This window comes from Lycium barbarum, chromosome 1 (genome assembly GCF_019175385.1).
Source record: "Lycium barbarum isolate Lr01 chromosome 1, ASM1917538v2, whole genome shotgun sequence".
Taxonomy (NCBI): Eukaryota; Viridiplantae; Streptophyta; class Magnoliopsida; order Solanales; family Solanaceae; genus Lycium; species Lycium barbarum.
The window spans coordinates 17,004,952-17,149,130 of NC_083337.1; the positions used below are offsets into that span (position 1 = coordinate 17,004,952).

The 144,179-nt window shown below is 36.7% G+C and overlaps 8 protein-coding genes and 1 long non-coding RNA gene across 10 annotated transcripts; 4 read left to right on the plus strand and 5 right to left on the minus strand.

The window, feature by feature from the left end:
* Positions 1–6,703: 6,703 nt before the first annotated feature.
* On the plus strand, positions 6,704–7,956 carry LOC132610188 (uncharacterized). The gene is made up of 2 exons (XM_060324475.1): positions 6,704–7,630; positions 7,714–7,956. The coding sequence occupies exons 1-2, from the start codon at positions 6,704–6,706 to the stop codon at positions 7,954–7,956; spliced, it is 1,170 nt and encodes a 389-aa protein (XP_060180458.1).
* A 12,032-nt stretch (positions 7,957–19,988) lies between these two features.
* On the minus strand, positions 19,989–21,011 carry LOC132610212 (uncharacterized). Its single transcript, XM_060324502.1, has one exon. It carries the CDS (start codon positions 21,009–21,011, stop codon positions 19,989–19,991), a length of 1,023 nt encoding a protein of 340 aa, XP_060180485.1.
* A 5,158-nt stretch (positions 21,012–26,169) lies between these two features.
* LOC132632686 (protein BPS1, chloroplastic-like) lies at positions 26,170–35,908 on the minus strand. The gene is made up of 3 exons (XM_060348728.1): positions 35,751–35,908; positions 33,107–33,701; positions 26,170–26,848 (listed from the first exon to the last, which is right to left on the minus strand). The coding sequence occupies exons 2-3, from the start codon at positions 33,684–33,686 to the stop codon at positions 26,370–26,372; spliced, it is 1,059 nt and encodes a 352-aa protein (XP_060204711.1). The 5' UTR covers positions 33,687–33,701; positions 35,751–35,908; the 3' UTR covers positions 26,170–26,369.
* A 2,769-nt stretch (positions 35,909–38,677) lies between these two features.
* On the plus strand, positions 38,678–41,023 carry LOC132610221 (uncharacterized). Its single transcript, XM_060324515.1, has 4 exons — positions 38,678–39,122; positions 40,148–40,438; positions 40,520–40,582; positions 40,803–41,023. Exons 1-4 carry the CDS (start codon positions 38,774–38,776, stop codon positions 41,021–41,023), a joined length of 924 nt encoding a protein of 307 aa, XP_060180498.1. The 5' UTR covers positions 38,678–38,773.
* A 14,091-nt stretch (positions 41,024–55,114) lies between these two features.
* LOC132632710 (ferric reduction oxidase 2-like) lies at positions 55,115–62,696 on the plus strand. Its single transcript, XM_060348761.1, has 8 exons — positions 55,115–55,372; positions 56,366–56,468; positions 56,563–56,745; positions 57,549–57,783; positions 58,892–59,219; positions 59,916–60,159; positions 60,912–61,621; positions 62,292–62,696. Exons 1-8 carry the CDS (start codon positions 55,189–55,191, stop codon positions 62,429–62,431), a joined length of 2,127 nt encoding a protein of 708 aa, XP_060204744.1. The 5' UTR covers positions 55,115–55,188; the 3' UTR covers positions 62,432–62,696.
* A 595-nt stretch (positions 62,697–63,291) lies between these two features.
* Positions 63,292–85,867, minus strand: LOC132632695 (uncharacterized). 2 transcript variants are annotated; one of them, XM_060348750.1, is made up of 9 exons: positions 85,170–85,867; positions 66,819–66,908; positions 66,695–66,716; positions 65,775–65,831; positions 65,616–65,697; positions 65,176–65,271; positions 64,953–65,077; positions 64,816–64,834; positions 63,292–63,864 (listed from the first exon to the last, which is right to left on the minus strand). In XM_060348750.1, exons 2-9 carry the CDS (start codon positions 66,898–66,900, stop codon positions 63,535–63,537), a joined length of 813 nt encoding a protein of 270 aa, XP_060204733.1. In that variant the 5' UTR covers positions 66,901–66,908; positions 85,170–85,867; the 3' UTR covers positions 63,292–63,534. The 2 variants fall into 2 exon arrangements, with proteins under 2 accessions (XP_060204733.1, XP_060204723.1); XM_060348740.1 differs by lacking the exon at positions 85,170–85,867 and having other exon boundaries at positions 66,819–67,386.
* On the minus strand, positions 80,271–88,180 carry LOC132610227 (uncharacterized). The gene is made up of 3 exons (XM_060324528.1): positions 86,386–88,180; positions 86,085–86,302; positions 80,271–80,357 (listed from the first exon to the last, which is right to left on the minus strand). The coding sequence occupies exons 1-3, from the start codon at positions 88,178–88,180 to the stop codon at positions 80,271–80,273; spliced, it is 2,100 nt and encodes a 699-aa protein (XP_060180511.1).
* A 6,545-nt stretch (positions 88,181–94,725) lies between these two features.
* LOC132631926 (non-specific lipid-transfer protein C, cotyledon-specific isoform-like) lies at positions 94,726–95,565 on the plus strand. Its single transcript, XM_060347708.1, has one exon. It carries the CDS (start codon positions 95,010–95,012, stop codon positions 95,364–95,366), a length of 357 nt encoding a protein of 118 aa, XP_060203691.1. The 5' UTR covers positions 94,726–95,009; the 3' UTR covers positions 95,367–95,565.
* A 2,619-nt stretch (positions 95,566–98,184) lies between these two features.
* LOC132632718 (uncharacterized) lies at positions 98,185–100,163 on the minus strand. Its single transcript, XR_009579456.1, has 2 exons — positions 98,503–100,163; positions 98,185–98,405 (listed from the first exon to the last, which is right to left on the minus strand). It is a non-coding gene; the product is annotated as an uncharacterized LOC132632718 (long non-coding RNA).
* Between the last annotated feature and the right edge of the window lie 44,016 nt (positions 100,164–144,179).

Here is a 144,179-nt window from a genome sequence, read left to right on the forward strand (position 1 = left end):
ATCACACAGGAATAATGGCATGGAGCCTACACAATCACTCAATCACATTCACGTAGGAATTTAGCCACACAATACCATGCATGAAAACTAGACATGCTTTCTCCTAAGGAGAACACAAAACATACAATCAACTAACCAAAGTCTAACTTAAGTAAATCGTAACCTAACTCAAAATAGAGCTGGAACATGCAGGTTACTCTGCTACAGCCTTTCCTTTCCTCAAAGCCTCAATACGTTCACGGTCTAAAAATAGAAGGCTCAATGATTCACATTGCTCAATTCCATGGCAAAGACACCATTTTTATAGAACCCTAGGTCTCAAATCACTTAGTTTATGATTCTAAATGTTCAATTTATGACAAATAGCAACTAATCAATCCATTTAAATGATAAATAAACGATAATAACCCCAACCCATCAAGTTTAGAAGGTTTATTGACATTCTAGTGTTTCTACTTCACTTTCACCGTTAAAGACCCATGAAGATGATTATAATAATGAAGGGGAAGGGAATGATAGAATGAAAAGCAATTAAACTTACCTCTCTAGGTTATCTCGCCCTAGCTTGAAAATTCTCTCTAGGTGCTTGTTGGGAAGTGTGTTGGTGCTTTGTGAAAAGAGAAAATAAAACTGAGTATATAAAATTCGGGCTACTGTTTTACGTCGACCGCTACAGCGGTCATCAAGCCGCTGCAGCGGTACCGCTATAGCGGCCCACCACAAAATCGTCGCGACCGCTATAGCGGTCCATCTACTGCTATAGCGGTGCCGCCATAGCGGTACATTGCCCGCTACAGCGGCCACCAAGGAAAATGGATGGTCGCTGGCAGCGGTGCCGCCGCCGCAGTACTCCTACCGACACAGCGGCTCGTTTTGGGCAGTGAGCTCAATTTTGTCCAGTTTTTTCCCCTATCACCCCACATTTCATCCAAGGCCTCAAAAACACAACACAAAACATGCACACATACAAAAAGAAGCCCTACGAATCCACCCACGACCTCGGAATTCCTAATGGTGTCTTAATTTCCCTTAACGACCGAAAGGATCATTGCACCAGATACCAATTAAAACCTCGTTCGTCCTCGAACGGATAAGGGTGAGAAAACTAGGGAGGAGTTACCTGACTCGACGAAAAGCTGAGGGTATTTGCTACGCATATCGGATTCTGTCTCCCAAGTAGCTTCTTCCACTGGTCGATTCCTCCACTGAACTTTCACAGTAGCTATTTCCTTGGACCTCAACTTATAAACAACCCTGTCTAAGATAGCAACGGGCTCTTCCTTATATGATAAATTTTCATCTAACAAAACCGAATCCCAACGGATGATATAGGAACTATCGCCGTGGTACCTTTTCAACATCGACACATGAAACACCGGATGAACGCCTGATAGACCCGGAGGTAAAGACAACTTGTAAGCCACCTCTCCTGCACGTTTGAGAATCTCAAACGGACAAATGTACCTCGGGCTAAGCTTTCCCTTCTTCCCAAACCTCATCACACCCTTCATGGGTGATACCTTCAACAACACTTGCTCTTCTTCCTCAAACTCAAGATCTCGGACCTTGTGGTCCGCATACTCCTTATGCCTACTCTGCGCTGCCAAAATCTTAGCTTGAATCACTTTCACCTTCTCTAGGGACTCTCTCAGAAGGTCAGTACCCCACGGCCTCACCGCGAACGCATCAAACTATCCAATAGGAGACCTACACCTCCTTCCATACAATGCCTCAAATGGGGCCATATCAATACTCGAGTGATAGCTATTATTGTAAGAAAATTTGGCTAAGGGCAAGAACTAATCCCAATGCCCACTGAAATCTATCACACACGCACGAAGCGTATCCTCAAGAACCTGAATATCCTGCTCAGACTGCCCGTCAGTCTGAGGATGGAAGGTTGTGCTAATATCTAACTTCGTACCCAACTCCTCATGCAAACACTCCCAAAACCTGGATGTGAACTTGGTGCCCCTGTCCGACACGATGGAGATAGGAATCCCGTGGAGTCTAAGTACCTCCCGAATGTAAACTTTAGCCAATTTTTCCGCATCATAAGTTATCTTCACCGGAATAAAGTGGGCAGACTTAGTCAACCTATCAACAATAACCCAGATAAAGTCAAACTTCCCCAGCGTCTTCGGAAGACCCATCACGAAATCCATGGCTATTCTTTCCCACTTCCACTCAGGAATGGGCATCCTCTGCAATGTACCCCTAGGTTTTTTATGTTCATACTTCACCTGTTGGCAATTCAGACACTAAGCAACGAACTCTACTATATCACGCTTCATCCCAATCCACCAGTAATATTGCCTCAAATCACGATACATCTTAGTGGCACCAAGATGGATAGAATACCTCGAACTATGAGCCTCTGTTAGAATGGTCTTAATCAAGTCGCCCACACGTGGCACACACACTTGCCCTTTGATTCGCAGCACGCCCTCCTTATCAATCACAACCTCCTTGGTCTCACCAAACAATACCTTATCTCATATTTTACATAACTTAGCATCTTCAAACTGCTTAGCCTTAATCTGCTCTAAAAATGATGACCGAGCCTCAACACTAGCCAACACCTTGCCTGTGTTAGAAATATCCATTCTTATAAAACTGTTAGCCAGAGTCTAAACCTTTCTAGCCAACAGACGCTTAGAAGAAATCAAACGAGCCAGACTTCCCATGCTAGTCGACTTCCGGCTCAATGCATCAGCTACCACATTTGTCTTACCAGGGTGGTACAAAATGGTGATGTCATAGTCTTTCAGCAGTTCCATCCATCTCTGCTATGTAGAGTTCAAATCCTTCTGAGTGAACACATGCTGCAAACTGCGATGGTCTGTGTACACCTCACAATGGACACCATACAAGTAGTGACTCCAAATTTTTAATCCAAACACCACCGCTGCCAGCTCTAGATCATGAGTAGGATAGTTCTTCTCATGTACCTTTAACTGTCGAGAAGCATAAGAAATCACCTTCTTTTCATGCATCAAAACAGCACCCAAATTAGAACGTGAAGCATCACAGTAAACAACAAAATCCTTGCCCTCAACGGGCAATGCCAGAATCGGTGTTCTAGTCAACAATGTTTTGAGCTTTTGAAAGCTCTCCTCACACTCGTCGGACCACTGAAAAGATACCTCTTTCTAAGTCAAACGGGTCAAATGAGAAGCAATAGAGGCAAAGCCTTTCACAAACCGACGATAGTAGCTAGCCAGACCCACAAAACTACGAATCTCGGTCACTGATATGGGCCTAGCCCATTCCTTGACTGCTTGAATTTTTTGAGGATCCACCATAATACCTTTTTTCGAAATAACATGCCCCAAGAAAGACATAGAAGACAACTAGAATTCGCACTTGGAGAATTTAGCATACAACTCCTTCTCTCGCAATCCCCCAAAAACAATTCTCAAATGCTTCTCATGCTCTTCCTTACTCCTAGAGTACACCAGGATATCATCAATGAACACTATTACGAATGAGTCTAAATAGGGCTTAAACACACTGTTCATCAAATCCATGAACGTAGCTGGGGCGTTTGTAAGCCCAAAAGACATAACCAAGAACTCATAATGCCCATACCTGGTTTGAAAAGCAGTTTTTGGAACATCCTCTGCCCGAATCTTCAACTGATAGTACCCTGATCTTAAATCGATTTTGGAGAACACAAAAGCTCCCTGTAACTGATCAAACAAGTCATCAATACGGGGAATGGGATACTTTTTTCGGACAGTTACCTTATTCAACTGACGGTAATCAATACACATACGCATAGACCCATCCTTCTTCTTAACAAACAGCACAGGAGCACCCCACGGAGAGGCACTAGGGCGAATAAACCCCTTACTTAGAAGATCTTGCAATTGCTCTTTCAGTTCCCTGAGTTCTGCTGGTGCCATCCTATAAGGTGAGATAGAGAGAGGACGGGTCCCTGGGTCTAAGTCAATTCTGAAGTCAACATCAGGATCCGGTGGCATACCAGGCAAGTCTGCGGGGAACACATCCGCAAACTGGCGTACCACTGGAACCGAATCAAGGGCTGGAGTATCTACACTGGTATCACGGATATGTGCCAGATAAGCTAAACAACCCTTCTCTACTAGCTTCCTAGCACGAACAAAGGATATTACTTTCTTAGGGAGGGGACTAAGGTTACCCTTGCACTCGAGTCTAGATGCCCCGAGCATGGCTAGGTAACTGTCTTAGCATGGTAATCAGGAATAGCAGAATGCGGGGACAACCAACTCATACCCAAAATAACATCGAAATATATCATGTCTAAGATCATTAAATCTGCCCAAGTACGATACCCCATGAAAGAAATCGCACACGAATGGTAGACGCTATCTACCACCACAGAATCCCCAACAGGAGTAGATACATAAATAAGGGTGTCAACAGTATCACACATCATATCCAGACCCACATCAAAATAGGTAGATACATAGGAAAAAGTAAAGCCCGGATCAAACAAAACAGAAGCCATACGGTCATAAACGGAATCGCAGACTGAATCGGTCGCCCTAAATATACCTGCGACCTCTAACCCCTCGAAAAGGAGTTGCTGAACATCCCACCCTTACGACTTCTCAACCTGCCTTGTATAATTCTTATGCCTAATCCCCTCAATAATACGGATATGCTCCACTATCTCCTGAAATGAAGCACCAGTGGCTACAAGCTGAAGAGCCGATAACTGAAGTCTAGTATTCAACCCCTTTACGAACCGTCGTATCCTCTCCCCCTCAGTAGGCAACAACTGAAGAACATAACGGGAAAGGGAGTGAAAACGGGACTCATATACAGCAACCGACGAGTCCCCCTGACCAATAGTAGTGAACTCATCCTTCTTTCGGTCCCTCAGAGTACGCGGGACGTAGTTGTCCAGAAACACAAAGTAAAACTGAACCCAAGTCAATGGATGAGACCCAGCTGGCCTACACTCCACATAAGCCCTCCACCAAAGCTTGGCATCACCCAAGAACTAGAAGGTCACAAACTCTAGCCCGTACTTATCTACGACCCCCATCTTATAGAGCCTCTCATGACAGTCGATAATGAACTCATATGCGTCCTTCGACTCAGTTTTATAGAACACGGGAGGCTTAATTTTAGTGAAACTCCAAAAAAAATCATGTTCTTTACCAGTCAGCACTGGCCCTGCAACTGGCCTCGGGAAGGCTTCAAAACTTGGAACCTCATCCAAGTGAGGTGCCACCGCTGCTGCATGCTGAACCCTCAGAGCTTATGCTCTGTCCGGATACGGGGCTACTACTCCTGCGCCCCTACCTACAGGACCCGCTGGTATAGCTCCGGCCCGTGCAAGCCTACGCAACCAACACAACACTTGTGCCATAACATCTGGTATACCCTGAGCAGCTGCAGCTCCTAGTGGAACTGGTACTGCTGCTGGCTGGGCTGGTGTAGCTACATCTCTCGTTGCCTCATTAGGAACCACAGGAGGCACGGGGTCAAACATTGGGACGCCGCCCCCAGCTGGGGGCGCCCCTCTGCCAGCTCCTCTGCCGCCACCTCTACCCTAGTTGCTGCCGCGCGTGTTCTCGCCATTTGCGAGAGAATGAAGGATAGTCAAATACTAATTTAAATCAGCAGATACCAATTGGAATCAAATAGCACGAAGGAAGAAAGAAAAGGGAGTTTTCCTAGTGTCCGGCAGCCTCTCGAAGATAAGTACAGACGTCTCCGTACCGATCTACAAGACTCTGCTACAATGTCCTTGTACGATGAAATTGACGAACCTAAAGCTCTGATACTCACTCTGTAACGACCCAACCCGCCATGACTGGCACCTATCTAAATCCCAGTAGGCGAACCAACATACAAGACACCTATCCATTCAATCCGGTTTTATATTAACCAAGCTAAACAATCATTACTTATTTAACATCAAAAGAACAAAGTAAATCATGCCATAAATCTAAACCTAAACCTAGCCGAAACCCTAAAAATATTTCAACCTTTTCACGGCAAAAATGGCCTCTCCGGCCACTGGACAGCCGCCTATTATGGCTGTCCAGGCTAACACAACAATACCTACACAACCAAATCACCTTTTACCAAACCAAACGTATGCAACAGCCCTAAATCCTACTATTTCTACTACTACGTACAGCCCTACTTTACGCATGAAAAATATTACATATTTGCATGGAGAGCCCATGGTCGTATGGGAGGAAGAGGAGATTGATCACATGATTATTAAAGAAAAATTACAATATGCAGTCGTGGGGAAATTCTCATATGGTTGGCCTGACGTGAAAGAATTGAGAACATTAATTCCAAAGCAATGTGGATTAAAAGGAGAAGCTATTATCGGATTGTTGAGCAATAGATATGTACTAATACGTGCTTCTTCTTTGGAAGATTATGTAACATTATTGTCTAAGCCTGCATATTACATTATGCATAGAAATTGGTCATATCCCATGCGCACCTTCAAATGGGATCCATGGTTTGATCCAGAGAAGGAAATGAAGATAGCAATTGCATGGATATCATTCACATCATTACCTCCTAATTATTTTGTGAAAGAAGCAGTTTTTTCACTTGCCTCTGCAGTTGGAAAGCCATTACAAGTTGATATGGCCACAGCCAATAAAACCAGGCAAGTTGTGCGAGAGTGAAGGTAGAGGTTGACTTGCTTGGAGAATTTCCAAAGAGAATCAATATAAGAATGAAGAAGAAGAGTACTGGGGAGATTGTGGATAAATGGATAAAGATTAACTATGATTATGTTCCTAAGTACTGCAAAAACTGCAAACTTCAAGGACATAATGAACAAGATTGCTATGTCATACATCCAGAATTGTATCCCAAGAAAGAAGAACAATGCTCAGACAAAGAACAGGAGGTCAACAGTAAGGCAGATCAAAGGAAGAATAAGGAGCAAAAGAACACAAAGAATAGCAGACTTGACATTAAGGAGTACAAAGGGACCAATCTTGGCATAATGAAAGGAAAAGAAATAGCAGACAAGGTGCAGCCTGCAGAGGGCAATGATGATGATGGATTCAAGGAGAAGAAAGGAAAACAAAGTAATAACAGGCACTTTCATAGAAGCAAATATGATGAAAATGCTTGGAAACCAAATGAGAATCAAACTCTGCAGAACAATCAATATGCAGCATTGCAGAACACAAATGAGGAGATAATAGATGTGACTGATGTGCAGAAATCCTCAAATGTAGAAGCAAAGATGCCTGATGCTTCAGACCAAATCATTACAATGCAGCAAATTGTAGACAATAATGACAAAGTCAATGAAAAGCAGATGGAAAAAGCAAAGGAAAAACAGATAGATGAATTAAAAAAGGTGGAGAAAATATTAGCAAAGGAATGGTTTGAGAAGAATTTTGGTAAACAACTCAATGATAAAGGGGAGATTATATCTCAGCAGGTATCTAAGGTGACTTCAGGTACAATTAGTCAAGAAAAGGAACATGATGTGCTGCAGGAGCAAGAAAAGGAACATGAGGTGCTGCAGGGAGATGTGTCACAAGAATATAGTGACATCTTAATCAACAAAAACATGGAGGAACAAAACATGTGTGGTGATGTGCTGCAGGAGGATGATGATCATGAAGGGACTCCACTAGAGGAGGTGGAGAATAATCATGGAAAAGAAGGACAAGATGGTACAAAGCCACCTGAGAGTAATACTTCTTCAGTGTGTCTGTGGAACAGGTTGAGAATTCACAACATGGTAAGCATGAGGAGATACAGGTTCAAGCTGATATTGATTGTCAAGATGAGGAAGATTTATCTCAGAACATTGATGATATAGCACAGGAAGCAGATTTATCCCCTAGAAGTGTGCAGAAATTGAAACAGGCAACAAATAAACAAAAACCTGTCAGAAGTAACAGTAATCCAGTGGCAGGAGTTTCAACAAGGAGGAGTAAGAACAAAATTAATAATTATCAATGATAGACAAAGCTTTATTTTGGAATATTAGGTCAGTTAACACTCAGAAATCTTTTGAAAGGTTAATTGAACTAAATAGGAGATATCATTATTCTATCATAGGCCTAATGGAACCTTTTCAAGATCTTATTGCTATTGAAGATTATAGAAGGAAGTTAGGCTTTCAGAATTGCAAGGTGAATAGTTCAGGAAAAATCTGGATTTTTTGGACAGATGAATGGCTAGGTGTAGTTGTATCTGAATCAGAACAGCAGGTGACCTTGCAACTAACTCACTCATCCTTGAATCAAACAGTGCTGGTGTCAGTAGTCTATACTAAATGTGATAGACAGGAGAGGGAGGATTTGTGGGAAGATATAGTAGCTTTGGCAAATCAGCAGGACTTTCCTTGGATAATAGGAGGGGATTTTAATGTCATAGTGTCTGATGAGGAAAAGCAAGGTGGCCTTCCAGTCTCATCCAATGAGACCTTGGATTTTTCTACCTGTATACAAAGTTATGGTTTGATTGATGTAGGATTCAATGGAAGTAAATTCACCTGGTAGAATGGGAGGACTAAAGAAGATTGCATATTTAAAAGGTTAGATAGAATACTGGTGAATCAGCAAGTTCTGGATATCATGCCATCCACAGCAGTGACTCATATGATTAGACATGGTTCTGATCATGCACCCCTACATCTTGAGTGTAACAGCAATGCACAGGACATTGTCAAATCTTTTAAGTTTCTTAACTTCTGGACAAAGCATCATACATTTATGGAGGTGGTAAAGGAGAATTGGACTGCTGATTTCTGTGGAAATCCATTCTATGTATTTCATCACAAGCTGAAGAAACTTAAAAAAGCACTGGTTCAATGGAGCAGAAACACATATGGGAATATATTGCAGCAGATTGCCACTATAGAAGATACTATAAAGGTGAAGGAGTTGTAGTTTGAAAATAATGCTTCAAGGGAGAATAGAATGCTGTTACATCAGGCACAGGCTGAACTAACCAGATTTTTACACTTGGAGGAAGAGTATTGGAAGCAGAAAGCTGGTATGAAATGGTTCAATGATGGAGATAGAAATACAAAATTCTTCCATTCATATGTGAGGGGCTGGAGGAATAAGTTAACTTTAAAAAGAATACAAGATCCTTCTGGTACATGGTTGGAAAATGAAGTAGATATTGGTTCTGAGGCAATCAGATTTTTTGAGGCACAGTTTAGTGAACAAAATTCAGGAGGGGATTATGCATTATTGAAAAATATTCCTAAATTGATAACTAAAGAACAACAAAAGAATATGGAAGAGTTGCCATCTAAAAGTGAAGTAAAGGAGGCTGTATTTTCACTCAATGGGGATAGTGCTAGTGGGCCTGATAGATTCACAGGACTGTTCTATCAAAAGTGTTGGGAGGTTATCAAGTTGAATGTGATTCAAATGGTTAGAGCCTTCTTTTGTGGGTGTGAGATACCACATTTCATCACACACACTAATCTGGATTTGTTACCAAAGAAGGAGGTGATTACTACTTTTAGTGATATGAGGCCTATCAGTCTCAGTTCTTTCTCCAACAAGATAATGTCAAAAATACTGTAGAATATATTGGCAAAGGTTCTTCCTAATATTATTTCTCACAATCAGACAGGATTTGTGAAAGGAAGGAGCATTGTAGAAAACATATTGCTGGCACAGGAGATCATCAGAGATATTAACTTGAGAGCTAAACATACTAATGTGGTGATCAAATTAGACATGGCAAAGGCATATGATAGACTTTCCTGGATTGTTTTGACTAAAGTATTGAGACAGTTTGGGTTTGCAGAGGTTATCATTGATTTAGTATGGAGATTGCTTTCAAACAACTGGTATTCAGTATTAATCAATGGTCAAAGTCATGGTTTTTTCAGATCAAGTAGGGGGGTAAAACAAGGTGATCCACTTTCTCCTACATTTTTCATTATAGCAGCAGAGGTTTTAACAAGGAGTCTGAATAAGCTGCATGAGAAGCCAAGTTTCATAGGCTATGGAATGCCAAAATGGAGTCCTCAAATCAATCATCTATCATATGCTGATGACACAATATTATTCTGTTGTGGGGATGGATGTTCTCTAAAACTAATGATGAAGAGACTGAGGAATTATGAAAAGGCTTCAGGACAGCTGGTCAATACTGATAAAAGCTGTTATTATATTCATCACAAAGTCTCAGCCAGAGTTAATAGAAGGATTAAAAGACATACAAAGATGAGAAATGGATCCTTTCCTTTCACATATTTAGGTTGTCCAGTGTTCTATGGAAGAAGGAAATTGATATACTATGAGGATCTGATCAAAAAAGTGATGAAAAGGATTCTATCTTGGCAAAACAGACTGCTATCTTTTGGAGGCAGATATGTGCTGATCAATCATGTGCTACAAACCATGCCAGTGTATTTACTATCAGCCATGAATCCTCCTTCTGGGGTGATAAAGCAACTGCACAAGATCTTTGCCAAATTCTTCTGGAGCAATACAGTAGGGGTGAAAAGCAAACATTGGGTGGCATGGGACAAATTATGTTTACCAAAAGATGAAGGAGGCATTGGTCTTAGATCACTAACTGATATATCCAAGGCTTTATTTGTTAAGTTGTGGTGGAATTTTAGATGTGGAAGAAGCTTATGGGGTAGTTACATGTTGAATAAATATTGCAAGAAATGGCATCCTATTATGGCAGTAGAGAGAGGAGGATATCACATATGGAAGAAGATGGTAAATATAAGAGATGAAGTTGAGCCACAGATATTCTGGTATCTGAGAAATGGAACTTCAAGTTTCTGGTATGAGAATTGGACAAGGCTTGGGGCATTATATTATATCATTCCTGATGCTGCTAGAGAGGAAGAAATAGAGGTTAGACAGTTTGTGAAGAATGGGGAATGGAACATGGAACTGTTAACAGCCACTCTAGATCAGGAATTGGCTCAGCATATCAAAGAAAATATCAAGGTACCAGTTGAAGAAGAGGATGATGAACCAAGTTGGATGCTGGAAACAAATGGCAGATTTTCAGTTAAATCTGCATGGGAATTTCTCAGACACAGAGAAAGCAAACAAGCAAATTATAAGTTCATGTGGGAGAAAGGGCTGCCAATAAAGATAAGTGTTTTCATGTGGAGAGTATGGAAAGGGAGAATCTCTACAGATGATATATTAAAAAGGATGATGATCAATATTCCATCAAGATGCTGGTGTTGTGAGGAGCATAAGGAGGAAACTGTAGGCCATTTATTTCTAACATCTTCCATAGCTGTCAAGTTATGGAAGTTTTTTGCTTCTTGTGCAGGTATCCCCACAGATGGAGTTGGTCTACATCAAATGATCGTGGCATGGTGGACTGCTGAGACAAAATCAAAATTGCAACCTATGTATAGAGCAATACCTGCAGTGATCATGTGGTCATTATGGAAGAGAAGAAACTCCATTAAACATGAAGGATCAGTGTCCTTCTTCAGACTGAAACAACAAGTACAACATATACTACATCAACTGATAAGGAAGAGATTCCCATGACTGCACATTGTATCTGCTGAGTGGGAATATATGCATCACCACCTCAGTAGATATAAACCAAAAGTTTATTATGCTAAGGTGGTCTGGATAATGCCACCTTCAGGGAGATTAAAATGCAATACAGATGGGGCAAGCAGGGGCAATCCTGGACTCAGTTCATATGGTTTCTGCATCAGAGATAGTAATGAGGATCTGGTCTATGCTGAAGCACAACAAATGGGAATGGCAACAAACATGGAAGCTTAAACTGTGGCTCTAAAACAAGCATTGAAGTTCTATAAAAAGCACAACCTTCAACAAGTGCAATTGAAGACTGATTCACTTGTCCTCCTAAACATCTTACAAGATACATGGACCACTCCATGGGAACTGAGGAGTCAGATAGAAGAGATCAAACAGGATATGAGAGTTATGCGGGTACAGATTAACCATATATTCAGAGAAGGCAACAGGTTGGCAGACTTTCTAGCAAACCAGGCTTTGGACCATGCAGGCATCAAAGTTCGTGACTTTATATTCATGCCATCAAAAGGAAGAAAAATTATCAACATGGACAAATTACAACTGCCTCAGCTGAGGATTAGAACAAGGAGGATCCAGCAGATTGATCATCAACAATGATACTACATATATGTATAATCATATGGTGTGTACATAGCTTTGGGTACAGACTTCAGCTATCATCAAATCAGATTCAACATGATCACAAAGGGCAGACTAGTTTAGGCTTACAGGATAGAACTAGAGAAATGTCTCTTAGTTTTTTAATTTTAGCTAGTTCATATTATAGACATGATGTAATAGACCAATTTTTCTTACCTTATTCATTTATTAATAAAAATTTCTGACAGGCCTGGCCTGGTAGAACACAATTATTTTAAAAAAAAAATCATGCCAAAAATGCTGAAATAAGTGCGGAAGTTCTAACTATTACAATCCCCAAAATTCGAAAGTCATGGTACAGGACTCTAAACTAAAACATGTCTAAAAATCTGAAGTCTAACAAATAAGTAATCCCTAATGTCCAGAGTACGAAAAGACATCATAGCAAGAAGATCTTCGGGCGGCCTGGCATGGGAAGAAGCTCACCCTAAAATCTGTCAACAATTATCCTCCACACTAGATGTGAGGACGAGCAACGGTCTCTATATCACAATTTGCACTCATAGAATGCAGCAAGGTTGTATCAGTACAAACACTATGTACCGGTAGATATCGTAGGCCGACTAAGATTAGTATCACGCATATTTTGTAAAATCAATAGAATAAAACAAGCCAGTTAACAGACATGAATATCAATAAATCAGAGCAACTCAACCAAGGAAAATCATAATCAAATCACCAAGAATGTCAAGCAATCACAATCACGTAAATAACAAAAATAAATTTACCACAATAACCTCACTCGTTGTACATACATGCTAGCTGATTTCTTAGCTTAGTAGTCATGACCTGCAGGGGACCCATGGTTTCCATGTACCACTCATTCCGGATCCACTCCTCGGACCCGAGCAAAAACTTCCGTCCCATAACGAACCTCGATCGCGGGACATATCAAAGTACCTCTCGTTTCCAGAACTATCCTCGGATCACAAGCCCATAATCTAGGTCACATGAATGTCTTTCCATACCTCTTACAAAATATTGTTTCTTACCTTTCTAATATCAACAATCAACTCATCATTTCATGTCACAATACCCTTGAAAAGATTATATTAGCTTCTCATTACAACACATCCACTGTAGATTCAATCACACAGGAATAATGGCACGGAGCCTACACAATCACTCAATCACATTCACATAGGAATTTAGCCACACAATACCATGCATGAAAACTAGACATGCTTTCTCCTGAGGAGATCACAAAACATACAATCAACTAACCAAAGTCTAACTTAAGTACCGTAACCTACCTCAAAGTAGAGCTGGAACACGCAGGTTACTCTGCTACAGCCTTTCCTTTCCTCAAAGCCTCAATAGTTTCACGGTCTAAAAATAGAAGACTCAATGAGTCACATTGCTCAATTCACAAACACTAAAGCAAGAATACCCTTCCCTTCCCCCATTATAAGGGTGGATGATTTTCTAGGTGATAAACAACCTATCAAGGCCCCTAGTATTCATTTACCATCAATTTATACAACATTCTATCAAATATTCCCATTACAAACAGTTTTCCATGGCAAAGACACCATTTTTATAGAACCCTAGGTCTCAAATCACTTAATTTATGATTCTAAATGTTCAATTTATGACAAATAGCAACTAATCAATCCATTTAAATGATAAATAAGCGATAATAACCCCAACCCATCAATTTTAGAAGGTTTATTGACATTTTAGGGTTTCTACTTCACTTTCACCATTAAAGACCCATGAAGATGATTACAACAATGAAGGGGAAGGGAATGATAGAATGAAAAGCAATAGAACTTACCTCTCAAGATTATCTTGCCCTAGCTTGAAAATTCTCTCTAGGTGCTTGTTGGGAAGTGTGTTGGTGTTATGTGAAAAGAGAAAATAAAATTGAGTATATAAAATTCGGGCTACTGTTTTACATCGACCGCTATAGCGGTCATCACGCTGCTGCAGCGGTACCAACCGCTATAGCGGCTCACCACAAAATCGATGTGATCGCTATGGTGGTCCATCTACCGCTATCGCGGTACCGCCATAGCAATACATTGCCCGCTACAGCGGCCACCAAGGAAAAAGGACGGCTGTTGGCAGCGGTTCGAGTACCGTCACAGCAGTACTCCTACCGCCATAGCGACTCGTTTTGGGCAGTGAACTCGATTTTGTCCAGTTTTTCCCTCTATCACCACACATTTCATCCAAGGCCTCAAAAACACAACACAAAACATGCACACATACACAAAGACGCCCTACGAATCCACCCACAGCCTCGAAATTCCCAACGGAGTCCTAATTTCCCATAACGACCGGAAGGGTCATTACAGCTATGCATTAGACAACACCAATTAATTCATGAAAAACTTTCCATTGATGCATACAACATATTACCAACATATGGATTGCAACACAATCGATAACAATTGGGTACTCAAGAATTTCCCTATTGCCACTCTTATCAGCCCATAACAACAGAATTACCACACAGGGAATCAAATTTAAAACAAATCAAATTTCAAACAAAAATAGTCATTAAGGCATTTTAACAAACAGGTTGTGCACAATTTTGCAAACTTCAAGGATTTCCACTCAGTGGGTACTCAAGGCTTCCCCACTTTTGCATCAAAAGCAATTCCCAATAATTTATCAACATACCAATCACACAAATTGACTATGGGTAGTCGAGAATTCCCCAATTTCAAACCTATACAACCCAAACAAATCAATGAAATCAACTTTTCTTTCCTTTTTGAAATAGACTACTGTTCAGATCGATGTTTGGGTGAAGAATCACATTACCCATATGATTTAATCATACATAGAAGACTAAGAAAAGAGAAGTTAGATTTTTCATACCTAATAAGTTGAGAGATGGTTGTTGAACTAAAATCTTATGCAACCTTGTAAGGAATTATATGGAACCCTAGTTCTGATTGATTTTGTGTGTAATGATTTTGAAAGAGGAAGAGATGGATTTAAAGAAAAGAAGGAGGGAACAATTGAAATGCTTGGGAGAAATGAAACGGTTCGTGTTTTGTGGGGTTTTAAAAAGGGCAGTTTTCTCTTTTCAAAAAGAAAAAATCGCAGGTCGGGTCGGGTAGGAGTGATCCGGTGTTTCACTATCTTGCACCACCTACGAGACGCAGGCTCTGATGCAGGCGGTGTCACTTGCCCGCAGGTGGTGACAGAGATTTCACCACTTTTAAGCTCTCCTTTTGGTCAATCTGTGAGACATAGGTGATGACGCAGGCACAACCTGCAAGTCGCATGTGATGACGCAGGTTGTGCCCTTGAGCATTTTGCCAATTTTCCCTTCTTTTTATGTTCCGTCTCACTCCTACACACTCAAACAAACATCAAAAACATCACGCAAATAAAAATAACATACAATCATAAAAGTAAAAGCTTGGGTTGCCTCCCAAGAAGCGCTTGATTTAACGTCGCGGCACGATGGTTTTACCTTTTTCATGGTTCTTTGAGGTAGATGACCTCAATTATCTTCACTTCATTGGGTAAGCCCAAATAATGCTTAACTCGGTGCCCATTCACCTTGATTCAATCTCCACTTTGGCACACAATCTCAATTGTTCCATATGGGAACACTTGGGTGACTTCGAAGGGATCGGACCACTTAAGCTTTCTCAAGCCTTAGCATGTAGAAAATGTGAACAATCAATATAATCTCAAGTAACTTTCCTATCTCTAGCTCAAGTTATTAGATGAGGTTTAAAGCCCCAAATTCTTGTTAGTTAATCTTTCCCAACCTCAATCTTCCTCTCTCGAGCTCAAATCGAAGTAAATGGGCGGGTCTTAGGATTAGCTAATCCCTTAAGAAACATTAAAGAACAAGATTAATTAAAACAACATTAACTTACTTCGTTAGCAATAAAAATCATTCAATACATAAGCAAAACAAGAGTTTCATCCAACACTTTAATCATAGAATATTTCCATAAACAAGATTCAAGTGAAGAAAATAAATACTACACACTTAGATATTCAATACAAAGTAAGGAATCAAAGAAATGGAGAAAAGTTTAACAAATTTCTCAACCCAATCTTCAATCCCCAAGTGTGGGTGTTAGAACCTAGCTCTCCAAGACTTGTAAAATGGCCAAAGATGATATTAATTTACCCCAAGTCTTTCTTCTATAGTTCCCCAACTTTTTCACTCAAAATAAGACCAAAACAACCCCATATTTTCAGATTTTGCAAAACTATCCAATTTCTGCACTTCTAGCCATTTTTGTCATTTCTTCAATTTGGCCTCTTTTTGACTTTATTTTCACTTGGTTTCTTCCGATCACTTGTAAATCACATAAAACCTGTAAAATGGATGTAAACAATATCAAATGCACTATTTTCTCAATCAAACATAGCAAAAATATAAGATTAAAGAAGAGATAAGTTGGTAAAATACCCACTTATCAAACCCCCAAACTTAAACTATTGCTTGTCCTCAAGCAATTCAAAACATACAATATCCTTCTGATGTATCGACTCAATAGTGCGTCAATATCATACCAAGTCAAAAAGTCTACTTTAAGCACAAACACATGACTTTGATTGGTACCAATAATTAATCTAAAAAATATGAATCACCAACTTCTCAAAAACTCTTTTTTTTTTAAAAAAAAATGTTCAAATACCAAACTAATAAAAGTAGCAATCACTAAAGCCTCAAAATTTACCTCATTACCATAAAATAACTTTGTTTTGTTCATTCCTCTCAATTGGAAAATGGAACAAATTCACAAATCAAATTCTCACGTGCCCTTACAATTAAGAGAGAATCCCAAACTCATAAAATGCAATTCAAAATACAATTGGGATACAAATGGGAAGAATTAACTCTCTCTCACACAAAGATGTTCAAATGCACAGAAGTAGTACCATAGGCTTGCCCTTCATGTATTTTTCCCATGTAGACACACTTGGTTCAAAATCAATTAGGACTTAAAGGGTTGTAATGTAGGCTTTTGGTTAAGGTAGGACACAATTTGGGTAAGAGTGACTCAAACCTCCCTAAGTGCTACAATTTGCAACAATCAAAGCACACTTCCTTTCAAACTTTTCCACCATTTTCTTCATTTTTCTTTTCACCAACTAGTCTTCCCTTTATTCACAACTCTTTATTATTCCTTCCTTTTTTTTTCTTTTTTCAAAATAACAAGGAAGTTTCCATTTTTTTTTCTATTGTACTACTTCATTTTTTTCTTTCACCTTTTCACCTTAAGGTAACTCCCACATCACAATTTTTTTCAACCATCACCCCCAAACTTAGGCTTTTAGCCTATGTTTGCACTTTCAAAACACTTAGGGAGGTGAGATGCCAAAAGATAGTTCAATAAAGAACAAAAGGTTAAAGCGTGTAATATGGTTGCCAAAGAAAAGGTTAAAGGCTCAAAAGGGGTTGACTAGGGAAAATATGCAAGGGTAGGATATTTAAGGCACAAAAATGGCCCAAGGAAGGCTTAACATCATTTTTTAAACCAAGTGTAGTCTAGAATTTCGCCTTGAAACTGATTCCGGGCAAGTTCTATACCCAAATAATGCAAAAGAATTCACAAATAAACCTCACCACACATGGCACATGAAAAATCTAGTAGAATATGCATCCAGGAATCAATTGAAATAAATGAACTCAAAAAGTCACCCATAGCCTAAAGAGACTAATTAGTGAAAGTAAGAGCCAAAAATTGAGTCTAAAAGTCACAACAAGAATCCTTACTTCAATCGTTTTTCTTTTTCAAAAATCAAGAATTCATACGCCAAGGTGTAAATAAGTTGGTACCAAGCAAGCCAAAAGTTAGCCAAAGGGCAAAAAATCACATCCCAACACCATTTTTACTCCTAAACTACCTAACTAAGAACGGAAATAAAATAATAAAAGTGACTAGCATGATAGTTTGCAAAGTCAGCGTACCAAGGGATCATGTCATGTGACCCTGCCACTACTTACTCATCCGAAAATGCTTCATTTACATCAAGACCGTCCGATGGACGCCCACCTTCCTCAAGACGAGATAAATGATCCACTACTTGGTTTTCACATCCCTTCCTATAGTTGACTTCAAAGTCAAACTCTTGCAATAGAAGAACCCAACAGATTAACCTTAGTTTTGCTAGCGGAGGTCCGCATGATCGATGTGAACAACCACATGAGTTCCCAACAAATAAGCACGGAATTTGTCAAAGGCGAAGACAATGGCAAGCAACTCTTGTTCGGTGACTGTATAATTCATTTGAGCTCCATTAAGAGTCTTGCTTGCATAATAGATGGGATGAAAGAGCTTTTCACGCCTTTGACCAAGAACAGCTCCCATTCCAAAACCACTTGCATCACACATTAATTCAAACAGTTTAGACCGATCCGGAGCAATAATGATAGGGGCCGACGTGAGCTTTTCTTTCAAGCATGCAAAGGCCTTGAGGTAAGAATTATCGAACACAAACTTGGTTTCTTTTTCCAACAACTTGCACATGGGGTTAGAAACCTTTGAGAAGTATTTGATGAACCTCCTATAGAAGTCGGCATGGCCTAGGAAGCTTCGGACACCCTTCACGGTAATTGGAGAAGGAAGCTTAATGATAACTTCAATCTTTGCTTTGTCAACCTCTATCCCATCTTTCAAAATTTTATGACCAAGCACAATACCCTCTTTCACCCTAAAGTGACATTTTTTCCAATTGAGAACCAAGTTCGTTACCTCACTTCTCTTCAAAACTTGGGCTAGATTCCCAAAACAATTATCGAAAGAACCTCCTACTATAGAAAAGTAGTCCATGAAAATTTCAATGGACTCCTCAACCATGTCGGAGAAAATGGACATCGTGCACCGTTGGAGAGTTGCGGGTGCATTGCACAAACCAAAGGGCATCCTCTTGAAAGCAAATGTCCCATAAGGACAAGTAAAAGTGATTTTCTCTTGATCTTCGGGAGCAATAGTGATTTGATTGTACCCTGAATAGCCATCTAGAAAGCAATAGAAAGACCTCCACGCAAGCCTATCAAGCATTAGTCCATGAAAGGCATTGGGAAGTGGTCTTTCTTGGTCCAACGATTTAGCTTTCAGTAATCCATGCAAACTCTCCAATCGGTCACCGTGCGTGTTGGGATCAATTCATTCTTCTCATTAGGAACCACGGTGACACCTTATTTTTTAGGCACACATTACACCAGACTTATCAATTCACTCTGGCATCTAACCACTAGATGATTTCTTTCTTAACCACTTCTTGCATGGAAGGATTTAAGCTCCTTTGGTGCACAACAGTCGGCAAACATTCCTCATCAAGTTGAATTTTATGAGTGCAAATATCGGGGAGAATTCCTTGAATGTCCGCAATAGACCATCCAATTTCCTTTTTTAATCTCCGCAATATCACCAACAATCTCTCAATTTGTTCTTCAGTTAATCGGGTGAAAACAATAACGGGTAAAGTGTTGTTAGGGCCAAGAAATTCATACCTCAAATGTGAAGGGAGAGGTTTGAGTTCCAAAGTAGGTGGTTCAATAATTGATGGCTTTGTGGAGGAGTTTCTCGGTTTTCCAAATCAAGATCAAGTTTCTTGGAATGTTAGTCGTAAGACCCCAAGCCTACCAACGCCTTCACCGTCTCCTCGAAATCTTCATAGTTTTCCCCATCATAATTCATCAACACCGCCGCTAAGACTTCACCAACATATTCTTGCTCGATGGTTGTTTCTACCACTTCATCAATAGTGCCAATCACCAACACCACACTCATGTCCGCCGGTTGATTCATGAATTTACAATATGGAATGTGCTTTCCTCATTGTTCATCTGGAATTTGAAGTCACCCCTTTAAACATCGACAAGAGCTCACCCAATGACTAGGAATGGTCGCCCAAGATAATGGGGACCTTGAAGTCAACCTCATAATCCAAAATAACAAAGTCGGCCGAAAATATGAAACAGTCCACCCTCACAAGCACATCAAAGAGAATTCCAATCGGCTTCTTCACGGTTCGATCCGCCATTAGTAACCTCATTTTTATGGGTTGGGGAGTGAGCAAGCACAACTTGTTGAATGTAGCAAGCAGCATCAAATTGATACTTGTACCAAGGTCACACAACACTTTGGCAAATTTATACGCCCCAATGGTATATGGAATAGTGAAAGCTCTGGGGTCCTCCTTCTTTTGAACTAAAGCCTTCATAATGATGGAGCTACAATGATGTGTAATATCCCTTGTTCCGAAGCTAGTTTGCCTCCTCTTGGTGACAAGATGTTTCATAAACTTAGCGTACCCCGCTATTTGTTCAAAGGCTTCCACCAATGGGATGTTGATAGAAAGTTGCTTCAAATTTTCAACGAACTTTATAAATTTGCCATCATCCGCCTTCTTTGCTAGCCTTTGAGTAAATGGAGGAGACTTTGGAACAGACGGTAAAGCCCTTGGTACCTTCTTTACCGTTTCCTTGCTTTTTGAAGCTTCATCATTTTTCGGCACTTCTTCAATAATAATGGGCTTTTCAATACTAACCTGCTTCTTCTTTGGAGTAACTTCTTCTTCAATATCTATAGGCTCTTTAATAATATCCTCATCATCAACAACCAATTTATCTTTCACCAACTTCTCTTCCCTAATTGTCTTGCCACTCCTAGTAGTGATTGCATGGCATTTATGATCACCATCATTCTTTGGGTTTGCAACCGTATCACTAGGGAGTGTGCCATTTTGTCTTTGGTTTAGAATAGCCGAGATTTGGCTAAGTTGTGATTTCAATTGCTTGATGGAAGTTGAGTGAGAACTTAAAACTTTCCCCATGCTTTTCATTTCATCTGTTGTTTCCTTGCAAAAGGAATCAGTTGACTCCACTTTTTTCAATACTCTTGATAGCATATCCTCCATTTTAGAACTAGCGGGTCGCTAGTGGATGGTTGGCTTGAAATAAGTTGTTTCCCCTTGGGTGGGACATAAGGATTTGAGCTCCGGTAGTTGTTGTAATTGTTCTTGTAGCCACCTTTATTGTTGTCCCGCCATTGTGAGTTCCCTCGCTCTTTGTTCCAACCTTGATTCCCTTGAACTTGCCGCTAAGGTTCTTGATTGTAACCTTGGTATTTAGGCCGGGAACCCCCCACTTGATTGTTTACAAAATTGGCCTCTTCATTATACATTTGGAAGCATTATTCATCTAGAGGGCTCCCTTCACAAGACACTATCACATTAACCCGCTTCGTGCTTCCACTCAACACATGCTTCATGAGAAGCTCCATTGGAGTGACCAACTTTGCCATTATTTCATCTCTTTCTTCCACCTTCTTGATTGTCTCCCGAGACAATACTATTTTGGAAGGACCTCCTCCAACTACTTCCACTTCTCTAGTATGCCAAGCTTTGTTGGTCTTATTTAATTTGTATAAGAGAGAACTCATAACATCATAAGAATTGTCCATCATGGACCCACCCGCAATATTATTAGTCACCGACTTGTTGACTGAATTAAGTGACAAATAAAATGTTTGGAGGAGAATGCTATCGGGCAACCCATGCTTTCGAAAACTCTTGAATTTCTTTTTAAATCGATTCCAAGCCTCAAGTAGAGCCTCATTCAGAAGTTGACGAAAGTTTTTAATTTCATCACGTAGTTGCAACATCCGGGATGGAGGGAAGAACTTCTTGAGGAAAGCTTGAGTCAATTCCTCCCAATTAGTGATAGACTAGGACGGAAGATCATCCAACCATATGGTGGCTTCCCTCGTGAGAGAGAACGAGAAAAGCATCAACTTGACCGTCTCGCTTGAGACGTTCGGATGCACGTTGGTGGTACACACCCCAAGAAAGTTCTTAAGGTTCCTATTCGGGTCATCAGTGGCTAGACCTCCTAATAAGACCTTAGTGTTGAGAAGGGGCAGCATGATGTTATTTACATGGAAACTCGCATTCTCTTGGACCTGAGGTGGGGGGATAGCGGTTGCATACCCAGTCTCCTCTACCATGCCATCATCGGAATCGGAATCAATCATTTCACTTGAATCAACACAATCAACAACAAGAAAGTAAGAAGAGAAATAAAGACTGAAAGTAGAGTTTACACTAATTGGTAAATTTCTAGACCGTATTCCCCGACAACGGCACCAAAATTTGATACACCCAAATTACACCTTTAAAATAGGAGTAAAGCGGTCGTTGTTCAACTATAGAACCCAAAGAGGTTAGGATCGCGTTCTACCGAGAATACAATGAAGAAATATACTTGCTAAGTGTAACGCTCAACTATTAGTCTATATTTCTAGGGAAAGGGGGATAATAATGATTGGTTTGAAGTTTATTAACTAATTTCTCGTTAATTGTTGTTAAAGAGATAATCTATTGGTAAATGGACTAAGGTTATGGTTCCAAAGGAAAGTAATGCAATTGGGTATCAATTCAACTTATTTATATGCTTAGATATAGTAAACAATGGGTTGCTCAATTTTTATCAAAAGTCTTTCAACCAAATTAGTAAATCTCATTACTAAACTTTCCAAGCCTTAGAATGTTGCAAATAAGAATACTCATTTCTAGTCTCAAGTAGCTTTCCTATTCCTAGCTCAAGCTATTAGATGGGGTTTAAAGCCCTAAATTCTTGCTATTAACTCTTTTCCTAACTTACAATTTTTTTCCAAGCAAAGTACAAGTATTTAGGCACAAATAATGATGGCCACCAATAAGAGTAGTTCAAGCATGAAGAGTTAATAGAAAACGCCTTTTAACATACAAATATATATAGTCGGAATACAAAAACCCAATCACATAACTAACACATTTGGTCCCACAACTTTAGCTAATGGGTTTAGCTACTCATTTTCATTAAATAAAAAACAAGAGTAAAGTAAATATGCATAAATCTTACAATGAGTTACGAAGAAGAAGACAAAAAGTGCACGATTCCTCTTTAAAGCCTTCAACAACCAATGCTAAGTGCCTTTACTACAAAGAGACAAGAAACTCAATATAGAATGCCTTTTACAAAACCCTAGGAGAGTATTTATAACATCCTAAAAACATACACCAGCTTTGGACAAAAATACCCCTACGTTCCTAACATGCGAGCCGCGGGTGGTACGTTCTTCACTGAATGTGTGGCAGCATCTGCGGCATCATATGTGTCTCGCAGGTGGCACCTGCATCTCAAAGGTGTTGCTCGCAGGTATTGCTTCCAGGTGCTGCTTCCAATTCCCAATTTATCCAAAGTGACTGACACCTTCTGCGTTCTATCTGTGTCTCGCAGGTATGACCTGCGAATAGCAGGTCATGCTTTCCTTAATCCTTGGCCTGTTTTGCTCCATTTTGCTCCGTTATACTCTCCGAACATCTTATCCTACAAAACGACACAAACACAAGAAAAGTAACACCAAAAGTACTTGAAGAGTTACAAAAGTCTAAAGAATTATCATCGAATGTGTCGTAATTTCACGGCACATCAGATATACTCGGTCAATCGGTAGATTTGATATCTTTGAACAGTCGAACTTTGGTATATACCTAGAAAATATATGTCACACAATTAACCTTTAACAGTGTTTGATTCTCATTGTTGTATTTGTTTCAGTCATAAATATCGCTTGATTTCATAAGTGCATAGAGAATTGACCTTATAGAATTCTCCTTGAAATGAATTACACTTCACGCTCACATAGATGATACCTAAAAGGTAGATACGCTATTTGATAATATCATATCAAACATAGAAACTGTTAAAAAGTCTTAACGTTTTATCCTTGATACTGAACGTCGATGTCATCACGAGAAAGAACCAAAAATTTGTTTGAAAATGTTGAAACCTCAATCATATATTTGTTTGATCTCTTTGAACCTAGATCATGGAATCTCCAGTCTTCTAGGTAGGGTTACCGCCATGATGATTTGTCCTTGGCCATAGTCCCATTCCATTTGATGATTTCTCAACTGCCTCTTAGTTAGGCCTTTGTAAGTTGATCGGTACAGTATCTTTTGATTTTACATAATCAATCGTGGTAAACCACTAGAGAACAATTGTCTAATAATATTATTTCTTCATAGTATGTGACGATATTTTCTAGTATACATAGCGATTCTTGCCTTTCTTACGTTATACATAGCGATTCTTGCCTTTCTTGTGTTGTGACGATATTCTTTGTTATACATAGTGATTCCTATTGTTGTTTGACTATCGCAATGTATGCTATAGGGCAAATGATTTGGGCCAATCATCATCATTATTATTATTATCATTATTATTATATTACTATTATAATTATTATTATTATCATTATCATTATCATTATTATCATTATTATTATTATTATCATTATCATTATTATCGTTATCATCATTATCATTATGATCATCATCATTATCATTATCATATTATTATTATTATATACGAGTCTAAAACCTGCCTTCAGCTAGTAGCTATTATCTATATGGAATTTTTGCCCTTATTGTGTCTTACTCTTAGCTAAATTTGTATTGATACCAAGCATTTGCATGTCTTTTGAGACCACTTCCTGCCATGTAATTTTAAGTCTATCCCGTCTCTTTTTAACACCTTCACTTACAATAACTTCACACCTACGAACCAGTGCATCTATAGATCGATGCAAAACATGTCCAACCCATCTCAAGCGACCTTCTCACATTTATCCTTAATTTGTGCTACATGCAACTTTTGGTGGATGTGGTCATTTCTAATCTTATCTAATCTGGTATGACAGCATATTAATTTTAGCATCCGCATCTTCGCAACACTATGTTGGACTTTAGCAGCCCAACATTCACTACCATATAACATAGTCGGTCTTATAGTTGTTTTATAGAACTTACCTTTTACGTTGGTAAGTATCCTTCTATGACATAACACCCCGGTAGCACTTCTCAATGTCAACCATCCGGTTTTAATTCTATTAGTAACGTCTTCATCTATCATTACATTCTCTTGAAACAACGAACCTAGATATCTACATTATTTACATTTTGGCACTGCAATTCCATCTAGTCTCACCTCAACTTCTCTCCTTTTATGTTGACTAAACCTGCAATGCATGTATTCAGTCTTACTTCTACTTATCCGAAAACTCTTATCTCTAACATGCTTATCCATAGTTCAAGTGTTTGGTTGATACTCTTGCTAGTTTCATCAATTAACACAATATCATAAGCAATAGCATACGTCATGGGACCTCCTCTTGTATTGTGTTGGTTAGCTTGTCCATAACTATGCAAACAAGTAGCAATTGCCAATTCTTGGTGTAAATTCACTGTTACGGGAAATCCTCTCTATTACGTGCCACTATTTTCACGCTAGTATTGACTCCTTCATAAATGTCTTTTATGACATTTATACATTTAATATGAACTCATTTCTTCTCCATCACCCACCAAAGGACCGTGCATGATACTCTATCATATGTTTTCTCTAGATCGATAAATATCATGTGTAGATCTTTTAACTTTTCTCGATAGATTTTCATCAATCTTCTTAGTAAGAATGTAACGTCTGTGTAGATCTACCAAGCAAAAATCCAATTGGTTCTCTTTCGCTCTGATGTGTTCCTAAGTCTACGCTCAATTACTCTTTCCCAAAGTTTCATCATATGACATGAGTTTAATGCTACTACAATAGTTGGCACAACTTTGAATAGTTAAAGTGGATAACAATATAATTCCTCACGCATATGCATCTCAATAGATTTACGTCCATTTGTTCAATTCTTGCTCAATATATTATTTGATAAGAAGGCGTGAAATTGACGTCAACATAGAAGATAAAAATATAAATATGAAACAGAAAAAATAATCACATTAGAAGTTGATTAGGAGTACTTTTATGTCACTTTAGTTCTAATAAATTGGATTTTCATTTCATTCAAAAGTCATCTCTTAGCAATGTTGTACTAAGAGATTGGTGTACTAACTCATCCAGGAAAAACGCCTAAGCAATGTTGTAGCTCACCTCGCATTAATTCAGTTTAAATATCAAAACAAATGATTACTGTTTCACTAGTTTAAAATTGCATCTTTATCTGTTTCGTGAGAAAGAACAAAGTTGTCTGCACGATAAACCACTTTATGCTTCATTAACGCAATATGACAGTCCAAACATATATCAACCTGTTTGAAACTATACCACAGACAACCACCCTTCTCACAATTACTATTTATTGCAGTACTTAACAGTACATGAAATTCAAACTTAGAACTGAAACACCCCCACCCCCACCCCCACCCCCACCCTCTTTCTAAGGTTCACCTCACCTCTTTTCTTTCTACGTTGTTCACTTGCGCTTGGTTAGAGACACTACTACCTATTCTAAGGTTACAGAGCAAAGAATCGCGTCCAGTTAAAAGGATATGGAAGAATCTATCTGCTTCCTTAGCTAGCAGTTCTAATCCTCCTGAAAGTTTTTCTGCTTTTTCCGTCAAATGTAAAGTTAAGACCTGCAACTGCTCAGCTTCATTAGGGTCTACTACTCCATCCTGTATGAGAGGGTACAATTTCTTCACACTTGTATCCACTACTTCAAGCTCTTTCAGTGCTGTGATCCTTCCACTTGAATATATACTCCTGATCTCCTCACGAATAAAATCACGGACATCAACAAACGCTTCGGTCCACAAACAAGTCTCATTAACCTCCAGATCTTTCAACTCCTTTTTAGAACCGGAAAAAGTGACAGCAAACATGCTGAATATGAATACAGTTACTACCCTCACTCCGTACATTGTGATAACGTCCAAATACACTCCTCAAAGAGAAAGTGTACACGGTCGTATGCAATATATTTACCCAACTATGAGTCGGAGTCGATCCCACAGGGAACAATATGCTAGGCGATTAAGAAAGTAAGAAACTTTCACCAACTACGCTAAAGCCAAACGATAAATAATATTTTGGGTTTTTGAGAAATTTATGACTAATGCGAAAATGTAAACTAACCTAGAAAGCAAGTAAAATGATCAATGGCCACAAGTTTGGATAATAGGAAATTACACTCAAGTAACGATCCAACGTATTTTATGATTTTACAACTAAGAGCGGATTTGTGTCAATAGATAATGATATCTAAAATCTCATTGAAAGTCTTCCAACCAAATCAATGAATTTCACTCTAAGCTTTTCCAAGCCTTAGAGTGTGATATTAGGCACAATCAATCTAACCTCAAGTAACTATCCTCTTCCGAGCTCAAGTTATTAGATGAGTTTAATGACCCAAATTCTTGTTAATTAATCTTTCCCAACCTAGATTTCCTTTTCCAAGCTCAATCTAAGTAAATGGGTGAGTCCTAGGGTTAGCTAATCCCTTTGGAAACATTCAAGAACGAGATTAATTAAATCAACAAAGACCCACTTCAATAGCAATAAGAACCATTCAATACATAAGCACAACAAGAGTTTCAAACCAAACTTTAATCAAGAATACTTACATAAACGAGATTCAAGTTATGGAATAGAAAGCTACACACTTAGATATACAATACAAAACAAGAGATTGAAGAAATGAATTAAAGGTTTAAGAAATGCTCAACCAAATCTTCAAATCTTCAACCCCAAAGTGTGGTGTAGATGAACCCTAGCCTCCAAGCTTGCAAAATGGCAAAAGATGAATAAAATTGCTCCCTTCTCTTTCTTTTGTAATTACCTCATTTTTTCAAGTTCCAAAAATGACAAAATATGCCCCAAATTTCAGTTTTTGCAGTTCTGCCCGTTTTTTGCAGTTCTGTCCCGTTTTTGCAAAACTGTCCACTTTTGACAGTTTTGCAAAACTGTGCAGTTTTTGTCCAATTTGGCCTCTTTTTGACTTGGTTTCTTCCGATCACTTCTAAATCACATAAACCTATAAAATGGAAGTAAACGACATTAAATGCACTATTTTTTCAATCAAAACATAGCAACAATCTAAGATTAAAGAAGAAATAAGTTGGTAAAATACCGACTTATCAAACCCCCAAACTTAAACTATTGCTTGTCCTCAAGCAAATCAAATTATAATTTCCTTCAAAGGACTCCATTCAAAAGTGCACCAACATCATACCAAGTCAAAAAGGTCTACTTTAAGCACAAACACATGACTTTGATTGGTACCAACAATTAATCCAAAACATATGAATCACCAACTTCTTCTCAAAAACTAAATTTTCATTTCAAGTGCTCAAACACCAAGTTAATCAAAGTAGCAACCACGTCATGACACTAAAGCTTCAAAATTTGCCTCATTATCACAAAACAATTTTCTTTTGTTCATTCATCTTAATTGGAAAATGGAACAAATTCACAACATAAATTCTCATGTGCCCTCACAATCAAGAGAGAATCCCAAACTCACAAAAAAAATGCAATTTGAAACACAAATGGGATATCAAATGGAAAGAATTAACTCTCTTCTCTCACAAAGGTGTTCAATTGCACAAGTAGTACCATAAGCTTGCCCTTCATGTATTTCTCCGCTAATATAGACACACTTGGTTCAAAATCAATTAGGACTTAAAGGGTTGTAATGTAGGCTTTTGGTTAAGGTAGGGATATAATTTGGAAATGGTGACTCAAAAACCTCCCTAAGCACTACAATTTTCAACAATCAAAGTACACTTCCTTTGAAATTTTTCCACCCTTTTTTTTTTTTTTTTTTTTTTTTTTTTTTTTTTTTTTTTTTTTTTTTTTTTTACCTCTTCGCCTTAAAAGTAACTCCCACATAACAACTTTTTCCAACCATCACCCCCAAACTTAGGCTTTTAGCCTATATTTGCACTTTCAACGCACTTAAGGAGGTAGGGTACCAAAAGATGGATCAATGAAGAACAAAAGGTTAAAGTTTGTAACATGGTTGCCAAAGAAAAGGTTAAAGGCTCAAAAGGGGTTGACTAGGGAGAATATGCAAGGGTAGGATATTTAAGGCACAAAAGCGGTTCAATGAAGGCCTAACATCATTTTTCAAACCAAGTGTAGTCTAGGATTTCACCTTGAAACTCATTCCGGGCAAGTTCTAGACCACAAATAATGCAACAGAACTCACAAATAAACCTCATCACACATGGCACATGAAAACTCAAGTAGAATATGTATCCAAGAACAAATTGAAACAAATGAACTCAAAAAGTCACTCATAGCCAAAAGAGACTAATTAGTGAAAGTAAGAGCCAAAAATTGAATCTAAAAGTCACAACAAGAACCCTTACTTCAATCATTTTTTTCTTTTTCAAAAATCAAGAATTCATATGCCAAGATTTAAATATGTTGGTACCAAGTAAGCCAAAAGTTAGTCAAGAGGCAAAAAAAATCACATCCCAATACCATTTTTACTCCTAAACTACCTAACTAAGAATGAAAATAAATTAAGTAAAGTGACTAATCCACAACATGCCAAAAGAACGACATTTTCAGAAATTTGAGCAAGTTCCATTTGTAACAACGTCTATCCACAGCCACAACGACAGTCACAAAACAAGCCCGACAAGGTTACAAATAAAGCATAACCAAAATATAATGTGCTAGCTATCACATGTCACCCCCAACTACAAACAATGTAGTGTCCTCACTGCACATAATTAGACAAAACATAAAACAGTAAGGAAAGAGAAAAAAAAAAAATATATATATATATATATATATATATTTTTTTTTTTTTTTTTTTGCTCACTGGCACGACCTGCGACCCGTCCTGCGATTTCGCAGGTATGACCTGCGAGTCGCAGGTACGACCTGCGAAAGATTTATTTTTTTTTTTTTTTTTTTTTTTTTTTTTTGTCTCTGTCACACTATGCGACCAGACCTGCGATTTCGCAGGTATGACCTGCGTTTCGCAGGTATTACCTACGTTTCGCAGGTTATGCCACCAGATTTTTTTTTTTTTTTTTTTTTTTTTTAACTGATTTTAGGGGCTGTCCGGATACCCAACATGCTCAAAACAACTCCAAAAACTCTGAAACTTTGTAGATTAGTCAAAAACCATAAACTAAACTATTCTAAAAAATAAAATTTCAAAAACGATTTAAAACTTTTAAAACGATGGGTTACCTCCCACCAAGCGCTTGATTTAACGTCGCGGCACGACGGTTACCTTTACCACTTTTCCTTCCATTTGGAAGATATGAATTTGCGCCCCAACTTTGAATCAAGATCATGATGGCGCTCATGGGGCGGTGGCAGAAAAACGAGGCCAACTTTCGGGTATCGCATTTTGCACTTCTTGGCCCTTAAGTGAGGCATGCCATTTTGTCTTCTTGGCATAGCAAACTTCAAAATGAAAACGCTTTCTTCTTCATTTTCACAATTCTCCATAGGCTCGGTTAGTTCAACTTCCATATCATCAACCAAGCACAATGTTAAAAAATGGTTGGAATGTGGTCTAAGGCGCTCCATTTTCAAATTCACTTCATTTTTGACATCCTCACCCAAAAATGAACTAGAGTCTTCAAAAACCATTATATGAACTTTTTTATGCAACTCTAGTATCATTTCTTCAATTTCGGCATCTTGCATTATATTTGGATTGGTCGGTTGGCAATTTATCATTAGCTCTTGAAAATCAATGTTGACCACTTTTTCATTGGAAACTAACTTAAAACTACTATCCATGACTATTTGATGTTGAGTATTGCATACCTCAACTTTTGCATTCAATTCGGCTTTCAAGTCACGGATAGCAATTTCAAGTTCCTTCAACTCTTGCCTTTGCTCAACATGGATTTTTACAAATTCTTCCACCATCCTCGAAATGTCTTCTCGATGATCCCCATAGGCTCTAAGTTGTTGAGCTTGAGACATAAGCCAATCTTGGCTCACTATTTCCACTTTGTCAAGGCTTTCTTCAAGTTGAGAGTCATTCAAAGCTTGTAGAAATTCACTCTTGGAGACATTCATGTTTTGGTCACTTTCTTGCCTACTTTCAACATCCTCAAGTTGTTGAGCATTATGAATCTGAACCAATAATTTCATTTGATCCTCCAAGATGTGAATAGCTTTGTCATTGCAATTAATTGCTTGCCTCAAGTCATCAAGTGGTTGCCTCAAGTCCTTAACCGCTAAGTCCTGTTTTTCAACTTTTTCAAGGATGGTCTCTAACATGAGCATTATCCTCTCATTTTGAGCATTTGAGGCTTCTTCCATTTCCTTATCCCTACTATCATCAAAATCACAACTAGAATAGTCATAGTGGGGGTTCGGGGAAGGGAAGGACAAATAATCACAATTATCCCAATGACCATTTTGACCACCACATCTATCACATATACTCCACTCATAGGTTTGGGATTGTGCGCACAACCCGCCCCCGGAAGAATTCAAACAATTTTGCCATGAGTGTGGTCCTCCGCAATAAAGACAAGGGTCATCAAAGTATGCATAACTACCATCCGACCAATTATCATTATATGATGCCATTTTTTTTTTTTAAACTGAACAGTTTTTGCAAAAAATAAAAAACTGGACAGTTTTTCAGAACTGGACAGTTTCTGCAGAAGCAAAAACTGGACAGTTTTTCAGAACTGGACAGTTTCTGCAGAAGCAAAAACTGGACAGTTTTTCAGAACTGGACAGTTTTGCAATTCTGCAAAACTGGTCAGTTTTTCAGAACTGGACAGTTTCTGCAGAAGCAAAAACTGGACAGTTTTTCAGAACTGGACAGTTTTGCAATTCTGCAAAACTGGTCAGTTTTTTTTTTTTTTTTTTTTTTTTAAAGCAATGAAAGTTTGAACCAAAGCAAGTTAGCTTAAATCCCAAACTAACTCAAATACGCCAAATTGTTCCCCGGCAACGGCGCCATTTTTGATAACGTCCAAATACACTCCTCAAAGAGAAAGTGTACACGGTCGTATGCAATATATTTACCCAACTATGAGTCGGGGTCGATCCCACAGGGAACAATATGCTAGGCGATTAAGAAAGTAAGAAACTTTCACCAACTACGCTAAAGCCAAACGATAAATAATATTTTGGGTTTTTGAGAAATTTATGACTAATGCGAAAATGTAAACTAACCTAGAAAGCAAGTAAAATGATCAATGGCCACAAGTTTGGATAATAGGAAATTACACTCAAGTAACGATCCAACGTATTTTATGATTTTACAACTAAGAGCGGATTTGTGTCAATAGATAATGATATCTAAAATCTCATTGAAAGTCTTCCAACCAAATCAATGAATTTCACTCTAAGCTTTTCCAAGCCTTAGAGTGTGATATTAGGCACAATCAATCTAACCTCAAGTAACTATCCTCTTCCGAGCTCAAGTTATTAGATGAGTTTAATGACCCAAATTCTTGTTAATTAATCTTTCCCAACCTAGATTTCCTTTTCCAAGCTCAATCTAAGTAAATGGGTGAGTCCTAGGGTTAGCTAATCCCTTTGGAAACATTCAAGAACGAGATTAATTAAATCAACAAAGACCCACTTCAATAGCAATAAGAACCATTCAATACATAAGCACAACAAGAGTTTCAAACCAAACTTTAATCAAGAATACTTACATAAACGAGATTCAAGTTATGGAATAGAAAGCTACACACTTAGATATACAATACAAAACAAGAGATTGAAGAAATGAATTAAAGGTTTAAGAAATGCTCAACCAAATCTTCAAATCTTCAACCCCAAAGTGTGGTGTAGATGAACCCTAGCCTCCAAGCTTGCAAAATGGCAAAAGATGAATAAAATTGCTCCCTTCTCTTTCTTTTGTAATTACCTCATTTTTTCAAGTTCCAAAAATGACAAAATATGCCCCAAATTTCAGTTTTTGCAGTTCTGCCCGTTTTTTGCAGTTCTGTCCCGTTTTTGCAAAACTGTCCACTTTTGACAGTTTTGCAAAACTGTGCAGTTTTTGTCCAATTTGGCCTCTTTTTGACTTGGTTTCTTCCGATCACTTCTAAATCACATAAACCTATAAAATGGAAGTAAACGACATTAAATGCACTATTTTTTCAATCAAAACATAGCAACAATCTAAGATTAAAGAAGAAATAAGTTGGTAAAATACCGACTTATCACATTGCCCGCATTAAAACCTTCCCTTTTGCAGAATTCTTGATTTTCGGTAGGTTCAATGATTCGGTGAGGCTATCCAAGATGGCAAAACAATTCTCCAGTCTTGGGTTCTTTGAATTGATATGCTGCTTCCATCCATCTAATGATGAACGAGCCTTCATGAACTGGTTTGAGGTTCCATCCAAGTTATGCAAGCCGCACTGAATATAAAGGTGGCCTTGGTTGAGCCTTGAAATATCAGAGCTAAAAGCAATGCAAATGTCGAGCAACTTCACACTGTTGTCCAAGTACACATCTATCCACTTGTCATCCCAGTCACATACGGGAAGTTCAAGTTCAGTAATGAGAGTTTTCACGTCTGTGTGAATTGCACAAAGTGTGCTTATTGCTTGTGTCATCCATGATAGAGTGAGGATATCTTCCTTATCTACCGGTTTGAGACTCTTAACCCTCTCCATTAATGACTCCTCAAAGGCATTCAACAGAGCAAGAAGCTTAGGAGACAAGTACGAGCCCTTAGGTAATATAAATTTGAAAGGATTTCCAAATGGGAGAAAAGGGCGGTGTGGTTCCTGTGGACGACTCATTTGAATATCAATAAACTGCACAAGAAGTAAGAAAAATAAGACACGAAAACAAGAATGACACCTGTAGAATGGAGAAAAACAAGGCAATTTCTTTTTACGGGTGAAAATGAGGCAATTAAAAATCTAAAATGTTACGTTAACTTATAGATCATTTGAGCCACGCCTATATCATAAAACAGCTTTCTTGAACTTCAGATACATATAACATTTGAAGCCAAAAAGCATTGCAATCCAACATACTTACTTTGAATTAGAACATCAAAAAATATTGCCCTCAACAAGCAACACGCAGAATAAACCATTTGTAATTCGCAACAGACAGACCAAACATCTTTACCAACCGTGAAATGAAAACCATCTTGAACTTATCTTAGTGATATTCTCATTGCTCAGAATTAAGGAAGACAACATACACACCTTTATTAGCTACTTAAACATTAGTAACCTTAGATTACAGAGGAATGAAAGATGAGTTAAAGCTCGATCCTAGAAGAGAGTATAAGAAAAATACATTTAATAACAAATATAATAAATTGTTTTAATGATTCAATTCAATTAGACCCTCGCAAGAATATTCTCCTCATCCAAGCCTCAGTCATTACAACTTCTCCAAATGAAAAGAGATGTAGCTAACAGAATTACACTTGTCCAGTTACAATTAAAATAACCTCATTTTTTGTTTTATGACAAAAAATAACCACATATTTCGCTAACATAATTTGCCAAATCTCAAGCAAAGAAGCCCAGATCGACCAAGCAACAGAGAATTGGAACACAATAGAAGATCCAATGCGCTCCACAAAGAGAGGGGAGATCCTTTCAGAACCCATGCTCTTAGGGGTCGTTTGGTTGCTAGTTAGAAAGTGAACTATTCATGTATGCATAACTATTACTCCCTCCGTCCCTATATAAGTGTCATAGTTTGACTGGACGCAAAGTTTAAGGAACAAAAATAGATTATTGAATCTTGTTGTCTTAAATTAAAGTTGTGTGTAACGTACTAAAAATGTCCTTTGAATCTTGTGGTTTTAAACTTGCCATGTAGAATGTTTGAATTGTCAACTTACTAAATATAGAAAGAGGCACTCTTTTTGGGATAGACCAAAAAGGAAAGTAAGACACTTAAATCGGGACAAACGGAGTACTATGTTTGGTAGCATTTTAGTTGCAATGTATAAAATTCAGCACACCTAGCACAGTGTTTAGTTAGGACCTGCATAACTAAAATATGTACCATAAATAATGAGTCAATTTATGTATTATTTTATACACCATAGAAAATGAAATAACTAAACCCTGCATTATTAATACTTGCATGACACTAACAAACAACCAAACGACCCCTTAGCATAGAGCATAGCCGTAGAACTATAACCTACCACATCAATTTCGCCGAACCAAATAAAACTAACTACATATAACAAGAGGAAACAAACCCATATCTGCTCAAATTAACCACCAATCAACCCATAATCACATCTAAAACACTCACCTGATTATCAAATATTACAATTCTAACTTTTTCCAAACAGTAAACACCTGAACAGAATCACACAAAGTTACATTTCAGTATCGAATCCTAAAACATACATACAGAAAAAAAAAGTGTGAATAAATATAAAACACACACATCTGCTCAAATTAACCCATACTCACTTCATCGTCAAATATTAACCCCTCTGTCCCAATTTATGTGGCACAGTTCTAATTTCGAGAGTCAACCAGCTTAATTCGGACCGTGAATTCAGGCATGAAATCTTTATAATTTTTTAAACAAAATTTACATATTTGAAAACTACGTAAAAAGTACTACTATAATTCAAAATATTTAAAAGATAAATGAAAAAATTACGTCAAATAAAGACTTGTTTGAATCTCGAAATTAGAAAGATGCCACGTAGATTGGGACGGAGAGAGTACAATTCTAAGGTATTCCAAACACTAAACACCTAAACATTTTTCCTAATCACACAAAATTAATATATATATATATATATATATATATGCACAAAGACAAGAAAAAATATGTATGCATATACAGATAATAAATACATGCACACTTACAGCAATAGGAGAATCGACGCTAAAAGCTGGATTGACAGACGAATAGAATTTTGAGAAATGAGGGTCGGCTGAGTAAAATTGGGAACGATAGGGTTGGGTTTATTTTGGGAAGATAATAATAACCTTTTAAAGGTGCTTTTAGTGATTGTGCGATATTGACCGTTGGATTCTTGATTGTCAAAATATGAGGAAATATAGGGAAGGCTAGGATTAGTCTAGTTTGGTATGGACGTGTTTAATTAAGTTATTGTGAGGAGGCGTGTAGCAGATTGAAGAAGGCAAAAATCGGACCGTTCATATTTTGGTGACGAAGTCACCAACTTTTAAGGCCGTGTTTGTTGGATTTGTTTTATTTTTCCGCACGGGGGTTTCTCTATAAGACATGGGAATTTCCGAGAATTTGGGTTCTTGTGTATAAGAATAGTACTGAATAGGTGTATTAATAATGTTTGATTAGTAATGTTGATATAAGTTATGCTGAAATTAGTAATGATGAAATTAGTTATACTGGAATTAATTATGCTGCATTATTTTTATCGACTATTTAATTTGTTTTATTAAATACCATGTACTGTATAATAATTTCTATATGAATAAGGTGTATTAAAATAGAAATAGTATTATTATTTTTAAATTTCATGAATTACGATGTATAAGAATAGTACTGTATAGGATATATAATTAATACTAATATTATTTGTACCCTATTTAAATTTGCAATCAAACATTTTACTAAATTTTTAATATACCGTACAAATAGAAATGAATGAAGGAGATAATTTGTGAGTTGTGACAATTATTTTTAGAAAGCACAACACATAATTTGAGACAGAATGACTGAATGAGTATATGCGTGCACAAATACAGGAAATAAATATATGCATATAAATTTAAACGGATACATACAGAGCTTGCCCTAATGGGAACGTTAGGGTTAGGTGTAAAAGATAATAAGCCTTTTAGAGGGCTTTTAGTGAATGTGAGATAGTGACCGTTGGATACTTCATAGTCGAATCAGAGGAAATATGGATGGCTAGGATCAGTCTAGTTTGCTGTGGACGTGTTTATATAAGTTATTATTGTAAAGCAGCGGGTAGAAGATAGAAGACGGAAAGAATCGAACCGTTAATATTTTGGTGACTTCAGATTACTACCTTTTAAGGCCGTGTTTGTTTGGATTGTTTTGCTTTTCCTCATCGGGGTTCTCTAGAAGAGAAGGCTTGGAAATTTCCGACAATTTAGGTTCGTTTGTTAGGATGTATAAGAATAGTACTGGATAAAGTGTATTAGTAATGTTGGGATGAATAATGCTGAGATTAGTAGTTATGCTGCATTATTTTTTATCGACTATTTGATTTGTTGTATTAAAATAACATTGTAACAAACCAAATTCTCAACGCGTCTCACAACTTGTATTAATTCAAACACAATAGCAATACAATAAGAATCTGATTGAAATACGAATGATAGAAAGAAGGGGATGAGAATTCGAGATGCTAGAATGGAGATAAGGAGAAACAAATTTTGAGTTTAGACTCAACAATATTCGCATAACCGCAATTGTTCCTACCCGACACTATTTATCACCCTGGGTTATAAACAAAATTAGCATAATTCTTAAAGTGGAACAAAAATAGCAGCTTTTATAACATTTGGGTATACTCACTCACGGTCATTTACTCCACCAAATCAGGGAGAATAAGTAAATTCATTCCATTAAATTAGTGATCCACATCCACAATTATTCTCTTAATATTTTATCTTAATTCTATTTTTCATATCATTTTCTCATTCTTCTTTAATCAATACACCCTATTATCTCAATTTTCTCTTCCTTTTTTTTTGTTGTTGTCCAACTGCATGCTACTACCCAGTCATTAGGTTGAATCATAGTTTTCAGATTGAGCAAAATAGAAAATTTGAATCGTACTTTTCAGATTGAGCAAAATAGAAAATTATCTATTTCCATTATCATTATTTCAGATTGGTTATATATGTTATACCATGTATATTTTTATTATATTGTATATATTTTTGTGAAAATATCATGTATATATATGGTATAAATATAATTTTGTGAAAATACTATGCATATTTATGGGATAAATATACTACATGAATAATATGTTTCAGTTGAAAAAATACCATGTATATCTATGGTATAAATACTTTTTTTGTGTGAAAATACCATGTATATTTATTGTAAAATATATATTTTGTGAAAATACCAAGTATATTTCACTAGTATTTGTTATGTATAAATATATATATTTACAAGTTTAATTAGATATATACACAAATGCTGGTAAATTTTATTTTTATTTTTGCAAAATATACCTTAGAAAAGGAAAGAACCAAACAAATTTGAATGATTGTTTCAATTATGGAAGATAAATACTCTGTCCAAAAATATAGGAAGAGTTTTGTATTGATCCTCCGTCAACTTAATTCTAGGGATTTTTTGGGGAGTTGCTAATATTTAATTGCTATGAAATGAAAACTAACTAATGTTGCTACGTTCTTGGAATTATTTTTTAACTATGGCCCAGTTATGTTTTTTTCCCTTTATTAATACTGGTTTGGGCCCATTCATAACAAACATGCATTGCATAATTTTCAAATAGTATTGTACTGAATAAAGTGTGTTAGGATAGAAATAGTACTGTTATAATGTCATGATTTACTATGTATAAGAATAAATATTGAATAGAGTGTTTAAGTCCTACTAATATTAATTATACTGAACTTAAATTTGCAATCAAACATTATACTAATATTTAGTACCAACATTATTCAACCTAACACCCCCCGCCAAACGACCCCTTTATGATTAACTAAAGGTTTTGAAGATAATAACCTTTTAGAGGGGCTTTTAGTCACTGTGGGATAATGACCGTTGGATTCTTGATCGTCAAATGTGAGGAAAATATAGGGATGGCTAGGATTAGTCTAGTTTGGTGTGGACGTGTTTAAGTAAGTTGGAAAATTTAACTTATGGTGACAAAAAAGTCTCCTAATTAGAAATGGTGACAAGTTTGACCAGCCAAGGTCAAACTTGTCTTAAAAATGTGATTAACTTAAGTTGGGACTGCATCATAATTTTTAAAACTTATAATCTTTTACAAAATACACAAAAGCCCACACACATTATACAAAAACTTCTTTCAACCCATCCCACGACCCCAACTACTCCATTCTATTTCAAAAAAAAAAAAAAGGCAATTCCTCAGGCGGCAAAGCAAAAAAAACCGGCGACCACCCCCACCATTGCTGCTGCTGCTCGTTCCTCTTCAAAATCACTGCTCTTCCTTATCGTTGCTGCTACTCATTTCTCTCTCTCTCCATTGCTGCTGCTTCTCTATTCATTCTCAGGTAAAGTTTTTCTTTCACTTGGTTCAAAAGTTAGGGTTTTGAAATCAGAGTGTGAAAATGATGATTTTGGTTAGAGAAGATGAAGAAGAACATGAGTTTGTCTTGAATGTTGTTTGTTTTGTTGTAGTTTTGGGTATTTGTTGCACTTGTTGGGGTTTGTGAGTTTGTAAATAGTGGTTGTGGTTGTGAAATTATGGTTTTTAGTGCTGTTTTTGTTCTTCTTCTCCTTGTTGTTTCGAAAAAAAGTCTTGCAATTTTGTTGATGTTTTCCAACAACTGAGGTTACCTGTTGCAGCAAATTCAGCAGTTGTTTGACAGTTGCAAACCTCTGCTGAGGTTGCATGGTTAAAAAACCCCCTATTTGGTGTATTTTGTTTAAGTTGTGAGTGAGATTTGTGATGGTTGTGGGTTTGTAGTGAAATATAGATGTTTTGTAGTTAAATTTAGATGTTTTTGCTATTGTTGTTGTTGTTGTTGTTGCTGTTGTTGTTGCTGTTGCAGCAAATTCAGCACTTGTTTGACAGTTGCAAACATCTGCTGAGGTTGCATGGTTAAAAAACTCCTATTTGGTGTATTTTGTTTAAGTTGTGAGTGAGATTTCTGATGGTTGTGTGTTTGTAGTGAAATATAGATGTTTTGTAGTTAAATTTAGATGTTTTTGCTGTCATGGTATGGTTTAGGAAAAGTTTTGATTTTACTTTTCTGATTTTATCAAATAGCTGTTGGACAAAATCAAAACAATTGTTGAGGTTTTGCAACAACTGAAGCAGTTGTTGCAGCATATCAATAAGCTGTTGTAAAAAATCAAAACAGTTGCTAAGTTGTTGCTACTGTTTTTCTATTTCCAACAGCTTAAGATTCTGATGCAACAAGTAATAAGTTGTTGCAACAACTTCATATTTTGTTGCAACATATTCTTAATCTGTTGCAACAACTGATTACTTGTTGCAACATATTCCTTTTTCCTTTTTACTTTGAATATTGCACTAATCAATTAAAACTGTTTTTCTATCTCATATGTGTAGATAAAATGACTCCAGTTAAAAGAAAAGGAGAGAAACCAACTGAGGGAGAAAGTAGTAAAAGAGCCAAGGTGCAAACACCATTAGATAAACTTGTGACTGCTATTTGTCAATTAACAAATCTAGAGGAAAGAGTTAGTGAAACTGGGGCTTCAGAAAGAGAGGAAACCCACGAAACCTTTGTTGGGCATGAAGAAGAAAGTGACAAAAATGAACAAAGTAAAGAGCAACATGAAGATAAAGAAGATGAAGGAGATGATGAAGTAGACAAAGATGAAGAAACTAGAGAAGAAAGTGAAAAAGATAATGAAAAATCTGCTGAAGGAGATGAAGAAAATGCTGAAGGAGATGAAGATAATGAAGAAAATGATGAAGGAGATGAAGAAGAAGGAGATGAAGGGGATGAAGGAGGTGAAGAAGATGCAGAAACTGAAAAGGGTAATGAAGATGAAGAATAATAATAATAATAATAATAATAATAATAATAATAATAATAATAATAATAATAATAATTAAGAAGAAGAAGAAGAAGAAGAAGAAGAAGAAGAAGAAGAAGAAGAAGAAGAAGAATCAACAGATCAGACCTTGGCCGAGTTAAGAAGAAAAAGGAAACATAATGTGGATGTCAATCTTGCTGAGTCTTCTAGTATTGCCACAGATCCCAATAGACCTTCCATTGACGAGGTCGTCAAGAGTTTCAGTATTGAAAAGTACAGCGTGACGATGCCACTGAATGGAAATAATGATTTGTCCGGTGATTTTGTGGTCAGATCAAGCATGGGCAAGAGTTTTGACACCTTCAGGGGAATTCTTCGGCAGCAGGGGTTGGAGAATTTCTTTAGGGCTAGTTTCTTTGAGCTCTATTTATATTTTGCCTAAAGATACCGGTGTCCGATTTCAAATGACAATGGTGTCTGAGCTTTTGAAGCATAGGATTATTTGTGATAAAAAGGATGAGGTTTGGATCAATTACTGTGGCATGCCGGTTTGTTTTGGCATGAAGGTGTTTGCCATAGTGACCGGATTGAGATGTTATCCTTGTGAGCCTCTTCCTACTGTTGTATTAACCAAGCCAGCCCAGACTCCCAAGGCAGCCAAGAAAGCAAAGGGTTCCAAAGCTAAGAATGATGTCTCTTTGGTAAACTTAGTGGGAAAGAGCTACATTCAAAAGAAATTGTTGCAAGATTTGGAGTACAAAACTTTCTCAAAAAAGCACAAGGAGGCACTGTGCTTAGTTTGGTTTGTGCACGGTGTTCTTTGGGCAAGAGACGTAAACACCAACGTACCGCTTGGATTGATTAAACTTGCTGAGGACTATGATACTTTCAACAACTATGCCTGGGTTTTTAAAAGCTTTAGCTTGACTGTTAAATATTTGATGAAGGATTTGAAGCCAATGGGGAAGACACAAAACCTATATGGCTTCCCTTGGGCTTTCATGGTAAATTTTCTTCAATGTTTTATCTTTTTTTTTTTTTTTTTTGGTTTTTTGTTATTTCAATCACTATTTTGATTTTTGATGGCATCTTTTTTTCGAGGCTTAGGCATTTGAAGTCATTCCCCACCTCAGGCATCAAGTCAAGGAATACTCCGAAGAAGTTACCTATCCAAGAATTCTTAGATGGCTCACTGCCAGGAACAACACAAAATTGAGTGTTAACCTTTTCAACCCCCCTAAGGAATATGTAAGCATTAGAACACAACAGATGACTAGTTGTTGCAACAGCTTTGGTAATCTGCTGCAATAAAACATGCATTTGTTGCAATGTCCAACAGATGATTAACCTGTTGCAACAAGTTACCTAATAGATGAATCTGTTAAAACATGCAACTAGTTTTTTACAACAGATGAGTAACCTGCTGCAACAAGTTACCCATCTGTTGGAAAATGTCCAATAGATGATAAACTTGCTGCAATAAGTTACCAATCTGTTGGAAAATTTCCAACAAGTACCACAGCTGTTGCAACAGATCACTTTATTTGCTAATTTGATAACTTCTGAATCTGTTACAGTAAGTTTTTACAACAAGTACAATAATATTTTGCAACAAGTTATTAATCTGTTGGACAATATCCAACAGATGAGTAACCTGCTGCAACAAGTTACCCATCTGTTGGAAAATGTCCAACAGATGAGATACCTGTTGCAACAAGTTACCTATCTGTTGGACAATGTCCAACAGATGTGTAAACTTTTGCAACAACCTGATAACTTATTTTAAATAGGTTTTGCTTTTTATGATTTAGCACCATTTTGATATATCTACTTTCTTGTTGTAGGTTGTGAACCCATGGATTGTCCCAACAATAAGAGAGTTGGAGATGCCATTCCTTGTCACCTTTGTGCCCAAAAAATTTGTGCCTGACAGACAGATTGATGGGTTCAAAGAGGAATTGGCTAGAGTGACAGCCATCACTAGGGTTGATGATGTTGTTACTGGTGGTGGTGGTCATGTTGCTGGTGGTGATGTTGTTGTTGGTGCCGGTGGTGATGTTGTTGTTGATGCTGTTGGTGGTGCTGATGTTGTTGGTGGTGTTGTTCAGCCTGTTGATGTTGTTGTTGGTGGTGGTGGTGGTGGTGTTGGTGATGATGTCCCAGCAAGTATTGATGGGGAAAAATTAAGAGATGATGATGCTAATATTGGTGGATTTACTCCAGTTTCTAGATTTTGTGGTTTTTCCGAATTTGATGGTAATTTTAGTGGTGGTGGATTGAGTGGTAGAAGATTTGCTGATGTTGGTGCCGGTACCTCTAAAGTGCCTTCATGTGCTTGTGAGTGCACCACTTGCAAGGACAAAATGGATAATTTGATTAGAAAGGTGAAGGAATTGGTGCAGGCCCAAGAAGCCACAAACACTTCTATCCAGAGGTTGATATCCAAGAGGGGTATCAATCCATCAAAGAATCTTTCCTCACCTTATACTCTTGTTCATGTTCGGAGGAGGGGCAAAGCAATTGCCAAGGCACTTGCATCAGTTAGATCAAGAAAATCTGTTACTACTCCCAGTAAGTCAATTGAGACTCCTCTTCTTGATGTTGGGCCAAAAGTGCTAAAGAAGGTGACATTTTCAAGCCTGTACATGCCCAAAGAAAGAAAAAGGTTAAGACTGTAATCAAACCCAAAAAGAGTGGGAAAACTATGTACTCAATGCATGAATTTAGAGCAGCAGACTTCAAGGCTTTGATAAGCATGGAAATTTGGTGGGAGGATTGGGTAAGTTTCAACACTTGTATATATCTATCTAATTCAGTATGTTGTTGCAACAAGTAGATAATCTGTTGCAACAAGTTAACTAGTTGTTGTAACAGGTCCTTTATTTTGTTGAATCTGTTGCAGCAAGTTAACTAGCTGTTGCAATAAGTAGATAATCTGTTGCAACAAGTTACTTATTTTTTAGAACAAGTAACTAACTATTTTACTACTTTTACTTTAGTATGTAGATGAAGTCCTGCTTCTAATGCGTATGAGGCAAATCAATTTCCCTAAGTATTATGATTCCACTGACATAATCCTGGACCTCAACTTTTACAACAACAATCTCAAGAGGTATGCAGAATTGACAAATGAGAGTACAGTTCCTAATGTCGTGCCTATGAAGGTTAGACTTGCTGAATTCAAGTGGGATAATGATATGGTCGATTATTGTAGAGGTGTTAGACCCTACCCGGGTGGCTGCTCGTGGGCTGGTGCAAAGAGGGTTTTAACAGTGATGAATATTGAGGTCACACATTTTGTCACTCTTGAGTTCAAGATTGAAGAGAGAGTGGTAAATGTGTATGACTGTAACGTTTCTGTCTACGAAGATGATGCTTTCTTTTGTTTTATACAACTGGTAATGGAATTGTGGCCCAAGTTATTGAAACAGAGTGGCATGTTCTCACACTTGCCTGCAAAGTTACTTAATGAACCGTGGGAATTCAATAGGCTAAAGAATCTCCCCCGCAATGTCACTAGTAGGGCATGTGGTTCGTGGTCAATTGCTTTTATGGAGACTTTGCTTACCGGTACAACTGTGACAAAACCCGAAAGTCTACTCGGTGAGAACTCTGTGGGGAGGATGCAATGGAGATGGGCATTAGGTGTCATTGAAAAGGTGTTGGAGCCCTAAGAAGGGGTGATAAACAATTTATTCATTTTGCTTTTTTTGGAGCCCAAATGTGGCCTGTTGAACAATTTAAGTATATATTAGGTGTTTTTTTATGACATTATGTAATTTAAGTATATATTAGGTGTTCAGTACCTTTCTAAGACATTTTGTTAAGTATATATTAGGTGTTCAGTACCTTTCTAAGACATTTTGTTAAGTATATATTAGGTGTTCAGTATTTAAGTTGTGTTCAGTACATTATGTTCAGTAGTTTCAATAGTTTTAAACAAGTCACAAAATCTAACAGCTGTTGAAGAAATTGTAACAAGTTGATAGTCAGTTGCAACAAGTTTGTAATCTGTTGCAACAGATACGTCAGTTGTTGCAACAAGTTGATAATTTGTTACAACAGATGAGTCAGTTGTTGCAAAATATGGGTCAGTTGTTGTGATAAGTCGTGAAATTACGCGATATTCGATGCTAATTCCTTAAATTTTTGTGACTCTTTAAGAACTTTTGTTGTTACTTTGTGTGTTTTTATGTTGTTTTGTAGGATAAGATGTCCGGAGAGCAAAATGAAGCAAAACGGAGCAAAAATTGAACAAGAAGCACTTTCTGGCAGCATATGCTAGCAACACATGCGTGCAGCATGTTGAACATGCGGTGCAGCATGTTGAACATGCGGTGCAGCATGTTGAACATGCGAAGCAGCATGTTGAACATGCGAAGCAGCATGTTCAACATGCGGTGCAGCATGTTCAACATGCGAACAACATGTTGTGCAGCATGTTGAACATGCGGTGCAGCATGTTGAACATGCGAACCGCATGTTGTGCAGCATGTTGTGCACGAGGGTATTTTTGCCCAGATTTTGTTTCCGTTTTTGGGATGATATAAATACTCTTTTAGGGTTTGTAAAACACATCTTTTGCCATTTTGCAAGCTTGGGGGCTAGGGTTTCCTTCACCTACACCATTGGAGGAGAAGATTGAAGTTCTTAAATGAGATAATTCTTAAACCTTTCTTCAATTCCATGTTTTGTATTGTATATCTAAGTGTGTAGTATTTCATTTCAATACTTGAATCTTGTTTATGAAAATATTCTTGATTAAAGTTTGGATTGAATCTCTTGTTATGCTTATGTATTGAATGATTTTTATTTCTAATGAAGTGGGTTTATTGTTTTTCTATTAACTCTTCATGCTTAAATATCTCCTAATGGTTGCAAACATTATTTGTGCCTAAGCACTTTTACTTTGCTTGAGAAAGAAAGTGAAAGTTAGGAAAAGAGTTTGATAGCAAGGATTTGGGTCATTAAACCCATCTAATAACTTGAGCTAGAGATAGGATAGTTAACTTGAGGTTGAATTGATTGTGTTTAACATCACACTCTAAGGCTTGAGAAAGCTTAGAGTGAAATTCATTGATTTGGTTGAGAAACTTTCAATGAGATTTTAGAAATCATTATCTATTAACATAGACCCGCTCTTAGTTGTAATATCATAAAATATATTGGATCGTTACTTGAGTGTAATTTCCTTTGTATCCATGCTTGTGGCCATTGATCAATTTACTTGCTTTCTAGGTTAGTTTATATTTTTGCATTAGTGATAATCTTTTCCAAAAACCCAAAATATTATCTATCGTTTGGCTTTAGCTTAGTTGGTGATAATTTCATACTTTCTTAATCGCCTAGCATATTGTTCCCTGTGGGATCGACCCCGACTCATAGTTGGGTAAATATATTGCATACGACCGTGTACACTTTCTCTTTGAGGAGTGTATTTGGACGTTATCAAAAATGTCTAACTGTTGTTGAAGAAGTTGCAACAAGTTTGTAATCTGTTGCAACAGATGCTTCAGTTGTTGCAACAAGTTGATAATCTATTGCAATAGATGAGTCGGTTGTTACAACATATAGGTCAGTTGTTGCGACAAATCTAACTGTTGTTGAAGAAGTTGCAATAAGTTGTTGATCTATTGTAACAAGTTTCTGATCTATTGCAACAGATGAGTCAGTTGTTGCAACAAATCTAGCAGTTGTTGAAGAAGTTGCAACAACTGACACATCTGTTGCAACAGATGGGTTAGTTGTTGCAACAAGTTGATAAACTGTTGCAACAAATGGCTTATCTGTTGCAACAAATGAGTAACCTGTTTAAAAAGTTACATATAGTAAACAATAAATATCATTGGTTTTCTTTGTTTACATCTAAATATGGGCGAATCATGTAGTTCTCATCAAATTACTCCAAGCATCGCTCGATTTGGGAAGAATACGCTTAGTTGATCATATGTCCTGACTCAAAATACCATCAAATTGGTTAGGTACATATAGTAAACAATAAATATTATTGGTTTTCTTTGTTTACATCTAAATATGGGCGAATCAAGTAATTCTTATCAAATTACTCCAACGATCGCTCGATTTGGGAAGAATACGCTTAGTTGATCATATGTCCTGACTCAGAATACCATCAAATTGGTTAGGTACATATAGTAAACAATAAATATCATTGGTTTTCTTTGTTTACATGTAAATATGGGCGAATCGAGTAGTTCTCATCAAATTACTCCAAGGATCACTCGATTTGGGAAGAATACGTTTAGTTGATCATATGTCCTGACTCAGAATACCATCAAATTGTTTAGGTACATATAGTAAAAAATAAATATCATTGGTTTTCTTTGTTTACATAATATGGACGAATCAAGTAGTTCTCATCAAATTACTGCAACGATCGCTCGATTTGGGAAGTATAAGCTTAGTTGATCATATGTCCTGACTCAGAATACCATCAAAGTGGTTAGGTACATATAGTAAACAATAAATATCATTGGTTTTATTTGTTTACATCTAAATATGGGCTAATCAAGTAGTTCTCATCAAATTACTCCAGCGATTGCTCGATTTGGGAAGTATACGCTTAGAATTACCCATCTAATCAATGAAATTACGGTCTAATCCATTAAGGATGTTAGTAGATAAATATATTGATCACTAAATATCATTGAATCCCTTCGTTTAACACTAAATATCATTGGTTCACTCTATTAATCACTAAATATATGTGACTCATATCCTAGTTGTTGCAGCAATTGCATGATCTGCTGCAGCAATTGCATAATCTGTTGCAGCAATTGCATAACCTGTTGCAGCAATTGCATAATCTGTTGCAGCAGGTAACATAGTTGTTGAACAAGTCACAACACTTGTTGGATAAAACACAACAAGTTAAGGAGTTTCTACAACAACTCATTCCATTTGTTGTAAAAACTCAAAACACCAAATAACTTACTGTAACAAGTCATATCACTTGTTGGAAAACCAAGTTAAGTTAGTTGCTGCAACAAGTCCGATTACTAGTTGGGAAAATCCCAACAAGTTACACAGCTGTTGCAACATAATTTTTACTTAGTGGAAACTGTTCAAAAATTACAAAACCACAGAACATACATTGGTGATTTGAGTAAGATCAACATATCATTTAAACCAAGTTCGCTAACAGAAACAACATAAAAATGTCATGAAATCCAATTTCACAAACACAAACAATAGTAATTATTATGACAAGACATTGCAAGTTTAACAACTATGGATTTGGTTTGGGTATGTAGTTTTTTTATGGCCAGCTTTTTTGTATATGGAGCATTTGTTTTTCCTCGTTGCAAATGATTCATCGATTCCACGCCTCCTTTTTGTCCGTCTTCTTCCCGATTTGCTCGGATCAACATGTGGAGGAGGTATTTCTCTCTGTAAAATCTCCATAGGAACTTCCCAAGATTCTTCAGAAGGCACGGGATTCATTTCCTCACAATATGCAATTATGTAATTCTCCACCCTATAATATGAAGATGAGTAGTCATAAATCCTCCTTCCAAAGTCTTTACCATATTGGACTCGAAGCGCTGCCATAGCATGTGAGCAAGGTATTTTGTCCAGTTCAAAAACTCTACAAGTACAAGATCTTCTTTGCAGATCGACCGTTGCAACTGAACTGTGGCCGATGACGCTGAACTTGTAGTTGGCAATTTGATGGGCCAATAACTTATTACCCAAGTTGACAAATTTTGATATTTTGTTTCCATTGAGAGACCAAAGATGGTTGGTGAGTCGATGAACTCCATACGCCTCTCATGAAATTTCTTAGTAAACCTCCTGTTTATGGAATCAAATAGAGCAGTAATGGGAAATTCTCTTTCAACATTGAACATTGAGTTCACCGACTCAGCAGCGTTTGTCGTTATAAAATTATACCTGACAAAACAAACATATTAGTGTTGGAACAGGTGGCTGAGGCTCAGCTGTTGGAAAAATCACAACAAGTACAATATCTGCCGCAACAAGTTACCTATTAGTTGCAGCAGATATGTTACTTGTTGGAAACAAAAATGTGCAAATGCCTATTTCCGGGCAGAATGCCCTGCTCCATCTGTGGAATCTAGCACGTACAAGATGTTCGGCGGCCCCAGGAACCAAATCTCTAATTTGATTGAAATGGGCATTGAAGACACCAATATTGTACGTTTTTGCTGCTTTATAAAATTGAGATACTACCGCCCCATTATGAAAGATGGTTCTAAGTTTTTCCCCTGGGTGCCTCATGCAAAAACCATAATGACATGTAGGGAAGACAATTGAAACCGCCTTTTGATACTTGGATATCTATTATAAATTATGCACAACTCAAGGTTATCCTCTATATAGCTTCTCATTTGTTCAAAAAAATATTTGTACGAAGCATCACACTCTTTGTCCACTACACAAAATGCCACTGGAAAAATATGATTCTCTGCATCTTGTGTGACTGCTGAAAACAACACTCCTTCGTACTTGCTCCTCAAGAATGTCCCATCGACAGCAATGACTTTTTTTCATTTGCGCAAAACCAAGCATCCAAGCCTTATAGGATACAAAAAAGTACTTGAACTTCCTATTTTCATCAACATTCAATGTCGTCTTACTTCCTGGATTTGCAGAATGAAGCATATAACGGTACACATCAAGCACCGCATACCCGTGCTCATGTGTCTCCCTTGTCAAAGCCTTTGCGATATCCATGCCCTTCCATACCTTCCAATAACTTACCTTACAACCTAAATTTGTACGGATTAATTGACTCATATCTTTTGTAGATGGGCCTTTACCGTAAGGAAACTTATCTTTGAAGTATTCACCAATGACTTTCGCTTGTAGCGTGTGGATTAAGGCTCATAATGTGCACAGAACCACATGTGTGATGCTTTATGTAGGTTCTGATACAAAATCTGTCAAAACTTAAAAGCTTCACAGCCCTTAGCCACTACTTGCACTCCGGATGTACACATCTAAAGCAATACACAGTACGCGAATTAATCACCTTCTTGATTCTAAAATCTTTCTTCAAGCAAGCAAGTTTCAACGAAGTTGCTAGTGCTTCCTTGTTCTTGAATGACATTCCTTTATAAAAACCTGTTTCATCATCTTGAACATGACTAGATTGTATTAATTGTGTAGTGCCCACTGTATTACTCGCAACTTTGGGTATAGGAATCGGGTCAGCCCCACTTCCATTATCTGGGATATCCACATCCACCCCATCTAATTCATTAAACACATTTTGTTGGTCTTGAGATAAATTTTGGTTCTCTACCAGGCTTCCAACAATGTATACCCTTAAAATAGGCCTAGCTACATCATTCAAATAAGCACGCAAACGAACCTGATCAGTTATCTTAAATGGCAAGACCCTATGATTTTCAAAAGAGCTGTGCATGTAAGTGATAGCAAGATCTTTTGGTTCACAAGTTAATTCGCAATAGGCGATGATGGTTTATAAAATCATCAAACAGAACATCTCCTTGGACAGTCATCGCTATCGTCTCTAACGTGTCACTACCCTTCCATCGCCAAATATATCGATTGTTCTTCTTGATCCATTCACCATGGCAATCAACCCCTATTTTTATTGAGTCCTCCATTAGTGGTGTTCGAGGTACCTGAAGATATTTTGTTTAACAAAAAATTGGTCATGAGAGTACATACCAAACTATAACAAAATGAAACAGCAGCAGCAGTTGTTCCAACAGATTATTGACTTGTTGCAACAAGTGTATTACCTATTGCAACAAGTAGTCCACTTGTTGCAACAAGTCAATAATCTGTTGGAAGCAGCTTCAGTTTTTTTGGTTCTGTTTCAGACTGTTGAAGATGTCCAACAAATTATTGACTTGCTGCAACAAGTTGGCTACTTGTTGCAATAGGTATTCCATTTGTTGCAGCAAGTCAATAATCTGTTGGAAGCAGCTTCAGATTTTTGGGTTCTGTTTCAAACAAAAACTGAAGCTGACTCCAATAGATCGTTGAGTTGTTGCAACAAGTGGAATACCTGTTGCAACAAGTAGACAACTTGTTGCAGCAAGTCAATAATCTGTTGGAAGCAGCTTTAATTTTTTGGGTTCTGTTTCAGACAAAAACTGAAGTTGACTCCAACAGATCGTTGAGTTGTTGCAACAAGTGGAATACCTGTTGCAACAACTCACTTAGTTGTTGCAGGTTATTTATACAACAATTACAACAACTTCATAATCTGTTGTAGAAGTTGCAACAACACATTATCTGTTGCAAAAACTACAACAGCTACTGTAAATTGTTGGAAAATCAGTAGATTTATACCCTGATGAAAAATTGAAATAAAACAGTATTGTTGTACTTACCAAATGAGCGGAAAACACTTATGAAGTAATTCCCAGTGCTACACCAACAAAATCAAGTCAGAAAATTGCAAAATCGGGTGGTCACATTTTTTTCTTTCTTGAGCAACAATGGAGGACGAAGAAGAAGAAGAAGAAGAAGAAGAAAGCAGAACAATGGAATGAGAGTAAGCACTTATGAAGTAATTCCCAGTGCTACACGAATGAAATCCAGTCAAAAAATTGCAAAATCGGGTGGTCTTGTTTTTTTCTTTCTTGAGCAACAATGGCAGACGAAGAAGAAGAAGAAAGAAGAAAGCAATTAGACGATGATGAAGATGAAGAAATGAGCAGCAGAATAAGAAGAAGAAGAAGAAATGAAGCAAAAAAGAAGAGCAAAAAATGGTGGAAACGATGCAGGCAAACAGAAAAATTGGTGCGTTTTTTTTGGCTCGGTAGGATTTATATGGGTTGAGTCAAAGTGTTAAAAATAAAACTTGGGGGCAGAGTGTAAAAAACAAAGCTTGAGGTCAAAGTGTTAAAAGTATAGGTTTGGGGCAAATCAAAACTCTCTAATCACTAATCTAAAGTTAATCACCCCTACTCAATTAAAAAACTAAAGTTACTCCAACTCAATTTTAAAACTTTTTTATCACCTTTAATTAAAAGGCCCATGTAAGTTACTATGAGGAAGCGTTTAGAAGATTGAAGACGGAAAAATCGGACCGTTAATATTTTGGTGACATCAGCAGATCAGCACCTTTTAAGGTCGTGTTTGTTGGATTGTTTTGCTTTTCTGCACGGTGGATTTCTCTAGAAAACTTGGGAATTTCCGACAATTAATTTATGTTAAAACTATGTTCGAATTGCACTAAATTGTTTTATGCAATTCTAAGGGACTATGTATTTCCTCTTATTTAAAAAGCCGAAATTTAGAGATGAAGCCTCCGACTCGAGATTATGATTTACAGAATTAGCCATCAAATGTGTATTCATTTGTATCACTTGCGTCTTCTTCAGTAAATAAAAGAGGGATTCGTTTTATAGGTAACACGGTTAGAAAAATGGGTTTTAATAAAAGTTATTGTTGAGATATTTATTCCAACTAGCCAGCGAGGAAAGGATTCAAATCGCTCGTTTAGACCGTGTGTATATTTGACTATAGAACATTTGGTTATATTATTTTTTAACGCTCAGTATAATAACGATTATCCTTAATTCTAAATGTCTTGAGATTAAAGGCGGATTAGCATTTTAATTTGATGAATTCAAATTTTTAGGTTCTTACTACTAAACTTGGTACATTCTTTAAACTATGAGTTCAGAATCTACACATTTATTAAAAAATTTGAGAATTTTACATACATATATGTACTTCATATTGAAAACACGGTATTTAGGTGACCCAATACTCGTGTCGTACATCCGTCATTGCTTGAGAACTATTGTAAATCCTTATTATTTACTTTTCTTTTTATCCCATGGAGTTTGGGAAAATTTAATTTCTGTACATCTTAATTATTTTGCGAATACTTATACTATTACTTATCACCAACACATGCATCATAAGCTCTATTCACCAAAATATAGACAAATGCAAAGAAATTTGGATTCCAAATTAAAATATATTATATTATATATTTTTGCTTATTATATTTAATAAAGGATGAAACAAGTCTGTAAAATTTTCAATGGGTAAATGTACCAGATGCACGTAGGATAGGGTCAAGCCCTTGTTTTTGATACGTCATAATGAGTTCAAGTTGGCTGAGCTCAACTTTGCTTCATTTTACAAAACATGGGAAGGTTTGTTCAAGTTTCAATTTCATACGTCCAAGGAAACTGATTTCAAGAAATTCATCCTCATGCAAGAAAAATCTAAGTGACATATATTACAAATATGTACCATCTTTTTTTGACCTTTAAATACGTAATTTTATCCCATTTTAGATAACAGTATAATGAATTAACTCTAGCTATATACGCATAATTTTTAGTGCAGTACTATCGCAGAAATTTCCTAGAGATTTGACATCTTTTCCTAGGGGTTCAACAAACATCTGTTTTCAACAGAATCATTGCCATGTCCCATGGGAACAAGTGACAACTATGTTCTCCAAATTAGTGGAGGAACGCTATCTTACTCTATTCAGCTCTTAGAAATGGAAGTTGGTTTACGTGTATGAACTATTGCAGTTATCATTTGCCATTTGTTTGGCAATATTAATTTCCATGTGGAGCTTTTACGTAATTGTAACAGCAACTTTTTCTCTAATTTGTTTGTCACCCTACAAAGTGCTCAATAAGCTGCCTATCTCTGAGGCAAATAGAACAACATCTGGAATCTTATTTAGTCAAAATTTGATAAATTAATACTACTATTTAACAAAATTTTCCCTTGTATCCTCAAGAACACTCAAATTGGTGATTTACTATGACTATTAGCTACCAATTGTACCCTACACTTATAGCCTATTTGGCCAAGCTTATTTTTCCCCTTAAAGTACTTATTTTTTCAATAAGTGCTTATTTTAAAAAAAAGTGAGGTGTTTGGTCAAGCTTTTGGGAAAAAATAAGTGCTTTTGGAGAGTAGCAGAAGCAGTTTTTCAGAAACTAAAAACAATAGCTTTTGCCCAAAAGTGAAAAGTACTTTTGAGAAAAATACACATAGAAGCACTTTTTAAATACTTGACCAAACACTAATTGCTGCTCAAAAGTACTTTTTAAATTAATTGGCCAAACACAAACTGCTTTTAGCTAAAAGTACTTTTTTTAAAAGTATTTTTTAAAATAAATTGTTTTTAAAAGCTTGACCAAACAGACTATTAGATGACGAGGCGATTCAATAAAATTAGTGGTTTAAAAGTTAAATTATAGCAAGAGGCCTTAAACTTTTATGATAAAATTGTATAAAATCTATTTAAAAATTTAGCTTCTAACATTTTAAATTATTCATCTGTTACAATCATTGTCTCCAAAAAATTCCTTTCCAGGCACCATCTTTTTTCAACGATTTTGTACTTCTTTTTTCTATAAACATAAGTTTTAAGCTACGAATCTAAATACTAACTTTTTGGGCCTCAAGATCTTGGAGCCTAAGACAAAGGCTTTATTCACTTGGCATTAAGCTTGCCTGAATAATTTTGTAATTGTTGTATTTCAATATTTTAAAAATGCTTTTGTCTAAATTAATTTTATCTTTCCTTATCAAAGAATATACTCGTAATTAAATATCTCCATACATCAAGGAGTATAAAATTTGGAGCATCAGTATAGTATTAGACTGAACTCAAAAGAGAAAGAAATCTGATATTAAATTAAAAGGTCAAAATTATTAATTAATTGAAAGCTTAGAAGTATAATTTAGCGGACTTAAATTAAATTCTTATGAACGTAATTTGACACGTAAATATAGGGGCACGTGTAAACACGAATCCACCGCGCCCACCGCGTCTCCTAGTCTCACAGAAACACAAGTTTTCCACGTATTCATTTACTTTGCAAGTCAAATCCCAATATTTCTCTCAATTTGGTAGAACACATTTTCTTTTTTGAATATCACTCATGACTCAACCAATATAACCGATTATAACTAATTAAAATACACTTATAGTATAGAAATATTTTACGTTTTTAGCATACAACTTACGATCGAGCTATATCGGTCTAACTATAGGGCTGACCGATAGCTCTTCTTTCTTTTGGTAAAAGTTTACAGGTCCTGTTCAAATATTAGTGTATAACAGGAGGCTAACTCAGAATATTACCTTTCCTGTAGTTCTTTAATTTAGAAATTTTTAAGGGCAAATAAAAATAAGAAAAGGATATAACCATATTTTTTCGTCTGTTCTTTTCTTTTAATTATTTTATAGTATAACCCTATCTTTATTTGAAATAGAATGGCTGTTTAAGCTTCCAAAAGTGCAAGTACAGTATTGCATGAAGCACGCAATGAAGGTAAGTGGAGCTATATATCCACGTGCCCCTGTCCTTCATAAGCCATTTTGTTAGCTTTGTTTTCCAATTAACATTTTATTAGCTATCAACATGGAATTTAACACATTATTATCCAACGTAAAGATGAAGTATGCAGCCGTAATACTCGGAGATTAGGTACATGTATCATGCTGCTTCAAATATTAGCATGAGCTCACACGCACACACACAAATAGTACTATTGTTTTTCAAATTATTCCTCTTTATATATAAGCTATCATTCCTTAACATTCTTCATCCAGAATCATTTTCATCCTATTATAAGATACATATATACTATATTACTATGGATCCAAAAGTGACTCAACGATCATCAAATAATGGCTTTAGAGCAGCAATAATGGCCCTAATTCTAACAGTCTCTGTTGGTTATTTTTTCCTTTGGATTATGACAGCAACCTATGTCTATAAGAAGACATGGTTACCCTATCTCCGAGCTCAGACCAACTCTACATATTTTGGAATTCAAGGTTAGAATATTCCTAGTACTTCTTTACCTTGCCTTTTTTTTTTCCATTTAACGAAGTGTGTGACTATTTCATCTAAAAATATTAAACTTTTATTTCAATTGATTATATCTTCATTATACCTCTCACGTGCGGGTCTGACACTTTTTCATGATTCAAACGCATGATTTCTTTTTTTGGTAAACTGAAAATTTTATTCCTTCATCCTTCCGCAAATACAGTAACATACAGTAACATACAGTAGGTAAAATATAATCAAAGTTCCCTATCTATCTCTTCTTTCTTCCTAATCCTATCCATCTGTGATCTCTATACTTTAAGTATTTTCTTCCCTATATAGATGTACTATCCAATCCTTCCCTCTGCTTGCTCTTCCATTTGCCACATATTCCATTGCTGTTACTTTGCATTCCTGTTGCACCTTCTCAATCAGTTTCTGAGGTAGAGTTACTTTGTTGTCCCAGAGTGCTTCATTTCTTGCCTTCCATATGAAGTACACTAGAGCTGTTAGAACTGCCATAACGAATTCCCTGCATTTTCTGCCTTGTATTTTCCTTATCATTCTCTTCCATAATCCCACTCCTTCCTTGTTGTGTATGTTGATCTTCAACCATTTTAGGATCCCTTCCAGGCAACTGTTTGATAAATGACATTCAAAGAACAAGTGAGCAGTTGTCTCTTCATTATTGCCACATACTACATAGAGGTTGTCTTGGGAAATGCCAAATCTGTACAGTCTCCCCTTGGTCTGCAGCCTTTGATGGGCTGCTAGCCAAGCTATGCATGAAAATTCTTTGTGGTGTTAGATGGCGGTGAAATTTGAATTCAGGAACATTTATGTGTGATCATTTATCTAAAAATTTAAGTCATTTGAGAGACCAAGCGCAATTTCATTTACTTAATTATATTTTTCAACTATTTTTTTTTCCCCTCACTGGACTTTACATAATTTCTTTTTGTTCTTCATCGTAAATTTAATATTGAGATTTTTTACAGGTGCAACAATGTTGATATACACATTTCCTGTCTTATTTATTGCCGCCTTGGGATGCATATACCTCCATCTAGGGAAAAATTGCCACGATAGCAAAATCAAAGAGTATGCAAGTCTTCTTAAATTCTTTTTCTTCGATACACAAAAAATTAAATATACACAAAAATATACTGATTATTCCTTCTTTTTTTTTTAACAGAAAACATAAGTTGGCTACATGGAGAAGGCCAGTGATCATCAAAGGTCTTGGGATTGTTTCGAGGACCGAACTTATGTTTTTTATCATGTTCATTGCCCTCTTGGTGTGGTCATTTTCAAATTACTTGCATATCAGCTTTATCAAAATCACACCAAAGTCTGCTGCAGCAAGTGGAGAACAAGTGTACGATGTTCTATCTTTAATTTTATAATATTAGGTGTACACGTATAGTGCTACTTGTTTCAAAATATATTTTAATATAGTACACGTATATTTCTTTTTTTTTAAAGGATTTACAATTATTTTTTACACAATAATTCTATATATTTTAATATATAATAGCAGGTTGTCTACGAGTGGCGGAGTCAGGATTTCCGCCGAGGGGTTCAAAATATAAAAAAGTAAACATACGAAGAAACCTAAGGGGGTTCAACATCTACAATATATACATAAAAAATAATTTTAACCTTGTAAAAACAATCTTTTTTTTCCGCCGAGGGGGTTCGCATGAACACCCTCGGCTCTATGTGGCTCCGCCACTATTGTCTACCTTATTATTTTAAAAATAACTAGTTCCACTTATTATGAACGATTAGTTATTTGTGATTATCTTTTAGGTGATTTAATATTATAAAAGAATATGTAAATTGCATAGCCAAAACTTAATAACAAATCACACTTCCTCTGGTCGTAAATATAGTTATCTAAATAAATTGAATTTGTTTTATGGAAATGGTTTAGGTATGCCCATAACGTATTCGAAATTGAGCAGATATGCACTTCGTCAAAATTGAGCAAATATGCTCTTCGTTAATAGTTTAGCTCAAATATGTCCTTACTGTTCAATAGTTGGTCCAAATATGTCCTTAATTTAATGGGAGCCCTTAATTAACCTAATTAGCTAATGGATAAGAGAAAAAGGTCAAATATACTCTTAAAGTATGCGAAATTGAACTGATAGTGATCAATTAAAAATTGGCGCGCAGGTGGCAAGCTAAATTGGATTCAGTGGCACTAAGGCTAGGACTTGTTGGAAATATTTGCCTAGCTTTTCTGTTATTTCCAGTAACAAGAGGGTCTTCAGTGCTACAAATATTTGGTCTGACTTCAGAAGCAAGCATAAAGTACCATATATGGCTAGGACATATGGTTATGACTTTATTCTCTACTCACGGCATTTGTTACATTATCTATTGGGCTACCACACATCAATTATCCGAGGTAATTAAGTACACCATTATATTGCTTTTGGATTTTTCTCTCGTGTTATCTAAAGATGAAATGAATGTTTTATGGATGTAGTCCAATATAATATACTTAAAATAAGAAAATTATATTACTTTGAGAAGTGACGAAAAACATTTAAATTTCTTTTTGATTTAAAGAAACAATATATATAAATTAATGCGAGGGATGATATCATCAATGGACGTTATGAAAATCATAGTTAACTGTGTCTTGGATTTAAATTCTAATTGCCTCTCTCTATCAACAAAAGACTACTTCTTTAAATACGGATTCGATTACATAAACATGACGTAGTAGTGTAGAGTTCTTGTTTCGCCATGATGAAGTGAGTGTAATATGCTTTATTTGTTTTTTGTTTTTTTTTTAATGTTTTTCCTCTAATTTCCCTTTTGTTTATAAAATAAATAAATAAAAATTAAGAAAAAGGGAAGGAGAATTGCGGCACATTCTATTCCATCTTATTCTGTGGTTTGGATTCTTCCTTTTTTTTGGTTTGACATGCTGACCATGGTGGTCGGCTCCTTTTATTTATTTAAGTGAAACATGTACTCTCCATAAAATAAATTAAAAGAATAACCTATAGATCTTGATTGGAACATTGTCAAATGTCAACTCTTATTCCTCTGGTGACAAAATATTTTAAGAAATTTTCCTCCAATAATCAAAAACAGGAAAAGATACTACCACAAGTTAGTGGGTGGATTTAACTTGACATATATCAGGTTAGTTACCATTTTTATTTTATAAGTTGGGGTGAAGCTAGGGATGCTTTTTTTTTTTTTTTTGTACACAAACTCTTTTTTAATGTATATATAGTAGAAGTTGAATTCTCTTGATTTCCTACGTATTTATTCCTTTATATTTTGGACTCTCCCATATTTATATAGCAGACGATGAATCTCCTTGGCTTCTTATATGCGTTTACTTCTTTATACTTTGAATTTTCCTTAGTAAAAATTCTCACTCTACCGCTATCTATAAGTGATCTAACTGTATAAATATTAAATTTATATGATCGGTGCATAGAACTTAAATCTCCGATCAACTTTACTTACTTTTAGTTTGTAATTGATATTAACAGATGTTGAAATGGGCAAAGAATGACATCTCGAATTTGGCTGGAGAGTTGGCATTGCTATGTGGATTGGTCATGTGGGCAACAACAATCCCACGCATAAGGAGAAAAATATTTGAGCTCTTTTTCTACACACATCACCTTTACATCCTCTTCATCATATTCTTTGTCTTCCATGTTGGGTTCTCTTATGCCTGCATTATGCTGCCTGGTTTCTACCTTTTCATGATTGATAGATACTTGAGATTCCTACAATCCAGAAAAAATGTTCGTTTGGTGTCTGCTCGAATTCTACCATGTGAAACTGTCGAGCTTAACTTCTCCAAAACTAAAGGTAAATTTTTCAACTTACAAAAGTAGTAAGAGGTAACTTTATGGATTGGTCATCTAACTTTCAATTTATTGAGGAAGGTCAATTTTTTTTATATTTTTGTAATAAAAAAATAACTCAACTATGTCTTTATAGAAAATTCTAAAAAAGCCAAAAAATAAAAGCTTCGACCCTAGGAAACGCATCTACGCTTCCATATGTACAAAATTGTCATGTAAGTATAGCCACGTAAGCGACTGACCTTACACAATATACATGTGTCAGCACTTAAAAAGACCTCTTTTCTGACCCAACCAAATATCGAATGTCTTTCAACATGTGGCACATCATTGGTTTTTTTTTTTAAGTAGGGTAAGACCTAAAATTATTCTTTTGTGTTTTTTTAAGTGGTGCGCATGGAAATTATACAAGGTGAGTTGTTGAATCGACGGCCTACTTCTGCTTGTAGGACCGGATTAATTAGCACCTAACTTCTTTTAACTTTTTTGTGATATAGAAGCATAGGCCAACTTATTTTTCTTTACAAAAATAGCTTTATGACTGATGCAATCAACTGAAAATTGGATGATTATCTGGAAATTAACCCGAAGCAAATGACAGAACAAGAGTTTCAACTAGCAATAGACACGTTAAATGATTATATAACATGTGGATCCAATTTATAACGTTTGATATTGGTTTTAAATTGTTGGTTTCCAGGTTTGAATTACAGTGCTACTAGCATCATGTTTCTGAATGTACCAAGCATTTCAAAGATGCAATGGCATCCTTTTACAGTTACTTCAAGTAGTAATTTGGAGGCTGAGAAGCTCAGTGTTGTAATTAAAGGAGAAGGAAGTTGGTCAAAGAAGCTTTACCGGACACTTTCTTCTTCCAATCCTGTTGATCATCTAGCTGTCTCTGTTGAAGGACCTTATGGACCTGCTTCCACTCATTTTCTGAGGTACGAAAAAAGAACTTCTAAGAGAGTGTCAATTTTTCCATCTAAATCATCAATCTCCTTTGTTTAATTATTTTGAAGAATTCACCTAATTAAATAGTTATCCACCCAACCGCTTAAACAGAAAATAGCTGGCATATATATAAGATATGTATAACTGCATATAATCTATGAATACTAGCTAAGAAAAGTAAATAGTAAATCCGATCGGCTAGTGTAAACATACCTTTATTTTTTATCCCATTTTTCTTGAAAAATATTTTAGTTTGATCGTATCTTCTCAATTCTTGGAATGATACTCTTTGCGTCCCATTTTATGTGGCGGGATTTGGAGTACAAAATCAAATTAAAATACCTAATTTTTCATGTGATGTGTAGATTCTTCTAGTTTTGATCTGAAATAAAATTATATATGTAAAATTATATAAAAAGTACTACTAGTCTACTACAATCCACCGTAATTAATAATTTAAAATATTCAAAACATGTTTGATTATATCCTGGTCAAGGAAAGGCCTTTTTGAGATTGTTCAAATTATACTAGTGTCGTCGTTGACCACTAGAACCCTCAACTTTCACAATCAGCATCATCGCTTGAATAAGGTATAGAGGCCGCTTCGATTAAAAATAATGATGACAAAATTGATCTAGAGTATAGCTTTAAAAGATGGAAAAAATTGAAAAATGAGATCATTTTATATGTGTGTACTAATGTGCATGGAACAATAAATTTACAGCATGTTCTTGTTTTGCAGGCATGACTTATTGGTTATGGTGAGTGGAGGGAGTGGAATCACCCCCTTTATATCCATCATAAGGGAACTAATCCACACAAGTGAATCACTAAAATGCAATACACCAGAAATCCTCCTCATTAGTGTATTCAAGAACTCAACAGACCTCACTATGTTAGATCTTATCCTTCCAATTTCTAGCACCGCATCAGAATTTTCAAAATTGAAGGTTCAAATTGAGGCTTATGTAACAAGAGAAAAAGAACTCACAATGGAAAACAGCAACAAAAATTTGAGGACTATTTGGTTCAAACCCAATCCTTCTGATGTGCCAATCACTCCAATTCTTGGCAAAAATAGTTGGCTTTGGCTCGGCGCAATAATATCATCTTCCTTCATTATTTTCCTCGTTTCGCTAGGGGTTTTAACTAGATTTTACATATACCCTATTGATAAAAACACCTATAAGATCTACTCTTACCCAAAAAAGTATGTATTGTATATGTTATTTATGTCATTATCCATAGCCATCACAGCTACTGCAGCTTTTGTTTGGAACAAGAGACACAATGCCATGGAAGCCAAACAGATTCAGAATATGGAAGGGGCAACTCCAATGGCCTCACCAAATTCTTGGTTCTATAATGCAGATAGGGAGTTGGAGAGTTTGCCTCAACAATCACTTGTTCAATCTACTAATCTCTATTTTGGTGAAAGGCCAGACCTAAAGAGTAAGTTCTCTAAAATATGCTACTAGATACAGACCATTTTATGTGAAGGTGTTACTATTTGGGAAGTCAAACAATTTCTTTTTTTACTATAATTTTTTCGAACTCTTTTTAAATATTTTGAATCATTAGATACGTTGACTTGTACTTTTGACCTTTGTCCTCCGTACCCCTTCACGTAAATTGGTAAATTGGGACAATGTATTTCTTTATAGTTGAACTTATAAAGTGATAAATTAAAGTAACATATAGATATAATTTAGTATGATGATGATATATGAAAATCAGACGTTGGAGTCAGAAATTCTAACAAGAAAAATAAAGAAAATGCAATGCTAGTGGATTCGAACCTGCAACCTAAAACAATTTTGAAACCAGAATGCCACTACATTAGAAGATTCCCTTCTATCAAAGGGATTCGAAAAATGTTATATTTGTGTGAGATGATCGCCACACAAATATATGTGACTAATTTTAGATCACAAGTTACAAAGGTTCTCATTTCTTTCTTTTATTCGTGCTCAGTCAAACACTATCACATAAATTGAGACGAATCGAGAAAGTATAATTTCCGATAAATTAAGGGGATTTAATTGACACCTATTTATGGGATCAGGTTACTCTTTCCCTGAGTGGAACTGACTGAGAGGAATGTTCTATATTTTGGTTGCAGGAATCCTGTTTGAGAGGAAAGAATCAAGTGTTGGAGTTCTTGTGTGTGGACCAAAGAAGATGAGACATGAAGTTGCTAACATATGTTCATCTGGTTTAGCAGCCAATCTTCATTTTGAGTCCATCAGCTTTAGTTGGTGATTTCAACATTTTGAAGACTCATAACACATACACAGAAGAAAAATCAGACGGTTCTATCTTACTCCCAAAGAAAGGGGAAAAAAAAAAAAAAAAAAAGAGAGATTAATGTTCTTTTTTGTTACCTTCGGCTATGGTTTGAGTTTTAATGTTTTTACTGTAAATTTGAAGAATAACATGTGTCCTCCGTCTTGAAATATAAATAATAATGTTCTTGCTAGTCCCTATTGTATACTCCATTTTTTGGGTAGAAACTTGAAAGAGTTACTATAACTTTGTGAATAGATTATAGAAATCGGCTGGGAACTCATCGGGAAATAATTTGGCCTCATACCCTGGGAAGATCTCTGGGAGGAAATAAGAAGAAAAAGAAAGGAAAGCATTAACCAAATTGGATATCCTATGCAAGGAAAATCCATCAGAAAATTTCAAAAGCGTTTAATTATTTTGAGTGCTCTTATGGAAAAAGAGTGTGATGGAGATGAATGAATTCCTCCATGCATACCTCACTAGAGTAGCCCGAATCTCAAATAATCGAGCCATTTTATTTTTGTGCAGAGCCACCTTCCTAGTGGGGTATTAGGCCTCACCCTACATCGTAATTAAATAATCAAAACGAGAATACATCATTCGTGTTAACGTGTATAAGAGATATATGTAGGTCAAGCCATTGGATTAGGAATATGGGAAGGTATCCTGAACAAAATAACCAAAAAAAAAAAAAGAACAAGAAAAAGAAGCATGTGAGGTAAAGAGCCACAATTCCAAACCCAAAAAGAAAGCAACACGACCAACCACAAAGAGGCAGTCATAATACGAACTTGACAAATTTTATTTCGTTAGAATTACAATTCAACAACCCATACTAGTAGCCAAATTTTATTGCAGAGATCAATGAATCTTTCAAAAAGAAGATGAAGTTTAACACACACACACACAAAAAAGAAAAAGAATTAGCTACCAACGTCGTCGGTAATCCATTGTTAAATTTCTCATAGGTAACAGACTTTATTATAACCCGTCGCTAAATAAGATTAACAACGGATTTTGCTGTTTAGCTTCGAAATTTGTCTGTCGCTAATTCCTGCTTTTTTAGTAGTGACATTTCACCGTTGATAACCGGGTGGGGGGTATCCAGCACCGCTTGGAGCATAATTGGCTGGAGGATAACCATTATGTTGCTGTGGTGGGGGAGGGTACATGGGGGGTTGTTGTGGTGGTGGTGGGTATCCATAGGGTTGCTGGGGTAGTGGGGGTGGGTACCCATAAGGTTGCTGGGGTGGGGGTGGGTATGATTGGGTGTTTTGGGTTGGTGCATATGCAATGGTTGGAGGAAGAGGCTGATCCAAACGAGACATTTGTTGAACAGGTGGTGCTACCGTTGGCCTTGCTCCAAACTTTCCATCTCGTTTGTTCATTTCAACCTTGTGCTGTGTCTGCAAATTTATTTTGAAACACCACATTAGATGTTCTGAAGAAAAAATATTTTACTATAAATAACTGAAAGTTCTCTGCAATCTTTATAATTGAAAATAGCTAGCAACACCTTTATTTATAATAGTAAGAAACCTACTTTAGCTCAAAATAGTAAAATCTTTTCCTATATGAATTTGACTACAAATCCTAATTCTAGATATTAACTAAACAAACTTGCAAATACCAAATCCTAAACAATCTGGGTTTCCCACTTCAACTTTGAATTATTCTTCCAAAATATTCTTTCCAATTTATTTTAAACAAATTCAATTGCAATTTATTACTGCCTTGCATCCCAATTTATGTATGTTTGACTTGCCACAAAATTTAAGAAAGAAATTAGATTTTCGAAATTTAAGATTTAAAATAAGTCATAGATATTATGCAACTATAATAATTTCATTGAGAATAAAATAAGAAGTTTAAAGTTAAATTGTTTTTCCTTTTGAAACAGATTAAAAAAAAAAATATGACACATAAATTGAAGGAGATAATAAATTTATAACACAATGCTCAACCTCTATGTTATCAGTTCAAGCTTCATTACGTAAACATTATGCTAATTCACTACAGCAATATATCAGATTTTATCATAATATTTTATGGGGAAAAAAAAGAGGAAAGAGTAAGCGAATTTTATACATATGAAATAGCACAGGAGAAGAAATCACCAATAATTTTGTAACCAAGAAATCAGAGTAGAATATCTGAAAATTGGATAACTTAACCGAAAATTGGTTTGATATAAAATCAATTATGATTTTTGTATCTGAAAAAAATTTGATTTGAGTTATCTTCTAGTTAGATAATTTTACCAGTACTTCTTTTTTGAAGAAAGAAAAATCCCAGGAATAAGTTAAATCTATGCTATATATTGCAGATGCCAAATTTGTTCAAGTTTTAGCACATACCTGCATACAGCTGCAAACCCTGCCAAAAGAAAAAGGAAAGTTAATAGAGATGGATATTACAATCGAAAATCTTTTTTTACACTGTCGATATATATAAGTTAAATTCTCGTTTCTAATATACTAGTCAAGTGTCTTACGTGCAATAAACCATGTCCGAGCAACAGTTCAGAACCTGAGAAGCCTCTTGAAGTTCGTCATTTCCTGTAATACAAGCAAGGCAGCTGAATATACATGCTACCTGCTGGAGGCAAAACATGAATCCCTACAACATAAAGGCAAAGCACATTAGCTAAAAAGATAAAAAAGAAAATGAAATTAACTACAAGCTGAAAGGGGAGGCTAAGGAGGAACTGAAATTACAATTATGCAATTATCGCATTTTGTTGTCTGCAGATTGAACTCGTCTTGCAACATAAAGCGTGTTGAGGCAACTGAATTTGCAAAGCAAAGAAAAACCTGAAGAGTAGAACATGATTAAGTACATATACAGGACGGCTAAAGAAAGTAAATAGATAATTACAGTCCAATTCCTTTTGGTGTCGTACTTTACAAGATAGCCAGCAAATGCTTAGATTTTGTATATTAAGTATAAATATATATATAGTATACATGTAATATTCATACAATTTACATATAATATACATAATCAATGTATACATTTTGTATATTTTGACTAGTGCCCATAATTAATTTTGGCCGATAGGCCAAAAATGAAATAAGACCTAAGGAATAAGCTCATAGTTTCTATATCACATAAATTATAAAAATCTTGAAGGAGGAACATTCAGGAAACACCAAACCTCTGTGCAAAGACATAACTCAGGGCAATGACTTTCTCCACATCTGCCACTACAAGGCATATAGCCTCCGCAGCATGTATACCTAAAAGCAACAAATATTTTAAAATTATAAGGATTAATAGCTATGTGTACATCTAAACAGAGAAAGAAAATGTTTACCTTGACATATCATTGTATAGAGCTCGTTTTCTGAGAATGTACGATGCACAAGGACCGCTGAAACAAATCAAAGGTACACTGATAAGCAATTTTGAATAAATGGCACTCGAATAAGAGAAGCAATTTCACTGGAAGATCGAGCTACTTTGTTGACAAATGACAGGTTAACATTAGTGGAAGATTGAAGGAATTAGGTTGTTTTGATGATGCAGGTTCAGTTCCAAACTGAATTTTATCAACCTTTAGCCGATTGTATGTGTTTCTGAGTAAAACCTTTGAAGTATCAGTAAGGAACTGTTTAACATTTCTTGCGATTTCATTTATTCAGGATCTTTTCATCATATTGCACTAAGATGAATACACTTCAAAGCATATATATGTTATGCTGAAGGGGGAACAGGGCTGATGCAAAGAAAGCTGGCTAATAGTCCTAGATTCTAAAGAACTCCATATAATTCTGCTGACGGAAATCACGTTAACGAGATTTTCACAACACTACGGATCTTGGAACTTGCCACTAGTTATATTTATTTCGTTGTTTGTTCTCTTACAACGGAACTTACCCCATAGGAGGAGATGGACTTGATGGGTCTATAGAGTACAGAATAACAGAAGTCACTTAAATGAAATTGGAATCATCCAACAATTGTTGTTGGAATTCTACATCCAAATATGGAAATTAAACCCATCGGTTTGGAAAATTGGGTAAAACAGTAAAGGTTTAATACATAAATTGGCCCTGAGGTTGTCCCGAAATCCCTGTTACACACCCCTTGACCACGGGAATCACTTTACGCACTCAAACGTTTCAAAAGTGTGTATTTTACACACCATTTTAATATTTGACCACTTTTTCCAGCATGGGCTAAAAAATTCATAAGCATAAAGTAATAGAGGAGAGCGTATGTAAATCAACTCACCACCAAAGCGAAAAACAGCAAACTGCAAATATCCCAAAAAAAAAAAAATCACTGTTTACATCAGATATATCAAAAAAACAAATTAAGCAAAACTAATGAAATTTCAGGTGAAGCGACAACGTACAGAGAGGATCTGACTGCGGAGCGCGAAGGAGATCGGTGTGCCAGTGATTCTGATAGTTTTGACGGACCTTCATTTTCTCCATTTGAGCATCTGTTGAAGCCATTGGAACAACAACTGAGTAATGCACTACTAAAAAAAACGGATTTTGTGACGGACAAATTCGTCGCTAATCCTATTTAGCGGGATCAGATTGATGATAAAATAGAATCCTGGGTCACGAACAGTGATTCGATCGAGGAGGATGAAGAAAGAGAATTCTTGATTCAGTTTTCCACTTAACGATAGAAAATAGAATTGATCAAATTCTATTGAGTCTGACTCATACTGATCATTATCAACCAATAACTCCGGACAGACTGTCAAAAAAATTCTGTTAGCTACAATACATTTAGAACAACGATGAAGTTCGTAGCTAATTTTAACTTTTTAAATATTGATGATTGGGGCAGAGAGCTTAAAATCCTTTTTCCTATCAATGGGAGAAGGAAAAAACAATAAATAATCAAACAAGATTGAGTATGTTGTGAACGTTTGAATAAAATAAATATGATTTGTGTAGTCTAAATTCAAGAACGCCCTCCGTGTCTGCGCGGTTGGCTGTGAGAGACTTTTCAAGCTTTGAATAGGAATAAGGGAGGGAAGAATATGTTTCTAGAAGTTCTAGCCTTCTAGGTAGGGGTGGTACAAACTAATAATAATAATAATAATAATAATAATAATAATAATAATAATAATAATAATAAAAAGAATAAAACATCTGAACAAATCCAAATAATGCGAATTTGGGTTCCAATTTTGTTGGCCAACTTTCAGTTTTAAATTTTAAAAAAATTGATTTTCGATTTTTTTTTAAAAAAATTGTTTTTTATTTATTACATAGGGGGTACGGAAGGGGAAATGAGGAAGGGGATTACAATGTGGGGATTCGAACCCTCACCAATAAGGTGAGTTCAGGTAGCCAACCAACTGAGGAGTCCGGAACCCAAATGACCCCAAAAAAAATCTTTTGAACCAAAATACCCTAACAAAAAAAAAGGTTACAAAAGTACCTTTAGCGTAGTATTTTACTGCGCTAAAGCACTTAACCGTGATGGAGCCGTTAAGTGCTTTAGCGCAATATTTTACTGCGCTAAACAATATTTTCTCTCCCCTATAGCGCAGTAAAATGCTGCGCTATAGCACCAACATAAAAACCCATCGGGTTCCATCACTGATCCCTCTAGTGGCAAAAACAAATTCAAAAACGCCATTGGAGGCGATTTCACCGTGGTCCCCACATCAAAATACGTCGTTTTCTATTAATTTTCGTTGGGAAAGTTTAGATTCTCGGTATATTCAAGTCAAGGAGCAAGATTCTAAGCTCCAATTGTGGGAAAAACAGCGTACAACTCGATTAACACAACTCTACAAAAAATCTTTGATCAAGGTTTTCTACTATGAACTTTTGTTATTAATTTGTTATATACATTATATTGTACGCATGTTTAACATTTTATCGTCATTAATTTTAAAAAAAAAAACAATTTTTTTTTGTTTGATCGGGCTGGCAGTGGCTTTTGCCACTGTTCTTTTTTTTCTTTTTTTTTGTTTTGGCTAATTCATTAATTGTTAAATGTGTATGAATTGTTAATTTGTTAAATGTTTATGAATTGTTAAGTTGTTATATGTTTATGAGTTGTTAATTGTTTATGAATTGTTAATTGTTAATGAATTATTATTTTGTTAATTGATTATTTGTTAAATATTGATTATTAATTAATTAGTTGTTAAATGATGGTTATGAATTGAAAGAAGTTGATTGGTAATGAATTATTATTTTGTTAACACTTTGTTTGGATGATTGTTATGTATTGTTTCATAATATATCGTATTGTGTTGTATTGTATAGGACCAAATCAGTCGTTACATAAAATAGGACCTTTCATCGTTACATAACGATGGATTTAACGATACGATACGATAAAATTAAAGTAACAATCAAAGCAAACATTGTATTTAAACTAACAACACAATATAATACAATAGGTAACAACCATCCAAACTAGTTGTAAATGATTATGAATTATTAATCTATATTATTTTAAAAGCATGAATATATACGTTAAATAAAAAAGATTATCTAAAAAGGAATAGTTAAAGTTTTTCTTTTCATAAATACATAAGTTAACGATAAAAATGTAAAGTTTGTAGGAAAATATGTGGTCGGCGAATATGCTCTTTTAGTCTAATTTTTCGTAGTTGTGTTGGCTATTTGGTCAACTAAAAATATATCACATATTCAAAATAGAGTTCTAAACAAATATTACTGCTGAATTTTGATTCCCAAACTAATTAACTTAAAAGTATTTGCAATCACATAATTCAAAACTAATTAACTTAAAAGTCTTTGCCATCACATATGTGTCCTTACTATCACATATTAAATTTACTGCACATTTAATATGACGAATGTTATGTTGAAAATAATTATTTTTATTCCAATATTTGGTTGGAGAGTGAAAATAATTTTTGGAAAAGACTATCTAATAAAGATTTAATTAGTTAATATAATTTATCTTTCATTTCAAGAATAATGACTAATTTAGTTTGTACAGACCGGACTCTTTCATGGATCCGAATGTTCCCCCTAGGCCCGATGATCACCCGAGGCCTGATGACCACTCGGGGCCCAATGATCACCCGGGGACCGCTGTTCACTCAGGGCCCGCTAATAGATCAGTATTATCTTTGCAAGGCAATCATAGGTCAGAGTTATTATGGGCTGGTACTATAGGGATATCGACTAGGCTCCGTCCCCGTAGGCTGCAGAGAGCGTGGACTCTTTTACACGAGCGCGCCCCACACCCTCGCGTCTTAGAGATATTTTTTCGAGGCGGCATCTATCGTTGCATATCCGTTGGTCGGGTACAGCATGATTGGGTGCTCATTACGGCCATGGTTGAGCGGTGGAGGCCGGAGACACATACCTTCCATCTTCGCACTGGTGAGGCCACGATTGCACTTCAGGATGTGGAGGTCCTCTTTGGATTGCGGGTAGATAGAGAGCCACTATACACTCGGTACGAGCCTCCTCCTGGTCGGACATGGGTGACAGAGTTGACTAGGCTCGCCCACTTCGTGCCGCGGCCTAGATATCAGGATAGAGTCGGATTCAGCTTAGTGCACTCTACACTTATTTGGAGGGTCTGGATCCACTTGTGGACGGCACCCAGCAGGACGATGTTGATCGTCATGCCCTTTTGTACCTGCTTATTATATTCGGGGGCATCTTGTTCCCAAACTCATCAGGTGCCTTTGTCAGTTTACGTTATTTAGTTTTCTTGGAGAATCTGGACTGCTTGGGAGACTACAGCTAGGGTGGATTTTTTACAGATGCCTATGCCGAGCGTCTATTGGTGCTGTCAGAGATGTGTGTGGATTTTTTGCTCTTCTCCAAGTAATATTTTAAGTGTGCGTTCCTTTAATGTAAACAAACCTCTTGAAACGATGACTAAAAAATCGTATTTTCTAATATTGCTTACAGTTATGGGCGTGGGAGAGGATGCTGCCTTTTCAGCCCGTACCTAGGCATCACTTTGAGATTTACATGCCTTATGCGAGGAGGTGGACAGCGGTTTTTGACCGGGATATGGATACGCACCATAGTATTCTTCCATTCCGGGACCAGCTTGATCACATGGGACGATGCGGTAAAACTATTTAACTTTACATTATTAATTTAATTAAACGTCTTTTCTACTTGGTGATCACTGATTTGTATTTATATGTTATGCAACTATATTAGATGGTTTGCCGGCCTTTTGCAGGCAGGTTAGGGGGTTTGGATGTCGCGGTGTCCATTGATACACCTGGACATCGTAGAGGACCACATGCTCGAGCGTGTCTTACGACACTACTAGCGGGACGATCGAGCTGCCGTTGATGATTAATTTTTGGCCTTCATGGCTGTCCAGCTCCACCGTTGGGAGAACATGTTGGGAACTTTAGCGGTGGTCAGCCATTTGACTCCCATTGAGGATTACATGTGCTGGTATCATCAGATCACACGCCGATTGATCAGTAACCCAGCTTTGCGTCCCGCTAGGGATGTAGGATACTCAGCACTCGTAGGGCAGTACGAGGCATTGGTAAGCTTATCGTATTTAGATTTATTTAATTGCATTAATTGTTACGTTTTAAAAAATAACTTTTTTTTTACTGTGGAACACAAATGCAGCTGGTGGTCGTATAGCGATTACGCATGTTGGGGTTAGAGCATATGCCTTACCCCGGGCTTGCGGGGCTTGCGTCGGAGATGGTACGAATATCCGAGGATGGTATCCGGCAGGCAGGAGAGATTAGGCGCATGGACGAGCCTGTTCCATAAGTTGAGTATCAGCCAGCGCTAAGAAGAGGACCGGGTGCTCCCAGAGGAGGAGGTCGTGCTGGCAGAGGACGCTGTGCTGCCAGAGGACGCCGTGCGCATAGAGGACGCGGTGCTGCTAGAGGACCTGGTAGTGGAGGACACCATCTGGTAGATGAGGCAGATGAGGCCGATCCCATTATAGAGGACATTCCTGGTCTAGTCCATCTGCACGTTCCAGGCCGGTGGCAGCTCACCTGGGGCCTCACCTACGTTTAAGTCGGCGCTCCTACTTGCTGAGATACCCGAGTCTTCATCACAGCCGATCCAGAATGCATACATGGAGGAGCGTGATAACGTCGATTGGGCGACGTTACACGCTTCATTAGCTGATGAATGGCCTGTGAGGAATTTACAGGGAGCCAGGATTCTTGACTTCGATGAGTTTTTGATCCCGGTTAGTATTTAAAATACTTATTTGTTCATTTAAATTACTTATTTTAAATATATATGTTACTAATTATTTAGTAATATTTTATATTTTAGGATTCGGCGCCAGCGGGTCCAGCAGAGCCACCTACTCAAGCGTTTTCTCATGGGCCTGCCGAGCCAAAGGTGTCTTCCCATGTGACTGTCGAGCCACAAGTAAGCTTTTTATTAAAATTAGTTTTATTCAATATAAGGTCAATATTTAAAATACATATTTGATTATTTAAAGTACTTATTTTAAATATGTATGTTACTTATTATTTCATTTTTTTCATATTTTAGGATTCGACGCCAGTGGGTCCGCAGGAGCGACCTATTCAGGAGCCTTCTCATTATCCTGCCGAGGCAGAGGTGTCTTCTCATGAGACTACCGAGCCGCAGGTAAGATTTTTACTTAAAATAAATTTTATTCAATATAAGGTAAATATTTATTTAATTTTTATAACCTTTATTTGGACTTCGAACAACATCTTGTCCAGGAGACTACCTCATATTCTGCACTAGATCCATCTCAGGAGCCTACTCAGGCACCCGTGGATACACAGGTTTGATTATTCAACATACGTTAATGCATTCAATATAAATAAGAAATGGTGTTAATTATTATATACTTTTCAGGTTCATCTTTCGGCGCCTACGGTGGAGACTCCCGACAAGGAAGAGGTCGAGTTTCCAGACCCAGGTCAGCATGAGGTTCTGCCCGTGCTAGCGGGACCAGATCCCAAGAAGAAGCACATTCTAGTCAAGGGCGCACGGACCAGGGAAAAAGGAGATGATCATGACTTGGAGCGCCCGGTTATTAGGAGGAAAAAGGGCGATGGAGACGATGGCGAGGGCGGTGGGGATGGTATGAGCCTTAAGCCTAAGGATAGTCTCAGGCATACCACATGTGGGACCCATCCACGATAGTATATATACATTAGTGTTGTACAGTTTATCGTAAATATTATATATTTTTTGCATATCTATTTATATTTATAAATATTAACTTAGTCTTTATTATTGTTTATAGTTTCACATCCTAAATTGGTAATAAAAACAAAACGTGACACATTCGAAATAGAGTTAAACATTAATTTGGAAATAACACGAAACCCTAAAAGATAAATAACGTAAAGATAATGACTACAAGTCTTCAAACAAAAAAGGACTTCGAGCACTTTTAACCACTAAAACGACAATCCAAACTTTTGCGTATCCTTGAAGTATTGAGCCTATCTTATTAATCGTACAAATATAAGTAGAGTTCTATATAAAATATTGAAGTTCCGGAGTCTTAAAGCACGATTAATATATGGTTAAACTACGTAAAAATGTGTGAAAATGTAATAAGTGGCTGTTTTGGGAAAATGGTGGACTCCTATAGCGCAGCATTTTACTGTGCTATAGGGGAGAAAGAAATTGGTTTAGCGCGGTAAATACTGCGCTAAAGCACTTAACGGCTCCGTCACGGTTAAGTGCTTTAGTGCAGTAAAATACTGCGCTAAAGGTACTTATATAACCTTTTTTTTTTTTTGGGTATTTTGGTTCAAAAGGTTTTTTTTGGGGCCATTTTGGTTTCGGACTCCCAACTGAACTACTAGATCCCTACGATTTTTGATTTTAAGGTATATCAAAATATAAAATTTTTAAAGGAAATTTCATCAAAAATATAGAGCCCAATATAATACATTACACCCACGTAGTTAGATTTTCAGTTTACACCCCGACAACCAATTGATTTCTGCAACAATATTTATATATCCAGTATACAATATTATACACACAATGTATTAACCTTGCATAAAATTGTATAATAATAATGTATAATGTGTTAATACAGGCTTTATTGTTTTAAATTACTATACAAGTTATACAATATTATATAAACTTATATAAACATTGGGTTTCATCTCTTATAAACTTCGGCCCACGAAAATGGGTAAAATTTATACTAAATAGCTCAGATGTTTATTAGCTTCAAATTTTAATCACAACTTCAAACTGACATCCCCAGCTATTTAGCCAAAGATTCGTTTATTAGGAACAGTTGAATTTGTTTGAAATGGATCTTTAACAATGAAATTAATCCAATTATTTGTAATATCTGATTAAGCAATTGAAGTGACAAATAATAATCAAAAATCTATGCGAGACAGTTAATCATAATCGAAGAACTAAATAATAAAAGAAAAGAAATTCATGTTCAATCTCATGGAACAGTAATGTAAATTGCTTGAATGATGAATGAATGTGTGTATAATCGAATGTTTGTAGTGAATAGTAGAGAGCAATGTTGAATTCAAGCAAAAATTAGATGGGATGCAAATTAGGGATAATGGGATAAATATAGGGTTGACATAACTAACTACCTTTCCTATCTCTACGCACGAGCTAGTTTGTACTGGCATGGTGATTGTGGATCTCGATAGGGTAAATCGTGATCCCTTGAATCTTAGGGTGTTACTGTTATGTTCTCTTATCTTTTCCTAGACAAAGACTTAGAACCGGAAAGTTATGTCCGGTGGTTCATTTCGTTTCAGGAATCTCGATAGGCAAGCATGCGGATATCAAAGCGTCCGTATCTTTACGCCATGTGTCCAATTAAGGAATTGAAGAATCATGATAAAAGTATCTTGCTATTGATCAGGGGTGGGGGGGGGGGGGGGGGGGGGTTAAGGTTCATTTACAGAAAAAAAAAAGACTTGAATTCAAAGCAACGTGATTACTCGAGTTATGAATAGATTATGGTGATACTATCTTACATCCTTCGGATAGAGTGTAAACTGTTAAGTGCGATTTGAGAATGATGTCTACAGACAATCTGACTAAGTGTTATGGAAAATGCCATGGTGGTTTTACGACTATATACTTGTGAAGTCCATATTTTAGCTGCCTGACGTGACAAGAATGGTGAAAATGCGATCTATGATGTACTAATGTGTGTGACTTCATAACGTCTTTGAATGAGGGGGCTAAAGTTGAGGTAGGACTACATTCTTGATGGTGGATTGCGTTGGAGTGCTACGAGCTAAATAGAAAGTTGTGTGAATTAGTTACAAACAACATAGGAGGATTGGTATTTGGCAAGGCGCATGATTCGCTATTTGATACATTTGGATTTGCTAAGTATAACAGGGCGTGTTCAAAGATTTATAGTGTACGAGGCCACAAGCCTTGCGTTGAAGTATTTGAATGGTGAACGTCTTCGGTGAAGAATACTAGTGGCTCACATATTGGAGTATTCCATGTATTCGGGATCCTCGAAGTTGTCCCAGGTTCGCATGACTAACCTGAATAAAGAAACATCAAGAGTAAAGTCATAAGGTATATTTCCTCGGTATTCGAGTTTACAAACTGGGTAGAATTCAATATTTGAGATTGAGAATGTTGGCACAATTTTAGTTACTTATGAGTGGAAGATGAAACGAGTCACGATAGACATATGAACTTATTACTTATTCTGGAAGGATTTAGAATATGTTTGGGTGGCTACTAGTGATACTCATAGGATCACATGCTATATACTGAGCCAAAGTTGCTCACTTAACATCAAAGGTCATACGAATATATCAGCGGGGACTTTTAAGGTTGCACAAGTTGACTAGTTTCATCAGATTTGATAAATTGATAGCTTACGAAGGGAGGTATGATAGGTTTCCCCTGGTATTCTTTAGGTATATGAGTAGACCTGAGGATATTTTGTTGATGACGGTTATACATTCAGTTCTAATGAATTATAGAGATACTAGGCGATGCATTATGGATGTATGAAAGCATATAGGGGAAGCCTTTTGGGTGATCAGCGTCCTTTTTTTTTTTTTTGGCACGAAAAGATAATTACTAGAATGTTGCGACGGACATGGTATTTGAAAATTTTATGTGGAATTAGATGTCGCTTGTTGACAAAGTAGTTTCATCTCGGGTAAAATGTTTAGAATTGGGTCAAGACAAGAAAGAGTTCTCTTCTAGCAAGAGAAATTCTTGATTTAGACTTAGGTGTGTGGAAACATATTTTCTTAGGATTCCAGCTACCAATGATGGCATTGGAGAGGGTGAGAGAAATATAAGTTAGAAATCGAGATTTTTTTACCGATACAGGTTTAGCAATGAGTTACTATTGTGAAAAAGGAATTGTTATGGTTATGATGGTATCTTTTGTGGCAATAAATTGTGCTTGGAAGAATGGTTATAGTCAAAAGTTAAGTAACTCAGAGTGAGATGGTTCAAATAAATGAGAAACAATCGTTTGAGAAAGTTTCGGGGATGAATAAATGGAAATACAGGTTTTGGAGCTAAACTAAAAGGGTTCGATAGGTAAAGTGTACATGCAATGCTATTGTAGCACCTCGTACCTTTAACGAAAGCTTTAACCATGATCCTAGACTTAGAAAATCAGATAAAGAATGTGGGAATTGGAATTTCCCTGTTCAGTTGTAAGATAGGGGTTTACACCCATGAACAGTGATCGTATTTCATTATACGGGCCGTAATTCAAGTCGTAAACTGGTACCAAGTATATATGAGCATTCTGGAATTTGGCATTTGGATGTCAAATGGTTAAATACGGACCGTATTTCAAAACATATTTGGAATTTGGGAAAACTTCCTTGGTCAAAGTTGTAGATCTTTGAAATACCTTTCCAACGGTATATTATGGGGGTCAAACGGACATCTGTGCAAAGAGTTATGGTCATTTTACTGAAGAGACGCAGTACCGTATTTCAAAATATGGCCAGTATTTAACTGGGCGGAAATTTTAATTTTCCAGAACACTATATACTCGTCCGTATCAGTTCACATCATTATTTTTCATTCCTTCAAGCCCTAGAACGACCTCCTACTCTCCTCCATCATCAAGAACACCAAGGTAAGCCCACTCTAATTATTCCAACTAAATTCTAACATATATTCTAATAATCTAAGCAAGAAATTATTGTTCCTAATCTAGGGTTTTCAAGAAAACCCTTCTCAATTTTCAAGAATCAAGATTTAGGAAATCTTCTCCAAAACTCAAGTCTTTAATTCAAGGTTTGGAGCAATTAAAGTATGTAGAACTTCCATCCACATGTGAGAATCTCTACGTTCTTCCCCATGCTCCGTTTCTTGATATCCATGAAGTTCAAATCCTAGGGCATTAAACCCAACATATTGGTAGCCCGTATTTATGTATTTATGTACATGAATGTTGTATCTATATTCGTTATTGTATTCCTAATCTTCCATTACGGTTATTAGGAACCCTAGCTTAATCCATGAATCATGAATTCTTCCTCATGTGTTCTCATTATGTTTATATGAAACTTTATGATTTTATCTAGCAAGTTACAAACATGTTTTCAAGTCAATTATACCCCTGGCAAGGTGTGAGTGTTCTGCTGGTAGGACGCAAGTACCAGATCATGTTGTCGGTTATACTATAGCGTTCCCCACGTTACAAGCAGTTTTACATACATGTATTTCCATTGATTTCCTGTTTTCAGACTTTACTCACGTTTCATGCTCATGTTCGAGTTACATTCAGTTTCAGTTCATGTCCTATACCTATGTTGTGCCATGTTCTTCATTTCAGCAGGTTTTACGTACTAGTACTATTCACCATGTACTAACGTCTCTTTTGCCTGGGGCCTGCACTTCACGGTGCAGATACCGGTTTTCAGGAGCATACACCTGCGCAGTAGGATCACTTCAGTTATCAGCTTATTGGTGAGCCCCACTCCTCTCGGGGTTCAGCATGGAGTTTGCATTAGTATTCAGTTTATGGTAGTCCAGGGCCATGTCCTGGTAGTTAGTATTCAGACATGTTTTAGAGGTTTCATAGACAGATGTTAGTCTACAGAGTCAGTTATGCTTTCATGTTTGCAGACTGTTATGTTTTCATGATATTTCATGCTACGAGATAATTTCAAGACTTTATTCCACAAATTACATTTTCATGATTCATTTAAATTGCATCATATAGATTATATTATTTTGATGCCCATGTTGACAAGCAAGCCATGAGGTTCGCTCGGACACATGCAAGCAAGGCCCGAGTGCCGTGTTACGCCCAGGCCATGGTTCAGGGCGTGACAGCTATCTCTATGATTTTTGCATGAGAAATCTAGTGGAGGTTTATACTATGTATTTACAGCTGTTCGATAGTTTGGGTACTATTACGAGCACATTCGAGGACGAACTGTCTTTGGGGGGGGGGGGGGGGGGATGTAATAACCCGTCCGGTCATTTGAGTGTTAGGGAACTTTTCCTTAATTAAGACTTTTTATGGTTTTGTTAGGTGATTCATAACTTGAGTGAACAGGTGACACGGGTCCCGAGGGACTCAAATGTGTTTAAGAGAAGAAAAAATAAAAATTAGGAATTTTGAAAACTTAAGAGTTGACCAAAGTCAACATTTGGGATTAACGGACTCAGAATTGAGGTTAAAAATTCATGTAGGTTTATAGGATATTTTATGATTTAGTTGGATCGTTTGGGCGTGTCCTGAGGGACTCGGGAGTGATTCGGACGCTAAAGTTGAGAAGTACGGAGTTTGAAGAATAAGAGTTAACAACCGTCAAATATGTTCTTAGACAATCTTGAATCGGCGATCTGAGTGTTTTAAAGGTTCGTAGGGGGTTTTTGAAGTGGCATATTTTTCTTGCATCCTGAAAGGTGTGGTGAAGTTTCCTAACACCAAAATGCTAAAGAGAAAACACCAGGTTTTTCGGCTGCTGGTGCAACAAAAATTAGTGCATCGTGATAGCATAGATTGGTTAATGGCCAGGGCGCAGTTGTGTGGTGCGTATCACGTTAGTGAACAAGGGGGCATAGGCACGCTGGTCTGTTCAAGCAGGGTTATCCCTGGCCGCGATCGCAAAGTGGGCCCCACATTTGCGATTTAGCACATGCAACACGCACATTCTTAAATAATTTCCAAATTGGGATTGGACTTTTTGTTTCCTATCTTGAGCTGTAAAAGTCAGATTTGAGTGATATTGGAGGCAATCTTCTCTTTCGGTAAGGGATAAGAATATTACCTTAATTTTGATATCTACTCATGATTTAATTACCTTAATTTTGATATCTACTTATGATTTACCACATTTATAGATAGATTTATCCATCATTTGGTTGAGAAATTTGGGGGTGTTTGCCCTAAACTTATGAGGATGAAGTTTTATAATTTGGAGGTCAATTGGTTAGTATTTGTGGTGAAATTTTAGATGTGAAACTCTTGGGTCATGGATAAACTGATTTTGCAATAAATTTTTGATTTTAACCTTAGGGCTTGGGTTTGACTTTTGACCCGATTCTGTATTTGTCAATATGAGTTTTGTTGGCTTCATTTGATCGCGTCAAACTCAATTTGAATAGATTGGGATTGTTTGGAGACTTTGAGAAAGGGCAAGAAGATTCTTTGAGCTTATGAAACTTTAGATCGAGGTAAGTTAAGACTTGACCTTCAGTGAGGGATGTTTGTCCAATTAATTGTTAAAGAATGGGTTAAGGGGTAAGGGGTGATGTATAGGCGAGGTGAGGAACGCTGCTACGGGTACCGAGTGACATCTCATGTTATGTGATTTTGCATGATATATCTAACTTTTTGTGCTTCTTATTGATCGATTTGTTGATATCATGAAAGAATTTCAATACTAGAGAATACGATATGATAAGTGATGCCTTGTTAGGCTTGTTAGAGTTAATAGAATGTAAGATAACATGTTTAGTTGTGGTTCTTTTTATTTGATATTGGTATGTCATACACTGACATGTGATTGCAAATGAATTGGGAAAGATCATGAGATGAGCATATTGAGACCGTACGTATAGAGATTGATTTATTAATTATGAGTTTGATAGTACGTGATATTATGCATACTTGCACGTGGATATCGTCCATGCGGCGCATGGAAAACACGATTGTCCCCCATGGATCACACTTTCGAACAACCCCGTTAGATTTAGTGTGTGTGAAGGGTTATGAGTAGATATGATCATTACATTGCATTACGTTCTCATATTACTGTGTTGATTATGATTTGAGCATCATACCATGTTATGGAGGTGAATTTGTGCATATTTCTTTTTATATGCTAATACAATGATTTTACTGATTCAGTTGATTTATCTCATCCTTACTCATTATTTATTTTCCGTTGAGGTTTATGTTGATCAGTGTATGAAGTTTTGATAATTGACAAAGCAAAGAAAGACGAGCCACTATTTAACCAAGACACTATTGAACCAGGTCCACAAACATGATTAATCCAGACAGGTACAGTGTCTTGCACATGAAGAACATGTTTTAAAGGAGTTATCAGAAGAAGAGGAATGATCACATGTCATCAGGTGCATTAGATGAATGGCCTAGAAGCAAAGACATTGTATGAAGAAGAGCTCAAAATGATGAGAAGTGAGTTGACCAGATGCAGACGCAGAGCTATACAGATAGATGAAACAGTTCTATCAACAAGTTCCAGGCAATATCTCAGAAGCAGTTCAAAGGCAGATGCAGAATGAAAGAGATTGGTAGAACAGGTATATGAACATGTTCCAGCGCATACAGATGCTGATATCAGAGATGGACGAATCAGGTGCATGAAACAGGTTCATGAACATGTTCCAAACAAATCCTGCAACAACAAGGATTTGTAGAGGAATTACGGTAAATATTGGCGGTCAAGTATGAAAGATTCCTTGCCATGTTTGTCGAGATTAGTAAGCCTTCTACAAGGAAAAGAAGCCGACTGAACAAGGCAAGAATCCAAGTACAACAAAAAACCTTATTGCGTGTTATAGTCCAAAAGGAAAAGGTTTTGTCACCGACCTGTGAGCTTCAATTGTTATAAATACCCAGGTCTTACCAAGAAGAAGTTTGCGCACCCAAAAAGAGAGAATTTAGAATATTAAGCGAGAAGAAGATTTATCTAACAATATTCAAGAATCCAGGGTTGCGTCCCTAGTGTAAGAAGACGGATTGAAGGAGCTATTCTACTGAATAATGTTTTCCAGTTCTTTAGTCTACAATATTGTATAAGGTTTGTTCTATCAAGTTGTACCTTTATCTGTTTATTAAGAAGCTTAAAAGTAGATACATAATATTGTAGCTTCAAATAAGAGTTTACTACTTGAAGATAGCTTGCTAGTTAGAGTTTGGGTAGCAAGGCTGAGGTTAGGAATTAGGTTGCATAGTTTGTAACTTAATTTGTTATTGACTCATAGTTGTAGTGGAGTTTAGGGTAAATCCTGTAGGTCTGCAAGTCGTGGTTTTTATCGCCCTTGTGAGCCGGGTGGTTTCCACGTAAAAATAATGTGTCATTTAACTTCTTGTTTGTTTTTATTCCTCAAACATGTTTTGTCCATAGGCGAGAAGTAGGTATATATTGGGACAGACACCTAGGTCATGCAAAGCTTGTGTGGTATCAGAGCAAGGTTCTCATCATAAAAAGGATCTTGATAAAAAGGAGCACGATCTCTGAAAAATTAGTCGATAGAAGCGTAAGGAACTCTCCCAAGATTTCTGAAGATGAAGACCAAAGATAAGGGGAGAAAAATCCTAAAGAGGGCACAAGATAGGGGTTGCTTCAAATGTCAAAAGTTGGACCATAGTATTAGAGACTGTCCACTATGTGATACTTAGCAAAACGAAGAAAGAGTAGAAAAAGGAAAGAAAAAGAAAGAACTTAGTAACGGGAAGAATAAACAGACAACCATAGAGATCATGACAACTCAGGCACCAGAAATGGAGACAAATTAAGATAAAAGTTGATGACTTAAAAGGTGAGTTGAATCCTCTCTCCAAGAAGAAACTCATGTCCCTAATGATTACCCTACTTAATGAACATCGTGATATGGGAATGAAAAGAATTGAGTCACTTAACACCCTCATATGCTTAAGAGGTGAACCTATGAAAAATGTAATGGGAAAAGAAAAGGCTAAGAAGGAAAATTGATCACTAAAGAAACAAGTTGCTCAACTAAGTTCATCCACTTTTTCTTTACAATCGGAGGTTCTAAAGCTAACTGTTGAAAATCAAACCACAAAGGACTGTAGCAAACTACTCAAAACAAATACTGAGTTAGAAAAAGTAAGAATGAAATTGCATGAAGAAAAGGGAAGGAGCAGGGAAATCCGAGAGAGACTATCCAAAGCAGGGCTGATCTAGTCAGAGCAAATCAATGGACCCATGCTTCGAAACTGATCTCCAACCTCTCTAGTCAGACACATAGAGCAGCTACGAGATTAAAGCATGACAATAATAAGTGGATTCTTTACCCAAGGATTGATATTTACAAACTAGAGAGCGTAGTGACATGCATTGACTCTCAAAGTGCTTTGCCTTGCTTGATTTTCTCTATGCACTCTAATTATTGCTTTATGCTATTGAAGAAGTCCTGCCCTACTCTGAATGTCATTAAGGAGCTTGATCATGGTGATTTGTGCGGTATTATGCTGATTTGTGGCTTCTAAGTTCATTGATGGGATCTTATGATTTTTTTTTAGTGTGTGAAGCAGTAGAATTATGGTACTTTTTTTGGGCATGTTTTAATTCCATGAAGAGTTGTCTTGTGTGGTATTCTCCATTGTGATACCATTACGCTGGAAAATGATCTAAAGTGGAGTAATTTGGTAGCTTGGTGCAATGTGGCTTGATTTGAACATGATTGCACGAAACTAATTCTCTTTCTATATTTGTGTTGAAGTGGAAACGAGGGAGCTACTTGAAATGTACTCTCACACAAGATGGCTTCTAATTCACCCTTATGCTCTTGCTCGTTGACACCATTTTTTCAGGGGAGCCCCTCTACTCTGTTTACTCTACAATTGCATTGAGACAATGCAACATTTTAAGTGCGGGGAGGAACTTAATTGTCTTTGGAGGGAGAAGCTTAAATTTTGAGGATATTGGTAGATTGACTCTTTGTTTGATATTTTTTTTTATGTCACTTTTATATTAGTATGATAGGCTAGTTTTTGTTTATTTTTGTATGCCCATGTTTTGTCGTGTATTAGCAATATCCTTGGCTTTTCTACCGTGGTTCTTTTCCCAAGGATGCTAATGTCTTTTGAACCCGGTGTATTTAGGTAGTTTTGAGTCGGCTTGTCTCTATGATAGATAGTTGGGCACTTTCTTAAGGTAAATAAGCCTCGTTGGTTAGGTGTAGAAGGGAGTTTTAGGTAGTTTAGGAGTAAAAATGGTGTTGGGATGTATTTTTTGTCCCTTGGCTAATTTTTGGCATGCTTGGTACCAACTTATTTAAACCTTGGAATATGAAGTCTTGATTTTGGAAAAAGAAGAATGATTGAAGTAAAGATTCTTGTTGTGACTTTTTGATTCAATTTTTGGCTCTTTTATTCACTAAATGGTCTTTTTAGACTATGAGTGACTTTCTTTGAGTTCATTGGATTTTGGATATTTCACTTGATTTTGCATGTGCCATGTGTGGTGACATTTGTTTTAGAGTTCTTTTGCATTGTTTGTAGTCTAGAACTTGCCCGAAATGTGTTTCAAGGCGAAATCCTAGACTAACTTGGTTTAAAAAAAAATGTTAGGACTTCCTTGGACATTTTTTGCTTCTTAAATTTCCTATCCTTGCATATTTTTCCTAGTCAACCCCTTTTGAACCTTTTAACCTTTTCTTTGACATCCATGTTATAAGCTTAATTTACTCCTTTGTTTTTCATTGATCCATCTTTTGGCACCCTAACTCCTTAAGTGCATTGAAAGTGTAAATATAGGCTAAAAGCCTAAGTTTGGGGGTGATGGTAACGTGTGATGTGGAAGTTACTTGAAAGGTGAAAATGTGAAAGGAAAAAAAAAAGTGGAACCGCCCTTGATATTTTGAAAGAAAAAAACAACAACAAAAAAATGTAGAAAAAGGAAGGAAGAACAAAGAGTTGTGAATAATGGGAAGACTAGGTGGTGAAATGAAAAGATGAAGAAAAGGGTGGAAAAGTTTTAAAGGAAGTGTGCTTTAATTGTTGAAAATTGTAGTGCTTAGGGAGGTTTTGAGTCACTATTTCCAAATTATGCCCCTACCTTAACCAAAAGCCTACATTGCAGCCTTTTAAGTCCTAATTGATTTTGAACCAAGTGTTATACATTAATGGAGACATACATGAAGGGCAAGCGTGTGGTACTACTTGTATGCATTTGAACATCTTTTGAGAAAGAGAGAGTAAATTCTTCCCATTTTATATCTCATTTGTGTTTTGAATTGCATTTTCTAAGTGCGAGATACTCTCTTGAGTGTGAGGGTACATGCGAATTTGAGGTGTGAATTTGTTCCATTTTCCAATTGAGAAGATTGAACAAAAGAAACTTGTTTTGTGATAAAGCGGCAAATTTTGAAGCTTTATTGGCATGACTTGGTTGCTACTTTGATTAGTTTGGTATTTGAAGCACCTAAAAAAGAAAAGGAAAAAAAATACAAGTTTTTGAGAAGTTGTTGATTCATATATCTTGGATTAATTGTTGGTCCCAATCAAAGTCATGTGTTTGTTCTTAAAGTAGATTTTTTGACTTGGTATGATGTTGGTGCACTATTGAGTTAATTACTTGGAAGGAGATTGTTTATGATTTAATTTGCTCTAGGACAAGCAATAGTTTAAGTTTGGGGGTTTGATAAGTATTCTTTAATCTTAGATTTTTGCTATGTTTGATTGATAAAATAGTGCATTCAATGTCATTTACTTCCATTTTATAGGTTTTATGTGATTTAGAAGTGATCGAAAGAAACCAAGTGAAAAACAAGTCAAAAGAGGTTAAATTGAAGAAAATGAGAAATTGGTAGGAAGCGCAAAAAGTGGCTAAAAAGGCAATCTGAAAATCTGAAATTTGAAGGTCATTTTCGCCACTTTTTATTGGGAATTTTTTGGGAACTATAAAAGCAATACTTGAGAGATTTTATGATCATATTTGGCCATTTTTACACAAGTTTGGGAGCTAGGGTTCTTACACCACGTTTTGGGGTTGAAGATTTGGTTGAACACTTTGTTGAACCTTTACTTCATTTCCTTAATTTCTTGTTTTGTATTTAACATCTAAGAGTGTAGTATTTATCTCTTCACTTGAATCTTGTTTATGAGAATATTCATGATTAAAGTATGCAGGATACTCCTCGTACCTAAACATGCTTACTTGTCACCGGTGAATATTAACTCAAGTTTGTCAGAGTGATTAGGCTAAACTAATTAAGCCATACTACACTACTATGGTAAACTAATACTAAATTAGACATAAATCACACATAGACAGGCTGACAACTAAATTAAATCTAATAAGGGCATAAATAAACAATAATTAGATAAAAAAACATATAAACATGCTAATATCTCTCCTTAACCTAGAAAGGCAATATCTAAGTTAAAAGCACATAAACATACAAATAAGGCCCACAAACTAAAGCTAAACTATCATCAAGGATTAGACAAACAAGCTAGCTAACATATACGCACAAATTAAAACTATCATAAACACCATCACACACTAATCATACATTAAATAAACAGAAAACACACAAAAATGCTAAAGATAAATGAAAGGAGAGGGGTTTACCTCTTCTTTGTGCAGCCTTGGTCGACAATGAATTTAGAAGCCTAATTCCTCCACCTCCGATGCTCAGCCACAAAAGAAAATATTCTTTTAGACTAAGTTCCCAATAACTTAAAGGTTTCAACTGAAAGCTAAAACCCTAACTAAACTGCGCACTATTGCTCTATTCGAAGAAAGGCTTGTGTAATTTTAAAAATTTTCAGACTTGTAATGTGTGTGTGAATGTGAAGGTGGGGTTCTTTATATAGAGTTTCTTGAAATTTTTCATCTCGAAATGTATTCCCACGAAAGGAATGGTGAAGTTGAAAAACTAATCCTTCAAATCTTTGTTGAACCCCAAAACCGGTAAAGCTTTTTTCAAATTCGATGTGGGACAATATGTTTTCTAGGGATTCTCTTGAATCCAGTTGAATCACTATCAACTAATGACAAACAAGTATTCAAAATCGAAACGAGACAAATCCCATTAAGGAATTTGCACTCGTTTGACCTTGATTTGTAGAAAAAGTAAAAGAAGAGAAGGATTATACCTCATTTGGCCAAAGCATGATGGAGAAAGGGCAAAACATAAATTTCTTTGCCCAAATCGGTTGAGCAGCCCTGCCATAAAGCAGTTGTACACTGCGAATTTGTCATTTTTGGGTCAATGACGCGATGAGAGAGAAAAGTGCAACGCGGCGCTAGGGTTTCACCACAAGAAACCTTTGTCTTCTGAAATGAAGATTGTAAGGGTCGTTTGGTAGCATATCTCGTAGACTTTAGGGACTTGGGCCGGGTCTTGGTCCAATTGGACTTGGCTCGATCAGTTTAAAAGGAAAAGAAAAAGGGAAGGCCCAAACACGTGTTTATATATATATATATATATATATATATAGTTACACACGTTGTTTTTGACTCATCATCCTCTGCTATTCTTACTTGCCAATATCCAGACCTGAGGTCTAGCTTAATGAACCAGCTTGCCTTGCACAATCTGTCCATGAGATCCTGCACCAATGGAATAAGATACTTGTTCTTCACAGTCACCTTGTTCAGCGCCCAATAGTCCACACACATTTTCATTGACCCATCCTGTTTCCTTTGGAATAAAATAGGTGCACCATACAGAGCCTTTGAGGGCTGAATCAGACCCGCATCTAGCAACTCATTCAATTGTTTCTGTAATTCAGCCAACACCTTAGGAGCCATACGATAAGGAGCTTGTGCAGGAGCAACAAACCCGGCAGCAACTCAATCTTATGATCAATATCCTTCCTTGGTGGCAACGTTTTAGGGAGTTGAGGTGGCATAACATCTTTAAATTCCCCTAAAACCTGTGCTACGCAATCAGGAACCTCTACCTTTACATAACGTTTTATCTCAACCAAAGCACCAAGGAAACTTTCTTTACCTTTCTTTAAGCCTTTCTCAATCGAAATAGAAGAAATAATGTGGCTCTTGTACTTACTCAATTTTTCTGCCTCGCCATATGGATGAACAACCTTTATAAACCCTACCATCTTTTCTTGCATCACCATAACTCCGTCCAAGTGGGGCATTGGAACGAAGCAGTTTTTTCTCAAGAAATCGATTCCAAGTATCATATCGAAATCTACCAACGGAATCACCATCAAACTGTGTTTTCCAGCCCAAGGTCCCGCAAGTACCCTCACGTCATACGCCATATCTTCAATCAGTTGGGCCACCTGGTTCACAGTTTTCATATAATTCAGGCTCTTTGTCAATTTAAGTCCGAACTTTGCACCAAGTTTGACATCAATAAAAGTGTGAGTAGCTCCAGTATCCACCATCGCCACTAACACTTTATCGTCAACCTTCATCTCAATGTGCTGCAACGAAGAATGAGGATTTGTAGATGACTCCCCCACCGTGTTCACTAATGAAATTTGATTGTTCAAGAGTAAACCAAGTGGGTTTGTCAAAGAAACAACTACAACACCTTCCTCGTTTGCATTTACTTTCCCCGCAAGCATAGCATTCACCCTTTCACGATTTGGAGAATTCTTGGCCAAGTGAGACCCTCCACAAGTCCAGCAACCTTTGTCACTCGCTGAATTTTTCTTGTTCTTTGAATTTCCAACGTCCGCAACAGCCTTTCCTTTGTCAGCACCTTCATTTTGCCCTTCCTTCTTCCACTCCCCCTTCTTTTCAGTTTTTTTCTTGGACTTAGAAGAAGTGGGAATTTTAGATGGAACACGTGTTGAGCGAAAATCTACCAACGAATCTGCCGCTGCAATTGCACTTGGGATATCTTTCACGTTCTGTCTCTTAAGTTCGTTTTGGGCCCATGCTTGCATCCCAGAAATGATGTTGTGAAACTTATCCTCATCCGACATATTTTGGATGTCTAACATCAAAGAAGTAAATTCCTTGATATAGTCACGAACAGAACCTGTTTGCCTCAATCTTTTCAAGTGATCCCTAGCAATCCAAGATGCATTGCTAGGAAGGAACTGGTCACACATTTCCTTCTTCAATTTGGCCCAAGTATCGATCCTTGGCCTGCCAGCACTCATATCATCTGCATCCCTGGTCTTGCACCTCAATTTCGCATCACCAGTCAAGTACATAGTGGTGATACTTAACTTGTCGTTCTCAGAAATACGGGCAGTTGTGAAGTACTGCTCCATATCCCATAGAAAATTTTCCAATTCCTTTGCAGATCTTGAACCAGTAAAGGCTTTAGGTTCAGGGATCTTCGCCTTGGAACGTTTTGCCTCATGGCCTACGTTAGAACCAGCCATTGCCCTCCGCAGCACTACCATTTCCAAGTTCAGAGTTTCGTTTGCCTTTTTCAGATCCTCGATCTGAACCAAGGCTTCTTCACGAAGTTCATCATATCCCGTTGTTCTTATTGTCATAATCTCACGAAACTGAGCGAGTTCCGTGTTCAAGCCATGAATGCGACTGATTATAGACGTCACATCATCAGCGTTTTCAGCCATTCCCACCAGCGCCTCTAAAGCAGCCTCTCTATCCCTCAGTTCATTGTACGTACTTCCTCCGCCAGCCATCGTGACACGAACGTAGCCACGCTCTGATACCAGTTGAAATAGGGGTGATTTTTTTCAGCGTCACCACTGCTCGGTAGTCAGCATCACAACCAACTTCAGCCTTCGCACACACACTCACTTTTGACACTTAGATTTAATTTCGGGTCAAACACAATGAAAGGAACAAATAATGTTTACAGGCAATGCCCAACCTTTTTATTATCTCTCAGATATACAAAAGGACTCACGAATTTGGAGGCTTACAAAACTGAATCATGCCTTAGCCAAATTCTGTCTACTTTACAAACCTGCCAGGGGCAGTTACAAACAGTTACAAGGGGAGGGGCGTGCATGGCATGTGCCAGCAGTTACATTGGGATAATGGCATACAAATCCTAAGCCTAATATTTCGCCAATGTGGGCAAAGCCTTCAAAAACTGACCTTAACAGTCGCACATGCCACACACATTGTGTAACCGACGCATGTGCCGCGTGCATGGCCCTTCTGCATGTGCCGCGCGCATGCCTCGCTCATGTGTCTCGCGTGTGCCTTAGCCTGATTTTCACCTCATAGCTTCGCCCAACACTTAGAACACTTTTCTCCTATTTTCATGCTAATGCCATGCCAACCCTTTACCAAGGCAGCCCATGTCAATGCCCATGTTTGTCTGTGCCAACTTACTGCCTGCACGCATGCCCGTCTGGTGCCATGCGCCTGTCCGTGCCACTGACATTCGTCAAGCTGCTTTGCCAACACCCAAACACCTTGACTTAGCTGCACACCATGCCATAGGCATGCAACCCCGCACATTGCTTCCAACAACCACATATGCCCATGTCAAGGGGCAATGTACAAGCCCTTGACACTGCCCTCGCCCACATGCGTCTAAGTCCGAACTTGGGGTTCTAACAAACCACCCCCACCATTTGATCTCGACGTCCTCGTCGAGGCTGTTTTCAGGTAGTCCTCCAATTGCTTGTTGAACTGCCAAAGTGACTTAGTCTTTTCCCAAGTAGCATCAACTTCTTGCTTACCCTTCCACTGAATCAGAAATTCTGTCCGCCTATTCTTCTTGACACCAAGTACCCGGTGATCCAATATCTTTTCAATCTCAGCGTCGAACTGTGTGCGCACCACAACCGGTGCTCTCTTTGACTGGTTCCTGTCCGGATCATCAGCATCTTCATAATAAGGCTTCAAAAAACTTACATGGAAGGTTGGGTGTAATTTTAACCTTTCAGGTAGTTTCAACCTATAAGAAACTTCACAAACCTTCTGAACTACTTCAAATGGTCCATCATATTTTGGGATTAACCGCAGTACCTAAACTTACTTGTAATCTGTTTCCAGATTTAGGGAGTAAGCTTGAGCAGCACCCTATCACCAACATTAAATTCTAACACTCTTCTACGCTGGTCTGCATACTTTTTCATCCGTTTCTGGGCCTTGCGCAAACTGTCTTGCACTTCTGCAAACACCTTTTGCTTGTCCCTGACATAATGATAGGCAGCAGGGCATTTCCCTTGAGTCTTAAACTTAGCAACATCAAGTGGAGTCATAGGCTGTCTGCCTAAGACTAACTCAAACGGGCTCATCTCCGTTTCCGATGACTTATGCAGATTATAGCAAAATTGTGCACTGTCCAATAAGTCCACCCAGTTCCGCTGACTTGCTGTCACAAAGTGCCTCAGATATTCTTCCAACAAATGATTAATTCTTTCAGTTTGCCCATCAGTTTGAGGATGGTTCGCCGTAGAAAATTTCAAATCAGTTCCCATCATATTAAACAAAGCAGTCCAGAACCGACCCGTGAACCGAGTATCCCTATCGCTGATGATATCAGCTGGTACACCAAAGAACTTAACCACATTTTTTTTAAACAAATCTGCAGAAACATCCGACGAACACACAACTGGGGCAGCAATAAAAACAACATACTTTGAGAACCTGTCCACCACCACCATGACTGATGCCATACTGTTTACCTTCGGAAACCCACTAATAAAGTCCATTGAAACAGACATCCAAGGCCTTTCAGGAATAGGAAGAGGCTTCAGCAAACCCGCTTCCTTCTTGCGCTCAGTTTTATCTAGTTGACAAACCAGACAAGTTTTCACATAAGCTTCAACATCATCTTTTATCTTTGGCCAGAAATACACCCTAGACAGCAATGCCAACATCCGTTCAACACCTAGATGTCCAACCCAAGTAGTGTCACGTGCCTCTTTCATTAGTTCTTTACGCAATCCACCACCTTGAGGTACCACGATTCTCCCCCATTTGAAATAAAGCAGATCGTCATCGATCCAATACCTCCGCACTGTCCCCTCTTTAACTTGACTCATTAACTTAGTGTATAATGAATCATTTGCAGCACATAGTCTAATCTTATCAATAAAATCAGACTCCAATTGACAAATTAAATATATAGCAGCGAATACCTCTTTTCTACTCAAAGCATCAGTAACCTGGTTGTGTTTCCCCGACTTATGCTCCCATATGAAGTCATATTTAGCCAAGAACTCTTGCCAACGGGCCTGCTTGGGACTCATCTTGCGTTGCGTTTTAAAGTAAGTATTAGCAACGTTGTCCGTCCGTACCACAAACTTTGTCCCTAGCAGATATACGCGCCAAGTCTGCAAGCAATGTACCACCGCAACCATCTCCTTATCATGAGTAGAGTATCGTTGTTCCGCTTTATTCAACTTTCTGCTTTCAAAGGCCACAGGGTGACCTTCTTGCACCAACACGCCTCCCACAGCCTTGTCAGAAGCATCAGTATGCACTTCGAAGGGCAATTCGAAATCAAGCAGCCTTAGTATGGGTTCTGAAGCAATGGCCTTCTTTAACAAGTTGAATGCACCATCACATTTTTCAGTCCACGCCCACACCACGTTCTTTTTCAGAAAATCAATCAAAACAGCAGCCTTCTTTGAATACCCTGCAATGAACTTGCGATAATAGTTTGCCAACCCAAGTAATGACCTCAAATCCTTCACACTCTGCGGCCCCTGCCAATCAACAATAGCCATCACCTATATATATATATATATATATATAGAAGGGTAATTTTGTCCAAATGTGCCATCAATTAATTTAACAAATAGCATATTTAAAAGTTTGGAAACTAATTAATCATTTCAATTATAGCCATGTTTAAAGTATAGAAGCTAATTAGCCTTTTCAAATATGACCATGCTGAAAATATAATTGGTTATTTCAATTATAGCCCTAGTTAAAGCATAACAAACAGTTGTCTATTTAGATTATGGCCATAACTAACTTGTGACATTATTAGCAATTTCAATTCTAATCAATTTTGAAGGTAATTGCAATTATGGACAAATAAATTATAAAACTGAGAATGAGACGTAATTAATTATCTATTTAATTAATCAAATTTCTTGATTAAATGGAGTAATTTGTTTTAATTTGATATTAATAGCTTTAAAACAATTAGTTGAGCAATTGTTCTCACAATTTTAAAATTAAAATTCTAATGAATATGTTTCAAAATTATAGAAAATATAAAAAATACATAGGATGATATAAAATAATATATTTGATGATATTTTTCTATATGAAATGGCAAAATGTCGCCGAAATAATTTTGTAAAATCATTTTTGACTTTTAAAAATGTGTATTTCACTCAGTTTGTGATCAAGAAATTTGTATAATTAAATAAAATTATTGGACGGCAAAAATTAGGTGTCAATAACAGGTATATGGACCTCGTGAGTACCCCATGAGTCATGACTATGTGGCATGGCGTATGACAAGTGTGTACCTGGATTTATTATTGGCCAATGCATTGCATTCATACTCTCATTATCCACTTATTTCATTTTTCCTCCCATGTGACACATGCTTATCTGTCTTACTTGATTTCTTGTTGAATTATATGAAGCATGCTTAAATGGTCATAGTGGTACAACAGCTTTATTGGTTCACTTGGTGTTTATTTCAGTCTTGGTGTTTATTTCAGTCTTCATATGTTTTATACGTGATTCCTTCGTTGTCAACCTATGATACCTACGTAGTACTAGTGGTTGTACTCATACTACACTCTTTGCGGTGCAGATTAGGTTTCAAGTACGAGTAGGACCCGCAGATCCGTTTGGGTTTGAGACCGTGATTTTAGAAGATCTTGGTGAGCTGTTCGCCTGATTTGTAGCACCTTTCTCCCTCTATATTTTATTTATTACTGTCTTTCATTTGTACCCAGACAATGATTTAATGGATTTCTACCTTGTATCGTATTCGTGTGGCTCTTGTACACGTGACACCAGTCTTGGGTGGTATTTGTATTTTTGTATTTTTTTCTTATTGAAAGAATTAGTATTTGGGCATTTGACTTATCTCTTACTTCGCATATATAACTTAATTGAATTGGTAAATGGTTGGGTTGGCGTGGGAATATGTGCCATCACGACTTTGAATTTTGGATCGTGACAGAAAGCAGGGCCACGTAAGAGACTGTCAAATCGCTCGAGGCACAAGTTCTAAGCCACATTGCATGTGGACGATTGGTGTGCCCGTTCTCCTCCCTCCACCCAGAAGGTAACGACATGGAGGAAGACGACGGTGAATTCGTAACCCGGACCCTAGATGATGAGATTTAGTTAGGATTTCATTTATGGACATATGTTGAAACTCTTTAGAACTAATGGTACTTTTTGCTGAAAAGTTTGAACTTTGGTGGACTTTTTAGTTCGTTTAGATGGATATTTAGTAACGAATTTGATGTGTTTGATTGATAATTGGTATGTTTTTGATGTTGTACCTCTTTTACATGCAATTGAATTGGCAGCAATTAGTGTTGGTTCGTAGCTAAAAATTGGATTGTATTTGCTTTGGTAGGTGGGCTGCATAAAATGTAGATTTCTGGTTCTGGTTTTTCTCTAAAACCTGATGGCAAAACTGATAGAGTCCGTCGATTTTTAATTTCATCACATTGATGAACAAATTGACGGTCTCCGTCGATTTTTCCATCACATTGATGAACAAACCAACGCTCTCCGTCAATTTTTATTTTTAAATTAAAAATTTAAAGATACGTCGGTTTTTTTACATTTTTAAATTTATTTATTTATTTATATAGAATGTTTAATAAAATTTTTTTAAAAACTAACAGGGTCAGTCCGTTTTTTTATTTTATTTTTTTATATTTCCAAAAGCCTAAAACCAGGCTAAAAGCAATTAAAAAACGGACGGACTTTGTTGGTTCCCCAAAAGTGTCGCGATCAAAACCGACGACCCCTAGTCCATCGATTTTGGGCAGTTTTTTAGTAATGAGAGTTTTAATTTCTTTGTTTGTTTTCTTATAATTTATTTAACTAACTAATAAATAAAAATTCTTTATTATGGCGATTTATAACATTACAAACAAAAAGAAGTATCTTTTTACCTACTAATAGTTTGATAAAATTTCTCATAGGTCAATTTGGACTGTATATCAACCAAACTTTAGATGGTTGAGAATCACCCTCTCAAAACTTGAACGAATTGGACAGATAATATTTTTATGGGCTAATTTTATCACCCTAATTGTAACTACAGCTCTGATTTGTTATACTGTCCAGAAATATAAAATTTATGTGACCCACCATATTAGTACAAAAAATGAATAAAAGGCATCCTTGAACATAATATTGTTTTACCGTTTAACTTCAACGGAATTCACTTATCACATAGCTTCTTCTTTTCCGAACCTCTTAAATTACTATTGAAGAGAATGAATCATTGATATTTAAAAAGCTAAAATGCATACATTCGATCATCTCATAGTCCTGCGGTCACTTTTTCAGCATCATAGGTTTTCCCAGCATCAGTTTTCGGTTGTGGGAGATTCATCTAGTACTAAATAAACGATCTAAAAAAGAATTAAAAAAAAATAAAAAATAAAAAAAATAATGCGACGGATTTGGGACAGAATTTCCGTTGCTAGTTTAAATCTTACGACAAAACGAATTATGAATTCAACGATGGAATTAAAGAAAATAGCAACGGATTTTTCTGCCATTAAATTTGGCAACGGGTACCATTCATTGCTAATCCGTCACAAGGTTTGCAACATATTTAATTTTCCATTGCAGGAAGTTAGCTACGACCATATTAGCGGTTGACGCAAATGCGTCGCTAGTCCATCTCTAAATAGATTTAGCGACGGAAATATGATGTTTAGCAACTAAATTCATCCATCTCTAATACTCTTTGTTTGTAGTTAGTACGCCTATATATATATTACACAGATCAGATTGTATTTAAAATATTAGTCAAATCAGTTACAAACTAATATGGTATGAATTAGATGAATAAAATTATACATATTAGTCTATAGATTGCGGAGCCAATATATTTACTCCAGATTCTGGGGATTTTAAAGGTCATCCATGCTTCTGTTGCATGCCATTAAAATACTATATACCAATATTTTTGTCCCGTGAGAAATTATAACCTTAGCTTGTTTGCATCTTGATTATTCTATTGCGTACTTAATATTTTCCACAACAAAAAATTAACAGGTGGCTCTGTCCACTAGAATTTTAGCCTTTTTTTTTCTTTTTATGTCTGCTAGAGTTTGAATTCTGTTTCTCATAACTAATGTACATCCCACTTCAATTGCATGATGAAGTAGTTTATACAATACAACTAACCAAGTTAAGATAGGGCTTCACGTTAATGTTAGAAATCCAAACAATTAAATACCCAACTCTTCTAAACCAATATAAATAGGGTTTCCACCTTAGTCATGCATAAATCTCTCTCAAAAGCCTTTCTTCTAATTTTCTCATAGAAACCCATTAAATATTTGAAAAAAAAAAAAAGATCCCAAGAATTCAGAAAAAATGGCAAAAACCCTTTTGACTTTGTTTGCTTTGGCTCTAATTTTAGGCCAAACAAATGCAGTTATGCAATGTGGTACTGATGTTATCCCAAAAGTAATTACTTGTGGAGGATTTGTGCTAGGTATGGCTGCAACACCTAGCCAAGATTGTTGTGTTGGATTGCAAAGTTTGGCTAAAGTGGCTGCTGCCTCACAACCTGAAAGCAAAGATATTTGTATGTGCTTCAAAGCTGCCATGAAAGCTGCCCCAGTGGATTATTCAAAAACTAAACAACTTCCTGAGCTTTGCAACTTCACTAGCCCTATACCAATTGAACCCAATCTTGATTGCTCCAAGTTAGCAGTTTTTACATTTTAATTTAGCCTGACTATTATTGAACTTAATTGTTCGCACAAGATGCATAGGTGTGCCCTAGGTGTTAAAAGGTGGATTCAAAATTTGATGTTATGGGTTCCTGCACAAGCCCAAGTTAATACTAAAATAATACTCCCTCCGTTCAAATTTAAATGTTAATTACTTTCCTTTTAGGTTTGTCTCAATAAAAACGTGTCTTTCTATATTTAATAAGTTTTTTATTTCCAATATTTTACATGGCAAGTTTAAGATAGTAAGATTTAAAGAACTACACACATCTTTAATTTAAGATCACAAGATTAAAAAATTTTCCTTTGTTTCTTAATTTCCGAGCCCAATTAAACTAAGACACTTAAATTGAAACGGAGGGAGGAACTAAGTTTACAATTAAAAAAACTAAGATATCTAGTGGATCTCTTAACATATATACAAGAGATGTGCAAAAGCAGCTAGATTCCCTTACATGTCTCTAATTCCGCCCCTACTAGGTGTATCCAACTATTAAATGAGGTGCAGGGAAATAAACAGGAATTTATAGCTCGTCGGCGTAGCTGGTTAAAAAAAAGAGGAAATTCTAATAATGTACAATCTAGCATACAAAATTACATTTGCGTAGCCATATTTTTAAATTACACCCCGCATAGCTACTTTTTCACGATATACAACAATATACAACTTTATACATTTGATGTAGACAATGTATCAACCTTGTATAAAAGTGTATAATAATGTATAAGAGGTGTTTATACACACTTTTACACTGATATATAAGATTATACAAGAGGTTCAAAACACTTTTACACTAGTATCCGATATTATACAAACTTATACAAGAGGTGTTTATACATAGAGGGGTTTATACATAATGTATAGAGGTGTCTATACATACTTCTATGCCGTATAAAAGTGTAGCGTTATAATTGTGAAACAAAATTTAAATACTTAAAAAATAAAAAGAATAAAAAATTGCATAAGAAAGAATAAAACATCAGCAGTTGCTGTTGCTGCTGCTGATTGTTTTGCCGAAGAAAGCGGCTAACTCGGGTAATTTTTGAAACATGGGTTTAGCCGAGTAATTAACTTTTCCAAATCTACATAGAGTGTAAAAATCCCTAAAAAAAATTGATAATTAGTATCAATTGTAAAACCCATATTTAAGTAACGAACCTGATTTATATATTCTTGAAATAGAGGCACTTCACTTTATGTGTTTATTAGGATCATTTTTAATTGTTTTCTTATTATCTTGACTTACAAGTCAATTCCTCAAATGGTCATTGAACTTGTAAAAAAGTTTCATTAAAGTAATTTTCGAATTTTTTTGGACAATAGGGTTATCAAACTATATCCTTGTTTCCAATAAGGTAAACCAACCCATTTTTAGACATAAGGCCCCTTAACCCATGTATTAATTATAAATCCTTTGCCTAGACACAATTTTTCGATACTCTAAAATTCTTGTTCAAATTAATATTTTTCATGATTTAATAATGGAAAAGAAATATTCAACATAATATTTCAAGTTATGAGAATAAAAAAAATATAATGATTCACACTTTAAGTATGCTATACGGTTTTTTTTGTTGTATCAACTTCTTTTTAACTATTTTGATATTTTTCTATCACTCAAAGTCGGAAGTTAAACACTTTACTGAATGAAAGTGCTTGGACATAATTGAAACATATGAGACGCTATATAAATGCATGTTATTATTATTAGTTTGTAAGAACTAGAATGAGCTTGCTTTATTGGTAGAATATTTGGATAAATTTTCTCAAGAAATCAATCATGGTGGATAACTACTTTGTAAAAATGAAAACATTCTTACAATTAGCGGTGTATATGCTTTCTAAAACTTTATTTATTACAATCAAAATAATAAAACATTTTTGGTTCAGTTTTACAATTAGTTGTATAAAACATTTTTATATTAATTGTAATCCACTTATTTATAAAACTTAAATAAAATTAAAATATTCCAAGTTTGTCTCCAAAAAAATAAAAATAGTAAATAATTTTTTGATAATTAAAAATTATATATATCAGGAAAATTATTTACAATCAGTCTAAAAATCTGTAGTTATGCAATGTGCTTAGTTCTACAACCATTCAACTGTGTCATTTTATTGTGTACTTAGACACAATTTTGCATCTTTCTGAAATTTTTGTTCGAATTAATATTTTCCACATTTTGAAATAAAATAGTACTCAAATGAGTTTAATAATTTAAAAAATAGGTTAAGGGATCTTATTACCATAAATGGATTGTTTTACGTTTTTGGAAACATGAGCATAATTTGATGATCTTATTGTCCAAAAAAATTCAAAAGTGACTTTCAATAGAACTTTTCTCTAAAAGTTCAATCATCATTTGAGGAATTGACTGCTTGACTTACCTTTTATTCTTGGTTGTGCGATTTCAGGGTTATCTGAAGAAGAACAAAGAAGAAAATCTTCCAAAGGTAGAAGCTGAGATGTAGTCTTGTGGAAGAGGAGCGAATGGTGATGATGTTTAGAAGTACGAATGTTATCAATTTTTATGTGGCAATGGCAATCTCTGTGTTAACTGAATGATAGAAAATCCATTAAAAACATGTTTGACTCAAGCTATCCCCTTAATTTAAACTAGAAGGGTGCCACCGTGCAAACACGGGTCCAACATTAAAAGCTATGGGCGTTTACATGTTTCATACTTTGTTGACCAAGTGACGTGAAGCTTCTTAAAAACACTAGGGGAGTATGGACCGTGCCAGCACGAGCCCAACGCGGAGGAGGCTTAACAGATATACAGTTAGCTTTATGTAGCTGTTACTAAATAAATCAAGAGCAAAATCTTTCAAAATAGCTTCAGGTAACTCAGACCAAGAACATGAAATTTTTACATACATTTTGATAAGGAGTCAAATTTTACAAATTGAACAGAGATTTACACAATAGCTATGTACATTCTATTTACATATTAACAAAATGCGATACATTGACTTGAAGGTTAGTTGCGGTGCAGACACTTCTGCTGTAATCTTTGGTGACAATGTTGGTATCTGTTGCATAACATAGACAAGGTGAATAATTAGTGTGTAAAAATATAAGATTGAAAAAAGGATGTTGAACATGATAATGTTGAGATGGCATAATTACCAGGGAGATTTCTGAAAAGCACCAAAAAGTTTCTTTGCTGGCAACCAGCAGCACAAGTTAAAAAATCCCTGGCATGCCATTGCATTTTGATTATGCTATATCTAAGAAAGTAATTGAATGTAGGGAATCTTTTTACTTGTGCAGTCCAGATAAAGAGCATGGTAGAGACAGAGAACACAGAGATGGAGGAGGGTGAAGTTAATGAAAATGAAGAGGAATGAACCTGACAGATTTTGAAGGAGAGGAAAATAGTGAAGAAAACTGGGCAGTGCCTTTACAGGGGGCAACTTAGAGGCCAAAAGAATTGTGTTCAATATGTGGTTCACAAAAAATACATTCTTGACCTTTCAGTAATAACACAAGGCAACTATGACCATATTAAACTGCAACAGTGCAATTGCTGTGGTGACTGAAATGATTTATACCTAAAAGAGGTTCACGTGTCATCTTATACCTAAACAGCTTATATGATCCATTTGACAAATTGCATGCACCACAATGTATATACTCCTTCCTTAAAGCAAATTGTCCTCACCCAAGTTAGTGATCCATAAGAAAACAACTGTAGTGTCTAACTAAGAAGCAACAAAGAACAACACAATTGTTTTCTCAATCTTCTTTCTTACGTCCAAGGCATGACGGACAGTTTTGTTGAGAACCTATGTTACAGGTTCTTATTTTTTTTTTTTCGTTTTTTGGTTATGAGTACATATACTATGAATGTATTCAATTTTTCAAATCTTATATGTGACATTATAAACAATAAAGGGAAAAAGAAAAGGGCTAACCTGATATGAGAACTGTCACACGCGTAAACATATCCTCTTGCTCACTTAACAACTCCTGCAACTCAATAAAATTCAGACGTCTATGGCATACCCATTATTTCTCCTCTGTCTGCAACCAAAACCTACAAACTGGACATGAATTGTTGATTTCTAACCATAGGAGGTATAGAATTCTTGGCTAAATAGAAATTGACAGATACAACACACCCAGTCGTTTCTAGTGTATTTTCATTTCCTATTTCTTTTCTAACAGCAAAATACCGTATCTTTTTCACATCAATCAAGCAGAGGTCAAAAGGCGAAAATAAAAATTTCTTCTAGAATCAACCTACGAAATAGTTCGCTACTGATTTTAACAAACTGAACAATTATATGCCTACTCCTCATCTAAGCCTCTTGGCAACCTAAAAGATGGAAAAATAAGAGGAGTGGAGCAGCAATTAAAATTAAATGGAAACACATAACTGCAATTAAACAGAAACACTAAGAAATATCACAAACTATTATTCAGCACACGCAAAAAATTGATTTTTCCTCCAAAAGTTCTTTTCTCTGCTCTTTCTAGGAATAATAAGACACCAAATTGAAAGATACCCATAATTGGTGGGTGAACACACATGCATGTGTTGATCGAATTGCCAAATTAACAAAATCAGGGTGAAACCCGAACAACCTCTAAAAGAAAAGGGAAAATGGTATACTATAGAATACTAATACAATAACTTCGGGGAAATCCGGCAAACCAGTAAAAGGAAAGGGTAATTGATGGAACAAATTCTCAAATTAACAATGGTGAAACCCAAACAATCCAAAAAAAAAAGGGGGAAAAACTATATTAAAAGGAAACGGTGAAGATGGGCAGAGAACAGTGGGCTTGGCTAAACGATTGAAAGACACGTACTCTTTGCCAACTGCAGTTAAAACTAAAATGCCACTTAAGAAGTCTAAAATGCCCTTGCTAATGCCACTTAAAAAATCTAAAATACCCTTGTCTTAAAGCAGACATGTTGAAACCAGTCTTTATATAAAAGATAAAAATTGCAGTTTCACTCCATTAAGTACCAGAAATTTCAGAACTTGCAATATGTTTTTAATGATCTTCCCGGTTAATGTAACTCTAACAATAAGCGGCTGTTTGGTTCGCGGACTAGTTTATCTCATGATAAATTTATATCTACAACTAAATATAATATAAAATTTATCCCTAACTTAATCATGTGATATCCATGAACCAAACGACCCTTGAGTTATTAGATCGTTAGATAATAAACATATGAATTCAGTCAGCACTGACAGCTATTATCTCATTTAGTTTGTTCAATAAAACTTTGAAAGGGCTGATCGAACTGAAAATAATTCTCTCTTCCAAATAAATAACGAAGTACAACTTGAGAAGATGTGCTACATCTCAAAGACTTTAACAGGTGCTGGTGGAAGGTCTTTCCTTACAAGGGCAATTTTCCAGTCATACCAATCTCTTAAAGAAAACAACAGTGTCTTTATGCTCTCAAACAAAATATAATCTACAATTACCAATAGCGAAATTGTTAAGAGGCCTGAAAGAGCCCCATACAGGAAATGGAGAAGGCTGACATGCAAGCAGAGAAGTTTTTACAAATCCCTGATATCTTCAGTCACGACAGTCATAACCATCACCTGTCCGGTTTCATAACATCATGAATTTCATTCTCCTTGAATTCACTGCTGGAATTATCGAACTTAATAGTCTTGGGGTGACATAGTTCAGACTTCTTTTCGTAGTTTCTTTTTTCCCTGTTGCTCTTGACTGCTCCATGTAATTACACGTTGTAACCAAAAAAAGGAAAATGATCAAAGAGATAATAGGAACGTGATATTTGATTAGCATTGAAAGGTTGGTCTCGTCTGAAAGCTGCAAATCGAAATTATTGTCTTCAAATTCATGCCTGCATATAAGACATTGCTTCTTAATGATTGACTCAAAATACGATAAAAACTATAAATATCTGAAACCTCCATTTCAATGTAAAAATATATGAAATCTCTCTAAGAAAGTGAAGCACTATAAAATCGAACTAAAAAAGAAAGGAGCAATTATTTAAATAATGTGGTTCATGTCCGGCTAAGATTTTCAAACATATGGTTGTAGACAACTATCTTGAGGCCCCATGAGCTTTGTAATGCCACTATGCATCATCTTAGCAGCCACAACCAGAGCCTATCTCACCTAGAGTCGGAATGTCCATCACATGTGTGTATAAATCATGGGTTGAGGCTTGACCCCAATAATAAATCTTTTTCTGAATAGCCTAAATTTGTCAGGACCTGTTCTTTACCAGTAATGGTGTAAAATCTTTTAATATTAGCAGTAGTTCAGAATCACCGTCACATTACCTCATCTCAATGTAAATTCTCGCGTTAAATGATTTGGTTGTACGCACTATAATGTTAATCCCCAAGCAACAGTTTATCTCAACTGGTTACAAAGTGTTAAAAGTTATTAATACCGGTCTGTTCTTACTGTAATATCAGAAAAGATGCATGAGAAGAAAAATGTACCAGTAATCTACACCTCACTACTAAAAAAGGGGAAAAACTAACGACGAAAACCGACGGACTGCGTCGGTTTTTTTAATGAAACCGACGGGAAACCGACCCTTTACGGTCCGTCGGTTTACATAGCCTCGCTTTTTGAAAACCGACGGACCACGTCGGTTTTTTCCGACGGACTGCGCCGGTTACGTGGTCCGTCGGGTTTTATATAATAATTTTTAAAAAAAAAAAATCGACACACGATGTCGATTTTTTATTTTTTATTTTAAATACAAAATCGACACAGTGCGTCGGGGTTTTCATAAAATTTCAGAATTATTTTCCAGAAAACCGACGGACTGAGTCGGTTTTCCGTCGGTTTTCTGGAAAATTTCCTGCATTCAATTTCCAGAAAACCGACGGACTGCGTTGGTTTTCCGTCGGTTTTCTGGAAAATTTCCTGCATTCAATTCCTGCATTTTCTGCAGCCACACTTGCACAGAAACCAGTACCAAAAGCAGCTCAAAACTAGCATTAAAATACTCCAAATCAATTCTAAAAGAGCTACAACACATAAAATCACCCTAAGTAATAATAAAACACCTCAAACACTATCTAAACACATCAAATACGATCTAAATAGACCTTTAAAGTTTAGAAATATTTAAATGTCCAACCAAAAGTACCATTAACTAGTTTTAACACAATCTCTTTGCTTCATAGTAACTCTTAGGTATGTCGAATTCCGGACTAATTAGTTCCCCTACAAGCTTAATCATTGAGTCCATAGCAGCTTCAGCAACAGTCCAATCTGATTTGATGTTAATCATTCTAACTGCAACAGACAACTTAGAGTGCTGACTCCTTACCTAAAGTGGACGACTAGCCTCTTCTAATTCTTGATAGAAGCGCATTGCTTCTTCATTAGGAGGTTCCTCAAAATTTTTCCCAGGTTCAAAACCAGACTGTACGCCAAAAGCATCATTAACCATATCATTAACTCTATCATATTGGACATGACTATATTCCTGCGACACACTACTTTCACCAACAAACATATTGTAAAATATACCATTGACCCCATCAGTCTCTCCATGATGAGTCCAAACATAATATTTCTGCTTAAACCCACGACTATATAAATGAATCCTAGTCGCTTCCGGTTTCAAATACTTCATACACCGGCAATGAGAACAAGGACACCTAATTACCCCTTCATTTTGAAGTGTCATTGAATGTGTGATAAACCCATCAACACCTTCACCAAATTCATCATGTACACCCACACGATTACTATTATTCATATTATACATCCACATACGATCCATCTACAAAAATATACCCACAAATTATTGAGGTTATAGAAATATATTATAACTTAAGAATTCTAACTTAAAATATAACTTAAGAAAACACAATCCCAACCACTTCTAATTTTGAATTCTCAATAACAATTCTAACTTTAATAATTTATAAATTCTAACTTTAATAGAATTTTGAAAAGCACAATCCCAACCAATTCTAACTTTGAATTCTCAATAACAATTCTAACTTTAATAACTTATGGATTCTAACTTTAATTCTAAAAATTGAAAAGTAAATCTAGTCAAATAAAGTCTACATTTTAGTTTTGAGGTTATAGAAATATTATAACTTAATAATTCTAACATAACTTAATAATTCTAACTTTGAAAAGCACAATTCCAACCAATTCTAAAAATTGAAAAGTAAATCTAGAGAAATAAAATCTACGTTTTAGTATTGAGGTTATAGAAATACTATAACTTAACAATTCTAACTTTGAAAAGCACAATCTCAACCAATTCTAATTTGGAATGATCAATAACAATTCTAATAACTTATGGAATTCTAACAAAAAGCACAAAAAAAAAAAAAAAAACTAGTCAAATAATTAAAGTATATATTTTTGCACATATTCAACATCAATAATATTACAAAGAATGATAACTAAGCTAACACAAATACATTGACAAAGAACATGAAATATAGCACAATCCCAAGCCAAAAAAAAAAAAAAAAATGACAACTAAACTAGTCAAATAAAGTTTACATTTTTTTCACAAATTCAACATTAATAACATTGCAAATGATGTTTAACAAAGCTAAATAGATTAGCATTAGGCCTAAAATCTACAAATAAAACTAAAATTGAAAGAACTTTAAAAGCCCTAATTTAAGAGAAACTAACCTCAATTAATTAACTTCAAAACGGGTCTGGGGTTGGTGGGGACGGGCTGCGCAGGTGGTGGCGCTGGGCGGCGGGGAAATGGGCGGCGGCGCTGGGTGGAGGGGAAGGGGGCGGCGGGTAGCTAGGGTTTGAGGGGAATGGGAGTTTAATTGGGAAGAGGAGAAGAAATGGATATGAAAACCCGTGTGGAATGTTTTTAAAGAAAAACCGACGGCCAAAACCGACCCTGTCCGTCGGTTTTTCCCGCACATTTGACCAGATTTGACCCAAATTGTTTTTTAAAAAAAGGAAACCGACCCTGTCCGTCGGTTTCCTAAAAAATATTGTTTATTATTTTTTTTAAAAACAAATTGAATTGAATATTATTTAAAATATTTTTAAAAATAAAACCGACGTCGTCTGTCGGTTTTATATTAATTTTTTTTTTAATAAAACCGACGTGGGACGTCGGTTTTTTTTTGGCGGATATATATTTTCAAAATTCTACCAAAAACACCGACGCCGTCCGTCGGTTTTCTAATTAAAATAATTAAAAAAAAATTAGAAATATAAAAAACCGACGCAGGGAGTCGGTTTTTTAAACCGACGCAGGGAGTCGGTTTTTTAAACCGACGCACTTTTTTGTCCGTCGATTTTTGGCAATTTTTTAGTAGTGCCTACCATTTATATAAAATGAGTAAACTAAAACCTGTGTGGAAATTAGGGTCCATCTCCTTCCATAGACATCATTGTCAAGGTGTGTAAGAAACTGTATGAGAAAAAGCAATCAGCAGAAGCTTTCCACAGGAAACCATCATTTATTTTTCTCGAATCATGATTGTGCCATTTCTAGGAACTGAATAACAGGGGAAGGCATAATTGTAATGCTAAATAATCTAAAAGAAGTAGAGAGAAGCTAAGATAAGTAGAGAGAAGCTAGAGAAGTTCACTCATTCGAGGAAGAAGGTGTGGGGATTAGACAGAGACCTTGATGTAAACTACGAGTCCACCAAACAGTATAGAGAATCAGGACTGTTTTGGGCTTCAAAGCCTTCAAAAGATTGGAAATGAAATGGACCTTTTATACTTGACATAATTTGGACTTAAACTTTTGGGCCTTATCCATGAAACTATAACTTGGGCTGACTTCTGACAAAAAAATGAGAACGTACAGATTTCTGAAATAGTGTAGGTATGAATTGGCCTCTTTTCAAAACTTTCAAAAGATTTAAGACATTATTTTAAAACCCCTTTTGGGCCAAGGACCAAAATATTCAAGGATAAAAACAAGAGGAAATGTACTTGGACCGATTCGAGAGTAAGATGGCTTTGGTATGGATATAGTTTGACCCAATTGAGCTTCAATGGAATAAAATGGGCTTAGTAAACTTTCTTATATACTTATACTATAAAAAGGAGATATACTCCACTTATTTTCTATATAAATAACAAAACCTATAAGAACTAAACTCATATCATTAGGACCAAAATAGTAGCAACTTTACTCGAGAGAAATCCCGAGTGTGTCTTGGTCCGTAAATGAGGTGATTGAACACTTATGTGGATTTTTTGAAGCCAAAAACCTCTTTTCTAAGGGGATATTTTTGCCAAAATTTCGAATTTATGATAAGCATTACACTTTGCGATAAAAAAAATCATTTAAAGCAAATAATGAAAAAAATCACACATTGAAGCTCGTAGGTCAACCGTATTCTATGGATCCTTAGTACTATGGTGCTTAAAACCTTCTCTAGGGGATCACCAAAATCTTTACCTCGAACTATGGTTCTAAAAAGGATTTTTCTCTTGCTTGATTGTGTTCTAATGCAAAAAGGCAAGGTGATAGCTTATACTTCAACGCAGTTGAAAGTGCACTAGAAGAATTACCCCACTATGATTGGAGTTGGCAGCGGTAGTGTTTACATTAAATCTTTGGAGGCATTACATCTATTGTGTACATTGTTAGGTGTTTACTGATCATCGCAGTCTTCAGCTAGTATTCAATTAAAGGGATCTCAATTTGAGGCAGTAGAGGTGGTTGGAATTGCTCAAGGATTGTGACATGACTATCCTTTACCACCCAGGCAACGCCAGTATAGTGGCTGATGCCTTGAGTCGGTGAGTATAGGTATCCTAGCTTGGTTATAGGTGGGGGATTGTCCTTTGACTATGGATGTTCAATCTTTGGCCAACCATTTGGTGAAACTCGATATTTCGAAACCTGATAAGGTTCTAGCTTGTGTAGAGACAATGTCTTCTTTATTGGAGGGGATAAAGGCTCAACAGTTCGATGATGAGAAGTTGTACAAGGTCGGGGACTGCAAGGAAAGGCCTAAGAAGCGATTCTGGATGATAAGGGTGTTTTGAGGATTAAAGGTCGTATATGTGTTCCTAAGACAGGTGAATTGACTAGGTTCATCATGGAGGAAGCCCATAGTTCGAAGTACTCTATTCACCTGAGGAGATAGTTCGAAGTACTCATTTCATCCAGGAGATAGTTCGTTTGCATGGAGTACACATTTCTATCAATTCGGATCGGGAGTTTGCATCTCATTTCTGATGGTCTATGTAGAAGGAGTTGGATACACAGGTGGAGCTTAGCACAACTTTTCACCCTCAGATCGAGGGTCAGTTCGAGTGGACTATTCAGGTCCTTGAGTGTCACGACCCAAATCACTAGTTGTACGGGCACCCACACACACCCTCCTAGTGGGCGAACCCTTCCCTTAATCAACATCCAAAATGAACTTATGGAAGAAAATAGAATTACCAAGCAGTCTCAATATCATTTAAAAGTATATAAGTGCTGAAGTACAACAACTACCCAAGGAATTTGATTAAGTCGTAGTACAAGAGCTTCTAAGTATTACATGAGTCTAAATAATAATGATACATTAATATCTGAATAATACTGTCTGATAGCGAGGGACAGATATCTAAGAGAAAAAACTCTTCCAGGTAGCAGATTGGAAACATAGTTCACCCTAGAAACTTGGATAGCACAGCTTCAAGTAAAACACTCTCAAGGACCTGAAGGGGAACCTGTAGAAAACTCCGTACCCAGAAAAGATTGCAGCAAGGTAGCATCAGCACAAACACTATGTATTGGCAAGTATCATAGGCCGAAAATAATTAGTTCACATATATGAAGAATGAAATCAACAGGTAGGTAGATAAGAAATCAAGCATACTCACGAATCATATCATCACAAAAATCAAGAAATTCTAACCACACAGAAGTCACACAGAAACTCAGTTGTTCAAGTGACAAGCCTAGGTGAAGCTCCTAAACCACAAGTCTGCCAAGTCTCAAGAATCTCAAATCCAAGTCCTAAACCTAGGTAGAGTCACTAATCCATAATTTTGTCCAGTCAATAAACATCAATTCAACAAACCATACTAAAATTTGAAATGAAAGAGCCATATGATGATGTAGGATGAAATGTAATGATATACAATGCAATGCACTAGCCAAATACCTTAAACCTGTACACACATGTTTTAGACAGAATATCGACGTCTCAACAGTCATGACCCATGGGGGACCCATGGCGTCCATGTACCACTCACTCTGGAACGGATATCGGATCACGAGCCCATATGCCACTCGCTCCAAAACTGACCTCGAATCACGAGCCCATATACCTTCCACTCCGAAACAGACCTCGGATCACGGATACACATACCTTTCACTCGGGAACAGACCTCGGATCACGGATTCATATCTTACTTTTCTCAAAGGTGCCACATTTTCTTTCATAGTTTCCATAAGTCTTTCATCAATCATTTCCAAACCATTTCCATCATGTATGAGTGAATGAATGCAAAAATGCTAAATCAATGCAATCAATGCCAACGAATTGTCACGATCCAAATTACCGATCATACGAGCACCTACCTTATTGTAACTAGTAGGCGAACCCTTACCTGTTAACCCATTAATCACTAGCCAGTTTCAACTTCTTTAATCATTTACACTCTAACAATCAATAAATAAGTAAATGAATAAATAGTCTGATCAAGTCATAAATAATAATTAATATAAGTGCGGAAGTCTTAACTATTACACCCCCAAAATCTGAAAGTCATCGTACAAGGACTCTAACCAACAATGTGTAAAGAATGAAGTATATCTCAAATATAATAATAAATAATGTCTGGAATGAAAGTAGACATCTGAAAAAAGAGATCTTCAAGTGGCATGGCATGGATAGAAGCTCCCCCTCGGATCCATTCAAGCTAACTAGCTTCGAGCTAGAGATGTGGTCTGGATGAAATCTCTGGAACACAATCTGCACTCAAAAAGGGTGCAGCAAGGTAGTATCAGTACAAACACTATGTACTGGTAAACATCATAAGACGAATAAGATTAGTTCACGCATATAAGTATATGATCAACAAGATAAACAGATAGGCACTTAATATTCAAATCCAAGTCACATAATATCCCATAACAGAGTCACAGCCTAAGATGAAGCTTCTAAACTACAATTCTGTCAAGTTTCAATAATCTTACCTGATAATCACAAGTCCAAGTTCCATCCCTAGGTAGAGTCACTAATCCACAACTTAACTCAGTCAATGGTCATATTTATATCACAATGGGCATTCAACATCCATACCAAATCAGAACCAAACGAGCATATCATAATGCAGAATAAAATTTAATGATGTACAATGCAAAAATATGATGAAGTGCATGCAATGCACTGGCCAAATACACACTGTACACACATGCTCACTGGTGTCATTGCCCAGAAGTCATGACCTGCAGGGGACCCATGGTGTCCATGTACCACTCATTCCGGATCCATTCCTCGGACCCGAGCTCACAACTAGGCCAAATCCTCACCCGCGGTCAAATGTGCCTGTTCATATATATATATATAAACTACTCGTTTCAGAACGAACCTCAGACCATGAGCTCACAACTAGCATCAAATAGTATCACAAGTTCAACAAGAAGATTATATTAACTTCTTTACTAATTTCACATGACAATGTATGTCTCCGCGTATTCCAGTTCATTAGTATGTATGGTCTATGAACAATTAGCAATATCAATGTCAAACACAAGGCATCATGCCACAAGTCTTTCATGAAACGTTTCCGAACCATTTCCATCATGTATGAGTGCATAATGCATTAATGAGTGTAAACATGGTAAATCAATGCAAACCGATAAAGCAACAGTAAAGGTACAAGTCACACAACCACAAGTCATAGCAAGACTTAGATCAACTCAACCATGAAATGAATCATACTAACCGTCTCAACCAATATAAGAGTCTATGTCCCTCTTTACTTCCACATATAGCAAGTATGCCTCCTAAGTCCAGTATCACCAAGATGCTCTATTTTTCTAAATATTATCATCAATAGTAAATCATACATCAAGTTTTCATTCTAAGTACTATCATAAGTATATATCACAATCCAAGTCTAAACTCATTAACCTTCCTTTCTCCGAAGATGTGTTTCACAATAAGAGAGAATTGAGTACAACACTACAATTTAGGTATTAAGTCTAATCACAATAACAGGCCAACGGGTCACCATCAATAACAATCAACCTAATAGAAATCCATCCCAAATTTCCACAGTATGAATACAACTACACCTCATATTTCAGTACATAAAGTAAATGGCAAGGAGCCCACAAAATCAGAAGTCATACCAACCTAGCTAATATCCAACCAAAACACCATGTCCGAAGACCTAATCATGCTTGTTCCCCATCAATTCTACACAATACATACGTTTTGCTAATCAAAGTCTAACTAAAGTAAGCCGTAACCTACCTCGAATGCAGAACAGGAGCCACGAACTACTCCACACGAGTCTTCTGTTTCTGAAGCGCCTCATAACGGTCAAAGTCTAATAATATGATGCTAAGTAGGCAACAAACCATGTATTTAAACAAGAACAACAATTTGGGGAAGAAGACCCACTTACTTCTACCCTTTTCAATGGATGAAACCATTCTTTAATGATGCATTTATCATAACTTCTATCTCTACAATCATTAACCTTTAATTCATGGGTTTCTAATCAATTTACCCTTTCAAACAGATTTTAGGACAATTTCCATTTTTATTAGAACCCTAAGTCTCAACATGCAATTTCAACCATAAAAAATCAAATTTCTTCCTAGAAAGTGATAATCTACACTCCTAGATTATAAATCAACAAAAAAATCAACAACCCACCAATTATTTAAGGGTTTACTAATTCTAGGGTTCTAGGATTTCCACCCACCATTGATGGACCTTAATATAATCATGTAACTTGAAGAAGAAAGGAAAAGGAACAAATAAAGATGGGGACTTACCCTCCAAGATGCTTTCACCAAAGAATGGAATGAAGTTTTCCACTTTCTCTCTTGAAAACTGACTTTGGGGTCTTGTGGGTAATGGTTCAGAGTTGAGGTATAAAAATAGGGCTTTCTGCCCCTCGTCGGTCTCTGCGGCGGTCAGTGGGTCGCTGCAGCGGACCCGCTACAGTGGACCTGCTAGAACAGCCCGAACGAAAAAGGTATAACTCCCTCATACAGAGGCGAAACGCGACGATTCTTTTTGCTATAGCTTCGTAATTACGATACAGATCTAATGGTTCAAACCTCACATAAAACAAAGATCGTTTTATCAATGTGGATACCTTTCTATCCAATGACCTATGGAAAAAACCTTGAATACGAGCGCGACAAAACCCAAACCCATCTGGAACTCTTCGGAACCTCACCAAAATTTGTGGACAAGTTTAAAATCATCATATTAACTTGTTGGAACTTTCAAGACATTGGCACGAGGTCATCCTAACCCGACGTTGACCATGGTCAGCTCTAACTCGTTAACTTAGCTAGCTTGTCCATCAATGACTCAATTTACACTCGAACCTTGCGGGAATCAACCCAGTGACTTCATTAAGTCATAGATCATACTAACGAGACTTGGGGAAGTGTCAACAAGGTTAAATGGGTCAAAACACTATAACAACCAAACAGATCGTTACACAAATATACTATGGAAGTCACAACACTATAAGACTTATATAAATCAACTCAACCATGGAAATGGAATCAACAATCTAGCCTCAATCACTACAATGAATGTATCACATCTCGCAACTCTAATCGCGTAATCAAAATCTCACTTGTGTCTTATCATAAGCACACATCATAATCCAAGCCTAATCTCATGATTCTCCCTCCTTCCGGTGATAAGAGACATAACAAAAAGAGATGAATGCATAAGTAAGTTACAACATGGAAAATAAGGCGACAAGCCTAATCACAACAACAGGGAAACAAGCCCAATCACAACAACAAGGTGACAAGCCCACAATCAACAACAACCAACCTAATAAAATTCCATCCCAACTCCATACCCAAAGGCCTATCATGATTTCCCTGTCAATATCTAACTCCTACATATTCCTCACTAATTGGAGTCTAACAGAAAGGTAAGCCGTAACCTACCTCGATGCCGAATGGGCGCCATGAACTATCCAACATGAGCCTTTCTTAGCGAAGAGCTTTTGAATGATGAAAGTCTATCAAATATGAATTCTACGTTAGAATACTAATCTAAGGATACCCATATTGTCATAGTTTCACTCAAAACCCAAAAATGGACCCAAAATAACCAAAGTCGAGCCCCAAGGGCAAAACTATAATTTTATTGAAAAATCGGGTTCAATATAGTCAAAATAGTACTCTACAAGTCTAAACAAGTCCAATAATACCCATATTGTATACTTTAATTCGAAATTCAAAAACGAACCCAAAAAGGTGAACCTGAGCTCGAAAGGGGAAAATTGGAATTTTATTCCAAAATTGGTTTACCCATAGTTTAATTACTCTAAATCCAGAAAACCCATTCAAAAAGCCTTCATCTTGATCCTCAAATCCATGGTTTACCACTTTTCAACTTTGGGTTTAAAACCCCAATTTTTCCCCAACCAAACACGGATAAAAATGATTACCAATGAAAATAATCATGGGGTAACGCCAAAATAAAGGTTACATACTTACTCCTTAGTTGAGACGAGAACAACACCACAAAAATCACCTCAATCTGAGCTCCCAAACTTGTAAGAAAACTAACTAAATGTCACGACCCAGCCCCGTGGGCCGCGACTAGCACCCTACCTGGGTACCCAGACCGAATCACATATTCATTATCAAATCCAAACTTATTTCCGAATTTTACGAAATCATATCAAACATAATTTATATCAAAATATGTCTTAAGCGGTCGCACCAAATCAAAATGCCATATCAAATACAAACTGAGTGGCGGAATAGACATCGCCGGTCAAAAGTGCAAACGTAAGCATAAGGGCCATTTGGGGCCATCATAATGAACAGACCGCTTTAAGACCAGAAAACAAAATCAAACCAACACATACAGGACCCTCATCCCACATATATGACTACAGGCCTCTACGAATTCAAAACAAAGACATATGGCGAGACAGGGCCCCGCCGTACCCAAATAGTCAAATGTACAGAATATATACAAAGCAAAAGTAGTCTGTACCAAAAGTGGACTCCGGATCAAAGACGAGTACTCCGGAACGGCAAAGAGTGAAGCCTACTGTGGAGGATCACCAGTGTCTGTACCTGCGGGCATAAAACGCAGCCCCCGAAGAAAGGGGGTCAGTACAAAATATGTACTGAGTATGTAGAGCACGGAGTACAGAAATATGGATCAAAACCGAAAGCAAACCGAATGACAAAGTGGAGTACAAATCGGTATGTCAAAATCCGTATCAAAATCATATATGTATACATAATGCAAACGAAATCATGCAAACGCTTAGCAACGTGGTCGCCACTCCGGCGCTGGCGCCACACACAGCATAACACCAGAAGGTTTCAAATCTCCGTACATCCCCGAACACAAACATAATCATAGGTGAGCGTATCGCATCACGAGCCATATCACAGCATAACTCCAAACGGAACCCGGCCCTATGGCGAAGCCTCGGGAACCGTAACACAGCATACGGCCGAATTATCATAAAGCGCACGAATCAAAACCGGCCCGGGAACCGGTGAACGAAGTCATAATAAGGCACGAGCGGAGTCGTGAGCAAACAAATGCAAATCATAATTCAAAATAGTCTTTCAAAACAGAGTAATCCCATAAGTCATTTCATAATACAAAATAATCGAATACTTAGTCGATATAAGGTTTCATTTCACAAGACGTTTCCAAAATAGTACGTATAGCTCAAAACGTAACTTAGCGCATCGTAATATTCAAAACATATCCCGTAGAGGAAGTTCCAAAATCGAAAGTAGCATGTCAAACTTTATTTACAAAGATAGCCCAATAAGACAAATAGGGCGTTTCGGGGTAGCGGGCCCACCTCGAGTCAAATTGAGGTGGCGAACATATTTATCGAACGTTTATAGGCCAAAGGTCATACATAATCATTTCTAAGTTACCCGACCACATTTCGATAGGTTTCGGACGAGTGGTGGCATTCTAGCCAAAATAGAGCCCTTAGGCTTCAATTGAATTGAATGAATAGTAACTTTTCTATGGATCAGGTTTCGAGGAGCAGAAATGCTCCGGAAGTTCTCATATTCGCCTATCATACTAAGATATGCCAAACGAAGGAGTGGGAAGCTTTACATACCTTACAGACGTCGTATGCTCTCCCAAAAGTCAAGTCCCGTTTCGTCCGAAATCTGCAAATGGTCAAAGTTACCAATTGAGATTCTTAGGCTTAAAAATGCCTTCAACTTCATTTTTGCCTACCGAAATTTCGGCAGCATTTCCCCTATAAATCTAACATCCCCGAGACTTAGCTCGGCTCAAAATACATCAACAACAACAACCCAAACATCATCAAACAATATAAACCATATTCAAACTTCAAAAGCCTACTTTACTACACAAGTTGGAAATCTTTCATTCAAACTTCAAAATTCCAAATCTATATCCATATTATTGTATTCATTCACTCATTCAAGATTATGCCATCACATTCCAAATGCATTCCAAGCCATACACGAAATTGCCCAAAATCCCTTACTTTCCATAATTCTCCCAAAACACTAAAACTTACAACGAACGTTCTAACTTGCGTCGTTTCATTCCGAATTCATTAACATCAACCATAAATCATAATTAAAGTCCTCAGCATCAAAGATATACAATGATATACGTAAATATACAAAAGGCATACACTTTCCGATAATGTCCGAAATCATTTTCCAACGCCAATTTAATTCATTAATCAATCATTTACGTCCTAAATGTTATAACGACGCCACAAACAAACTAAACAAGATAAAATTCCTATGCCTTTGCACTTCATGAAATTCACGGCTACAACACCAACACACACACACCCACGACTTTCTATAAGCATCAAAGTTACGGGATTCTCGTCTATTCTCAATCCTTAACATATTCATATCAATTCTCTAACATTAAAGGGGCAAAATTCTTACCTTTTCTTGAAAACCCGACTTGTCGTAAACGTAGTTCTTGTGCCAAACTAATTATACCCCGTTGAAGAGGGTCTTGAGCACTTCACAACTATGTAGAAAGTAAGATTTTTGGATCAACAACAAAGCTTGGGAAATTTTTTTTCTCTTCTTTTCTTGCCTTCGGCCGAACCCTTGTTTTGTGGTGTTCTTTGATTTTTTTGTTCTTGTTCTTGATAATTACAACCCAAGACTTGATATATATCACAATATAGGTCATGTGATAATCACATGACCATTTAAAGTGGGCTTAGACCATGTCATGGCCGGCCACTTCACCTCTTTGGGCCCAAGTTTTTGGTTGTCCAATTCTTGGCCCAATTCACAAAAGTCCCGTTTTGTAATTCCCAAAACTAATTTCCGAAATTCTAAATTTACCCTCGGCCTTCCCCGAGGTCTTGACATTAATGATTCCATAACCAACATAGTCATATTCACTAAAATCAAATTATGTCCTTATAACACACAAGTCGTAATTATTTCTCGATTTCCAATTATACGAAAACACGGGACATAACACTAAATCCCAAACAAGTGGAGAAAAGAAAACACAGCAGCTGTTTCTGTCTAAATCAGGTGCTAATTGATCACGAAGCTCACTTTCGACCAGTCTAATAAAATCCTTACGAAATCCACCCAAGATAGCCTTTTGTATCACCCAATTAGTCTTAAAATGAGAGATATATGATGTTTTCAAATTTTGGAAAGAATGCAGAATTTTTAAGGGCGAACTTAGGGGCAAAATTACACCAGAAAACCAATAGTGAATTTCTTTATTAAAATGGTCATATCTCCCTCATACGATGGCAAAACGCGACAAGTCTTGTTGCTATAGCTCTGAAATTATGATACGGATCTAATGGTTCAATTGAAACATAAAACAAAGGTCGTTTGTTCATTATGGTACACGGTTTGCTCAAAACGACGTCGAAACTAAAAACAAACACCATGCAACCCAAACACATCTGAAACTCATCAAAATCTAACCAAAATTTGTGGACAAGTCCAAAATTATCATATGAACTTGCTTGAACTCTCAAAACATCCAAACAGGACCGTCTTGTCCCGATTTTGACCGCGGTCAACTCCAAATCACCTCAAAAGCTAGTTTCTCAACCAACCACCTAAATGACACCCAAATCTCTCGGGAACCGAACCAACGAATCGACTAAGTCATAATCATATTTCGGACCTAAAGGAACTGTCGGAATTCGATTACGGGCACATTTACCCAAAAGTCAACTTTTGATCAAAATTCTCAAACTTTAAGCCTTCAAAATTTCAAAACTTAGATTTTTCTTCTCCGATTCTCATCTGATCACCTTGGGAATGGTGCCACCCATATCCACAAGCCATGAATATCAAAACGAAGATAACTGAAACAACAAATCTCGGATCCAGGTCTTATTTCTCCCCATGACCATCTTTACACCATAAATAGGCATATTAAATATTAAAACCAACTTAATTGTCAAAAACCATCCAAACGAACTCTAAAATTAGCTCCGTGAATTTTCAAAGGTCATAGATAATATTCCAAATCTAATGGAATCTTCAGATCGCCAATCAGAGCACGTTTTCCCACAATAAATAGTTTATCCAAATAATTGAATGCCTGAATTTACAAAATAAAACATTTTCCCAAAGTGAACCAAATGATATCTGTTTGACTTCAAATTTGGCTAGCAAGTCAAAATAATTATAATGGAGCTTCTAGAATAGATGACACGGAAACTAGAGTACCGGTTCTCAAAACAACCGACAGGGTCGTTACATAGAAGATATGTTGCGGGCCTGTGTTATTGACTTTGATGGTAGTTGGGACCACTTCTTGCCGCTGGCGGAGTGTGCATAAAACAAATAGTCACCATTCGAGCATTGATATGGAACCATTTGAGTCATTATACAATAGAAAATGTCGTTCTCCGATTGGTTGGTTTGATGCATTTGAGATTAGGCCTTGGGGTACATACTTGTTGAGATTTTCTTTGGACAAGGTCAAATTGATGTAGGAGAGGCTCATCACGGCTAGAAAAAATATTTATGCAGATCGAAAGGTTCGGGATTTGGAGTTCATGGTTGGTGAGCAATTTTTGTTAAAGGTTTCACCCATGAAGGGCGTGATGAGATGTAATGACCCGCTTGGTCATTATAGACTTTTCGGCACTTTTGACCTTTTCTAGATCTTGTTTAGTTCATGTTTGACCCGAGGGGACCATTGACATGCTTCTCGAGGTGTTTAGATTTGATTTGAGTGACTTTTTAGGAAAATTGGGCTTAAAACGAAAAAGAGTTGACTCTAAGTTGACTTTTGGGTAAGCGGACCTTTTTTGGAAATCTGTCGATTCTGAGAGGTTCGAATAGTTTATTAGAACTTGTGCGTATATAAGGTTCGATTACCAATGCACTCGGGTGCATTTTAGGACTTGGGTTGGGAAATTGATGTAGAGGTATCGAGGGTTGACTCAGTCAACGAGACCTCCGTTGGGAATTCCGAGGCCACGAGCGTATTTTTATGTGTGTCTATGTATGTGGTATGTGAGCAAAGGCCTCGGGTGATAGTCAGGATTTCGGGATTGAGATTGTGATTATTTGGGGAAATTCTGGTACACCAGTACCGTATCAGCGGCACCGCTATAGCAGTTGCCAGGCTGCCAAATGCGTTTGTGGGTTGACCGTCGTGGCGGTTTGAGTGGCCCGTCGAGGCGGGACCGCTGCGGCAGAAGCGGTATCGATCTGGTTATTTCGTTAATTGAGCATTAAAAGCCCTAGGTCCCCCATTCTTTATTATTTCGACTTTAGAGTTCTTGAGAGCTTTTTAAGAAGATTCTTGGGGGAAACTCTTGGTGGTAAGTTCTTCTATTTCTTTTACTATTCCATTATCCTTAATCACCTTAGAATTCCTTTATCATGATAGTTCATTAAATGTTTGATGATTAAAAGAGGGTTCCATGAGTTCTTCTTTTTAGGCTTCTAAACCTTGATTTATTGATTGGGTTAGCTTCATTAAGCATGAAATTGATGACTAGAACCTATAATTGCATGATTTCTTCCTAATTAGTTGCTAAATTATGGGATTGGATGTAGCACCTCCTTTGGGAAGATGCCACTTACGAAATAAAAACAAATTTCATACTTACAACATTCAGAAGAAATTTATTTAATAAGATATTCGCAATAATTTAGTAGCGAAAATAGGCCCATGTGAACAAGTTTCCAAAAACGACATATCAACATAGTAGGATCTAAAAGAAGCCTCCTAAAACAAAAATATAAATATCCAACCATAAAAATGTACAACACCTATTTTGAGTTAAATCAACACTTTAGAATTTATCAAATATTTAGTAGAGAAATATTTTTCATGCTACAACATCTAAGGCTCATACCAAGCATGAAATTCAACTCCCAATCTCAAATACAAACTAGTTAAGTTCCCAAGTTCAACACAAGTACTAAATTTGATATATTACAAGGCTTGGGCATGGACACTCCCAAAATAGTCAAGTCATTCATCAAAACCAAGTTACAAAGTATTAGCATCATGATCCAAATTTCATTTAAAAGTGCATATCTAAGTGTATCACATGGATCACGTACAAGCCCCAAAAGTATACAAAATGAACGTGCTCATGCAAATGTGATCTTCATCTAAGCATCCAAAGAGTCTACTTCAAATGGCCATCCTCAAGTCTCTTTCGAAACATTACCTATGATAATAACAAACTATCGCTAAGCATAAAGCTTAGTGGCACATAAACTTAACTAACACTTACAATAAAAATATAATGTAACGAGTACAAGAATAAATTCTAGGAATAAGCTTGTCAAAATCACCATCAAGAACTAAATGAAGGTACAATCCTTTCAAGAAAATAAATATCAAATATTAAAATAGTTCAAGATATCAATATCCAAATCTCAAATATCAAGAAGCATTCCAAATCAAATCCAAGAAAGTTCACCATTTGGTTAGTTTCGCCCAACACATACATCATGCAATTACATCAAAGCATAATCGAATAACAAGAAGGAACGGAGTCCCAAATCAAGTAGGGTCGTCACCCAATAATCAAGAGAATCAAGAGCCATGTTGAAAGTGGCTTCCCCATTCATACTTAAGATGGACCAAGATACATAATTAAGATGAAATGTGAATCCAAAGTCAAGATGGGACAAGATCCGAATAAACTCAAGAGGCATGCCAATATAAGTGACAAAGTCACTATCACAAGAAGGACAAAGTCCCAACGAGAATGCAATAATGCTCAAGCAATCCGTATATGTGGGCGAGTTAGTTTGTCTCACAATAGCATTCCACATGATACCAAATGATATTCAAAGTTGCCAAGTGGCTCAAAGTGTTCATACTCAATTAAACATAGCGAAATACGAATTTAACTAGCAATAACCGAATAGGATAGCAAATTAAAGTAAAAACAAGTTTTACCCAAGCTCAAGATATTCAACATACTTCAACTAAATAAGATGTGAAATTCAAAAATATGTGCAAACCTTGGAGATTTAGTGCCTCTAAAGCTCAAAGAAAAACACCAAGAAGTTACAATCCCCAAGGCAACGATCAAGCAATTATATCGACTTCCTTAGCTTTTACAAGAGCCTCTTGCACCTTAAATACACAATGGAATACTCACTTAAGGTCTAGAGTTTAACGATATAGAAGCTAAATCATGAGGAACAAAAACGGGGCTAAATAGTTCACCATTATTGCAAAATTTTAAGTAGAAAACATTCTGGACAGCAGCTATGTGCTGCCTTGCAGTCCGTTTTTGACATAGTAAACAAAGGAATTAGAATTTTCGCAAAACACAAAAGTTGTGGGTAATTTTCTTATCTTTCCAAAGCATTTTGAATCACCGAATTCTGCCTTATAGATAAAAGGTTATGGTCAATATACTAACTGCTGCCAGCTCCAAAAACGGGATTAAATTTCCCTACTTCAAGGTTTCAAAATTTCTAACAAAAACTTGAATATTTCATCCAAAATAATATGGAATAACAAGCTTACCACAAGATTGATTAAGCTTCTTCACAAACCCAAAACCTAGGATTATCAACACAAGACTTGACCTATTTGATTCTTGGTGGCAACCTTCCAAAATATATACAAAGCATGAAAACTTGGAGGATCTTGTTGATATTTGGAGTGTAGTTTAGGTGGATTAGAATTTCTAATGGAGGGTTTAGGAGGAGAAGAAGAAGAATAAGAAGAACAAGTAGAGAGTGGGGTGAAAGAAAATGGTCTTCTTTCCTTGTAGTACCCACTTTTATAAATTGGGTCTTACTAATGGGCTTCAATATCCAAATAAAAACAAATATGACAAGTCCAAATTTATTTATTTTTCCAAACACAAACTAAAATTTTAGACTCAAGAAAAATAATAAAAAGTATTTACTACAAGAGCAAGATTATTTAAATGTCAATAATAAATTTAGAATGTTACATTGGAGGTTAGGGTTTCTACCCAAATTTGAGGGTTTTGCCTAGAACTCGAGCTTGAGTAAATTATTGGTCCTTTTTGGTTAATATTGATGGAAATTGATCACCTAGAGATTTAATTTCATGTTGAGACCTTTAGATTCCTAATTTCGCCCGTCTAGTTCATAAACCCCTATTCCATAGATTGAGGATTTGGGTCTTGAATAGAAGTAGGGCTTGAATGATGTTCTTCTTGATTCTAATTCCATGATTTGGATATGTTAGACTTTCATTTTCTCGCGGCTCAAAGGAAAGGGAAGACTAAGGAGTGATTGTTGGAGACCTTGCTGTTCGGCCTTTCAGGTAGATTACGGTTTGATTGATGATTTGGGTCTTTAATAGAAGTAGGGCTTGAATGATGTTATTATTGATCCTAATTCCATGATTTGGATATGTTAGACTTTCATTTTCTCGAGGCTCAAAGGAAAGGAAAGACTAAGGAGTGATTGTTGGAGACCTTGCTGTTCGGCCTTTCAGGTAGGTTACAGTTTGATTGAGGATTTGGGTCTTGAATAGAAGTAGGGCTTGAATGATGTTATTATTGATTCTAATTCCATGATTTGGATATGTTAGACTTTTATTTTCTCGAGGCTCAAAGGAAAGGGAAGACTAAGGAGTTATTGTTGGAGACCTTGTTGTTCGGCCTTTCAGGTAGGTTATGGTTTATCTTATGGTGAAATTTCGATTACCGAAGCGTATGTTTAGATGATATTGTCAGAGAATGGATGTAATTCTTTGGGTACGAAGTTGGGATGGATATTGTCTTAGGTTGAACCTTGTTGTATGATTTGGGCCTAGCCACCTTGTTGTGTTGTTGCCTTATCTTGATCAATTTACTTGTTGGTGCGTTGACACCTTGAGACATTGTTAATTGTGGCTAGTGATATATCATGGATTTGATATTGCGGTACTTACTCGTTTGACACTGAGATGAGAATGCTGATTCATTGTGGCTTATTGTGTAGCCTTACTGTTGATGTTACTTGTGTGCCATGTGTAGTACTGTTTCGGATTATATTGGTTGTTGATATCACATTTCATCATATTCATGCTCATTTCCATGAGACATTGATATATGTTGCTTGAGGTTTCTTGCCGGAAACGATGGAGTGTTGATAACGTCCAAATCCACTTCTCAAAGAGAAAGTGTACACAGTTGTCGCAATATAATTTATCCAACAATGAGTTGGGGTCAAATCCCACGGACAATAATACAAAGGCGATTAAGAAAGTTAAGGATTTATCACCAACTAAGCTAAGCCAAACACTTTTTCAATATTTGATTTTTGATTTAAAAACTAACAAAGATAAAATTTACCTATAAGCAAGGAAAATGATCAATGGCCACAAGCATGGATACAAGGGAAATTACTCTCAAATAACGATCCAATGTATTTTATGATTTTACAACTAAGAGTGAGTTTATGTTAATAGATAATGGTTTCTAAAATCTCATTGAAAGTCTTCCAACCAAATCAATGAATTTCACTCTAAACTTTTCCAAGCCTTAGAGTGTGATATTAAGTACAACCAATTGAATCTAAAGTTAACTATCCTATTCCTAGATCAAGTTATTAGACGAGGTTTAAAGCCTCAAATCCTTGGTATTTACTCTTATTCTAACCCTTAACTCTCTATTCCAAGCAAAGCAAAGGTAAATAGGCACAATTAATATTTGCAACCATTAAGAGACATGAAATCTTGAAGAATAAATAGAGAAACATTAGCTCACTTCATTAAAAATAAAAATCCTTCAACGCATAAGCATAGCATGAGATATAATTCAACTTTGCAAATGAATATGTCCATAAACAAGATCAAAGTGGTGGAATAAAATGCTACACACTTAGATATACATTACAAAGCAAGAGTTGAATAAATGGGTAAAGAATTTCTCGTTGTGTGCCTCCAAATCTTCAAACCCTAGGTGTAGTGTCCTGCTCCAAGCTTGGAAGATGGCCAAAGATGTGGGAAATTTACCCTAAGTCTTCCTCTTATAATTCCCCAATTTTCCAAAGTCAAAATATGACAAAATAAGCCCCTAACTTTCAGTTTTGCAAATCTGACCCGTTTTGCATTTTTAGCCACTTTTTCCGTTTTCTTCAATTTGGCCTCTTTTGACTTGTTTTCACTTGTTTTCTCACCCGGTCACTTCTAAATCACATAAACTTGTAAATTAGAAGTAAACAACATTAAATGCACTACTTTATTAATCAAACATAGCAAAAATCTAAGATTAAAGAAGAGATAAGTTGGTAAAATACCAACTTATTAAGTGTTTGATGCCCGAGGTATTTGCTGGGATCATGAGAGCATGCTCGTGATCCTAGGTCATATTACGGAGCGAGTGGTGCATGGACTTCGAGGTCCCCCGTGGGTTATGATCGCCGAGACATGGAGTGATTCCGTCCGAGACATGTTGTACAAAGCTGCATATGCATTGCATTCATCCTACATACATTATTACATTGCATTGTATCTTGGTTTCTGTTGGTTGTTGTGATACTACTATGATATACTGATTTGAATTGCTCTAGTGAGACTTGGCACAATTGGGTTTAGATGCTACAACATAGGTGATGACTTGTACCGTGGATATAGCTTATTGTTGACTTATACTTGTTGGTTTATGTGTTTATCTTACTTTTTTGTGTTTATATACATTAGCTAGTCGTAGTCAGCCTATGATACCTACCAGTACTTGTTGTTTGTACTGACCTACACTTGCTGCATTCTTTTATGAATGCAGAGTATCAGGACCTCGTGGCTGACTGTTCGAGGATTTGTTGATTCGGGTCTTTCAGGGTGAGCATAGGGACGTTCTCTACCCGAAGACTCCTCTATCTACTATGTATTTATTTCCGTTCTAAGACATATGTTTTGAGACTTTTGATGTATTTCTATTGTTCTGACTTGTAGTATCTAGTTAGAGGTTTTTGTATGATTAGACCAGATCTCTAGGGTGGTTTTGATGTATTTCCTTACTTCCGCATTTTCTTATATCATTATCGACGGACTTACGTATTTGTATCTCTTCCGATTATTTATTTATTTATTTATTCATGTTTTTAAGATTGTTGGGATAAGGGATCGCTTACCGCGGTGAGAAAGGCAGGTGCCCGCACGACTTAGTGAAATTAGGTCGTGACATGAGATTAAAAAAGAAGGGCAAGTTGAGCCTGATGTATATTGGCCCATTTAGATTGTTTATTTGGTGAAGTAGCATATGAGTTAGCTTTGCCACCTGGTTTGTCGGGTGTTCACCCCGTGTTTCATATTTTGATGCTTGAGAAGTACCATATGGATAGTTCTCGTGTTAGTTAATGGGATTCAGTGTTGATTGATAAGAGTTTGACTTTTGAGAAATAGCTGCTAGCCATGTTGTATAGGCAAATTCGAAGTTGAGATCCAAAGAGATAGCTTCAGTAAAAGTTCAGTAGAGGCAAAATCAGTCAATAAGGCTACGTAGGAGATTGTGTCGAACATGCAGAGTAGATATCCCAAGCTTTTCGACGATTCAAGTAAACTTTTTCTTTACATTCAAGGACGAATATTTGTTTAAGTGGCGGATGGTGTAATGACCCGTCAGGTCATTTTGAGCTCTAGATTCCCTTTTCCACAAATGGCTTCATGTAGCTTTAAAATGGTGCTTTTGAATTGCGGATATGGGTGACACAATTCTCGAGGCAATCAGGTAACTATCGGAGAAGAAAAAATAATTTTGGAAGTCCTTAAGTTGAAGAAATAAAAAGGATTGACTAAAGTCAATAATCAGGGTTAACAAACTCGGATGTGAAGTTAGGTAGTTCGGTAAGGTTTGAAACACGATTTATGGCTAGTTAGATGGTTGGGGCGTATGGTGAGGGGCTAAGGTGTGCTTTGGACTCTTGGTTGAAAAACTAGTTATAGTGGTTAATTAGAATTGATCACGGTCAACAACAAGTCAGACAAGCCCGAATGGGTGTTTTGAGTGCGCGAGTCAGTTTGTAGAGTAATTTATGACTGAAATGCATATTTGGTTTGTGTTCGGGGGAATTCGGGATGAGGTTAGGGTGTTGAATTGAAGTTGGGGAGACACCAGAAATTTCTTGTGTCCGTTACTGTTTTCTTCTTATGCCATGGCAAGTGACAAGTCGCATTCCCCAAGGCATAGCCTGGGTGGTCATCCAGATAGCGGGTCGTCAGTTGCATTCGCGAAGAGCATTTGAAGCGAGTGAGGACCGGGTTAGATCCTTCATCATGATCGCGACTCATGCCTCGTGTTCGCAATGGGTCGGATCGGGCAGGGCCGCGTTCGCAATTGCAAAGAAGGACCCCTAGGTAGTTCATATTTTATTCACAAAAATGGGATTTGACGTTTCATTTCATAACTTGAGCTAGAGACCTCAGATTTGGGAGATTCTTGAAAGGATTTTCGAGTTTCGTCGTGGGGGTAAGAATCTAACCTCCATTTTACCACTTAATCATGTAATCTTATAGATTTTAGCCTTCTAAGTCATGATCTGGGTTGTAAAACTGAGATTTTAAGCCTTAAGTTGAAATTATGCAATTGTTCAAATTGGAATCAAATTAAAGTCACATTTCAGTCATTTTTGGGATTTAAACGCTATGGGCTTTGGGTAAACTGATTTTGGGATGAAATTGTAGTTTTTTCTGTCGACCTCCTCAATCTTTAGTGGAGATAAGTTCGGGTAAGTTTCAAACCTCATGGTTTTTCTTTTAGGTGTGTAGTGTAGATTATCGGATCAATTGTACCCAAGCTCAATACACGATCGTACACATAGCATGTAAGCATGCGAAGCACGTAGTACATAATTTACAAGGATTTATACTACTCGCATTCCTAAGGCCTCTCGAGTCAAGGCTTTCCTAGTCGTTTGAAACATGTAGGTGTCGTTTGTGAAGGTGAACCATAGCCCCAAAAAATTCATCATAATTAATAATAATAGTAATATTTTTTTTCCATAGGGATTACAAAAGTGATGACAAAAGCCGGCATGGGGCTTACATATATATAAAATAATAAAAAAAGAAAAAACAACAATCAAGGAGGTCCTCCGACGGCTGATGTCAAAGGTTGATTCGTTCTGGCCTTCTTGACCCTTCGGAGGGTAGTTTGGATACGAAGGCGTGCTTGATAGAGCTCCATTCTGATAATCACCGGGTCTGTTTCTTCCAGGATTCTAGCCAAATGCTCGTCTGTACCTTCCAAGCATTCTTTCATGTGTTCCTCTTCTTGGGCTTCCTGGGCAGGTGCGGGCTTTGGCGCAGGTGTGAGAGCCAAGTGTCCCTGTAGCCATGCACGGTACCCTGGGTCGCACCCTGCTTCGAACCTGTCAGGAGCTAGAGTATCTGGGCCCCAGCTCATACGGCCATTCCATTCTCTGAGGATCACCCCAGCGTGCCTAATTTTCTGTTCGACCTGTTCAATGATGAACTGCTCGGAGTTGCCTACCTGAGGTATCACTTGCCTCCTGCCGAATTGTCTTAAAACCCTGGACGGATAGTAAGGACAGATTCCTAGCGGTATAAATGGGCAATTCTTGCCTCGGACTACCACAGTCTCGGATATAAAATTGGGGAACATCCAACAGATCCGATCTTCAATTAAGTCGGTGAAGAATTCAGCCCACGAATGTTTAGACGTATACCTGAGATTTGGATAGTAATTCACGAGGCGGTCTATCCGGTTCTGTCGACTCCAACCCTGAACCTCTTTGGCCATGTTAAGGTGCTTGATGATCCACCATTGCAGCAACATATTGCACCCTTGGAAATATCGGAAGCGATTTCGGCATTTGTCAGGAGCTCGGAAGATGTCAACCAATATGATGGGTGCCAGGTCAAAATACCTTGTCTCTTGATCTTTGGTTTTCCCGTGGAAGATTGTATGGGCCAGTTATATCACCTTGGTGTCTATGGCCAATGACACATCCTGTGAAAAAACCATAATGCCTAACAAGGCTATGGCAAATGCTAAAGGTCTAGCAGCTTCCCACTCCTTTCGGCTACTGAATTTTCTTTAATATAGGGTGTGACTGGTGACTTCTCCGAACCTGAATTATCGATCCCTGAAGGCTACAGTGGGCCCTCGTGCCCGGACGCTTCGGTCAGAGAAAGAAATCCCATAATCTGGCTGATGGTGGGCTTGTATGGAAACAACAGATTGTGGTCCGACTTGTGTCTCCTCCTTAGACAGGTTTCATTGCTGTCTATGGCGTCCCTAATCTCTTCTAGGGTAAGAGTCATTTTGATATCAGCGAAACGGAACAACATTTCTTTATCATCCCAAAATTCTGCCAATACTTCTAGCAGCTCCGGATGACCTTTCATTGTCATAATAGAGGGCAAGTGGCCAAAAGTGCAGTTGATCATTCTCTGGTAAGCATCCCCCAACCATTCGTACAAGGCCCTCAACAATTCTGGAGCCTCAGTGCGATGTCAAAACAGATTCTTCGTTCCATCTACAAAACAAAACACGGTTAAGATTCCCCCCTCCCCATAAGATCAATGGTTCATCACATAGGCAAAACATGTTTCCACATAACAAATAAATGAGATGCGGTGTTCTTCGGATCATAGACCGTCCGATCACGGGGTAGTCACCCTTAATGAGCCTTAGGTAGGTCTGAGATACCCACGGCCTGTCTAGGTATAAATGCTCTAGTTTAGCAGGAATTTGGCTTAGCTTTATCCTAGTTTTTCATGAATGACCGGGAACCCGAGCGGACAATCGGGGCTGAACCGTTAGGGTTGTTGGAAGACCGCGTACCAAACCCGCCTCATAACGGTTCCAAGAGAAAATTTTAGTTTTATAGTGAAAGAACGACTGCGTGCTCCGTGAAGTCTCCTTTGGAACAAAGTGTAAAATAATTACCAGGAGTGGCGGAGTTTATGATATGCATGTAATGACAGTTAATCATTGCAGGAAAGTAAACACATAATCAGTTTATAACAAATATACTCATATTATACTGGAATCCTTATGGTTAGAACCTTTAATTCCCCAGTGGAGTCGCCATTTGTAACAGTTCGCTTTTTACGTAGGTTTAGGGCATAAAAGGCTACTATGAACTCGTTAGTGCTCTTTCGGACTTTGTTTTGAAAAAGAGTCGCCACCTAATTTTTAGGAAAATCGGTTTTGAAGGGTTTATTCAAATATAGTGAAAAAACCTTCGTAATCCAGAGTTCTATGTAAGGGTTCTGATGATCCCTTGGGGAAGGTGTTAGACATCTCAGTATTAAGGATCCGTACTATACGGTTGACTTTCGGGTTCCAGAGTATGAGTATCCGCTTAAACTGCTTATATTATTGTTTATTTTCCCGCAAAGAGAAATTGTCATTTTGTTGCATAAAAGAGTTTGAATAAGTCCCTTTTATATATAAGGTAAAGTAATTTCGGATTTATAATATCCGAAGATAAGTAGTTCTCCTTTATGTATATTAGGAGCATATTTTGGTTTTTTATAAAGGAAGTGGTTTTGGTCCATGTTACTCGGAAGATTTAACTTATGGTGACAAAAAAGTCTCATAATTAGAAATGGTGACAAGTTTGACCAGCCAAGGTCAAAGTTGTCTTAAAAATGTGATTAACTAAAATTGGGACTGAATTATAATTTTTAAAACTTATAATCTTTTACAAAATACACAAAAGCCCATACACATTGTACAAAAACTTCTTCCAACCCACACACATTATACAAAAAATCCTTCCAACCCACTTCCCCCCACGACCCCAACTACTTGTTCATTTTTTTTTTTAAAAAAAAAAAGCAGTTCCTAGTTCGTCTCTGTCTCCCTCCGTTGCTGCTGCAAAAAACCGGCGACCACCATTGTTGCTGCTCGTTCCTCTCTCTCCATTGCTGCTGCTGCTGCTGCTCATTTCTCTCTCTCTCCATTGCTGTTGCTTCTCTATTCATTCTCAGGTAAACTTTTTTTTTCACTTGGTTCAAAAGTTAGGATTTTGAAATCAGAGTATGGAAATGATGATTTTGGTTAGAGAAGATGAAGAAGAGCATGGGTTTTTCTTAAATGTTGTTTGTTTTGTTGTATTTTCGTGTATTTGTTGCACTTGTTGGGGTTTGTGAGGTTGTAAATATTGGTTGTGGTTGTGAAATTATGGTTTTTGGTGCTATTTTTGTTCTTCTTCTCCTTGTTGTTTCGAAAAAAAAGGCTTGCAATTTTGTTGATGTTTTCCAACAACTGAGGTTACCTGTTGTAGAAAATTCAGCATTTGTTTGACAGTTGCAAACATCTGCTGAGGTTGCATGGTTTGGTGTATTTTGTTTAAGTTGTGAGTGAGATTTGTGATGGTTGTGTGTTTGTAGTGAAATATAGATGTTTTGTAGTTAAATTTAGATGTTTTTGCTGTTGTTGTTGTTGCTGTTGCAGCAAATTCAACACTTGTTTGACAGTTGCAAACATCTGCTGAGGTTGCATGGTTAAAAAAAATCCTATTTGGTGTATTTTGTTTAAGTTGTGAGTGAGATTTGTTATGGTTGTGTGTTTGTAGTGAAATATAGATGTTGTGTAGTTAAATTTAGATGTTTTTGCTTTGTTGTTGCTATCATGCTATGGTTTAGGAAAAGTTTTGAGTTTATCCAACAGCTGCTAGATAAAATCAAAACAATTATTGAGGTTTTTGCAGCAACTGAAGCAGTTGTTGTAGCATATTAACAAGCTAGTGGAAAAATTCAAAACAGTTGTGAAGCTGTTGCTACTGTTTTTCTATTTCCAACAGATTAAGATTCTGCTGCAACAAGTAATAAGTTGTTGCAACAGCTTCGTATTTTGTTGCAATATATTCTTAATCTGTTGCAACAACGGATTACTTGTTGCAACATATTCCTTTTCCCTTTTTACTCTGAATGTTGCATTAACCAATTAAAACAGTTTTTCTATATCCTGTGTGTAGATAAAATGGCTCCAGTTAAAAGAAAAGGAGAGAAACCAACTGAGGGAGAATGTAGTAAAAGAGCTAAGGTGCAAACACCATTAGATAAACTCGTGACTGCTATTTGTCAATCAACAAATAAGGATAGTGTAAATGAAACTGGGGCTTCAGAAAGAGAGGAAACCCACGAAACCTCTATTGGGCATGAAGAAGAAAGTGATAAAAATGAACAAAGTGAAGAAACTAGAGAAGAAAGTGAAAAGGATGATGAAAAATCTGCTGAAGGAGATGAAGAAAATGAAGAAATTGCTGAAGGAGATGAAGAAGAAGGAGATGAAGAAGAAGTAGGTGAAGAAGAAGGAGATGAAGAAGAAGGAGATGAAGGGGATGAAGGAGGTGAAGAAGATGCAGAAACTGAAAATGGTAATGAAGAAGAAGAAGAATCAACAGATTAGACCTTGGCCGAGTTAAGAAGAAAAAGGAAACATAATGTGAATGCCAATCTTGTTGAGTCTTCCAGTATTGCCACAGATCCCAATAGACCTTCAATTGAGGAGGTCGTCAAGAGTTTCAGCATTGAAAAGTATGGAGGGCCGATGCCGCTGAATGGAAATAAGGATTTGTCCAGTGATTTTGTGGTTAGATCAATCATGGGCAAGGGCTTTGAAAACTTCAGTGGCATTCTCCGCCGTAAGGGTTGGAGAATTTCTTTAGGGCTAGCTGCTTTGGGCTCTATTTAGATTTACCTGAAGATACCGGTGCCCGATTTCAAATGACAATGGTTTCTGAGCTTTTGAAGCGTAAGATTATTTGTGATAGAAAGGATGAGATTTGGATCCATTACTGTGGCATGCCGGTTTGCTTTGGCATGAAGAAGTTTGCCATAGTTACCAGATTGAGATGTTATCCTTGTGAGCCTCTTCCTACTGTTGTATTAACCAAGCCATCCCGGACGCCCAAGGCAGCCAAGAAAGCAAAGGGTTCCAAAGCTAAGAATGATGTCTCTTTGGTAAACTTAGTGGGAAAGAGCTACATTCAAAAGAAATTGTTGCAAGATTTAGAGTCCAAAACTTTCTCAAAAAAGCACAAGGAGGCACTGTGCTTAGTTTGGTTTGTGCATAGTGTTCTTTGGGCAAGAGATGTAAACTACAACATACCGCTTGGATTGATTAAACTTGCTGAGGACTATGATGCCTTCAACAACTATGCCTGGTGTTTTCGAAGCTTTAGCTTGACTGTTGAGTGTATGATTAAGGATTTGAAGCCAACGGGGAAGACACAAAACCTATATGGCTTCCTTTGGGCTTTCATGGTAAATTTTCTTCAATGTTTTACTTTTTTATTTTTTTATTTCAATCACTATTTTGATTTTTGATGGCATCTTTTTTTCTAGACTTGGGCATTTGAAGCCACTCCTCACCTCAGGCATCAAGTCAAGGAATACTCCGAACAAGTTACCTATCCAAAAATTCTTAGATGGCTCACTGCCAGGAACAATACAAAATTGAGTGTTGACCTTTTCAACCCCCCTAAGGAAGCTGTAAGCATTAGAACACAATAGATGACTCGGTGTTGCAACAACTTTTATAATCTGCTGCAACAACACATGCATGTGTTGCAACAAATTATGCCTCTGTTGGACAATGTCCAACAGATAATTAACCTGTTGCAACAAGTTACCCGACAGATGAATCTGTTATAACATGCAACTAGTTTTTTACAACAGATAAGTAACCTGCTTCCACAAGTTACCCATCTGTTGGAAAATGTCTAACAGATGATAAACCTACTGCAACAAGTTGACAATCTGTTGGACAGCTTCCAACAAGTACCACAGCTGTTGCAATATATCACTTTATTTGCTAATTTGATAACTTGTGAATCTATTACAGTAAGTTTTTACAACAAGTACAATAATCTGTTGCAACAAATTACTCATATGTTGTACAATATCCAACATATGAGCAACCTGCTGCAACAAGTTACCCATCTGTTGGAAAATTTCCAACAAATGAGATACCTGCTGCAACAAGTTACCTATCTGTTGGACATTGTCCAACAGATGTGTAACCTTTTGCAACAACCTAATAACTTGGTTTAAATAGGTTTTTATTTTTATGATTTAGCACCATTATGATATATCTACTTTCTTGTTGTAGGTTTTGAACCCATGGCTTGTCCCAACAATAAGAGAGTTGGAAATGCCATGCCTTGTCACCTTTGTGGCTATAGAATATGTGCCTAACAGATTGATTGATGGGTTCAAAGGGGAATTGGCTGGAGTGACAACCATCACTAGGGTTGATGATGTTGTAGCTGGTGGTGGTGGTCATGTTGTTGTTGGTGCTGGTGGTGATGTTACTGTTGATGCTGTTGGTTGTGCTGATGCTGTTGGTAGTGTTGTTCAGCCTGTTGATGTTGTTGTTGTTGTTGGTGGTGTTGGTGATGATGTCCCAACAAGTATTGCTAGGGAAAAATTAAGAGATGATGATGCTAATATTGGTGGATTTACTCCAGTTCCTGGATTAAGTGATTTTTCCGGATTTAGTGGTAATTTTAGTGGTGGTGGATTGAGTGGTAGAAGATTTCCAGATGTTGGTGCCGGTACTTCTAAGGTGCCCTCATGTGCTTGTGAGTGCACCACTTGCAAGGACAAAATGGATAATTTGATTAGAAAGGTGGAGGAATTGGTGTAAGCCCAAAAAGTCACAAACACTTCTATGCAGAGGTTGATATCCAAGAGTGGTATCAACCCATCAAAGAATCTTTCCTCACCTTATACTCCTGTTCATGTTCGGAGGAGGGGCAAAGCAATTGCCAAGGCACTTGCATCAGTTGGATCAAGAAGATCTGTTGCTACTCCCAGTTAGTCAATTGAGACTCCTCTTCTTGATGTTGGGCCAAAAGTGCTAAAGAAGGTGGACATTTTCAAGCATGTACATGCCCAAAGAAAGAAAAAGGTTGTGACTGCAATCAAGTCCAAAAAGAGTGGGAGAACCATGTACTCAATGCATGAATTTGGAGCAGCAGACTTCAAGGCTTTGACAAGCATGGAAATTTGGTGGGAGGATTGGGTAAGTTTCAACACTTGTATATATCTATCTAATTTAATATATTGTCGCAAGAAGTAGATAATCCGTTGCAACAAGTTAACCAGCTGTTGCAACAGTTCCATTATTTTGTTGAATCTGCTGCACCAAGTTTACTAGTTGTTGCAACAAGTAGCTAATCTGTTTAATCTGTTGCACCAAGTAACTAATTGTTTTACTACTTTTTCTTTAGTATGTACATGAAGTCCTGCTTCTAATGCGTATGAGGCAAATCAATTTCCCTGAGTACTATGATTCCACTGACATAATCCTGGACCTCAACTTTTACAACAACATATCCAAGAGGTACACAGAATTGACAAAAGAGAGTACAGTTCCAAATGTCGTGCCTCTGAAGGTTAGGCTTGCTGAATTCAAGTGGGATGATGATACGGTCGATTATTGTAGGGTTGTCAGACCATACCCGGGAGGCTGCTCGTGGGCTGGTGCAAAGAGGGTTTTAACAGTGATGAATATTAGTGTCACACATTTTGTCACTCTCGAGTTCATGATTGAAGGGGGAGTGGTAAATGTGTATGACTGCAACGTTCCTGTCTACGAAGAATCTGATTTCTTTTGTTTCATAGAGTCGGTAATGGAATTGTGGCCCAAGTTATTGTAACAGAGTGGAATGCTCGCACACTTGCCTGCAAAGTTACTCAATGAATCATGGAAATTCAATAAGCTACAAAATCTCCCCCGCAATATCACTAGTAGGGCATGTGGTTCGTGGTCAATTCCTTTTATGGAGGCTTTGCTTACCGGCACAACTGTGAGAAAACCCGAAAGTCTAATCAGCGACAACTCTTTAGGGAGGATGCAATGGAGATGGCAATTAGGTGTCATTGAAAAGGTGTTGGAGCCCTAAGATGGGTTGATAAACAGTTCATTGATTTTGCGTTTTTTGGAGCCAAAATGTGGCCTGTTGAACAATTTAAGTATATATTAGGAGTTTTTTTATGACATTATGTAATTTAAGTATATATTAGGGTTCAGTACTTTTCTAAGACATTTTGTTAAGTATATATTAGGTGTTCATTATTTAAGTTGTGTTCAATACATTATGTTCAGTGGTTTCAGTAGTTTTAAACAAGTCACAAAATCTAACAGCTGTTGAAGAAGTTGCAACAACTGACCCATCTGTTGCAACAAGTTTTTAATATGTTGCAACTGATGAGTAAGTTGTTGCAACAAGTTGGTAATCTGTTGTAACAGATGGTTCAGTTGTTGCAACATATGGGTCAGTTGTTGTGACAAATCTAACTGTTGTTGAAGAAGTTGCAACGACTAACCCATCTGTTACAACAATTTTGTAATCTGTTGCAACAGATGAGTCAGTTGTTGCAACAAGATGTAAATTTGTTGCAACAGACGGTTCAGTTGTTGCAACATATGGGTTAGTTATTGCGATAAATCTAACTGCTGTTTTAGAAGTTGCAACAAGTTGATAATCTGTTGCAACAAGTTTGTGATCTGTTGCAACAGATGAGTCAGTTGTTGTAACAAATCTTTCAATTGTTGAAGAAATTGCAACAAGTTTGTAATTTGTTGCAACAGATGGGTTAGTTATTGCAACAAGTTCATAATATGTTGCAACAAGTGCATTATCTGTTGTAACGGATGAGTAACCTGTTTAAAAGCTTCACATTTAGTAAACAATAAATATCATTGGTTTTCGTTGTTTACACCTAAATATGGGTGAATCAAGTAGTTCTCATCAAATTACACCAACGATCGCTCGATTTGGGAAGTATACGCTTAGTTGATCATATATCCTGCCTCAGAATACTATCAAATTGGTTAGGTACATTTAGTAAACAATAAATATCATTGGTTTTCGTTGTTTACACCTAAATATGGATGAATCAAGTAGTTCTCATCAAATTATACCAACGATCGCTCGATTTGAGAAGTATACGCTTAGAATTTCCCATCAAATCAATGAAATTACCGTCTAATCCATTAAGGATGTTAGTAGATAAATATATTGATCACTAAATATCATTGAATCCCTTTGTTTAACACTAAATATCATTGGTTCGCTCTGTTAATAACTAAATATATGTGACTTATATCCTAGTTGTTGCAGCAATTTCATGATCTGTTGCAGCAATTACATAATCTGCTGCAGCAATTGCATAATCTGTTACAACAGTTGCATAACTTGTTGCAACAAGTACATAATCTGTTGCAGCAGGTAACATAGCTGTTGAACAAGTCATATCACTTGTTGGATGAAACAACTCATTCCATTTGTTGGATGAAACAAGTTAAAGACTTTCTGCAACAACTTATTCCATTTGTTGTACAAACTCAAAACACTATAGGAACTTACTGTAACAAGTCATGTTACTTGTTGGAAAACCAAGTTAAGTTAGTTGCTGCAACAAGTCCGATTACTGGTTGGCAAAATCCCAACAAGTTACACAGTTGTTGCAACAGAATTTTTACTTGGTGGAAACACTTAAGAAATTGCAAAATCACAGAACATACATTGGTGATTTGAGCAAGATCAACATATCATTTAAACCAATTTTACTAACATAAACAACATAAAAATGTCATAAAATCCAATTTGACAAAAAAAAACAATAGTAATTATTATTACAACACATTGCAAATTTAACAACAATGGAACAGTTCGGTTTGGGCATGTAGTTTTTTTATGGCCAGTTGTTTTGCATATGGAGCATTTGTTTTTCCTCATTGCAAGTGATTCCCCGATTTCACGCCTCCTCTTTGTCCGTATTATTCCCGGTTTGCTCGGATCAACATGTGGAGGAGGTATTTCTCTCTCTAAAATCTCCATACGAACTTCCCAAGATTCTTCAGAAGGCACGAGATTCATTTCCTCACAGTATGCAATTATGTAATTCTCCACCCTGTAATATGGAGATGAGTAGTCATAAATCCGCCTTCTAAAGTCTTCACCATATTGGACTCGAAGCGCTGCCATAGCATGTGGGGAACGTATTTTGTTCAGGTCAAAAACTCTACAAGTACAAGATCTTCTTTGCAGATCGACTGTTGCAACTGAACCGTGGCCGATGACGCTGCAGTTGGCAATTTGATGGGCCAATAACTTATTACCCAAGTTGATAAATTTTGATATTTTTTTTCCATTAAGGGAACAAAGATGGTTGGTGAGTCGATGAACTCCATACGCCTCTCATGAAATTTCTCAGTAAACCTCCTGTTTATGGAATCAAATAGAGCAGTAATGGGAAATTCTCTTTCAATATTGAACATTGAGTTCACCGACTCAGCAGCGTTTGTCGTCATAAAATTATACCTGACAAAACAAACATATTAGTGTTGGAACATGTGGCTGAGGCTCAGCTGTGTCAAAAATCACAACAAGTACAATATCTGCCACAACAAGTTACCTATTAGTTGCAGTAGATACGTTACTTGTTAGAAACAGAAATGTGCAAATACCTATTTCTGGGGCAGAATGCCCTGCTCCATCTGTGGAATCCAGCACGTTCAAGATGTTCTGCGGCCCCAGGAACCAAATCTCTGATTTGATTGAAATGGTCATTAAAGACATCAATGTTGTACGCTTTTGCTGCTTTATAAAATTGAGATACGACCGCCCCATTGTGAAAGGTGGTTCTCAGATTTTCCCCTAGGTGCCTCATGTAAAAACCATAATGACATGTAGGGAAGACAATTAAAACCGCCTTTTTGATACTTGGATGTCTATCAGAAATTATGCACAACTCAGGGGTATCCTCTATATAGCTTCTCATTTGTTCAAAAAAATATTTGTACGAAGCATCACACTCCTTCTCCACTACACAAAATGCCACTGGAAAAATATGATTCTCCGCATCTTGTGCGACTGCTGACAACAACACTCCTTCGTACTTGCTCCTCAAGAATGTCCCATCGACAACTATGAATTTTTTCATTTGCGCAAAACCAAGCATCCAAGCCTTATAGGCTACAAAAAAGTACTTGAACTTCCCATTTTCATCAACCTTCAATGACGTCTTACTTCCTGGATTTGTAGAATGAAGCATATAACGATACGCATCAAGCACCGCATACCCGTGCTCATGTGTCCCCCTTGTCAAAGCCTTTGCAATCTCCATGCCCTTCCAGACCTTTCAATAACTTACCTTACAACCCAAATCTGTACGGATTGATTGACTCATATCTTTTGTAGATGGGCCTTTACCGTAAGGAAAATTATCTTTGAAGTATTCACCAATGACTTTTGCAGTAGCGTGTGGATTATGGCTCGTAATATGCTCAGAACCACATGTGTGATGCTTTATGTAGGTTCTGATACAAAATCTTTCAAAACTTAAAAGCTTCACAGCCCTCAGCCACCACTTGCACTCCGGATGTACACATCTAAAGCAATACACAGTACGCGAATTAATCACCTTCTTGATTCTAAAATCTTTCTTCAAGCAAGCAAGTTTCAACCAAGTGGCTAGTTCTTCCTTGTTCTTGAATGACATTCCTTTATAAAAACCTATTTGATCATCTTGAACATGGCTGGACTGCATTTATTGTGTAGTGCCCACTGTATTGCTCGGAACTTCGGGTATAGGATTCGCGTCAGCCCCACTTCCATTATCTGGGATATCCACATCCACCCTATCTAATTCATTATTTAACACATCTTGTTGTTCTTGAGATAAATTGTGATTCTCTACCGGGCTTCCAACAACGTATACCCTTAAAATGGGCCTAGCTACATCATTCAAATAAGCACGCAAACGAACCTGATCAGTTATCTTAAATAACAAGACCCTCTGATTTTCAAAAGAGCTGTGCATGTAAGTGATGGCAAGATCTTTTGGTTCACAAGTTAATTCGCAATAGGTGATGATTAGGTTCACAAAATCATCGAACATAACATCTCTTTGGACAATCATCGCTATCGTCTCTAACGTATCACTACCCTTCCATCGCCAAATATATAAATTATTCTTCTCGATCCATTCACCATGGAAATCAAACCCTATTGTTATTGAGTCCCCCGTTAGTGGTGTTCGAGGTACTTGGAGATATTTTGTTTAACAAAAAATTGCTCATGAGAGTACATACCAATCTATAACAAAATGAAACAACTGCAGAAGTTGTTCCAACAGATTATTGACTTGTTGGAACAAGTGGACTACTTGTTGCAACAGGTAATAAAATTGTTGCAACAAGTCACTAATCTGTTGGAATCAGCTTCAGTTTTTTTGGGGTAATGTTTCAGACTGTTGAAGATGTCCAACAGATTATCGAGTTGTTGCAACAAGTGTATTACTCAAGTGTATTACTTGTTGCAACAAATAGTACACTTGTTGCAGCAAGTCAATAATCTGTTGAAAGCAGCTTCAGTTTTTTAGGTTCTGTTTCAGACAAAAACTGAAGCTGACTCCAACAGATAGTTGAGTTGTTGCAACAAGTGGAACACCTGTTGCAACAACTATACAACTTGTTGCAGCAAGTCAATAATCTGTTGGAAGCAGCTTCTGTTTTTTGGGTTACGTTTCAGACAAAAATTGAAGCTGACTCTAACAGATAGTTGAGTTGTTGCAACAAGTGGAACACCTGTTGCAACAACTATACGACTTGTTGCAGCAAGTCAATAATCTGTTGGAAGCGGCTTCAGTTTTTTGGGTTCTGTTTTAGACAAAAACTGAAGTTGACTCCAATAGATCGTTGAGTTGTTGCAACAAGTGGAATTATTATTGCAACAACTCACTCAGTTGTTGCAGGTTATTTATTTAACAATTACAACAACTTCATAATCTGTTGTAGAAGTTGCAACAACCGCATTATATGTTGCAACAACTACAACAGCTACTGTAAGTTATTGGAAAATCAGTAGATTTATACCCAGGTGAAAAATTGAAATAAAACAACATTGTTGTACTTACCAAATGAGTGGAAAACACTTATCAAGTAATTGCCAGTGCTACACCAACAAAATCCAGTCAAAAAATTGCAAAATCGGGTGGTCACGTTTTTTTCTTTCTTGAGCAACAATGGCGGATGAAGAAGAAGAAGAAGAAGAAGAAGAAGAAGAAGAAAGAAGAACAATGGAATGAGTTATGAAGTAATTCCCAATGCTACACGAATGAAATCCAGTCAAAAAATTGCAAAATCAGGTGGTCTTGTTTTTTTCTTTCTTGAGCAAAATCCAGTCAAGAAGAAGAAGAAGAAGAAGAAGAAGAAGAAGAAGAAGAAGAAGAAGAAGAAGAAGAAGAAACTAGCAGCAGAATAAGAAGAAGAAGCAAGAAGAAGAAGAAGAAACGAAACAAAAAAAAAGAGCCAAAACTGGTGGAAACGGCGCAGGCAAACAGAAAATTTGGCGTATTTTTTTGGCTCTGTAGGGTTTATATGAGTTGGGTCAAAGTGTTAAAAATAAAACTTGGGGGCAAAGTGTAAAAAACAAAGCTTGGGGTCAAAGTGTTAAAAATATAACTTTGGGGTGAGTCAAAACTCCCTAATCACTATTCCAAAGTTTATCACCCCTACTCAATTAAAAAAACTATAGTTACTCCAACTCAATTTTAAAACCTATTTGTCACCTATAATTAAAAGGCCCATGTTACTCATACTCTGTCGAGGTTTATTCTGTCTTAATACGTTCAACCTTTATCCGAAATTCTTATATTACGAGGTTTTATTATAGTTATTTTTTTAGAAAATAGGTGATATATCTGGTCTGAAAACATCACTTTTGTGGCCATTTAGGCCAAAAAAATTGTAACGGGTTGGGTTTTTTTTTATTATTCTGTAGACTTTAGTCTAAAAGAGCTTATGGCATATTTCAATCAAAGCTGGATTTGACCAGTTTAAGCAAAAATAATTTCTCTTGTTTATAAATGAGTTTTCATGAAAAAAAGACTTAGTAAGAGACCAAGAAAATGAAATACTTAGCTTATTTTTTAGAAGAAGATGTGTTTGGGCGTTGGACCCATTTAAAACCGATTTTGGTTAGACAAGAAATGATAAAGAAAATGTTTGAAGGAAACTGTTTATCACGTTGAAAGAACAATTTCCCTAATTGTTTGCCTATATCAATTATCTCAAAACTCATTTGATAACAAGAGCGAATATGTACTTAGCCTTTTGGAAAAAGTTATTTTAGCGCTTTTGAGTTTGAAATCGCTCCTAAGATGTCTAATCAATTTTTTAGTTCCGCCATATTATAAGTATATACAAATACATATATATGCAAAAATAACCACGTAATTCGTACTAGGGGTGTACCAGACCCCTAGTAGCCATTTTTCACCCATGGCTGGGCCTTTTGCGCGCCTAGCTACTCCAAATCCAAAATTTGACTCGACAAAAGAAGTGTTGTGTTGGGCCCTTGGCCCAACCGAGGCTTGGTAGACCCGAATGGCCATGTGGAGAGGGGTGGACAAAGAAAAAAGAGGGTGGTTAGTTTAAGAATAACTGTTCTTATACTCACATAATTAAACAGACACAAACATTTATAAAGAGTAAACACTCAGACAAAGTAACTATATACTTTTCCTCATATATTAAGGCTGCCTATAGGATTTCCTTTTCAAAACATAGTATTTGGCATGGGGACTGAGTTTTAGTCCCGTAGTCCTGATGTGGCACAAGTTCCAAGGGGTTTGTAAGAACCTCAGGCATGGCTAACACCGGGGAGACAAAAACAACCCCGAATTACCAAACCCAAGTCTCAAATAAGAGTCCCAAACAGTCTAATATCTATGAAGAGTATATAGGTTATATACATACAACATTCATAAATCTAAGTCCATGATAGACAAATGAAAGGGAGAGGGAATTAATACTGGAAATTAATTACAAATTACAAACAATGAATAAATTACAACTAAAAAATGAAAACATGAACAAACTTGCTATGATAAATGGCTATGTCTGTTACTCTAGCTCCCATTTCACTCAACTAGGCCCAGTTATTGGCCCAAGAAGGTAAATGATTAAGTCCAGCACTGCACCCAACTTATTTCACAATGTATAACAAAAATGTGGAGTGTCTACAGTCTTTCAATGGACAGGAAATTAGTAGGACAAAGAATCAAAGTAAGAGAAATACAAAGAGACCAACCAACCTCTGTAAGGAGCGATAGCACAAACAGACCCTTAACTTAATCTAAGGCAAACAAGCACTTATAGTCAACAGTCAAGCTAAAGATAAAACACATAAATAGATTGGGTTTTGGAGTGAAACCATAGCTACTTTATACACATGATAGAAGTTAAGTACTATACTAGGCGAGAAAAAAAGTTTAGATTGAACCAACATGGACAGAACTGAACTTCATCTAAGAAGACAAGACTAGGAAATAGGAAAAACAACACCCAATTCTATAAGACATGATCTAGGGAGATGGAGCAAAACATAGTCATGGAAAGAAGGAACTGAACACACATCTTTGGATTAGAAACTGTTTTAAACAAGAAACTGCTTTGAACTCCTTGAAATGTCATGAGATGGACCATTAGAGAACACACCAGTCAAGTAAAGAGGTTATTTTGCCTACAAGATCTCAGTCTTTATATAGAAGGCATGGTTACAATTTAGGAAAAAAACTTAGTCAAAAATAGTTTTGAAGAGACAAAATGAGCTACAGAATGCAAGATGATTGATGAGCATGTGAAACCAGTTTGTACATGAAGACAAGAATAGAAACTGGCATGTCGTTTAGAAGTACAAGATAGCACACATAGTTGGTTTTCCCAAGAACTGTTCAGATGAAAAGAAAAAGTAACCTTTTTGCAATTCAGTTTTGAAGAAAGAAGTCAAGCAAAACAACAGTAAATGGGTTGGCAGATTCCATTCAGGTAGAACAACTTTGGGAAATAAAATCACTTTACTATATTAGGTTTTTAGGCAAAAAGAGTATACAAATTCTGGTTAGTTCAAAATTCTAGGGAGAGAACAAAAACATTTCCTAATCATTGGGTAAGGAGAGAGAAAACAGTTTCAACATACCTCAGGTCTAACTAAATCAATCTACATAATTCAGCTAAGTAAAAAAGGAAGGCAAGTACTCAGTCTAGCACAGAGAAGGCAACACATAATTGTTCATCTTTATCAAAAGACAAGGACAAGACTAATCCCTATGTGTTTAACAACTTCACCAGACACAAACAAGAGAGAAGAAGCAAGTTTGAGTAACAAATTCACTTTGAGGAGGCAGCGAAGGCAATCAAATGCTCACAACATCCCAAAATGTTTCTATGTAGTTAGAATAATACCAAACTTAACACTAAAGGTTGACAGGGATGAACCGGGATCAAGCATACACATAGATTCATGGTGATCAAAGAACCAACACAAGACTGTTCTTTTTAAGCTTAGAGACTGTGTGAGACACTGTCATTTTACCAAAATGTACAAACTTTTACAACTTCCTTGAAGCTAGGTGTTAAATGCAGGAATAAAACAAGAATGATTCTTAATGAGAGGTTTCAACATCCCAGCATAGTAAGGAACAACTTTTGAAAAAGAAAAGTCATTTCGACAATAATGTACAAACTTTTACAACTTCCTTGAAGCTATGTGTTAAATGCAGGAATAAAAAAAGAATGATTCTTAATGAGAGGTTTCAACATCCCAGCATAGTAAGGAACAACTTTTGAAAAAAGAAAAGTCATTCCTACTTAGATACTTAGGAGAGGTTGGCAAACACAACAAAAAGAAAACACTGGAGATTTCGACAATAATGTATAACTGTTTTATCAAATCAAACTGACAAAAGGGTAAAATAAGTTGTTTCTAACACACATATACAACAGGCCTTGAAACATGGCACAAGCATCATTCAAATTCCAGGGAAAAAGGCCAGAATTTACTTCACATTTACAAAAGAAAACTTTCCAGCACTCAGTAAGGACTGGCAGGCATAACACAAAGAAGATTGGAGATTTGAAAAGAATGTGACATGTTTTATCAAACCAAATTAACAAGGAGGAAGACAGATCATTACAAACACACACACACACACAGAGATTTTGAAGAAACACCACACAGTGTCTCCTAAAACTCACAAGGTTTCAGAATTTAATCTATCATTCACACCACTTTCATGTTATCTATCTTATTTATTTCAAACTCCTATTTCAACTAAATGAGGAAAAGAAAGCACACAAATATCAACTTCAAATTCTCAGACCACATACTCATCTTGAAAAACAGTTTGAAGTGGATGACACAGGACACATAAACACTTAGACAAATGCAGCATGAATTAGGACCATAGAAACCCTTTTTGAATTCAAAATTTAAACCAGATACTACTCATTTATTTGCAAAAATAAGTTTTAATAGGGAAAAACAAACAGTCATGAGGCAGTACTAGTGAACAAGGAATGAACCAACTCAGACAAATTTGAAAACCACACCGACCTTTGTCAAAATGAGATACATTCTTCACTACTTATTAGTAAAAGAAGAATTTATTAGGTATACTCATTTTAAAGGAATGCCAAACAGTTTTTCAAATCATTTTTTGGACTTATAATGCAAAATGAAGAAACTAGGGGCATTTAGCACACACAGGACCAAATTTGACTCCACATGATCATTTCAAACTATTTACCCACACTAGACCTCAAATGTGACACTTATGTCATTCAATCTGTCAAAGGAAATGTTACTAGTAACAGTACTAACACTTAGAACTCAAATAACTTGCAAAAAGACCACCTTAGTCCACTCAGAAATTCATTTCATCTCTTAAAACCAATTTTAGACATGTTTAAGACTTCCATAAGTTAAACCTAGGTGATAACTCATTCAAGTGAAGCCAAACAATTGCAATACAAGTCAGTGTACAGCCATACAAGGCATCAACAAGACAAACTCAATACAACAGACACTACAAAAGTTGAGAGAATGAACCTAGAACCAAAAACATCAACACATAGTACTTGGAACCAAACTGTTTCAGGAGAGTGACAAATAACAGAACTCAAGAACCAACAACTTATCCAAACACAAGAAATTTGATCCACAAAGTGATACACACACAACTAGTAGTAAAATGGTTCATTTTTCTAAATAAGTAACGACATAGACAACTATGGAATATTTCAAATCAGGCTAAAACTAAGAGAGGAGGTACAAAGAGTGAAACCACTACAACTCGAATCACAAAGCCAAACTGACAACCCAAATAATCCTAAAGGAAACAACAAATCACATTGAAATGCCAACTTTAAGTAATAACATCTTGAATAACTAAACAAAAAGAACAAATTCACATTAGGGAGCAACTGGGAACCAAACAATCAATCCTAGGTGGATAAATAACAAGATCATTTTGATTTTAACTTACTAAACTATCATTAGTGATTCAAACAACCAAAGTAAGAGATCCAGGCCCCTACACTAACATGATAACTGGAATTTTAACAATCTAAGTAACTAACAAGACTGTGGAGAACAAGTTATTTTTGAAACATTTATAGGGAACTAACAACTTATTAACAACTCCCATAACAAAACAAGAGACAAGTCCTATTGAAACATACTTATACTTGCACCATAGAGATATAAACAAAAATCAACCCAAACATCACAACAAACACAGAAATACATAAAGAACAGCTAAATAACAACTAAAACAAAGTAATAAATAAAACAAGATAAAGGTTTACCTTTTTCGTGTGCAGCCTGGAACCAAGAATGGACTTGAGAGCACTCTTTCCACCTCTTGACTCAGCCAACAACCCACGGAAAATAAAACAACTAGTTTTTTACTCACCAACACAGAAAATAAACAAAATTTTTTAACTAAAGAACTTTGCTTAAAAACTCAAAATTATATCAAGTCAAAAGCTCTATGTTTCTACTCGTTTTTCAAGTAGCAAAAACTTATTTTTCAATGGAGATGCGGGGTTCTATTTATAGAACCCCAAAACAGCAACAAACCCTTAGATTTTCGATGTGGTAACAAACAGATTTACTCAGATTTAACAAAGGGGGGTGGTTGAGATTACGCCCAAAGAGATCAACGGCTAAACATTGAGTAAAACTATTGAGAAAAGATAGATAAAAAAAATAAAACAAGGATCATACTTTTAAGGGGCTGTTTGGCCTGATTTTCGTGGAGAGAAGGACGAAGCATTAATGGCTTCTCCTTCTCTCCTCACGCCACTAGTTAATGGTGATGGGACAGGACCAGGAAAGGCAGGGTAGGTGGCAGAGGATAGGCGCGTGGTGGAGTAGGGCGGCTAGG

Bases quoted from the DNA above. Each gene is read 5' to 3' on its own strand.
- LOC132631926 (XM_060347708.1), top strand. From the start codon at position 95,010: ATGGCAAAAACCCTTTTGACTTTGTTTGCTTTGGCTCTAATTTTAGGC.
- LOC132632710 (XM_060348761.1), top strand. From the start codon at position 55,189: ATGGATCCAAAAGTGACTCAACGATCATCAAATAATGGCTTTAGAGCA. The intron at 56,469-56,562 runs GTATGCAAGTCT...TTTTTTTAACAG, and splicing joins CACGATAGCAAAATCAAAGA to AAAACATAAGTTGGCTACAT. The intron at 59,220-59,915 runs GTAAATTTTTCA...GTTGGTTTCCAG, and splicing joins TAACTTCTCCAAAACTAAAG to GTTTGAATTACAGTGCTACT.
- LOC132610227 (XM_060324528.1), bottom strand. From the start codon at position 88,180: ATGGCTGGCGGAGGAAGTACGTACAATGAACTGAGGGATAGAGAGGCT. The intron at 86,303-86,385 runs GTTTGTTGCTCC...ATGAGTTGCTAG, and splicing joins TAAGATTGAGTTGCTGCCGG to ATGCGGGTCTGATTCAGCCC. The intron at 80,358-86,084 runs GTAAGAATAGCA...TGCCTTGTTCAG, and splicing joins TCAGGTCTGGATATTGGCAA to TCGGCTTCTTTTCCTTGTAG.
- LOC132610212 (XM_060324502.1), bottom strand. From the start codon at position 21,011: ATGGAGGATATGCTATCAAGAGTATTGAAAAAAGTGGAGTCAACTGAT.
- LOC132632695 (XM_060348740.1), bottom strand. From the start codon at position 66,921: ATGGCTTCAACAGATGCTCAAATGGAGAAAATGAAGGTCCGTCAAAAC. The intron at 65,832-66,694 runs GTGAGTTGATTT...GATTTGTTTCAG, and splicing joins TGCTGTTTTTCGCTTTGGTG to CGGTCCTTGTGCATCGTACA. The intron at 65,078-65,175 runs GTAATTTCAGTT...TTTATGTTGTAG, and splicing joins AATGCGATAATTGCATAATT to GGATTCATGTTTTGCCTCCA.
- LOC132610221 (XM_060324515.1), top strand. From the start codon at position 38,774: ATGGTGACAAGTTTGACCAGCCAAGGTCAAACTTGTCTTAAAAATGTG. The intron at 40,439-40,519 runs GTGAAAAAGATA...AAAATGATGAAG, and splicing joins TGAAGAAACTAGAGAAGAAA to GAGATGAAGAAGAAGGAGAT. The intron at 40,583-40,802 runs GTAATGAAGATG...GTATTGCCACAG, and splicing joins AGATGCAGAAACTGAAAAGG to ATCCCAATAGACCTTCCATT.
- LOC132610188 (XM_060324475.1), top strand. From the start codon at position 6,704: ATGAAGAAGAAGAGTACTGGGGAGATTGTGGATAAATGGATAAAGATT. The intron at 7,631-7,713 runs GTGGAGAATAAT...TCTGTGGAACAG, and splicing joins AAGGGACTCCACTAGAGGAG to GTTGAGAATTCACAACATGG.
- LOC132632686 (XM_060348728.1), bottom strand. From the start codon at position 33,686: ATGAGTCGTCCACAGGAACCACACCGCCCTTTTCTCCCATTTGGAAAT. The intron at 26,849-33,106 runs CAATGTGATAAG...TGGACGTTATCA, and splicing joins AGGGAAGGTTTTAATGCGGG to CAATGTACGGAGTGAGGGTA.